General features: G+C 43.9%; 1 protein-coding gene across 1 annotated transcript; it reads right to left on the reverse strand.

Moving 5' to 3' along the window:
• Positions 1–9,353: 9,353 nt before the first annotated feature.
• LOC132820318 (sodium- and chloride-dependent neutral and basic amino acid transporter B(0+)-like) lies at positions 9,354–97,112 on the reverse strand. The gene is made up of 14 exons (XM_060832342.1): positions 97,014–97,112; positions 96,680–96,842; positions 78,127–78,258; positions 68,480–68,637; positions 61,436–61,581; positions 50,253–50,385; positions 48,190–48,330; positions 47,202–47,430; positions 38,933–39,058; positions 30,099–30,217; positions 24,301–24,400; positions 19,113–19,222; positions 18,285–18,455; positions 9,354–9,491 (listed from the first exon to the last, which is right to left on the reverse strand). The coding sequence occupies exons 1-14, from the start codon at positions 97,110–97,112 to the stop codon at positions 9,354–9,356; spliced, it is 1,965 nt and encodes a 654-aa protein (XP_060688325.1).
• Positions 97,113–109,647: the final 12,535 nt, after the last annotated feature.

The raw sequence follows: 109,647 nt of genomic DNA on the forward strand, positions 1-109,647 counted from the left end.
CAGTCCAATTAGATAAAACAGTGCATCTGACCACCCCCCCCCCCCACCGCCCCTCCACCCCAGAGACATATTGGCTGGGTAGATGAAGCAGTTTAGAAATCAGTCCTTAATAAAAAGCAATACCAGTTAACAAACCAGCTATATAATTCAGCCAGTTCAGGAATCAGGTTTTCACCCAAACAAAAGCAGAAACCAACAGCCACAGTAACACGCTGACTGTGGCCCAGCCAGCACAGAGTCAGTCGCCTAAGCTGAGGAGACTCTAAATCTCCTGTTTTTTAAATTTTTTTTTCCATTCAACAATACACAGTTTACAAAACAATTAACATGAACAGCTGTATACAAATAAACAGCAGTTTTACAAGGAAAGGATCAGCAAAGCTAGGCCCCAAACCCCATTGTTCAACCAGTTTTCAGGGAAATGAGGACAAACCTCAAATCTCAGTTTCAATCATTACTAAACAGTAACAATCAGATTTGTACATAGGACAATCCAGTTACATTTTTAAAAAGTGCATTAAATACAGAGCCCCAGCAACTCAGCAAGCCACCAGTCCCTTCCATCTTCCGGCCACTCTAAGGCAGCCCACCCCAATGCCCCTTCCGGCTCTCTGTCCACCCTGACACCTTCCGATCACCTCAAGGATAGCCCGTCCTGCTTCCCCAACCTTAATAAGAATAACAAAGAGCAGTGGTCCCAGAACTGACCCATGCAGAACACACTGGTCGCCGAGCTCCAGACTGAATGCCTTCCATCTACTACCCCACTCTGTCTTCTCTGGGCCAGCCAATTCTGTATCTAGACAGCCAGACTTCCTGACATCCTGAATGAGCCTACCATGCAGAACTTTACCAAATGCCTTGCTAAAATCCATGTACACCACATCTACTGCTCTGATTTCATCCATGTTGTTTCGTCACATCCTCAAAGAATTCAATAAGACATACCCCTCACAAAACCATCTCTAATCAAGCTATGGTTTTCTACGTAATCATAAATCCTGCCACTCAAACTTCCCTCCAATAATTTGCCCACCACAAACGTAAGACTGACTGGTTTATATTTCCCAGGATTATTCCTATACCCTTTCTTGGACAAGGGGATACAATTTGCCACCCTCCGATTATCTGGCACTACTCCAGTCGACAGTGAAGACACAAAGGTCATCACCAAAGGCACAAAAATCTTTTCCTTGGCTTCCTTCACTAATGAGGAAAGCGGGAACTGGAGAAAGTAAGAGTTAAAGAAGAAGAAGACCAGACCAGCCATTGATCCAGAGCCATTCCAAATTTTCAATTCCAATTGAGAACCAGCCCCAGTTTTCAATCCAGAGGAGGATCCTGGACGCTATCCTGGAAGATTGTCCCTCTTGATGTCTCTTCCTCAGGAATTGAAGCAAAGCTGGCCCCACCAATTATGGCCAGTATAGACAGGGCCTCAGTGTGTAGCAGCCTTAAAGTGAAAAGGATGGTTAGGGAATGTCCACCCAACAAGGTGTCCTGGCTTTATCCCAGAGAAATGAACAACAGCGGAAGGCAATGATCTAATGGTATTATCACTGTATTGTTAATCTAGAGAGCAAGGTAATGTTCTCGGGACCTGGGTACAAATCCCACTGCAGCAGATGGTGGAATTTGGAATCAGTAGATATCTGGAATTAAGAGTCTAATGATGACCATGAATCCATTGTTGATTATCAGGAAAAACCCATCTGGTTCACTAATGTCCTTTAAGGAAGGAAACAGTGATCCTTAACGGGTCGGGCCTACATACCCACAGCAATGTGGTTGATTCTTAACAATTAGGGATGGGCAAACAGTGATCATCTAGCCACTGATGCCATCATCCTGTGAATGAACTTTTAAAAATTCCTTCATGAAGGCAGTCATTCCATGGCTCCCACCATGACAAATTGGAGGAGCAAATCCCAGATAGCTAGAGCCGTCCCCCCGGCAGGGGACGCAATCCACTTGTACACACGTACACCCGCACGCATGTTTATACAGACAGAGACTCAGACACAGACAGACAGACATGGGCACGCACACCCCAACCTGGTGCTCCGTTAATCCATCATGTTTGTAGAGGAATACTGCCATAAACCTCTCATAGCACTGTAGCCTGAATCTGTATTATGATCACACAAGACTACAGAACCATACCGTACAAAAGACAGCTATCATTTTTGTCTTTGGCCATTGTCCATCATGTCATTGAAACTTTAATCATCTGAACCTCTGACTATGCCAACATACTGACCAGTTTCCGACCCGAACACCCCCCAACACACACACCCTCCCAACTCCCTCCCCCATTAATCTGCCCCCATTTGGATGAACAAATGTCAGGTCTGAGCTGAGACTTGGCATAGACACACAATGAAATCCTCTCCTGACCCTCCATTCTGGTTTAAACCAATGTCAAGCCTGGGAGACGGCCTGACACACGTGCAGTCAACTGATAAAAAGAATTGAGAACATTTGATACTCGCAAATCTTGGGAGGAGTTTCCCTAGTGCCAGCTAAGACTAGATAGAGTTAGAAAATATCTCCTCAGGTGGAGAAGAGTGGAGAGGTATCTAAGCTTGGTTTTTATATATATTAGGATAATAACAGATGCCTCTTTGATCCATTCTCTAGGATGATGAGATGCAACCTGTTGGTGGACACCATTACCTGGATTGTCAGGATGCCAACAATGGAAGCACCAATGCAGCAAGATTACAGATCTCCCAGCTCTCTGTGGTCTGCCCACACTGGAGGCAAGAAAGTGTGAGGATGGTGTTTTTTGGGTCCATCCCAAGAAATCCGTGATGGTTGGGTATGACAACCAGCAGACTGTGCAGCATCTGTGGCCAGGGGATGAGCAAATCAGTTGAGGGAGAACATTGAGCAGGCCAAGCCGGACCCATCATGGATCCGCAATGAACGGACAGAACATTTATTCCACAGGAAGCATTGTCTCAATATTTCACATTGTCAATTATGGCAATTGACCATAATTTGGTTCAGTGATGATTTCAGGGGGATCCAGGAAAGGCTGTGGTGATAGTATTGAGGATCACAATCATTACACCAAATCAAAATTGGCTACAAGTCTTTGAGGTGGAAAATGTGGGCATTATCTGAGAGGGTGCAGGGTTAGAATAGAATGGCATTCTTCTGTAAAAGAATGAGAAAGAAACAAGGCTCATAGGTACCACTTTGGATAAATGCCAGCAAACAAAAGAAGGAAATGTGTGCCACTATCTCGTAAATTTAAATGAACATGCCCTGCATGGTGTTCAGATGAACACTCTTCTATACAGTACTGTAGAGATCCAGAGCCTGTACACTGGGGTAGTGGATAGAGGAGGAGAAGAATACTGAATCACAAATTCACTGTCAGTACAGTACATGTAACATCCAAAGCACCATCTTTTGTATTAGACCACACATGACAACCATGATAGGTCTAATCGAGCTCATAGATATCCACAGGAGGACTAAAAACCTTTGTCAATGTCAGTGGTGAACTTGGCCAAACATTAGGGGATTATTGGGAAAAGTACCAGACGTTGAATTCTGACCAGAACAATTACAGCAGGTCCAGTCAGAATTGGCAAATGCACAGAAATTGTTTACTCCTGTTAGTTAGCAGACAGAACAAATTTAAAATGGTATCTGGGAAATCAAAGTGATTAATTAATGGTAAGATTTCTGGCTCTGGGGTTCAAATGTGCAGATACACCAGTGGGTACAAGTCCGATCACAAATGGCTATGTTGAACATCCAGTTTGCTTTGATCAACCTGACCATTTTTACTGTTGAATTCATCCGTGTAAGCAAGGATTCATCCAGAAATCAGCAATGGACTCAATGGACCTACAATAGGAGCCAAGAAATTAATGAACCCCGACTCCATTGGGAATGGACTGTGTTAATTGATGCATGGTATGTATATTATTCTATCTAGTACTACTAATCACCAAAGAGGCTTGACGATGAGCCAATGTACGTAATAGTGGCTAATTCTCCTTTGATATCTCTTATGTACCAGGCCAGACTCCCTCAAAGTATTTCAGGAAGATAGTCCAGACCCTACCTTTTTCTTATTTTAAAAGCAGATACATAGTGGATATCCCAGCTGCGATGCAGTTCGTCAAACCACTTGGCTTTGAGCAAAACAGAATTTATTTAAACACAACAGTTGAAACACAAACAAAAGAAAACAGAATTTAGAATAACTAAACTATTTGAAGACTCAACTGACTCGATACTGCAATTTAACCAAGGAGCTGTAAAGATATTACACTTGCTGTAACACCCCATAAACACACCCCTTGGAAAAGGTAAATTCAAACACAGCTTCTTACAGACAGGAGAGACTTCAGAGAGGAACATCAGCCAGGAAGCATCTGCTGAAGCATGGAACCTTTCCTCTCTGCAGCTACTTCCAAAGAGATTTCAGAGAGAAAGTCAGTCAGGAACCATCTGCTGAAACTTGGAACCTTTCTCCACTGCAAGCAACCTCTCATTGTTACAGCTCCCAAAGTAGAAAAAGAACTGAATTGAGAGAACTAGCCTCTCCCCTGCCATTGTTAAACTAGGCTCTTTCTGAGACATTTCAGCACCTTTGCCTTTACAAACTCTCTTAAAAAAAAACCCAAGTACAAACTAACCTTGTTAAAGTGACAGCATCATCACATGTATTTGGGTATTTGAATATAGAGTTGTGAAGCTTACTAATGTGAGGAGGATGATAACTGGTGTATAGAGTATTGTTGCATTGTCCAATGGAGAATTCAGACAATCAGGGAGTTAGGGTATCTCTATCGGAAACTTGGTATGTTGCTGCATGAGAGTGTGTTATGAACCTCTGATCCTATTTCTGCGAGACACTTCAAGGGATCAGCAGGAGACACTGTGGACCATGCACCTAAAATGGGATATTCTAAATTGAGAAATCAGGCCTAACAGAAAATTGGCCAAAGTAAATTAAACAGCAGTCTGTAGCTATTGACTACAGAGGACCATGGCAAACAAGGTCAAAGAGTTCACAAAGATTAAGGGGGAACCAATTACAAACATCCTGAGGATGGTGTACTGCAGAAGTATCAATCAGACTTTCTGGCACATTGACTTCCAGCTGGTGCCTGAGAATGTGCACTTTACACTTCCCTGGCATGGCAACAGTGAAGGTGTGGGTGTGAATCATTTGGATCCTTTGAACACAGCTCATGACCCTATTGACCAAAGGCCATAGAACATTCTGGAAGATCTGGGGCAACGAGGGATAAGAACAGACATGGTCACCTCCCCTCAGTGAAGACTCACAGTGAAGATTCTCAGGGAAGTTTTGCAGTGAAGACTCATGACAGAAGATCATGCAGCAGCCCATGAGGACCCAGAAGAAAATTGCCCCGACGTGAAAAACCCACCTTCATGGATGAGAGCTAGCCGTACGTCGGAGAGGAAGGATATTCCAATAGCACAGCTCAAACACATGGATCATTGTGGGCAATATCCTGTCTCAGATGGATGGAAGTTGACAAAGCATAAATATTATGGGAATTTGGGAAATGCTGACACTGTGTTTTAATAAGGAACATTTTGTTAATAAGGAACATTTTGTTAATAAGATCAAATTGAACTGCAAACTGAATTCTGTATCTCTGTGTCCATCTCAGTGACAAGGACAAATGAGTATATTATTTTTAACTCCACCCCTACTTCGATCTCTGTCCCCGCCCCTAACCCCGCCCCCAGCCCCAGCTCCAGCTCAAGTCCCACACCAGGTCCTAGCTCCCAACCTTGCCGGATCTTCACCATCCCTCCAGACCTCCCCCTCTCTGAGGATGAAAGATCAGTCCTCAGCAGGGGCCTCACCTTCATTCCCCTACGCCCTCGGATTAATGAGTTCAACACGCGGCGAGATATTGAACAATTCTTCCGCCGCCTTCGCCTCCGTGCCTACTTCCACAACCAAGACTCCCGCCCACCCTCTGACGACCCCTTCTCCTGCCTCCAACACACCCCATCCACCTGGACACCCCGTGCTGGCCTCCTACCCGCCCTCGACCTCTTTATAGCCAACTGCTGCCGTGACATTAACCGACTCAACCTGTCCACCCCTCTCACCCACTCCAACCTCTCACCCTCAGAACGTGCAGCCCTCCACTCCCTCCGCTCCAATCCCAACCTCACTATCAAACCCGCAGACAAGGGAGGCGCGGTGGTAGTTTGGCGCACTGACCTGTATACCGCTGAAGCCAAACGCCAGCTCGCGGACGCCTCCTCTTATCGCCCCCTTGACCACGACCCCACCTCCCACCACCAAACCATCATCTCCCAGACCATCCAGGACCTCATCACCTCAGGGGATCTCCCATCCACCGCCTCCAACCTCATAGTCCCACAACCCCGCACCGCCCGTTTCTACCTCCTGCCCAAAATCCACAAACCTGCCTGCCCCGGCCGACCCATTGTCTCAGCCTGCTCCTGCCCCACCGAACTCATCTCCCAATACCTCGACACGGTCCTGTCCCCTTTAGTCCAAGAACTCCCCACCTACGTTCGGGACACCACCCACGCCCTCCACCTCCTCCAGGATTTTCGCTTCCCCGGTCCCCAACGCCTTATTTTCACTATGGACATCCAGTCCCTGTACACCTCCATCCCCCATCACGAAGGACTCAAAGCCCTCGGCTTCTTCCTTTCCCGCCGCACCAACCAGTACCCTTCCACTGACACCCTCCTTCGACTGACTGAACTGGTCCTCACCCTGAATAACTTCTCTTTTCAATCCTCCCACTTCCTCCAAACTAAAGGAGTTGCCATGGGCACCCGCATGGGCCCCAGCTATGCCTGCCTCTTCGTAGGATATGTGGAACAGTCCATCTTCCGCAACTACACTGGCACCACCCCCCACCTTTTCCTCCGCTACATCGATGACTGTATCGGCGCTGCCTCGTGCTCCCACGAGGAGGTTGAACAGTTCATCAACTTTACTAACACCTTCCACCCCGACCTGAAATTCACCTGGACTGTCTCAGACTCCTCCCTCCCCTTCCTAGACCTTTCCATTTCTATCTTGGGCGACCGACTCAACACAGACATCTATTATAAACCGACTGACTCCCACAGCTACCTGGACTACACCTCCTCCCACCCTGCCCCCTGTAAAAACGCCATCCCATATTCCCAATTCCTTCGTCTCCGCCGCATCTGCTCCCAGGAGGACCAATTCCAACACCGCACAGCCCAGATGGCCTCCTTCTTCAAGGACCGCAGATTCCCCCCAGACGTGATCGACGATGCCCTCCACCGTATCTCCTCCACTTCCCGCTCCTCCGCCCTTGAGCCCCGCTGCTCCAACCGCCACCAAGACAGAACCCCACTGGTTCTCACCTACCACCCCACCAACCTCCGCATACAACGTATCATCCGCCGCCATTTCCGCCACCTCCAAACGGACCCCACCACCAAGGATATATTTCCCTCCCCTCCCCTATCAGCGTTCCGCAAGGACCACTCCCTTCGTGACTCCCTCGTCAGATCCACACCCCCCACCAACCCAACCTCCACCCCGGCACCTTCCCCTGCAACCGCAGGAAATGTAAAACTTGCGCCCACACCTCCACACTCACTTCCCTCCAAGGCCCCAAGGGATCCTTCCATATCCGCCACAAGTTCACCTGTACCTCCACACACATCATCTATTGCATCCGCTGCACCCGATGTGGCCTCCTCTATATTGGTGAGACAGGCCGCTTACTTGCGGAACGCTTCAGAGAACACCTCCGGACCGCCCGAACCAACCAACCCAATCACCCCGTGGCTCAACACTTTAACTCTCCCTCCCACTCCACCGAGGACATGCAGGTCCTTGGACTCCTCCACCGGCAGAACACAACTACACGACGGCTGGAGGAGGAGCGCCTCATCTTCCGCCTGGGAACCCTCCAACCACAAGGTATGAATTCAGATTTCTCCAGTTTCCTCATTTCCCCTCCCCCCACCTTGTCTCAGTCGGTTCCCTCAACTCAGCACCGCCCTCCTAACCTGCAATCCTCTTCCTGACCTCTCCGCCCCCACCCCACTCCGGCCTATCACCCTCACCTTGACCTCCTTCCACCTATCCCACCTCCATCGCCCCTCCCCCTAGTCCCTCCTCCCTACCTTTTATCGTAGCCTGCTTGGCTCTCTCTCTCTTATTCCTGATGAAGGGCTTATGCTCGAAACGTCGAATTCTCTATTCCTGAGATGCTGCCTGGCCTGCTGTGCTTTGACCAGCAACACATTTGCAGCTGTGATCTCCAGCATCTGCAGACCTCATTTTTTACTCGAATATTATTTTTAATATGTGTTTCTGAATAATGAGATCAAAACATGGACAAAACCACCATCTGCAAGTTCCTCTCCAAGCCACTCACATTCTGACCATATCGTCCACTGTTCATTCAGAGTCACCAGCTCAATGCCCTGGAATTCGGTTGTGAATGGCATTGGGGGTCTATGAACAGCACATGGACTGTAGCAGTTCAAGGCAGCACCCATCTTCTCAAGGGCAACTAGGGATGGACAATAAATGCTGGCACATCCAGTGACACCCATATCTTGTGAATTAATTAAAAAAAACAGTATTGGGACACGCAAGGGGGTGTACGTTTCAAAGTCAATATTGGGTTGTACCAAACTATCATGGAGTCCCTCACTGCCCCTGATTGTTGTGGATTTTCTAAATGAGCAAGGGAGCTGAAGGCCCATTTTTAATCACACTTGACAGAACACTGAGCTATAGAGCAGAGCTGATCATAATATCAATAGGTATCTGAAGAAGAAGAGAAAAGCACATGAAGGTCATCAGATCAAAGACCCAAGTTATGGACTGTCATTTAAGCCTCCGGAAAGGGATTAGAGTGAAGCTGGAAAGATTACAGTTGACGATTTGGGAAAAGTGAATAATTTTAAGTTTCATGTGTCATGAATGGCAAAGGATAGAAGCATGAAAGTGGAACTCAGAGAATGGATTGACTTTGATTGGACAACTTTTTTTAAAGGTGGGTTTTGTTATTTAATGTAGAAACTTGGGCAACATTGGGGAGAGAGGAACAGTCACTGGAATCCCATATATTAGCACGAGGTCTTAGGCAGGAGCCTCAGCTCATGTCAAAGAACTCATGATACAGGAAATGTAATGTTCAGTAATTCTACCACACTCCACCCTGCTTCAAATTAATGCCCATGTTTGCTGTTGACACCTGGCTGAGTTTCTGAACATCCTCCCTGCAGTTACAGTGGCGTGCATCATAACAACAATAAAATTTAAGATCCATTGTTTATAAATCAATCAGAAATATCCCCATAAATGTTCACATCTTTGGAGTGGCCAGAAGTTGCACAGAGTTTGAGAGTTCTGCAGAATCAGCTCTGTCTCCGTATCTTTCCCCTTTGTGTTGTTTCAAGAACGGACCCCAATCAGGAGCTGCTGTGCAAGCGGCAGAAAGTTTCTGTGAAAATAACAAAGAAATGTTGAAGAAATTCTTCCTGATTTTAAACAATATTTAACCAGGTTAATGCTGATTTTATTGAGATTTTCCTTTAATACATAGCATTTCATATTGTACTGAAAATATATTTAACCTGTGTATGTATTCTGGAGATTACACTCCTGTGTGTAAACTCTAACTTCTTAAGCAGTGAAGTACACTGAAGGAATGTCTTATCACTAATAGTTTACTGTGAGCACTGCCACATTAACTGAAGCAGTGTGACTGAGCCAATCATTTAGTCTCACCGACAGCTAAATCTTCTTGATGTAGGATACATCACCAATTGACTTTCATTAGCTTTAACATATCCCCTGACCATTCATTCCAGAGACATGGTGTGTGCTGAGGACACTGTGAGAGCACATTCACAAGGCGTGTTACAGGGGTTGAGAAAGAGGCTTCACCAGAACCGAATGAAGAGCGAACTGGGATAGACAACAAAATGTCAAACACTGCAGCAACACCAACATTCCTACAGCATTTTAATCTTTGCCTGCTCTGGGATGCAATTAATGTCTCTTATCAGGAAAGCCATGTTGCTAATGAAAAATAAATGCATTCACATCTTTATAACAGTAAGATGGTTCTGGGTGATTAGCAAGAGCGTGAACATATATTTTTGATATTAAGAAATAAAAGGAAACATGAGAATGGATTACCAAAATCTTTGAAATTTTTAAGGCACTTGGGAAAGAAGAGAGAAGGGGAGAGTTAAAGATGTTCATGGAGGTAATTGCAGAGCTCAGAGCTCAGAAACAGCAATGAATAGTGAAGAGATTATAATCAGGTATGAGCCAGATACAGAATTGGAGAAGCACAGTGATGTTGGAGCGTTGTGTGACAAGAGGAGGTCACACACAGAGTGATGAATAAGGCCATGGAGAGATCGGAAACCAGAATATGAAAATGTAATTGAAGCATTGCCAGACCAGGAGCCAGCAGAGGTCAGTGAGCTCAGGAGTTATTCATGAACACAACTTTGTGCCAGTGTGAGTACTTGCAGCAGAGTTTCAGATGAACTCCAGTTGACAGGGGGAGATAGATAAAGGCCAGCCAGGGAGCAGTGGGATAATCAACACTACAAGTGGCTCATTATCAGTTTCCATCATGCAACCAGACAGATCCCACCATCTCCTCCTGAACAGCAGCACCCACTCAAAACAGACAGACTGCTTCACTGACAAACTGTACTGCATGAGCACACACTTGCTGGGATGACTGAAAACATTCTCTTCAGGATCCCACCATGAACTTCATATTCCTAGATACCAAGTGTATCCGTCTCCCTGGAAACCAAGTCAGTTCAGAACACTTGGTGCCAGATTTGATTGGCCCAGGATTGATCTTCCAATCACATAACTGCAACATCACTATGACTACTATTTCACCCCCATGTCACCCAAATCTGCCCCACCTCAGTTTACCTAGTGTGAAAGCCTTCATCCATATCTGTGTTAGTGATAGACTCACCAGGATGTTGCTGTGTGGCTAGAGTCCCCACAAGCAAGAAATGCGGCCTCAAGGCTGACCAATTGATGGGATGTGAAATTGCCATTTCCTAATTAGGAGTTGAGATGTAGTGATACACACAGGGGTATGTTTGTGGTGGGTCAAAATACCCCACTGGCCTTTGGGAGGTTCCCCCTTGTAACACATTTGCATGCCCTGAATACTCTTCCATGAGAAACTGTTTTTAATAAAATGTTACCAAAGTGGCCATGTTAGTGGAGGATGAGATACCTGCACATCCCGTGTAAGGGTTGTGTGCATTAATAAACTTGTTCAGTTATGTAGAAGGTCAGTGGTTTGCCTTGTTGTACCTCCCTAGTCAGACTCTCTCTGGTCTGGTAACCTTGTGATCCAGTACCTGCAGAATTTCTGGTTTTCCAAAGAACAGTTTTCCAAAAATCCCACTATTTTTAGACAATACTTTCATGATATTTAATGCTTGTAAAGGCAGATTAAAGTGCAGTAAGCATTTGAAAAGAGTTTAATGTCAAGGATAAGATTTGGACACTAGCTCATGCCTGGCTAACAAAGTCACACCTGAAGACTGTCTTGACTGTCATTCATTTCAGAGGAAGTGGTCAGGTCTATGTCCACGATACAAAAGGCAAATCATTAAAAAAAAGACCAGAACACATGAGACGAACCGAGCTGCAAGACTGGCTCAAGAGGATAGATGAGGAGGGTAGTCACCAGCCCTCTATAAGAACCTGTATAACTGCGATGACCCCACATTTGAATAACCCTCCAAGAATTTCCAACAGAACTTTTTTCAAGGGAAATGCCATTCTCCAAGTCAATATCTTTGGGATAGTAGAAGACAAGTGTGGAATGAAGACGGGATGGTTGAAAAGTTTCTTTGCTGACACTGATATGGTATCTCCTATAGTTTGACACTTTGTGTGGTTCTTTAAAGGCCCAGTCTGAAGGCTTCTGGGTAAGGGAAGGAAGCAGGCGAATGCATCCAGATGTGTCACTGGTAACTGTGAGAGGGAGATGAGGGTGAAATAGTGTGGAATGGAGGGGTTACGGAAATGGAGATATAGATGTAGGAAGGGCCTGACTCCTGTGGGGGAGGGGTTGGTGAAAAGTCAAAGTAAGAAATTCAGCAACCGAAAAGGGCAGTGTCAGACTTGTGCAAATTCGTCTCTGTGTTGTTTGGCAGAGTACTTACAGGAATTTGAATTCACCCACTACATTTCAACCACCCTGACCGAGAACAACCTGAAGGAGAAAGTGAGGACTGCAGATGCTGGAGATCAGAGCTGAAAAATGTGTTGCTGGAAAAGCGCAGCAGGTCAGGCAGCATCCAAGGAGCAGGAGAATCGACAGTTCGGGCATAAGCCCTTCTTCAGGAATGAGGAGAGTGTGCCAAGCAGGCTAAGATAAAAGGTAGGGAGGAGGGACTTGGGGAGGGGTGTTGGGAATGCGACAGGTGGAAGGAGGTTAAGGTGAAGGTGATAGGCTGGAGAGGGGGTGGGGGCGGAGAGGTCAGGAAGAAGATTGCAGGTCAAGAAGGCAGTGCTGAGTCTGAGGGTTGGGACTGAGGATGGAGGATGCGATAGGTGGAAGGAAGTTAAGCTGAGGGTGATAAGCCGGAGAGGGTGTGGGGGCGGAGAGATCGGGAAAAAGATCGCATGTCAAGAAGGTGGTGCTGAGTCCGAGCGTTGGGACTGAGGTTGAAGATGAGATACCTGCACATCCCATGTAAGGGTGGTGTGCATTAATAAATGGTGTCCAGTTGTGTAGAAGGCCTTGTTGTACCTCCCTAATCAGACTCCCTCTGGTCTGGTAACCTCATGGTCCCCCTCCAACCACAAGGGATGAATGCAGATTTCTCCAGTTTCCCCATTCCCCCTCCCCCCCACCTCATCTCAGTCCCAACCCTCAGACTCAGCACCGCCTTCTTGACCTACAATCTTCTTCCCAACCTCTCCGCTCCCACCCCCTCTCCAGCCTATCACCCTCACCTTAACCTCCTTTCACCTGTCGCATTCCCAACATCCCTCCCCCAAGTCCCTCCTCCCTACCTTTTATCTTAGCCTGCTTGGCACACTCTCCTCATTCCTGAAGAAGAGCTTATGCCCGAAATGTCGATTCTCCTGCTCCTTGGATGCTGCCTGACCTGCTGCACTTTTCCAGCAACACATTTTTCAGCTGAGAACAACCTGAGTCAATGTCCTTTCCAAAGAGGGGCCCTGCCAGCTGAGCCGGCAAGTGCAGCCATGTCCCACTGAGTAGTGAGTACAACACTGGACACTAACACCAACATTCAGGAAAGAATCAACACAAAACACAACATCGTTTCTTCCACACAAAAAGTGAAGTGTCCCTTAATCTCTGCCAAGCATGAGGCATGTGAGTACACTTAACTCTCTTGGCAAGATGGGATCAACAAATAATGATGATGAACACATGAAGAATTTGAAACATATTCAATGTGAAATTTAATTTTGACAAACACCCCAATTATCTGTCTGCTCTCTGCTCCCTGGCTTTCAGTGACTGGAGGTGAAAGATTTGGAGAGGAAAGTTCTGGATGTGTTACAGACCCTCCCTGTTTGACCAAGAGACTCTCTAATTGGCCGCCTCTAGATGCAGCATCATCACCTGATGTTAGGTTTTGTGGGATATAGGTAAAGCAGTGTTACTTCTGCACCATAGTTGCTTATACAAGGTAAATAAACTCACACCAGTGTGTAATTGTTTCAACCAACAGTTGAGTTAACAAGAATGAAAACTATATGAAGGAAATATATAATTGTTTTTGCATTAGCTAAAATGTGCATACAAGAATGAAATGTGTTTGCAAACAAAGGTAGATATTACAGACAAATAGAAAATGTGCTGTGAGGGGAGGGGGTGTAGGTTAAGCTAGATATGCTTGTATAAACAATAGTTATAAGCATCTATTTCCTGCTTCTGCAAAAGCAAGAACAAACCACAATCAAGAGGTCATAAGGCACAGTAAGGATAAAGAATGGGAGGAAATGTTGCTTTAACAAAGAGCAGATGACAGTGAAGGAGGATATACCTAACAATGGACCACAGCAGGATGTGGTGAAATGGCCAAGCAAAATGTGTACTTTGTTATGTACAAGGCCAGATAAGGCAAGGGATAAACAAGAGTAATGGGCGCTGGGTTTAGAGAAGTGGGACATGGAAACAGAGGAGGAGCAATGGAATAACGGGGCAGGAGTAAAAAGGAATGAATTGTATATAAGATTTGTACTTGCTAAACTCTGTGTGCTTATTTTAGACACCACGCTTGCAAGCATATAATAAACGATACTGCTGCTTCAGATCTTGTCTTGGACTAAAATTATTGAAGTGAGTGGGTTCTATTTCCCACAGTTTTATCAAAGAAAAGCTTACTGCTGTTAAATTTAACATGTTTTGCATGCATGCCATTGGCATTTGGAAAGATAATTATACTCAGGCGGGAAAAGGTCAAAACAGAGAAAGTGGAGGTGGGGAACAGTGCGGTTACAATGTCAGGAATAACACACTATTGACAAGCCCCCAGCTGGTGAAGCTTCCATACTCCTGGTTGGTCTCCCACAGTGTGCCCCAAAGGCAGTTGACTCTGCTGGTTATATTTGTACTCATGGCAAGTTTCTTTTCCAAACACCCCAGTGCTCACTGACCAACATGGTCACATGGTTAAGCAACATCTGGTCTTTAAATTCACATTGTTGTTTTCAAATCTCTCCATGTCCTTATCTTTCACTCTCGATGAAACTTCCTCCATTTCTCTCACCTGGATATCTCTGGTTTGTTTCCTGTGCCACGTAATAGTGAGGTACGGAATAGGGAGAGATATCAGCTGAACATGTGGCTGCAGGGATGGTGCAGGAGGGAGGATTTCAGGTACTTGGATAATTGGGGCTCATTCTGGGGAAGGTGAGACCTCTATAAACAGGATGGTCTACACTTGAACCAGAGGGGTACTAATATCCTGGGTGAGAAATTTGCTGGTGCTAGCTCAGCAGAAGGATGGGAACTTGAGGTATAGTTCCAGTGCAGAGGAGGATGAGAGTAGGGAGGACATGGTCAGGATGTCATGGTCACAGGAACGTGTTGGCAGACAGCAAGCTGATTTGAAGTGTGTCTACTTCAACGCCAGAAGTATCCAAAATAAGATAGCTGACCTTGCAGCATGGATAGATACCTGCGACTTTGATATTGTGGCCATTTTGGAGACATGGACAGAGTAGGGTCAGGAATGGATGTTGCAGGTTTCACGGTTTAGATCTTTCATGAAGAACAAGGAAGGCGGTAAAAGAGGGGGAGGTGTGGTCTTGTTAGTCAAGGACAGTATAACGGTCGCTGAAAGAACTTTTGATGAGGACTCGTCTGCTGAGGTAGTATGGGCTGAGGTTAGAAACAGGAGAGGAGAGGTCACACTGCTGGGAGTTTTTTATACGCCTTCACAGAATTCCAGAGATGTGGAGGAGGGGATCGGAAAAACATTGGGGGCAGGAGTGAAAGGACCAGGGTGTCATTTTGGGAGACTTTTAACTTCCCCAACATTGACTGGAAATGTTATAGCTCTAGTATGTTGGATAGACCAATTTTGTCCAATGTGCACAGAAGGGTTTCCTGACACAGTATATCAAAGGGCCGACAACAGGGGAGGCTACACTGGATTTAGAGCTTGGTAATGAACAAGGCCAGGTGTCTGAGTTAGTTGTAGGTGAGCACTTTGCAGAGAGTGATCATAATTTAGTTACGTTTAATTTAGTGATGGAAAGGGATAGGTACATGCCACAGGGCAAGACTTATCAATGGGACAAGGGCAATTGTAATGCGATTAGGCAAGACTTAGGATGCATAGAATGGAGTAGCAAAATGCAGAGGATTTGAAATGTGGAACTGGTTTAAGGAACAGATATTGCATGTCCATGATAGGTATGTCCCTGTCAGACAGGGAGGAGGTGATAGAGTAAGGGAACCATGGTATACTCCGGATGTTGCATCTTTTGTTAAGCGAAAGAAGGAGGCTTATATGACAATGAGACAAAATGGTTCAGATGAGGAGATGGAGAATTAAAGATTAGCTGGGAAGGATTTAAAGGGAGAGTTAAGAAGAGCAAAGAGAGGACATGAGCAGAATTCAGTAGGTAGAATAGGTATGTGAAGAATAAAAGGATGACGAGGGTAGGAATAGGGCCAGTCAAATACATAAGTGAGAAATTGTGTGTGGACCCTGTGGAGATCAGAGAGGTGCTAAACAAATAATTCTCATTTGTTTCACTCAGGAAGAGGAGAATAATGTAGAGGAGAAGAATGAGGTACAAGATATTAGACGAGAAAGGATTGGGGTTAGTAAGGAAGAGGTGTTATCAATTCTAGAAGGAGTTAAAGTAGACAAGTCCCTGATCTGGATGGGATTTATCTGAAAATTCTCTGGGAAACTAGGGAGGAGGTGTTGGAGCCTTTGGCTTTGACCACTGAGTTGCCATTGTTTAGAACCAGAGGACTGGATGATTGCAAATGTTGTGTCCTTGTTCAAGAAGGGCAGTAGAGATGACCCAGGTAATAGTAGACCAGTGAGTCATACGTCTGTTGTAGGAAAAGATTTGTAAAGGATTATAACAGATAGGATTTATAATCATCTCGAAAGCAACAATTTGATTGCAGATAGTCAACACGGATTTGTCAGGGGCAGGTCGTGTCTCACAAACCTCATTGAGTTTTTTGAGAAAGTGACCAAGCATGTGGATGAGGGTAGGACAGTTGACGTGGTGTACATGGACTTCAGTAAAACCTTTGATAAGGTTCAACATTATAAGCTGTTGGAGAAAATGCAGAGGCGTGGGATTGAGAAGTTTAGATTAGAAACTGGCTTTTTAATTAGATTAGAAAGGCAGTGAGTAGTGGTTGATGGAAAATATTCAGACTGGAGTCTGGTTACTAGTGGTTTGACACAAGGATCTGTTTTGGGGCTGTTTGTCATTTTTATAGATGACTTAAATGCAGGCACAGGTGAATGGATTAGTAAGTTTGCAGATGACACTAAAGTCGGTGGAGTAGTGGACAGTGTGGAAGAATGTTGCAGGTTGCAGGGGGACTTGGATAAACTGCAGAATTGGGCTGAGAGGTGGCAAATGGAGTTCAATGCAGCTAAATGTGAGGTGATTCACTTTGGGAAGAATAACAGGAAGGCAGAATACTGGGTCAATGTAAAGATTCTGGGTAGTGTGTACAGAGGGATCTTGGTGTCCATGTACAAAGATCCCTGAAAATTGCCATGCAGATTGATAGTGCTGTTAAGAAGGCATACAGTATGTTAGGCTTTATTGGTAAAGGGAGATAATTCTGGAGCCATGATGTCATGCTGCAATTATACAAAACACTAGTATGGTCGCACTTGGAATATTGCGCACAGTTCTGGTCGCCCCATTTGAGGAAGGATGTGGAAGTATTGGAAAAGGTGCAGAGGAGATTTACCAGGATGATCCCTGGTCTGGAGGGAAGGTCTTATGAGGAAAGGCTGAGAGATTTGGACCTGTGCTCATTGGAAAGAAGAAGGCTAAGAGGAGTTTTGACGGAGACATACAAGATGATCAGAGGATTAGATAGGGTATATAGTTAATGTCTTTTCCTGAGGATGATGACTTCAGCTTGGATGAGGGGGCATAACTACAAACTAAGGGGTGATAGATTTAAGACAGATGCCAGAGGCTGGTTCTTTACTCAGAGAGTAGTAAGGGTGTGCAATGCCCTGCCTGCCAATGTAGTTATCTCAGCCACATTAGAGAGATTTAAACAATCCTTGGACAAGCACATGGATGATGGTGGGATAGTGTAGGGTGATGGGCTTATTTTAATTCACAGGTCGGTGCAACATCAAGAACTGAAGAGCCTATTCTGCTCTTTATTGTCTATGTTCTACCTACCCTACTCTAATTAAGGACTCCTCACAATCTCTAATTTTTGTCCTGCGACTGATGTCCAACCCTTTAGCTGCCAAGGCTTTGTACTCTGGAACTGCGATCCACATTACTTTACCTGTCCACTTCCATTTTGATCTTCATTAAAAGCAAACATTTATTTATATGATTTGCATCCCTTTATGGAACCATGTGAAAATGTGCAGTGAAAGATGACTGCAAATTTCTTTTGGATGTTTTATGATATTTGTGTTGCCGTATGTAATGTTTAATTGTTGTCGAACAGAGAGATTTGGAGAACATCACAGAAATTCTGCTCTTCAATTGTTGAAAGGTATCAAGGAGTTACCTGCCACAAGGTGGAGCCCTCAGCTTGAACAACTCTCACAATAGCCACAATGGGAATCCACATAATGCAGAAGGTGGTCATACACCAGCCCAGTGCTATTGCCCAGACAGGGTATTCAACTGGTCCATATCTTGGGGGAGCATATGTTACTAAGGACCAGAGCAAGATGACCTGAAATGAAGTGAAAGCACAAAACAATTACTCAAAAAGGCTGAACAACTAAAGCAGCAGTTATTGGCCATTGAGCCCCATTGATTCAATGACATCATGACTTACCTTTGGCCTTACTCCATGTGCCTGGCTTTGGCACAATATCCCTCAATATCTTTGCTAAACACAATTTTAAATATGAGAAGGATAATTTTAACAACTGATTCAGTATCCACTGCTGTTGTGAGAAAGTATTCCAAACATAGACCATACTTTGTGTATAGAAGTGTTTCCTCACACCCCTCCTAAATGGTCTGACCCTAACTTTATACTATACCCCTAATTCTAGATTCCCAAACCAGGAGGAATAATTTATCTTTACCCATCCTGTGATTTGTTAATATCTTGAAAAACTTTGATCAGATCAACCCTCAACCTTCTAGATTTTAGAGAAAACAGACTTAATTGGTATAATCTCTCTTTATAATTTAACCCCTGCAATCATGATATTGCTCTTGTGAACCTACAGTATGTTGTAACCCTTCCAAGACCGATGTATCCTTCCTAAGGTGCGTGGTCCCCAGATCTGCCCACAGTACTTCAACAAGAATGTAACCAGCCTATCTGGAGTTTGATCATTGTCACTTTAGATCATTAAAATGTGTAACATCTCCTTACTGCCAGCAAACACGGAGAGATCAAAAGCCAACAGACTCTCCACCACAGCCAGAAGAGCCAAGTCCTTTGCCCAATCATCATCTCAATGTCCTTGATGAATCTGTTTGCCCCTGTGAACAACAAGAAAGCAGAACACAATCATATCGTCCATCCCACACTGTCGGTATCTAATGAGCAGGTTTAACCAGGGAAGAGATCATTCAGGATTGCAAACAGGGTGAATAAACTGTTCCCAATCACCAAGGTGATTACCTGGAAGGGGAACTGTAAACAGACTGATGGAGAATTAATTCTGTTTTTCCACAACCGCAGTGGGAGAAAGTGCTGACTGACTGAGTCAAATGGCAAATAGCTGTTGGATAAGGCTGAAGATGACTGGAACTGACAAGAGACTTTACAATGGGCTGTTATGTGATCAGAATTATGATGAGTCATTCAGGTCTGCGAAGAGCTAAGGTTGCAGGACATCAGTAACTGCTCTCTCTGCCAAAAAAGGACAAGACAGTTGAGGTTGGTCAAGTGCACAGATAATTCCAAATGAGGCATACAATTGGCACAGAATCCTGCATGTAGAGAAACTTGAGAAAATACTTTCGTCAGCAGAACTCAAAGATTAACTTTGCAGGAGGTACCCTATGTCAAGAGGCATGGTGAAGGCACCGAAAAGTGTTCCAAACTGGCTGGCTGCCACTCTCCTGGGAAATAATGTTTGGGGTTAATCACAGAACACAGGGTAGTGTAAGTAGTACTTAAACGTGTGTGAGATTCATTTAAGTTCTCAATAAATTAATTGAGTTTTCTAGAGTTCTAAGTGTTTCTGCTATATCTTGAACTATGTCGAGACAGTTGTCTGTCAGAGCTGGGCAACAGAATTTGGCATTCCTGGTTGGGCATTGATAAGAAGTTGCTTTAAGTTACTCTGATGCAGGACATCGTACTGTCTGACTTTTCCAAAGCCCCAGTGGAGTAAGTGGGTGTGGGAAGGAGAAGGTGGAAATTTGATTGTGAGAAAGACAGAAAAAGAACAGTGGGCATATCAAAGAAGTTAGCGCTAACAGCAAGTGACGAATCCAGGGCACTCTGATTGGATAGGATTTCAGCAACATGGCTGGGAAATGGCTGAAGTAGTGTAAGTATAACGGTAGGATTGGTGCAGGAACGAGAACACATGGGGATACTCTCTGGAGTTTGCCAGAAGAGAGTATGAGAGAAAGGTACTTTAAGAAAGTGCATAAAGCTGTTGCAGTCAGCTGTGTGGTGGATGTCTGAGCAGAAAGCCAGAACTGAGAGCTAAAACTGCAAACAGAGGGAGCTCAGATTAGAGAAGAGGTAAAGAGATTGACCGAGAAGATCAGGAATTTACAAAGCCACAGAGATTCAGACCTCATGCATAGGAACCTGTTTCATACGCAGTGTGAGAAATTGATGAGGGAAAAGGTGAAAAGTGAAGAAGAAACAAAAAGGGCTCATGTACAAACAGAAGGGTTAAAGAAACAGTGTTGTGATTCAAAAATGGCTATGAATGTACTATATATGTCAACACAGGTCCCTTAGTGTAAGGGACCTCAGACGAACATACAAAGTGTACGAAGAAGATAGAGACATTATAGGAGAGAACAGGAAGGAGGGCAACACCTATACTCGCGACCAACCCTCCCGATATTACCAGTACCACTCCTTATGATGTTCAGGGATACAGCCAAGTGTATGAGAGATTGTCAGCCTGGAGATAATCCCTGGGAGCTATCCAAGCTATCCACAAGCAGCGAACCACACACGGGTTCGATAATGAGGAGGAGGAAATCACAAATACTGATCCCACTATTCAGTCAGCTTTGCCCAAGCCACAAAATGTGGGAGGGGGAGCATTAGATGTGTTATAGGAGGCTGTACTGACGGCTGTGGGAGCTAATAGAGGGCACCCAGTGGAAACACTTAATAAGGGTAGACACAGGAAAGGGGAGCACTGAACTGCATTTGCCGCCAGACAGTGGCTAGTGTTCCAGAGTGTCTCCGACCCAGGGCTAGACCAGTGACATTTGGTTGCACCTTTTAACAATCGGTGGGTGCATACAATGGTGTCCCATTGCACAGAGAATTTGTGAAAGGTGTGTGATGTGTTTAACCCTCCAACAACACATACATTGAGGCGTGAGTGTTGAGGAAAATGGCAGAGTTTGGGAGGAGAAGACCAGGGGATGTAAGGCTCCGGGAGGATGAATGGCACCTCTTAGAGATCAAGGGGCAGCATGGAGAAATGAAGGAAAGGGACCAGTCCCAAGGGGACCACCACCGCCCTCTCAAATGATAGGAAGGGGATGCAGGCATGAACGAGAAGACCCGGCTGCGGTCACAGAGAGTGATCATGTCCCTAGGGGTTCACGGAAGTATTTTAATTGCGGTGAAGAAGGACACAATGCCAGAGATTGTCCAAACTCCCAGAGAGGTGGGATGAATCAGATGCAGGTCCAGCCCTTGCCACTAGAGGGACATCAGCCAGTGCCGCATATGTTATCAACTGAGGCAACAAGTGGGTTGTTGCACTAACCCAACACGATGGTCTCAGGCCTCTCCAACACAAATGTGTAATACAAAACAGGATGGGATAGAGAGACAACTGTTTGCAATTGCTAAAGGGGCTTGGGTCAAAAGTGAATCCAAGGAAGACTCAAATAATAAGGTCTGTTAAGTGAGTTATTTAGGAGGAGTGTTAACACGATGAAAAAGAAAGATAGATAAACAACAATTTAAAACAGCAACTAGACTTCCCATCCCCACAGATGTGAAGAGATTCAGATTTGTTTTAGACTTGACTGGGTATTGCAGAGCCCATATTGATGGTTTTGCTACAAAGTCATCACCACTAATGATGTTAGTAAAGAAAGATGCCCCATGGGAATGGAAGGCAGAACACACACAAGTAATAGTAGCTTAAACCAGTGCTTGGTGAGTGCTCCTGCCCTGAAAAACCCCAAACCCAGCTGAACCATTCTCCTTGGAGATGGCTACAACAGACTCTGCAATATCTTATTCCAAGAGGTGCATGCTCAGTTGAGACCAGTAGCCTGTGCCTCGAACATGCTCATGCCAGTAGAGCAGGGATCCTGGGCATGTGAAAGGTATTCATGGGCAGCGTTCTGGGAATTACAAAATTTCATCTACATTGTAGGGTTGAACTCGTTGACAATTTTGATAGAAGATATACCCATTCAGATGCTGCTGGATAGACATATTAACGTTGGCAGAGTGAACCAAAACAGAATTGCGAGATGGACACGATGATTACAAGGATGAAACAGAGAGGTAAAAAGGGTCAAAACATATTACCAGGTTAGCAAATAACCTAATTTACCAGAGGACACCCCATGACTGTCAGGTGGTGATAGCAAATGAACCCAAGGGATGATTTCTATCAAATCAAAGAGGAGGGAATTCTGGTTAAGAGATTACAGGGAATAGCCAAGACAAGAGTCAGACAGACAGAAATAGGGAACAGGAAGGGAATGTCAAATAATCCTAACATTGTTGTTGATGACTCTTCATCTGTAGAGGATGGAGAATGGAGAACTGGCTGTGGGATCTATATGGAAGGTGAACAAGGATGAGAGATGGATAGTATAGTCCTCAAAATGCCAAAGACCAGGAGTGCTCAAGTAGCTGAGTTGGCAGCAGTGGCATATATCATGAGCCACCCAGATAAACATCCCCAGAATCTACCATCTATTCAGACAGGATGTATCTGTGCAACAGTCTGACAGAACAGCTCCCCTGATGGGAGGCAAGAGACTTTGTGTCAGCAGATGGAAAGGTCCTACGATCTGTCTCATTGTTGAAGTACATCTTTGATCAGCAAAAGGGAAAGAATATGGAGTGATGAAAGTGAAAGTTCATTCGAAGTTATCACGAGAGAGAAATAGAAAAGCAGGTGAATTAGCAAAATGAGGGGCAATAGCTGGAGAAGAATGGCAGCTGTAGGTTGAGGAAACAGGAGCACCCAAAGAGAAAGGAGTGGCCTCAACTGATTTAGCAGGAGAACAAAAAGGAATTCTTAAGAGTCTTGGAAGCGAAGGAAGCTGAGGAATATAATGAATAAAAAGGCATACACATGAAAGAGGCTGTGATACTGTATGAAAGTGTCAAACCAGAGAAAGAAAATAATTTGATGATTTATTCGTGCCATAACATATATGGACACTAAGAGTTGGAAAACACCTTGGAAAGGTTTCAGGAAATATGTTGGTGGCCACGATTAAAAGGGCACGTCCGAACATTGCGTGAAAAATTGTCCGAAATGTGACCATAATAACCCTGACACACAAGATCAGTCAAAGGGGCCTGGGTAAATCTACAAATTAACTGGCAATCCTTTTAACTGAACCATTCTTCATCAAGTTCTGTTCAAGCCAGAACCTGGTGAAAAACTGCACATAACCCCATCCGTCCACCTAAATGATACAGAAGAGTATTTCCAGTGTTTCATAGCAATGGAACTTCCACCTACATTTCACTGAGCAATGGGTGAAGCTCATTTCTGAGGCAAAGGAAGTTCTCTATAAATGGCTATAGACAAGAAGGAGATTAAAACCCATGTAGAAGTGACAAATAGGGACTTAGAGGCTCCAAGGTCTTGGAGTAAAATTTGGAATTGGAGACTGAACACTCAGGTCCATCCGTAGATCAGAATTGTGTTGCACATGATTGTTGTACTGCCCCTTTTAAACCCAAGCTCCCAAAATGAGAATATAAATGGGTGAAGGTAATTTGAATTCCCATCAATTTCAGAGAAGAGGATGAGGAATATCATTTCACCCAAAGCATTCTCATGCAGTTTTGAAGACACAGGAAAATCCACACAAGCCTTTCTGAATTTTATTATTTTATTTTATGTCAGTTTTGTTTCTGTTAGTGGGCGGCACGGTGGCACAATGGCACAATAGTTAGCACTGCTGCCTCACACCGCCAGAGACCCGGGTTCAATTCCCAACTCAGGCGACTGACTGTGTGGAGATTGCACGCTCTCCCTGTGTCTGCTTGGGTTTCCTCCGGTTTCCTCCCACAGTCCAAAGATGTGCAGGTCAGGTGAATTGGCCATGCTAAGTGGATTGCGCTTCGGGGGGTAGATGTGGACTTGTTGGGCCAAAGGGCCTGTTTCCACACTGTAAGTAATCTAATCTAATGTTCTACTCACCATAGATCCAGCTGAGACTGATCAGTTCTACCAGAGCTATTGAAATGAGAAGCCATCCTGAACAGAAATGATCCATCATATTTAGCCAGTAAATCCCAGCCTAAAATTAAATGGGAAGTCAGAAACTGTTACATCAGAATTTTAGAAAACTTTGACATTCAAAACAAGAGAATATTGGGTCATGAAGGTTTTCTTTATCTCAACTACAGAACATCCAACACTAGTCGGTCTACTCATTCCTTTACAGCGTGGAGTCAGTTTTGCTGATTTCTGTTCCCTTTTTGAAATAAGTAGACCAAAATTCAAATTAGTACACCACATGTGAATTCCCAAAGTTTAATATGCCATTGGATTTAATATGGGTTCCTTTGAGTATCTCAATATCCTGTTTTCTGCTTTAACTGCCTGGTAACATTATGCTGTACAAAACTCTGGTGCGGCCGTACTTCGAGTATTGCATACAGTTCTGGTCACCACATTATAGGAAGCATGTGGAAGCTTTGGAAAGGGTGAGGTGGAGAATTACAAGGATGTTGCCTAATATGGAGGGAAGGTCTTATGAGGAAAGGCCGAGGGACTTGAGGCTGTTTCGTTAGAGAGAAGAAGGCTGAGCGGCGACTTAATTGAGACATCGAAGATAATCAGAGGATTAGATAGGGTGGACAGTGAGAGCCTTTTTCCTAGGATGGTGATGGTTAGCATGAGGGGACATAGGGGGACATTGAGGAGTGATCAAAATAGGACAGATGTCAGAGGTAGCCTTTTTACTCTGAGAGTAATAGGGGCGTGGAGCGCACTGCCTGCAACAGTAGAAGACTCGCCAACATTCAGGACATTTAAATGGTCATTGGATTGACATAAGGACGAAAATGGAACAGAGTCGGTTAGATGAGCTTCAGATTGATTTCACAGGTCAGCACAACATTGAGGGATGAAAGGCCTGTACTATGCTGCAATAGTCTATGTTCCATGATGCTAATAATATTGATAACACATTCATCAAAACAGCAACAGCTTACATTCAGAAAGAAATTTAACGTAATAAAATGCACAAAACAACTTCAAACTCCCATGATCTCTCTCCCCTCCCATGACCTCAATCTACCATAGCCTCCTTTAAAGTATATTTCACATCTACCTTCCACCTGTTGACTGTCAAAATGTTGCATTTATCTTTATTAAATTATTTCAGTCATTTCTGATCCAATTTAAATATATTTCTGTGTGTTATATGAGTAACTGCACCAACCAATGTCGAGATTATAGCATTTTTGTGAATGACAAGGCTGTTAGTAGTCTATCTTTATTTAGCCGATAATCGTTTACTAACATCCTAATGTTGCAGAGATTCATGCAGCACGGAAGAGGTCATTCTGCCCATCAAATCTGTACTGTCAAAACTCCTACACGAGTCCCACTTTCCCGCACTAGCCTCAGAGCTTTGAATGGTAGCGTTTCAAGTGCTCATCCAAGTACTTTTCAAAGGTTGTGAAGTTTCCTGCCACAATTACACACTCCCACTACCATGACAACCTTGGACAGCACATTCCAGACCCCCACCACACTCTGAGTGAAAAAGCTATTGCTGTTCACTTTAAAATTATGCTCCCTTGTTATTAACCCTTCAGCTAAGGTTAACAGCTGCTTTCTACTCACACCGTGCCTGCCCCTCATTATCTTAGACACCGTTATCAGGTCCCACCATTCAACCTTCTCTGTTCCAAAGGAACCAAACTGAGACTATCCAACCTCTCTTCATAGCAGTAATACTCCATTCCAGACAACGTCCTGGTGAATCTCCTTTGCAACCCTTACAATGCCATCACAAAATATTTTCCACGTTTTCATTAACGTTTGCCACTATTCGATCAGGACAATAATTCCACAATCAAGATGAGTTTAGTTGACTTGTAATTTTCCATTTTTTGTCTTACTCCATTTTTAAATAGGGAGAAAGTGAGGACTTCAGATGCTAGAGAGTGTGGTGCTGGAAAAGCACAGCAGGTTAGGCAGTATCCAAGGAGCAGGAGAATTGATGTTTTGGGCTCAGGAATGAGGCTTGTGGGCTGGGGGCGCTGAGAGATAAATGAGAGGGGAGTGGGTCTGGAGGGGTCACATTAGTGATTTTCCAGTCCTCTGGGACCGTCCCTGACTCTAGTGACTTCTGAAAGATCTCCCCTAACGCCCCCATTATCCCTTCAGTGATTGCCTTTCGGAGATCACTCTTTGTCTCCCGTGAAGCCCAAAGCCAGCATGGTCCCTCTTCTTTCTGCAGGAGGTCACTGTCTGAGAATTAGGAGAGTACATCCTGATGATCCATCAGTTCCAATCACTCGATGCTTGTGTGTGTGGAACAGCCTTGCTTTACTGTCAGCCCCACTCTCAGTCCACTTCCTGTCAGACCATAGATTCTCACATGTACTTCTTCAATTTAGGTGGGCGGCACGGTGGCACAGTGGTTAGCACTGCTGCCTCACAGCACCTGAGACCCAGGTTCAATTCTCGACTCAGGCGACAGACTGTGTGGAGTTTGCACGTTCTCCCCATGTCTGCGTGGGTTTCCTCCGGGTGCTCCGATTTCCTCCCACAGTCCAAAGATGTGCGGGTCAGGTGAATTGGCCATGCTAAATTGCCCATAGTGTTAGGTAAGGGGTAAATGTAGGGGTATGGGTGGGTTGTGCTTCGGCGGGTCGGTGTGGACTTGTTGGGTCGAAGGGCCTGTTTCCACACTGTAAGTAATCTAATCTAATCTAACATCCAGAGAAACTGCACAGAACGTAGCAGCTGGGAGACTCTGACTGAAAATTCCAACTCGTTTAAGGCCCCAAAGACTTCTGCTTAAAGCTAAAACTAAAAACTAAACCTAAAAGCTACAGAAAAACTCGAGAACCTGGTATGTGAGAGCTGGCTATACCCAGGATCCTTCCATTGGTCCAAATTTAAAAATTCACCCCAAGGCCTCATTAAATGGTTACTTTCACAGAGACAGCTCGGCATCTCTGCCTTACAACCTCTTTTCAAAAGAAAAGGACAAAATAATCTCTTAAAGTGACAGTAAAACAAAAAAACTAGGTGCATATTCTGGTGCAAAAAAAAAGTCATCCAGGTTCCAGAGCAGACATGTCAAAAGGTTAATTGTTAACAACCTTTGGAAAGCTATTTCAAGGTGATTCAAACCAATTAACTCCATGCCCCTGATTGGTCAGGTACTCGAAAGATTCAAGAAAGCAGTCAGGAAAGTAGAAGAGACCAGCCCTGGCAGGGCTTGACCTGACCCCAGTCTCCAGCTGAGGGACATGGCAGAGAGCAGAGCAGTTTGTCCTCAGACTGTAGGCAGGGAGAGAGCAAAGGAGAGAGACAGAGACAGAGACAGAGACAGAGACAGAGACAGAGACAGAGACAGAGACAGAGACAGAAACAAAGGGAGAGAGGGAGATCCCTCTGCCTGTGGGCTCATGTTGCCTTGCCCTTTTCCCTGATACACACAGGGAGACCTAGGTAAATTAATCTCACATTCTGGTCAAGAAGCCCACAAGGTTCAAGACACATCCTGAACCAAATAACATTCTAGTGAGTCCACAGAATCTGAGAGATCCCCTTCATTCGACCAATATCAAGTGAGTCTGCAAGGTCCGGGAGAAATCCTGAATCAAACAATGTTGAGAGAGTTTGCAAGGTCCATGAGGCACCCTGTCCTGGACTACAGTTGTCCTCCAGGTTGCAGTGGGAGACGAGGAAGAAATTTCAGGGACACAGAACCAAATTTTTAATTTGTCCCTGGCAACAGCGAAGGTGATGGAGGACTAGAAAACAGCTAATGTGGTTCATTTTCACAAGAAGAGTGTTTGAGATAAACAAGGGAATTACAGACCAGTAAGCCAAGCATCAGTGGTGGGGAAACTGGGATACAGGTAAAATAGTGTTACTTCTGCAATCGTAATTACTTATGCAAGGTAAGTGAACTCACACCAGTGTATAATTGTTTCAGCCAAGAGCTGAGTCAACAAGAATGAAAACTATGTGAAGGAAATACATAATTGTTTTTGTATTAGCTAAAATGTGCATGCAAGAATGAAATGTGCCTGCAAACAATGGTAAATGTTACAGCCAAACAGATAAGGTGCTGTGAGGGGAGGGGGTGAAGCTAGATATGCCTGTAGAAACCATAATTATAAGCATCTGTTTCCCACTTCTGCAAAAACAAGAACAAACCACAATCAAGAAGTCATGAGGTCATAAGGTCATAATAAGTAAGGGAAATGGATGGTAGTGAAGGAGGATATACCTAACAATGGACCACAGCAGGATGTGATCAAATGGCCTTGTGAGGCCAGAAATAAGCATTTTGTCACAGACAGGGCCGGATAAGGCAAGAGATAAACAAGAGAAATGGGCGCTGGTCTTAGAGAGGTGGGAGATGTAAACAAGGGAGGAGCAATGGGAAGACAGAAGGGAAACAAATTACATAAATTGTGTACTAGTTGAATTCAGTGCGTGTGTAAGACTGCCTTTGTATACAGTAGACACCACACCTCTCTTGCAAGAGCGAAATAAATGACACTACTGATTCAGATCTTGTCTCGAACTGAAATTATTGAAGTAAGAGAGCTTCATTTCTCACAGAAACTATTGGAGAAAATAGTGAAGGGGAAAATTAATCCCCAAAAAGAGAGGCAAGGTTTGGTCAGGGATAGTCTGCATGATTTTCCCAGATGGAGGTTGTGCCGAACAAATCTGGGAGAGTTTTACACGGAGGTGACCAGCACATGGCTAAGAGAAGGGCAATTGATGTTGTTTACATGGATTTCAACAGTACCTCTAAAGTGATAAGAAAGATCAACGCTCATAGGATCCACAGTAACTTGACAAGATGGATCCAAAATGGGAAACTGATAAGAAAGATCAACGCTCATAGGATCCACAGTAACTTGACAAGATGGATCCAAAATGAGCTTTGTGACAGGATACAGAGGGTGGTGATAGAAGTCTGTTTGTATGACTGGAGGACATTGTGCAGTTGCATACTGCAGGATCAGTGCCAGGTCTCTTTTTATGATTAGATTAGATTAGACTTACAGTGTGGAAACAGGCCCTTCGGCCCAACAAGTCCACACCGACCCGCCAAAGCGCAACCCACCCATACCCCTACATTTACCCCTTACCTAACACTATGGGCAATTTAGCTTGGCCAATTCACCTGACCCACACACCTTTGTGACTTTGGGAGGAAACCGGAGCACCCGGAGGAAACCACCCGACATTGAGAATCTGTATGAATTAAACTCATTGAGACTGTTTGTGGCTTTCAGTTAGGATGAATTCATGAACAGTTCATTGAGTTTACTTGTACATCTTTGTTTGGAGAGGATCTGTTGTCAATGGTTCCTCTTGTGAACAGTTAGATACTGTCATTCCACAAGGTGTTCACATTTTCTGTTCATCCCCATGTCCAAATTACTTGTGATGCTTATTATTTTTTGAAACTTCCCTGATCATATGTTGCTGTTTCAGCTGGGTGTGCTGGTTTTAGGAATATATTTCCTGTTTCTAAATTGAACGGTCTTGTTCACATTCCCATCCTGTTGTAGCTCCCTCAGGCCAGAACAGCCTCCAGGTCAGACAGTGCACTGCTCCCTCAATAATGCACCGAATTGTCCACCAACACCTTGTGATTGAATCAAATTTACAAGTCACCGTATTCTCAACAGAGCTGTACCAAAGATACTATCAGTACACTTGTTAGTTTTAGCCAGAACCATGTACGGAAACAGAGCAAAATATTTTTAAAAAATACATACCTGTGTCACACAAAGAAGGGCAAGAAAATAAAATATCAAACAAATACCAATTGTCAAATAAAGGCGTTTTGTTCGAAGAAACTTGGGGAACAGGTCAAGCAGTGCTGTTATAACTATTTCTGAGAGAGAAAAAACAAAAGTTAAGTGAGGTTAGAAATTCATGAATAATTCACACAGTCCCAGAGATACCCAACACTGGAGAGACTGAAGCTCTGCAGACCAGAGGGACAGATCAGGACAAAGTCTTCTGTCCCAGGCAGAATCCAATGAGATGTGTGGAGGGAGGAATGGAGAAACGAACAGAAGATAAATTCAAAAGGTCACAGTCAGGTCACAGGCCCAGTACGTTCTGCCTCCAGGTGATTTTGCTAGAATTGGGGGAACAACAGAAACTGCTTCTTGCCCGGCAACAGTAAGTGCTGTTTCTACGACAACCTCGGGCCTGACAAGAAATGCTGCTGCAATCTTTCCAACACTGGAAGGGTTCCACGCTGAAGGAAAACATAAGATCAGAAGAAACAGGAGGAAGAATTGGTCATTCAGCCCCTCAAGCCTGCTCTGCTGTTCAATAAGATAGTTTCTGATCTGATTATGGTCTTACCTCCACTTTCCTGCCAGTCCCCCAGAATCCTTAACTCCCTTGTTAATCATGAGTCAGTCTTGAATATATTCAATGGCCCAACACCCACTGTTTCTGTGGTGGAGAATTCCAAAGACGTAATTACATCTAACAGAAACTATTGCTCCTCATCTGTGCCTCAAATGGAGACATTTTCTTGAACTGTAATGCTCAGTCTAGACCACTTCACACTCACTCCGCTCATAACTTTCAATCCTCACAGAGAGTTGCATATTTCAATAGGATCACCTCCCCTTTTACAATACTCAATGAGTGCATCACTAACCTTTTCTCATAAAGTAATTCATTCTTCCCCGGGGAGTCAGTCAGCCCAGTGACTCTCCTCGTAACTGGCTCCAATGCAATTACCCACTTCCTGAAGCAAAAAAGCTGAAGTTGTATGTTGTACTCGAAGGATGGGCTCCGCAATGTCTTGTGTCTCCTGGGAAAGTGTTTGTTACATTTTTCTATGATTTCACTGGATGTGGTTATTGCTGGTTTGGTCAATATTTGTTACCCATCCCTAATTGCCCTTGAACCAACATTGCTATGGATTGGAAGTGTGGATCTGATTTCCTTCCCTGACGGATATGAATAAAGCGATAGACTTTTACAATAAATGGTAGTTTCATGGTCAGCAGCACCGATGATTAACTTTACATTAATTACAATTCAAACCAATGCTCACAGGGCATTAGTCTGGTTCTCTGGATTAACAGGCCAGTGCCAATACCATTACAACACTGTCTTCCCCATTTATACACCATCCATATAGATGTTGCATCCAGGTGACAGGCTGAACACAATTACCACCTTTACCTAGCCCCAACTGGAGCCAGTTAATGTTCTGTGGGACAGCAGCAATCAGAGACCATCCTGTGGAAGAATTGATGATCTGGTAGTTATGACTCCAAACAGTTTTAATTATTGTCTCCATAACCTGAGAAACATCCTCAACCAGGCATTGGGGAAGTTTTTCTGTTACATTGCTGACCTGTACCTTGCTGATGTGGACAGACCTTTGGGAATTCCCAGACTCTCACCTGCTCTTTTTAACGACAGTATTAATGTGGCTGGACCATGGTGGTTGATAATCCCCAGGATAAGGGATTGTGGGGAAGCAGCAAAGATCGAATTTCAAGGAGAGCTGGTTAAATTCCTTTTATTGGCATTAGTCACAGTCTGGTACTCATCTGGTGTAAATGTATAAATATTAGGTACTCTGTATTTTGTCCAGGTTTTGCTGCATGCAAACACAGACTGCTTTAGTCTCTGAGGAGCTGAATGGTTGTGGGTCATTTCAGAAAGTGAACCTAGAGTTTCATGTCAGACTTCAGTGAGAAATTTCCTTCCATAAAGGACATCACACACTGGATGGCTTTTTCCAACAAGTTATTAGTTTCATTATCACCATTCCTAATATTTAATTTTCCTTCCAACTTTATTTCATTGATTCAATTCAAATTCTTCAGTTGCTGAGGTGAAATTTGACTTTGTGTCTCTGAGTCAGTGCAGCAACAGGAGAGTGTCATCATTCCTCAATGCATCTTATCTCAAGCTGTTCCTGTTACTCTGCCTAACACTGGGAAACATTTTCAAGATCTACCTCAAATTACATAGTGGTTATCCTTGGATGGTTACAGCGCCTCAGAACAAACTGAAAAAAAGAGCTACTCTGATCAAAGAACAGGGAAGAAAGAGTGACCTGAACAAGGTGAGATTGAAAATTATTGTAATAAAAATCAAACGGAGATCCTGTTATGAGATCTCCAGATGTTGAAGTAACAAGGAACAAAGAACAGCACAGCACAGGTACAGGCCATTCAAATCTCAATACTATTCCAACTCATGACACCTTTCTACATTAAATCCTTTTCCCTCTAAACAGTCTGTATCCCCCTATTCCCTGTCTATTCATACATCTGTCAAGTACCTCTTTAACATTGCTGTTGTATTCACCTCCACCACCTCCTCAGGCAGCCCATTCCAGGTACTTACCATCTTCTGTGTAAAAAAAAATCCCTCTCATATCTCCTTTAAACTGACCCCATTTTCCCTAACACCGATGTCCCCTAGTAATTGACATTCCTGGAAAGAAGAGTTTGATTATCCATTCTGTCCATGGCTCTCCCAGTTTTGTGACCTTCTATCAGGTTGCTCCTCAGCCTGTGAAGTTCAACTGGAAACAAACCAAGTTTATCCAAATTCTCTTCTTAGCTAATAATCTCCAAACAAGGCAACATCCTCGTAAAACATTTCTGTACACTCTCCAATGCCTCCACACCCTTTTGGTCATATGGTGACCAGAACTGCTTAGAAGGAATCCTGAGGGACAGGATTTACATGGATTTGGAAATGCAAGGACCTCTTTGGGATAGTCAGCATGGCTTTGTGCATGGGAAATCATGTCTCACAAACTTGATTGAGTTTTTTTGAAGAAGCAGTAAAGAGGATTGATGAGAGCAGAGTGGTCGACATGATCTGTATGGACTTCAGTAAGGCATTTGCTGAAAATGTGTTGCTGGTTAAAGCGCAGCAGGTCTGGCAGCATCCAAGGAACAGGAAATTCGACGTTTTGGGCATAAGCCTTTCATCAGGAATGAGGAAAGTGTGTCCAGCAGGCTAAGATAAAAGGTAGGGAGGAGGAACTTGGGGGAGAGGCGATAGAGATGTGGTAGGTGGAAGGAGGTCAAGGTGAGGGTGATAGGCCAGAGTGGAGTGGGGGTGGAGAGGTCAGGAAGAAGATTGCAGGTTAGGATGGCGGTGCTGAGTTCGAGGGAATCGACTGAGACAAGGCAGGGGGAGGGGAAATGAGGAAACTGGAGAAATCTGAGTTCATCCCTTGTGGTTGGTGGGTTCCCAGGCTGAAGATGAGGTGCTCTTCCTCCACCCGTCGTGTTGTTATGTTCTGGCGATGGAGGAGTCCAAGGACCTGCATGTCTATGGTGGAGTGGGAGAGGGAGTCAAAGTGTTGAGCCACGGGGTGGTTGGGTTGGTTGGTCCGGGCGTCCCAGAGGTGTTCCCTGAAACGTTCCACAAGTAGGCGGCCCGTCTCTCCAATATAGAGGAGGCCACATCGGGTGCAGCGGATGCAATAGATGATGTGTGTGGAGGTGCAGGTGAATTTGTGGCGGATATGGAAGGGTCCCTTGGGGCCTTGGAGAGAGGTAAGGGAGGAGGTGTGGGTGCAAGTTTTACATTTCTTGAGGTTGCAGGGGAAGGTGCCGGGAGTGGAGGTTGGGTTGGTGGGGGTTGTGGACCTGACGAGGGAGTCATGGAGGGAGTGGTCTTTTCGGAATGCTGATAGGAGAGGGGAGGGAAATATATCCCTGGTGGTGGGGTCCGTTTGGAGGTGGCAGAAATAACAGTGGATGATACGCCGTATACAGAGGTTGGTGGGGTGGTAGGTGAGAACCAGTGGGGTTCTGTCCTGGTGGAGGTTGGAGGGGTGGGGTTCAAGGGCAGAGGAGTGGGAAGTGGAGGAGATGCAGTGGAGGGCATCGTCGATCACGTCTGGGGGCATTTGACAAGGTACTCCATGGGAGACTGGTCAGCAAGGTTAGATCTCATGGAATAAAGGAAGAAGTAGCCATTTGGATACAGAACTGGCTCAAAGGTGGAAGACAGAGGTTTGTGGAGGAGGGTTGCTTTTCACACTGTAGGCCTGTGACCAGCAAAGTGCCACAAGGATCGGTGCTGGGTCCAATACTTTTTGTCATTTATATAAATGATTTGGATGTGAACATAGGAAATGTAGTTAGTAAGTTTGCAGATGACACCAAAATTGGAGATGTAGTGGACAGCAAAGAAGGTTACCTCTGAGCACAATGGGATCTTAATCAGATGAGCCAATGGAGTGGCAGATGGAATTTAATTTCGATGAACACAAGGTGTTGCATTTTGGAAAAGCAAATCAATGCAGGACTTATATACTTAATGGTAATATCCTAGGGAGCGTTGCTGAACAAAGAGATCTTGGAACGGAGGTTCATAGCTCTTTGAATGTAGATTTGCAGATAGATAGGATAGTGAAGGAGACATTTGGTATGCTTTCTTTTATTGATCAGAGAATTGAGAATAGGTGTTGGAGGTCACATTGTGGCTGTACAAGACATCAGTTAGGCCACTTTTTAAATATTGCGTGCAACTCCTGTCTCCTTTCTTTTGAAAGGATTTTGGAAAACTTGAAATGGCTCAGTAAAAAATTATCAGCATGTTGCCAGGGTTGAAGGATTTGAGCTATAGGGAGAGGCTGAATCAGCTGGGGGTGCTTTCCCTGGAGCATCGGAGGCTGAGGGGTGACCTTAATGAGGTTTATAAAATCAAGAGGGGCATGGATAGCATAAATACACAAGGTGTTTTCCCTGGGATAGGGAAATCCAGGACTAGAGGGCACAGGTTTAGGGTAACAGGGGAAAGATATAAAAGGGACCCAAGGGGTAAGTTTTTCATACATAGGGTGATGCATGTATGGAATGAGCTGCCAGTGGAAGTAGTGAATGCTGGTAAATTACAACATTTAAAAGGCACCTGGATGGGTATATGAATAGGAAGGATTTAGAGGGATATGGGCCAAATGTTGGCAAATGTTTAGGATATCTGGTTGGCATGGACGAGTTGAACTGAACAGTCTGTTTCTCTGTCTGTACCTCTCTCTGACTCTATGACTCTATGTGGCTGAACTAAAATTCTATGAAGCTTCAACATGACTTGCCAATTTTCATACTCTCTGCCACAGCCAATGAAAGTAAGCATGTTGTGTGCCAGTATGACCATCTTATCGACAAGTGTTACCCCCTTCACAGAACTATAGACTTGATTGCCTGGTTCTGTCTGTATGTTAATGGTTCTAAGGGTTCTGCCATTTACTCTATACCTCCCTCCTTCATTAGACCTTTCAAAATGCCTCAACTCACATATGTTCAAATTAAATTCCATCTGCCATTTCTCTCCCAAGTATCCAGACTACCCATATCCTGCTGCATTCTCTGGCTATCCTTTCATTATCCCCTGCTCTCCAATCATTGTGTTGTCTAATCAATTTACTAATCAAACCATCTAAATTCTGCTCCAAATGTTTTACATTTATTGCAAAAAACAGGGGACCCAGCACTGATCCCTGTGAAATATAACTGGTCACAAATCTCCAGTTAGAAAAATATCCTTCTGCTACTATTCTCAGTCTCCTCTCACAAGGCAATGCTGTATCCACCGTACTGGCTTACCATGAATCCCATGTGACTTTACCTTCTCCACCACGGTATTGGTGTCCCTTCCAATTTAGGTGCAACCCACCCTTCTTATACAAGTCCCATCTGCCCTGGAAGACATCCCAATGATCCAGATACATCGAACCCTCCATTTTTTAAGACTCTCTACAATGCGGAAACAGACCCTGCGAATCAACACGTCCACACTGATCCTACGAAGACTGTCTCACCCAGGCCCTTCTACACCAGCTCTTCAGCCATTCATTCAATTATGTCATCTTCCTCTTACAGGCCTTGCCACCATGTGGCAGAGGGAGAAATCCTGAGATTACAACCTGAGAGGGCCTGCTTTTCAACTTATTACTTAACTCCTTGAACTCCCTTTGCAGGTACCTGTCACTCTGCCTGCCGATGTCATTAGTACCAATGGGGCAATTTGCTGGTCATTCCCTTCATGCAGCTGTGAGGCAAAAACAGAAATTACTGGAGAAACTCAGTAGGTCTGGCAACATCTGTGCAGAGAAGGCAGAGTTAATGTTTCAGGTCCAGTGACCCTTCTTAGAACTGAATGCAAAAATGTTCAATCAGCTTTCCCTCCACAGATGCTGTCAGATCTAATGAGTTTCTCCAGTAATTCCTATTTTTGTTTCAGATCTCCAGCGTCCACATATCTTTGTTTTTTTTCATTAATACAGCTATGTACCAAATTTAACTCAACACTTTGATGCCCCATTGAGACATTCAGCAGAGAATCAAAATAAGAAAACGAATGATTCTTTTTGAAGGGAAGTCCACATTTGAGATGTGGGAGGCTTTCAAAGATATTTTAATGGTAGTGCAGGATATGCATGTCCCGTTGAAGGCAAAGGATAAGAAGGGCAAGAGACGTGAACCGTGGATGACAGAAGAAATTGTACGACTAGCCAAGAGGAAAAGGGAGGTGTAAATAAGGTCTAGGCAGCTAAGAACAGAACGGGTCCTGGAGGAATATTGGAAGAGTAGGACAAGACTTAAACAAGGAATCAAGAGGGCTAAAAGGGGACATGAAATAGCTTTAGCAAGTAGAATTAAGGAAAATCCCAAAGCATTTTATTTTTATATAAGAAGCAAGCGGGTAACTAGAGAAAGGATTGATCCACTAAAGGATAATGAAGGAAGGCTGCGTGTCGAACCTGAGAGAATGGGTGAGAGTCTGAATGATTACTTGCATCAGTGTTCACTGAGGAGAGGACTATGATGAATCTTGAGATTAGATTAGAGATAGAGATAGAGATAGAGATTAGTCTGGATCACATTGGCATAAGCAGGGAAGATGTGTTGGGTAGGCTAGAGGTTATTAAGGTGGACAAATCCCCATGACTAGATGGGATCTATCCCAGGTTTCTGAGGGAGGTGAGAGAGGAAATAGCTGGGGCCCTGACAGATATAGTTGTGGCAGGCTTAAACACAGCTGAGGTGGTGGAGGACTGGAAGGTTGCTCATGTTGTCCCCCTGTACAAGAAGGGTAGTGGGGATATTTTGGGTAATTACAGACCAGTGAGCCTGAAGTCGGTGATGGGTAAGTTACTGGAGAGTGTACTGAGAGACAGGGTCTATTTATATTTAGAAAAGAATGAGCTTATTAGTGACAGGCAACATGGTTTTGTGCTGGGGAGATCATGTCTTACCAACTTAATAGAGTTTCTTTGAAGTTGTTAGATGAAGGAAGGACTGTTGATATCATATACATGGACTTTAGTAAGGCGTTTAATAAGGTTCCCTATTGTAGACTAATGGAGAAAATGAAGTCACATGATGTGCAGGGTGTTCTAGCTCGGTGGATAAAGAACTGGTTGAGCAACAGGAGATAGAGAGTAGTAATTGAAGGGAGTTTCTCGAAATGGAGAAAGGTGACTAGTGGTGTTTCACAGGGTTCAGTGTTGGGGCCACTGTTGTTTGTGATTTAAATAAATGATTTGGAAGAGGGCACTGTTGGTGTGATCAGCAAGTTTGCAGATGATACAAAGATCAGTAGAGTAGTAGAAAGCATAAGGGACTGTCAGAGAATACAGGAGGATGTAGATAGACTGGAGAGTTGGGCAGAAAAATGGCAGATGGCTTTCAATCCAGAAAAATGTGAGGTGATGCATTTAGGCAAGACTAATTCTAGAGCGAATTATACAATGAACAGAAGAGCGTTGGGAAAAGTTGATGGGCTGAGAGATCTGGGAGTGCAGGTCCATTGTACCCTGAAGGTTGCTGCACAGGTGGTTCCAGTGGTCAAAAAGGCATATTCATTGAACGGGGTATTGAGTATAAGAGCTGGCAAGTCATATTTAAATTGTACCAGACATTGGCTTGGCCGCATTTAGAATACTGTGTACAGTTCTGGGCGCCACATTACCAAAAGAATGTGGGTGCTTTGGAGAGGGTGCAAAGAAGGTTTACTAGGAAGTTGCCTGGTATGGAGGTGCTCGTTATGAAGAGAGGTTGAGTAGATTAGGTTTATTTTCACTAGAATAAAGGAGATTGAGGGGGGACCTGATTGAGATTTACAAAATCATGAAGGGTATAGACAGGGTGGACAGAGACAAGCCTTTTCCCAGGGTGAAGGATTCAATAACGAGAGGTCATGCTTTCAAGGTGAGAGGTGGAAAGTTTAAGGGGGATACACGTGGCAAGTACTTCACACAGAGGATGGTGGTTGTCTGCAACATGTTGCCAGCAGAGGTGGTAGAGGCAGGCATGATAGATTCATTTAATTTGCGTCTGGACAGATGCATGAATAGTTTAGGAACAGCAGGATACAAATGCTTAGGAATTGACAGACAGGTTTAGGCAGTACATTTAGATGGGCTCAGGCTTGGAGGGCCGAAGGGTCTGTTCCTGGGCTGTAAATTTTCTTTGTTCTTTGTTCATTTATCCACTAACAATAACTTCTACTTCAATATAATCATACTGCTTCAGATAACTTCCTTTCAAGAAAGTAGAAAATGATTAGTTAAGGGAAGTAATTTCTCTCTTACCTAAGTCTGCAAACTGAGTGTCCAGTCCCAGAGTGAGCAGCATGAAGAAAAATAAAATGGACCATAAAGGTGCCCATGGCAACAGGGCAAGAGCTTCTGGATAGGCAATAAAAACCAATCCAAAACCTAAACAGTGGATAGAATTTATATGGTAATGTTAGCAATGCTTACAATAGACAGATGGAACCTGAACTAAAGATTAACAGCATTGGTGCCAATGAAATCCCAGAAGTGAACAAATGTCAGCAGGCACTCCTGCTGTGGTATGTGGCACATTCTGATCATAAGTGTGATGACGGATGTGCTAAGCCAGCAGCCAAAGACTGTGATGTCAGGCAGGATAGACTCCCTCGGAACATGTCAGGAAGGATCAGTGTGGATCTGCTTCTGTGGGTTCCCAACAGCTTCTCTGGGTTCCCAGTTAAAATGTGACTAACAGCTACAAAACAAAACAGCTTGCTAAAACCAAACCAAACCAAACCAAAACCTGAACTGGGAGAAGTGGACAGTCCCCTTTCATTGTTTAAGTGTTTTAAAAAAAACATTACAAAGCTTTTTCAAGTAGATATTTCCAGACACATCAGAACCTCTGCCTTTCTGACCTTGCTGAATTCAACTGTACAAGCCCAACCCCGGTTTTGTGTTTGGGTGGATAGAGTCTACCATTCTTTAGATCCAACCGTAGAAATTTCAAGAGTTAAATGTTCAAACATTTCATACATTACTGTCATCTATAAACAAGTAACATGTGTGCTTCTGCACACACCAGAAATCTTTCATGTCTCATGTCAGGGACTTGAGCAAAATGGGTTAAATTAAATTATTTTAGTTGCTGGATGTGTTTTATATTTTTGCTTGTTCCTTTTCAAACAGGTTTCTGGATGTTTTCTAAGTCCAATTTCCAAAGTCTCTCTTTAGGATTAAATTAAATGTATGATTTAATCATCCATTCACATCAGGGAGTGGGTTTTGCAACACTTGCACATGCTCAAACATACAAGGAAGAAACAAAAGGAAGTGAAAGAATTTGTTAACATTAATAACTTAAAATCCAAAAACATGGACATTCACTTGCTTTGTCTGAATTCAGACAGTGAATGTCCAGTGAGGGTACATTTCTGATGAAGCTCAGACAGCAGCATATTTAGCTGATTATAAGTAGCAATTGCAGAATTCCTTTTAATCATGATTATGGGCAGCACAGTGGCTCAGTGGTTAGCACTGTTGCCTCACAGCACCAGGGTCGCAGGTTCAAATCCAGCCTTAGGTGACTGCCTGTGTAGAGTTTGCATATTCTCTCTGTGTCTGTGTGGGTTTCCTCCCACAGTCCAAAGATGTGCAGGTCTGGTGAATTGGCCATGCTAAATTGCCCATTGTGTTAAGTCAATTCGTCAGAGGGAAATGGGTTGGGTTGGGCCGAAGGGCCTGTTTCCACACTGTAGGGAATCTAATCTAATATGAGATTTGGTCCATTTTTTCCAGTTCTAACAAGTAAATGTCTGGGAATTAGATTTTGTGGTAATTAAGACCTACTTAGAAGACTGCAGATTTGGTTGTACCAAAATAAGATAAAGAGACTCCATGAATGACAATGCAAATTTACAGGATCAAGAGGAAATACAAAGTCAATTTTTATGACCTGGTTAGCAGCTACTGTTGATTAGCTGAGCGAGATGATATTCCATCAGCACTTTTTCAGGTGTTATGAAGTTTGATACCAAGTCTAACTGGGGGATGGATTATCTACTATTCTTTTCTAATTATTGAATGCAACACTGACGCAATGAAAGTTGGAGACTCCAAACTAATGGTGGTTTAGCTTTATCTTTTATAATGATATTGGTGGAAGTTTCTAGAACTGGTAGGAAACTTGCCCATTATCTGACAGGTAGAAGCCATTTTCAATTCAGAAAAGTCAATTTTAAAATAAGCAAAACGTATCAATTGTAAGAAAATGTGTTTTTTTTTACAACCTGGTACTCTCGAAGAGTTATTGAGGTGTATAGTAAGGAAACAGACGCTTTGTTCCAACTTGTCCATGCCAACCAGATACCCTAAATTGATCTAGTCCCATTTGCCAACATCTGGCCCATATCCCTCTAAATCCTTCCTATGCATGTATCTGTCCAGATACCTTTCATATGCTGCAATTGTATCTGCCTCCACCACTTCCTCTGGCAGCTTCCTTCATACATGCAGCACCCTCTGCATGAAAAGGTTGCTCCTCAGGTTTCTTTTAAATCTTTCCCTCTCACTTTAAAACATTGCCTCTTGCTTTAGCCCTCCCTATCTCAGAAAAGGCCTTGCCTATTTGCCCTATCCATGACCTTCATGATTTTTATAAACTTTGGAAAGAATGTTCCAAGGGGAAAAAATCCCTAGCCTATTCAGCCTCTCCTTATCGCTCAAACCTTCCAGTTGCAGCAACATCATTGTAGATCATTTCTGCATCCTTTCAAGTTGGACAATTCCTATTGTAGGGCAACCAGAATTGTATACTTTATTCTAAAAATGATCTCACCAATGTCCAATTCAGCCACAACATGATGCCCCAACTCCTATACTCAATGCAATGACCAATGAAGCCACTTCCCCTGTCAAATGTCTTCTTCATCACTCTGCAGTTGAGATAAAGATACATCAATTTATTATGGAATTAGACTGAGACTGTGAGTATAATCTTATTGAAATATTTGTTTGACTATCCATTCTATCTTTCGGGGCATTGTGTTAAATTGTGATACAGAACCGTTACAAAAATATTGATGTGAATTTACAGCCAACATTCCTTCTTAATTGGAGACATTACAGTCTTTAATATTTACTTCCAAGTCGAGGCAAAAGCTGTTAAAATTTTCAGTTAATCTGATTCCTTAGTTTTCACGAACTCCTTGTTGAGCAGTTAAATCAACAGCAACATTTCCAATGACAGAAAGTGTATTGTTTGTTCTGGTCTGACTGGATATCCAATTATGAACTGGTCTAGATCTTGAAAACAGTCTCCAAAATGTCCAATTCTATATTTATCTTGATCCATCTCTCGGATTAAAACTTTCTTGGTATGAGATTTGGATGCCTTCCCTTTCTGTTTCTTTTTTAAGTTTTCATCATTTTGACGTTAGAATTATTTTGCAGTAGTTGAGGAGTTCCTGTTGCTTCCTGCAGTAATGGATGTTTTCTGATGTTTTTTTTGTTGTGGCTCCCAATCTCCTTAAAAAAGTCTCTCCACAGGGCCAAATGTCATAGCAATGAAATGTGATCGCTCGGCAAATTCCAATAAATCATTTCACTTCTCAGCCTGGATTTCTTGTGCTGTTAGTGAGGTTTGTTTTTCTCTCTACTTCAGTATAATTGGATTTGATTTGATTTGCTCCTGTCAATTGTTTGGAGATAAGTGAAAAGTATTCAATTAGATTCCCTAAAGTGTGGAAACAGGTTCTGCAGCCCAACAAGTCCACACCGACCCTCACAAGAGTAACCCACCAGGATACATTTCCCCGTGACTAATGCACCAAACACTATGGGCAATTTAGCATGGCCAATGCACCTAACCTTCACATGTTTTGGAATGTGGGAGGAAACCCACACAGACACAGGGAGAATGTGCAAACTCCACACAGTCACCCGAGGCTGGAATCAAACCCACATCCCTGGCACTGTGAGACAGCGGTGGTAACTGCTGAGCCATCATGCTGCTCCCTGTGCTAGGCAGGTAGATCATACCATACATTAATACATCAGGATAATAGAACAGAATGTAGAATATGGTATTTCAACAATAGAGAAGGTGCAGAGAGGATCAACTTTAATATTTGAGAGGTCATTCAAGAGTCTGATAACAGCCGGGAAGAAGCTGTTCTTGAATCTGTTGGTACATGTTTTCAAACTTTTGAATCTTCTGCCTGATGGAAGAGGGTGGAGAAGAGTATAATCTGAATGGCAGGGGCCATGGATTATGTTGGCTGTTTTTCTGAGGCAGCCGGAAATATAGATGGAATCAATGGATGGAAGGTTGGTTTATGTGATGGACTGAGCTGAGTTCACAGCTCTCTGTGGTTTTGTGCAGTTTCCCCATTCCAAGCTCTGATGCTTCCAGATAGGATGTTTTCCATGGTCTAACTATAAAAATTGGTAAGAGTCATTTGGACAGACTGGATTTTTTTTGTCTGCCAGAGGCATTAGTATGTTTTTTTAACTGTAGCATTGATGTGGATGGACCAGAACAGATTGTTGGAGATTGTTACTCCTCGTAACTTGACCATCTCCACCTCAGCACCTTGATACATTCAGGGGTGTGTATGTTGCTTCTCTTCCCGAGGCTGATAACCAGGGCCTTTGTTTAGCTGACATTGATGGACAGATGGTTGTCTTTACACTATGCCACAAAGCTCTCAATTTCTTTCCTATACTCTTGTTGTTGTTTGAGATCCCACCCATTATGCAAACTTATACATTTCATTCACATTTCAGCTCACTGACTTTAACTGGACGGGTAGTACATACTACTGCCTCCAATGAAACAGTCTACATGAGCTTCAATTTCCTTCTAATCCAAGGTGCGTGTCCTTTGCTCCTTTGCACATAGGGGTGTGCCTTTTGCTCCTCTCCCTGAAGCCGATGACCAGGTCCTTTGTTTCGCTGACATTGATGGACAAATTAGAACAAAGAAACAAAGACTACCTAAACCTTTCGCCTATTTTCGAAGGATCTGTATCCCTCCACTCCCTGCCCATTCCTGTATCTGTCTAGATACATCTAAAATGTCAATATCATGCCCGCCTCTACCAGCACCACTGGCAATGCTTTCTAGGTGTCCACCACTCTCTGTGCAAAGACCTTTCCACTCATATCTCCCTTGAAGTTTTCCCCTCTCACCTTGACATCATGACAAAGTAATTGAATCCGCCACTCTGGAAGAAAGCTTTTTGTTATCTTTCCTGTCTATACCTCTCATGATTTTGTGGATGCCAATCAGGACCTCCTCAACCTTCACCTTTCTAATTAAAATAATCCTAATCTATTCAACCTCTCTTCATAGCAAATGCCTTCCATATCAGGCAACATCCTAGTGAACCACCTCTGCACGATCTCAAAAACATCCACATTCTTTCGGGAGCACAACTGTATGCAGTATTCCAAATGTGGCCGAACCAAAGTCCTACACAACTGTGACCAGCTAACTCCTGTACTCAATACACCGGCCTTTGAAGGAATGCAGGCCGTATGCCTTCTTGACTACTCTGTCCACCTGCATTGCCACCTTCAGGGTACAATGGACCTAAACACCCAGATCTCTCGCTCCATCAATTTTCCCCAGGGCTTTTTCAATTGCTGTATAGTTTGCTCTTGAATTGGATTGTCCAAAATGCATCACCTCACATTTGCTTGGATTGTACTCCATCTGCCATTTCTCTGCTCAACTCTCGAACCTATTTAGATTTTGCTGCATTCTCTGACAGTCCCCTTCACCGCCTGCAACTCCACCAATCCTAGTGTCATGAGCAAACTTGCAAATCAGAACACCTATGTTTTCCTCCAGATCATTTATGTATATCAGAAACAGCAATGGTCACAGCATGGATCACTGTGGAACACTATTGGTCGCAGATCTCCATTTTGAGAAACTGCCTTTGACTTCTACTTTCTGTTTCCTGTTGCCCAGCCAGTTCTCTATCTATCTAGCTAGCTCAGCCTGGACCCCATGCGCCTTAACTTCCACCATCAGCCTACCATGAGGAACCTTATCAAATGCCTTAGTGAAGTCCATGTATGAGACATCTACAGCCCTTCCCTCATCAATCAACTTTGCCACTTCCTCAAAGAATTCTATTAAGTTGGTAAGAAAAAATCTTCCCTTCACAAAACCATGTTGCCTATCACTGATAAGCCTATTTTCTTCCAAATATAAATAGATCCCATCCCTCAGTATCGACTCCAGCGGCTTCCCTACCACTGATGTCAGGTTCACAAGTCTATAATTACCTTGATTATACCTGCTACCCTTCTTGAACAAGGAGAAAATAGCAATCTTTCAGGACCTCACTCATGTTCAAGGATGCTGCAAAGATGTCGGTTAAGGCCTCAGCTATTTCCTCTCTTGCTTCCCTCAGTAACCCAGAATAGATCCCATCTGGAACTGGGGACTTGTCCATCTTAATGCCTTATAAAATACCCAACACTTCCTCCTTCTATCTACCGATTTGATCTGGAGTAATCAAAAATCTATCCCTAACTTCAAAATCCCTGCACTGCCAGCCGGTTCCCTTTCTATCCTCTGACAGTAACCCATCTACATCTCTCTTGGACCTGAGGTATGACTACCTTCCTGTTATGCCTCTCAATATCTCCCTCTGCCTCCCGAATGATCCGAAGTTCATCCAGCAATAGCTCCAGTTCCCTAACATGGTTTTCGAGGAGCTGGAGTTGGGGGCACTTCCCGCAGATGCAGTCAGCTGGGACACCTGCAGTGACCCTTACTTCCCACATTCTGCAGGAGGAACATTCAACTGCCCTAACCTCCATTCCTACTATTCTAAATTCCCAACGAGCCATCTGAAAATGAAAAGGAAAGGAAAAAAATACTAGTCACCTTGTCAATCCAGTGCACAGGATTTTTTTTGGTTAGTGGAGGAGGGTGGGTAGGAGACACTATCCGAGTTGTGTTTGGGGTAATGCAACCACCCAAGTACAAAGCCTCAGTTTCCCAGAAGCCCACCACGCCAACACCATCTCCCCCCCACCTCGGCATCTTCCCATCAGGCTGCTGGTCACTGCTGTCTCTCTTCCCACTGCAACCGCAGGAGAAAAAAGGACATGCTTGTCTTTATTGGTCAGTGCATTGAGTACAGGAGTTGGGAGGTCACATTGTGGCTGGACAGGACATTGGTTAGGCCACTTTTTGAATACTGTATGCAATTCTGGTCTCCCTTCTTCAGAAAAGATGCTGTGAAACTTGAAATTATTAAGAAAAGATTTACAAGGATGTTCTCAGCATTGAAAGGTTTGAGTTATGGGCAGAACCTGAAAAGAGTGTGGCTATTTACCTTGAAGCATTGGAGGTGATAAGGATTATAAAATCAAGGGGCATGGATAGGGTAAATAATTATGGCCTTTTGCACAGGGTGAGGGAGTCCAAAACTACATGTCATGGGTTTAGGATGAGATGGGAAAGTTTTAAAAGGCACCTGATGGTCAACTTTTACATGCATCGGGTGGTGCGTGTCTGGAATGAGGTGTCAGAGAAAGTGTTGGAGGCTGGTACAATTACAGGATTGAAAAGTCATCTGGATGGTTATATAAATAGGAAGGGTTCAGAAGGATATGGACCAAATTCTGGCAAATGGGACAAGATTGATTTCGGATATCTGGTTGGCATGGACATGTTGGACCGAAGTGTCTGTTTCTATGCTGTACATCTCTGTGACTCTATGACTCTAAATGAATCCTTCTATCAGTGCTTGAAGTATTCCTTGACTCCCCTCTGGCATTCTCTGGCATTATTCTTACACCATTACAATGGGTGGTGCTAATCACATTCTTCAGAAATTAAAACCTTCCACCTCGTTGCAACAACTCCAAATCCAACAACTCCTTGGGAAAGGAGCAGGAGAATGTTGAAGAGGTCAGGATGAGAAGGGATTAAATAGAGATATTTGATTCCTTTCACTCGAGAGAGAGTTATCCCTGAGCTGATACTCAGATCCCAGATTTCCAATGATCTAATCCCCAACTTACAGTTATTGCAGAGTTCCCACCTCTCAATCCATCTTCTGTTGAACATCACAGTTTGCTATAAGACCGTACAATATTGGAGCAGAAAAATTAGTCTGTTCTGTCATCCAATTATATGCTGATACTTTTGTCCACTCCATTCTCTTGCTTTCTCCCTCCAACCCTTGTTCCCCTTTCTAATCTCTGTCTTAAGGCACTCACTGACTTGGCCTCTCCAACCCTCTGTGGCAATGAATTCCACAGATACACCACACTCTGGCTACAGAAAGTCCTTTTCATCTCACTTCTAAAGGCTCATCGATTTACTCTGAGGCTGTGCCCTTGGGTCCTAATTTCTCCTAAGCATGGAAACATCTTTCTCCATGTTCATTCTATCCCGGCACTCTGTTCCCTTTGTTATCAGCTCAGAATTCCATTGAGATCCACAATAAATATTTATAAAGTAAAGGCTGCAAGAGGATAGTTTACTCATGAGAGACATCATGTGATGCTGTACTTTTGCATTCACTCAGAGCAGGAGGATTGACTCTGCAGTTACCTGACTGTACAACCTCTGCAATAGGCTTGTCTTGTACATGAGCCATGTGTCCAAGGACTGAGAAGATGGCAAATCCAGCATACACACTCGTAGCACAATTAACAACACAGACTACGATGGTATCTCTGTAACAGTTGTTGTGGAATTTGTTGGAGGATGACAGAGTTATTAAAGGTCCCACGGCAACTCCAAGGGAATATAAAATTTGTGTTGCAGCATCTTTCCAAACCTGATAAATCAAAGGAAGAATTAATCAGTGCTGAGAGATTTCCCTTCACCTCATCTAACTGATAAAACTACAATATTGTGAGGAGTGTGGAGTGGGTTGGGGGTTGGTCCCACAATGAATGAGTAATCCTCCTCTCTCTCAATCACATGCACATAGACTAACCTCACACTTCCTTCTTATTGGAAATCATCAGTGGTACATTTCACAATACAATAATCTGATTGGTGGATACAACTCCCCATCACTTTCCATGTTCACTCAGACCAAAGATGTTGATGAGAGTGAGGAGCACGATTTTCTCCAATTTCACCCAATATGTATCCAGTCACCCGAAAATGTTATAATTTGTTCTTTTCCAACATTTCAGAAAAAATTCATCGAGAAGAAGTTTCAATCAATCCAGTTCCCTCTCATTCGTTCTGACCCAGTTTTCCAATCCCTTCTCTCCCATCACAACCCTTGCCAACCCATTCCATGACATTTTATCTTTTCCCTCCCTACCATAGCCCTCTCCAACTCTTCCCACCCCAAAGCAGCAGCATGATAGAAACTGTAAACTAACTCATTACGATTTATCATGGGGCTCTGTTAAAATTTGGCAACATCAAAGGTGTGTTCTGTGGCATTTAAACAAGAGCCCCCTTAAGCAGCAATCAGGTTTTAATATTGGCGATTCCAGGTTATCACAAAATCAAACTGAAACAAAAAGCAACTATATTAAACAATGTGAACTTCAGTCAACTCGAATATTACACTTACCTCAGCATCAGCCAGTTTGGAGAAGTCTGATTGGCTCCCAATGTAGAATTGAATTCCTTTATTGGCTCCATCAAGGGTTAGCCCTTGGATCAGGAGTATGGTCAGAACCACGTACGGGAATGTCACAGTGAAATAAACCACCTGAGTGTGGAGAGTAACTTGTTAGATTTCCCTGTATTACTGGGACATCATTGACCACACTGAACTATACACTAATAGGAGAGTAATCAATGTCGAGAATGAAACAGAAAGGGATATTTCCTCAACACTGCACCAGATGCAATGTCCATTTTTCAGTAGCAGTAACCCCAACAAGACCCATATCCCACACCCAGATACTCAGTCTACCCTCATTCACAATCCAGTTACCAGGCTTACACCCAGGTCTCATTGTTTCCACACACCTTCAGTTATTCAGCTGATCCTTCACACAACAAAATGGTTAGAACCAGTGAGATAACGATAATGTCTGCATCGCCTGAGTCCCCCTAAGATGGATCACAGAATCACAGGGAACAGTGCTGCAGGGAGTAAACTGAGTATGATGGTGTGTTTTTGCTTTCTGATTTATATTACCTCAAACTTTATTTTGTTGCAGCAATTGGATACATTACGCAAAACAGGAGGACTATTCCTTCTGCTATTCTCAAAATGCACCTCACCATCATCCATCACCATCATCTGCTGTCATCGTGATTCTGGTTACAGTGTGACTATGGATATCCTACTACCTAGCCCACCCTCAGCCAAACCTCATCTCTTTTCTAATTGTCGACTTTTAGATCCCTAGCCTGACCAGTCTCAGTGTCCCATGGAGGAAGAGGACAGCATCTGTACCACATTGATGCAGAAGCTCCTGATCTGACACTCAGACACCAACTCAAACACTGGCACGACACTTGTGTTGGAGGCTGGTATTGAACAAGGACCAACATGTGGTGAGTCACCGGGTGTGAGTGGACTACAGCCAAACAAGAATGATTCACATTCCAGCTCAGTGCAGGGCAAGGTCAAAGGAAGCCCTGTTACAGGGGACTCAGGTAAAGACCTTGGTGGGGATGTATACAGAAGAATGCTGATGAGGAGGATGTTGAGATGCTGTGTGTATTAACGGACCTGTCAGACACTCCTAAACCTTCAGGAGGATGGTGGAATCAATCAAGGCTTCATTGTAGCTGAAGATATTTTATGAAGCTTGGTCTCTCCACAACCTCTCTCCAATCTCCCTCAAATGGTGCACACCCACTTCCACTGCTGCCACCATATCATTACCAAAGAGTTTGGTATGTTTTGAATGGGGCGGCACAGTGGCTCAGTGGTTAGCACTGCCACCTCGTAGTGCCATAAAATTGGGTTCGATTCCATCCTCGGGTGACTGTCTGTGTGGATTTTTCACACTCTACCCATGCCTGCGTGGGTTTCCTCTGGGTGCTCTGGTTTCCTCCCACAGTCCAAAGATGTGCAAGTTAGATGAATTGGCCATAGTTTATTGCCCATAGTGTTCATGGATATGTAGGTTAGGTACACTAGTCAGGGTTAAATGTAGAATAGTAGGGGAATGGTTCTGGGTGGGTTATTCTTCGGAGGATTGGTGTAGACTTGTTAGGCTGAATGGCCTGTTTCCACACTGTAGGGATTCTATCGTGATTCTATGATTCTATGAATCTGTCAAACAATTCCTGGGTAGCTATCCAGCTAAGTACATTGGAACTAAGTTGAAATCATTATGGAAGGTCTCAATGAGCAGGGAAATTGTCCATCAGAATATTCAATTTCTTGGTCATTTTACACGTTGATCTGTGTGTCAGGGTTTCCACAAGATCCCAATGGGTATCTTTGGGCATATGTCTGCTCTCCAATGATACAGAGATTAAAGGCTTTGGACTAACATTTCCCTCAGGCCTGAAGTGTTGATGTATTATGGATCGGCTGCTCCTCAATGAGACACTGTCAACATCACCTGGGAGATAAACAGCTACTTCACAAAAGGGCTTCTAAATTCTAGTTTTATTGTTGCAGAATTCTGTACTTTGTCATTAGTTTTAACTCTATTCAAGACTTGCCTTTCCTGAAGATTTGATTCCTTTTGATAATGCTGCTCCCAGTATCAGAGAGACCAGGAGCAGACAAAGAGCTAAATACCAGAGTATCTCCCCAGTCTCATCCATTGAACCGGAACGGCGTAAAACCACTTTACTAAGAATAAAAGACAACAGAGAAACATATTATACAAGGACACTGTCAATTACACACAGTTACTATCAGACATAAATGATCTGGAAGAGGGCATTAATGATCTGATCACTAAGTTTGCAGATGCATGAAGATTGGTGGAGTAGCAGAAAGCATAGGAACTATCAAATAATACAGGAGAATATAGGTGGACTGGAGAATTTGATGGAGGAGTGGCTGAGAAAGTTAATCCGGGCAAATGTGAGGTGATGCATTTTGGAAGTTCTAATATTCAAGAGAACTATACTGTAAACGGTAGATTCTGGATTAGTTGTGCTGGAAGAGCACAGCAGTTCAGGCAGCAGCCAAAGTGCAGTGAAATCGACGTTTCGGGCAAAAGCCCTTCATCAAGAATAAAGGCAGTGAGCCTGAAGCGTAGAGAGATAAGCTAGAGGAGGATGGGGGTGGGGAGAAAGTAACATAGAGTACAATGGGTGAGTGAAGGAGGGGATGAAGGTGATAGGTCAGGGAGGAGAGGGTGGAGTGGATAGGTGGAAAAGAAGATAGGCAGGTAGGACAAGTCTGGACAAGTCATGGGGACAGTGCTGAGCTGAACGTTTGGAACTAGGGTGAGGTGGGGGAAGGGGAAATGAGGAAACTGTTAACATCCACATTGATGCCCTGGGGTTGAAGTGTTCCGAGGCAGAAGATGAGGTGTTCTTCCTCCAGGTGTCTGGTGGTGAGGGAGCGGTGGTGAAGGAGGCCCAGGACCTCCATGTCCTCAGCAGAGTGGGAGGGGGAGTTGAAAAGTTGGGCCACAGGGCAGTGTGATTGATTAGTGAGTTGTTTCAGAGATGTTCACTAAAACGCTCTGCTAGGAGGCGCCCAGTCTCCCCAATGTAGAGGAGACCGCATCGGGAGCAACGGATACAATTAATGATATTAGTTGATGTGCAGGTAAAACTTTGATGGATGTGGAAGGCTCCTTTAGGGCCGTGGATAGAGGTAAGGGAGGAGTTGTAGGCACAGGTTTTGCATTTCCTGCGGTGGCAGGGGAAACTGCCAGGATGGGAGGGTGGGTTGTAGGGGGGACATGGACCTGACCAGGCAGTCATGGAGGGAAAGGGGTGGGGAGGGAATTATATCCCTGGTGGTAGGGTCTTTTTGGAGGTGGCGGTAATATCGGCGGATGATTTGGTTTATGCGAAGGTTGGAGAGTGGAAGGTGAGCACCAGGGGCGTTCTGTCCTTGTTATGTTTGGAAGGGTCGGGTCTGAGGGCGGAGGTGCGGGATGTGGATGAGATGCATTGGAGGGCATCTTTAACCACCTGGGAGGGGAAATTGCGGTCTCTAAAGAAGAAGGGCATCTGGTGTGTTCTGTGGTGGAACTGGTCCTCCTGGGAGCAGATACGGTGGAGGCGGAGGAATTGGGAATACGGGATGGCATTTTTGCAAGAGGTAGGGTGGGAAGAGGTGTAATCCAGGTAGCTGTGGGAGTCGGTGGGTTTGTAAAAAATGTCAGTGTCAAGTCAGTCGTCATTAATGGAGATTGAGATGTCCAGGAAGGGGAGGGAGGTGTCAGAGATGGTCCAGGTAAATTTAAGGTCAGGGTGGAATGTGTTGGTGAAGTTGATGAATTGCTCAACCTCCTCACAGGAGCACGAGGTGGCGCCACTGCAGTTATCAATGTAGTGGAGGAAGAGGTGGGGAGTGGTGTCAGTGTAATTACAGAAGATTAACTGTTCTACATAGCCAACAAAGAGACAGGCATAGCTGAGGCCCATACGTGTGCCCCTGGCTACCCCTTTGGTCTGGAGGAAGTGGGAGGATTCAAAGAAGAAATTGTTAAGGGTGAGTACCAGTTCGGCAAAACGAATGAGAATGTCGGTGGAAAGGTACTGTTGGGGACGTTTGGAGAGGAAAAAAACGGAGGGCTTGGAGGCCCTGGTCATGGTGGACAGAGGTGTAGAGGGAATAGATATCCATGGTGAAGATGAGGCGTTGGAGGCCGGGGAAACCGAAGTCTTGGAGGAGGTGGAGCGAGTGGATGGTGTCTCAAACGTATGTGGGGAGTTCCTGGACTGAGGGGGATAGGACAGTGTCGAGGTAGGTAGAGAGGAGTTCAGTGGGGCAGGAGCATGCTGAGACAATGGGTAGGCCAGGGTTGTCAGGCTTGTGGATCTTGGGAAGGAGGTAGAACCAGGCAGTGCGGAGTTCCCGGACTATGAGGTTGGAAGATGTGGGTGGGAGATCTCCTGAGGTGATGAGGTTCTGTATGATCTGGGAGATGATGGCTTGGTGATGGGGGGTGGGGTCATGGTCGAGGGGGCAGTAGGAAGAGGTGTCCTCGAGTTGGCGTTTGGCTTCAGCAGTGTAGAGGTCGGTGCGCCAGACTACCACTGCGCCCCCTTTATCCGCTGGCTTGATAGTGAGGTTGGGATTGGAGCAGAGGGATTGGAGGGCTGTGCATTGTGACGGTGAGAGATTGGAGTGGGGGAGGGGGGTAGACAGGTTGAGGCGGTTTATGTCCCAGCGGCAGTTGGAAATGAAGAGGTTGAGGGCAGATAATAGGCTAGCGCAGGGTGTCCAGGTGGATGCAGTGTCTTGGGGGTGAGCGAAGGGGTCCTCGGAAGGTGAGCAGGAATCCTGATTGTGAAAGTAAGCTCAGAGGCGGAGGCGACAGAAGAATTGTTCGACGTCACGGAGTGTATTAAATTCATTGATGGGTGGACAGAGGGGAATGAAGGTGAGTCCTTTGCTGAGGACTGATCATTCGTCTTCAGTGAGGGGGAGGTCTGGAGGGATGGTGAAAACTCGGCAGGGCTGGAAGCTGTGATCTGGTGTGGGTGTGGAGCTGAGGGTGGGGGCGGAACCTGTAACTGGAGTGGGTGTGATGGTGGGGGGAATGGAGGTGGAGTCATGAGCAGGGTTAGTGTTCTCCTCGGGGTTCTGGGGGATGGGGATAGTGACAGTGGGGTCTGTGGGGGGCGTGTCAGCAGAATGCAGGTGAGTGGCGCTGGTGGGGGCGGAAGTGGTGGCAGGCACGGTAGTAGGGGTGGCGGAAGTCACTGAGCATGTGGCATCAGCGATGATGTGAGGAGCGGAAGTTATGTCACGTGTGATGCATGAGGAATTGTGAGGGGTGTTAGTGGTTGTGGGAGTGGCCATGGTGAGGGCAGAAGTGACATCATCAATCAGCATGGAGGTGGTAGCTGCATCAGCTGCATGGCTAATGGCGTCTGAGTCGTTTCTGAGGCCAGGGGAATCTTCTGGAATGTTTGAGGTGCGCTGATTATGGGGGTGGATAGATAAAAGTTTGTTGTACTTACGGTTTTTGATGTTTGAGATGGAATTGAAATACTGTTTGTTGAGAATATGAATTCTCCTGAGGATGTAGTACAGAATGGGTCCTTTGCAATTCTGAGAGACTGTGGCCCTCAGCTGAGGCAGGGCTGACTGTAGAGAGGTTAGGTGCCAGCGCATTGCTGCAAGCGTGGTGCGGAGGATCCTGAAGGAGAACTGTTGCTGGTGTTTTTGAATCTGTAGTCTGTACTGTTTGTCCTGTTTGGGTCTGAGCTCTGCTGGTTTAAAGGTGGTCCGGAGTCCGTGTGGGATGAGATGGTTACGGAGGCAGGCACTGAGGAAGCAAATGTGGCTGTGGTACCGAGTAAATGGTAGAGCCTTGGCAAAAGTTGATGGGCAGAGAGATCTGGAAGTTCAAGTCCATTGTACTCTGAAGGTGACTGCATAGGTGGATAGAGTGGTCAAGAAGGCATATGGTACACTTAACTTCATCAGACGGGATATTGAGTATAAAAGCTGGCAGGTTATGTTAAAATTGTACATGACTTTGGTTCGGCCGCATTTAGAATACTGTGCACAGTTCTGGTTGCCACATTATCATATGGATGTGGACACTTTGGAGAGATTGCAGAGACAGTTTGTGAGGATGTTGCCTGGGATGGAAAGTGCTCGTTGTGAAGAGAGGTTGAGTAGGTTAGGATTGTTTTCATTAGAGAAAAGGAGATTGAAGGGGGACCTGATTGAGGTCTACAAAATCATGAAGGGTATGGACAGAGTGGATAGAGATAAGTTTTTTCTGAGGGTAAAGGATTCCAAAATGAGAGGTCATGTGTTCAATGTGAGAGGAGAAAAGTTTAAGGGGGATACACGTGCAGCAGGCACTTTACACAGAGGGTGATAGGTGCCTGGAATGCATTGCCAGCAGAGATAGTAGAGGCAGACACAGTACATTCATTTAACGTGTGTCTGAACAGATGTATGAATAGGTGGGGAGCAGAGGGATACATATCCTTAGGAATTTGGCAACAGATTTAGACAGTGGATTTGGATCAGCACAGGCTTGGAGGGCTGAAGGGCCTGTTCCTGGGCTATAAATTTTCTTTATTCTTTCTTCCTTCTTTGTTCTTAAAACCATCAATTGATTAAAATTCAATTCAGTTTTATTTCAGAATGGAATTACCAACAGTGTCAACATTAAAAATCAACAAAATACTTAATGGTTTACTTCAATTTCTATTCATTTCCTTTTAAATATCAAGTTTTTGGAATATTTTTGCAAGACAGATTGGAAAGTCTCCAGTGAGTGGAAAGTTAACACCAAAAAATGAATAATTGTCCTTAATCTACTCATTGCTTAAATCTGTACTGACCTCTCATTGACCTGCTGGTATTTGAGAACCATGTGAAAGGTCATTTTCTTTCTGCTAGTACTTTCTCCATGTTGCTTCATCTGGAATTTCTTGCTGAGACTGATCCTTCTTCTTGTAATTCTACTACCACATTCACAAAAGGACAATTCTGTGCCCAGTATTGGAAACAGGACTTTATCTTCATTGCGACCTTCAGATTACTCAGCGACTTGAGCAGAGACCTCACTGTTGTTACCTCTGACTTCTCTGGAGTTCTGTTCTGCCATATTCAAGGACAATGCTATTTCCCAAACTGTGTCAGGAGCTCAGTGGAAATTCTTGCACTTTTTCACCTGTTCACAAATCTGACTGCTAAGCTCTCTCTCTTGTTAAATTCATTCCAATTAAAATGGCTGGACAGTTTCCTTAAAGCTGCAATGAACTCTCCAATACCTTCACTGAGCCCTTGTTCCGTGCTGATAGCTTTCTGTAATCTCCAATATCTTGGAACTGTCATACTGTTCATCCTACACAATGTCTGACAGTGGAATGCATTTTGGGTTAACAAGGGGAGCTAATCCTTGAATGTTTCATCTGCTCTGGGTCTGATTCAGTGAGAGAGATATCGCCCAATTTCTCTCACTCATTGCCTGATTGACAGCCAGTATATCAGGAATATTCCAGATATTATGCGCTAGCTGCATATGCAGCAAAAGATTCATGATCATGACTGTCCTCACCCAGTCTCCCAATAATACCCGTTAATGAAGACATCCTTAAAGGTCAGTTCACCTCTATGTACAATCAGCCCTCTTCACAAAGATAAGATTCTTTAAATTAAATCTCAGCAAATAAAAATCACACAATTCCTCTCTGAATTTAGTGGAAACCCAATTTTATTTGGAAAGGAGTATCCACAATCCTAACCTTATCGCTAAATGTCTGAAAGGATCATGTAGCACATGGAGATTGAAAATTGAACTAAACCATTGTATTGTGGCGTACACATATTGACATAACCGGACATAAATTTGTGCTTCTCCACTTCGTTTAAATAGTGAGGAGTGTTGATGAAAATCCCTGGAGAGCTTATCGAACATAGAACATAGAAACATACAGCGCAGTACAGGCCCTTCGGCCCTCGATGTTGCGCCGACCGAAGCCTACCTAACCTACACTAGCCCAATAACCTCCATATGCTTATCCAATGCCCGCTTGAATGACCATAAAGAGGGAGAGTCCACCACTGATACTGGCAGGGCATTCCATGAACTCACAACCCACTGAGTAAAGAATCTACCCCTAACATCTGTCCTATACCAACCTCCCCTTAATTTAAAGCTGTGTCCCATAGTAACAGCTGACTCCATTAACAGAAAAAGGTTCTCACTGTCAACCCTATCTAAACCCCTGATCATCTTGTACACCTCTATCAAATCTCCCCTAAACCTTCTTTTTTCCAATGAGAACAGCCCCAAGTCCCTCCGCCTTTCTTCATACGATCTTCCTACCATGTGAGGCAACATCCTGGTAAACCCCCTCTGCACCTGTTCCAGTGCCTCCACATCCTTCCTACAGTATGGCGACCAAAACTGCACACAATACTCCAGATAAGGCCACACCAGAGTCTTATACAACTGCAACATGACCTCAGGACTCCGGAACTCAATTCCTCCACCAATAAAGCCCAGTACGCCATATGCCTTCTTCACAGCACTATTTACCTAGGTGGCAATTTTCAGAGATCTGTGTACACGGACACCAAGATCCCTCTGCTCATCCACACTACCCAGTAATCCATTTTATTGTTACTCCTACCAAAGTGAATGACTTCACACTTAGCTACATTGAACTCCATTTGCCACCTTTCTGCCCAGCTCTGCAACTTATCTATATCCCGCTGTAACCTGCCACATCCTTCTTCGCTGTCCACCACTCCACCGACTTTCGTATCATCCGCAAACTTGCTCACCCAGCCTTCAAGCCCCTCCTCCAGGTGATTTATAAAAATGACAAACAGCAATGGTCCCAAAACAGATCCTTGTGGAACACCGCTAGTAACTGCATTCCAAGATGAACCTTTACCATCAACTACTACCCTCTGTCTCCTTCCAGTCAGCCAATTTCTAATCCAAACCTCTAATTCACCCTCAATGCCATACCTCTGTAATTTTTGCAGTAGCCTACCATGGGGTACCTTATCGAACGCCTTGCTAAAATCCATATACTCCACATGTACTGCTTTACCCTCGTCCACTTCCTTGGTCACCTTCTCAAAGAACTCAATAAGGTTTGTGAGGCACGACCTGCCCTTCACAAAACCATGCTGACTATCCTTGATCACATTATTGGACTGGATTTGATGGCGTTCCTGGTAGTACTTCATTGACTGCCTTACTTTGCACTGTTAAAACTACCTGGGTCAGTCACAGAATCTCCCAATCATTCAGCTCCATCACATTGTTGAACAGCAGAACTGCTCCCAGACAGTTTCCCTCAAATCCCCCTCTATGGATTAAACATAATACTATACTCAATTAAAATCACAGAGAAAGGAATATCACTCGCAGATAATTTCAACTATATAATCTTTAGGAATTCCTATGTTGAATCTCTCCTTAATAAACACATAAACAGACATATTCAATATTCATAGAAACCCTACAGTTTGGAAACAAGCCTTTTGGCCCAATATGTCCACACCAACCTTCCAAAGAGTAACCGCCCAAGACCTATTCCCCAATCTTATTACTCTACATTTACCCCTGACTAAAGGACCTAACCTACACATCCCTGAACACTATGGACAATTTAGCATGGCCAATTTATCTAACCATTGGCCAATTCACCTAACATTCATTGTATAAGTGTTGCTAATAAACCTATAGTGTTAGAAATCAAGAAGCTGTTAATTAACAAAGGGGCCCTGTTGTGATGTTATAGAGGACAAAGAACAAAAAAATTTACAGCTCAGGAACAGGCCCTTCGGCCCTCCAAGCCTGAGCCGATCCAAATCTACTGTCTCAACCTGTCACCAACTTGCTAAGCATCTGTGTCCCACTGCTCCCCATCTACTCATGCATCTGTCCAGATGCATCTTAAATGAATCTACTGTGCCTGCCTCTACCATTTCTGCTGGCAACACATTCCAGATGCCCACCATCCTCTGTGTGAAGTACTTGCTGTATGTATCCGCCTTAAGATTTCCACCTCTGACCTTAAAAGCATGACCTTTCATTATTGAATCCTTCACCCTGGGAAAAAGCTTGTCTCTATTCACCTAATCTATAATCTTCATGATTTCATAAACCTCAATCAGGTCCCCCCTCAATCTCCTTTTTTCTCATGAAAACAAACCTAACCTACTCAACCTCTCTTCATAGCTAGCACCTTCCATACCAGGCATCATCCTCATAAAACCTTCTCTGAACCCTCTCCAAAACGTCCACACCCTTTTGGTAATGTGGCACCCAGAACTGTACACAGTATTCTCAATGCGGCCAAACCAATATCTTGGACAATTTTAACAGAACTTGCCAGCTCTTATACTCAATACCCCGTCCAATGAAGGCAAGCATCCTCTATGCCTTCTTGACCACTCTATCCACCTGTGGTAGGTACAATGGACCTGCACTCCCAGGTCTCCCTGCTCATCAACTTTTCCCAAGGCTCTTCTGTTCATTGTGCAATTCGCTCTAGAATTAGTCTTGCCTCAATGAATCATCTCACATTTGTCTGGATTGAAAATTATCTGCCACTTTTCCGCCCAACTCTCCAGTCTATCTATATCCTCTTGTATTCTCTGAAAGTCCCTTATGCTTTCTGCTACTCCACTGATCTTTGTGTCATCTGCAAACTTGCTCATCATACCAACAGTTCCCTCCTCCACATAATTTATGTATATCACAAACAACAGTGGCCCCAACACTGACCCCTGTAGAACACCACTGGTCACCTTTCTCCATTTCGAGAAACTCCCTTCAGCTACTACTCTCTGTCTCCTGTTGTTCAATAGTTCTTTATCCACTGAGCTAGAACACCCTGCACATCATGTGACTTCACTTTCTCCATTCATCTACAATGGAGAACCTTATCAAATACCTTACTAAATTCCATGTATATGACACCAACAGCCCTCCCTTCATCTATCAACTTGGTCTCTTCCTCAAAGAACTCTATTAAGTTGGTATGGCATGATTTCCCCCATTTAAAACCATGTTGCCTATCACTGATAAGCCCGTTTTGTTCTAAATATAAATAGATCTTATCCCTCAGTACACTCTCCAGCTACTTTCCCACCACCGACGTCAGGCTCACTGGTCTGTAGTTATCTGGAATATCCCTACTACCCTTCTTGTACAGGGGGAACAGTATGAGCAACCCTCCAATCTTCTGGCACCTCACCTGTATTTAAAGATGCCACAAAGATATCTGTCAGGGCCCCAGCTATTTCCTCTCTCACCTCCCTCAGCAACCTGGGACAGATCCCTTCCGGTCCTGGGGATTTGTCCACCTTAATAACCTCTAGCCTACCCAACACATCTTCCCTGCTTATGCCAACGTGATCCAGACTATTCAAACTTCTACCTCTAATCTCAAGATTCATCATAATCCACTCCTCAGTGAACACTGATGCAAAGTAATCATTCAGAATCTCACCCATTCTCTCACGTTTGACACACAGCCTTCCTTCATTATCCTTTAGTGGACCAATCCTTTCTCTAGTTATCCGCTTGCTTCTTATATAAGAATAAAAGGCTTTGGGATTCTCCTTAAAGCTACTCACTAAATCTATTTCATAACCCCTTTTAGCCTGCTTGATTCCTTGTTTAAGACTTTTCCTACTCTTCCAATTTTCCTCCAGGGCCCATTCTGTTCTTAGCTGCCTTATGTATACTTCCCTTTTTCTCTTGGCTAGTCGTACAATTTCTCCAATCATCCATGGTTCACGAATCTTGCCCTTCCTATCCTTTGCCTTCAATGGGACATGCCTATCCTGCACTATCTTTAACCTATCTTTGAAAGCCTCCCACATCTCAAATGTGGACTTCCCTTCAAATAGCTGTGTCCAATCCACATTTCTCAGCTCCTGCCTAATTTTGATATAATTGGCCTTGGCCCAGTTTAGTACTCTTCCCTTAGGACCACTCTCATCTTTATCTATGAGTATTCTAAAACTTACAGAATTGTGCTCACTGTTCCCAAAGAAATCCCCCACCTCAACTTCTATCACCCAGCCTGGCTCGTTCCCCAGTACCAGGTCCAATATGGCCCCTACCCTCATTGGACTATTGACATGCTGCTCCAGAAAACTCTCCTGGATGCTTCTGACAAATTCTACCCTATCCAGACCTCTGATGCTAAATGTATCCCAGTCAATGTTGGGAAAGTTAAAATCCCCCATAACCATTACCCTATTGCCTCAACATCTTTCCATGATCTGTTGACCTGTTTGTTCTTCTACCTCATGCTCACTGTTTGGAGGCCTGTAATACAGTCCCAACATTGTAACTGCATGCTTCTTATTTCTCAGCTCCACCCATATTACCTCACTACCCAAGACCTCCATAGTATCCTCCATTAGCACAGCCGCGGTATCATCCCTGACCAGCAATGCAACTCCACCCATCCCCCCCACTCCCCTTTACTTCCCTCCCTGTCATGTCTGAAGCGTCGATATCCTCGAACAGTTAGTTGCCAATCATGCCCTTCCTTCAACCAATTCTCTGTGATTGCAATAACGTCATACTCCCAGGCTCTGAATTAGTGGTGCTGGAAGAGCACAGCAGTTCAGGCAGCATCCGAGGAGCAGCAAAATCGACATTTCGGGCAAAAGCCCTTCATCAGGAATGAAAGGGATGAAGGGCTTTTGCCCGAAACGTCGATTTCGCTGCACTTTGGATGTTGCCTGAACTGCTGTGCTCTTCCAGTACCATTAATCCAGAATCTGGTTTCCAGCATCTGCAGTCATTGTTTTTACTTCATACTCCCAGGCACCAATCCAAACCCTAAGTTCATCTGCCTTACACACTATACTCCTTGCATTAAAGTAGATGCATTTCAGGCCATCAGTTCTTTTGCGTTCATCTGCTCTCTGCCTACTCGTCCCATTATTAATGCTATCTTCATGATTCTTACAATCTCTAAACTCCACCTCACTGCCTATTTGTTTTCTCTTTCTGGTTCCCAGCCCCCTGCCACATTAGTTTAAAACCTCCCCAACTGCAGGAGCAAAAGATCCCCCAAGGACATTGATTCCAATCTGTTGTATTGTAACAGGAGTATGATGTAAATAATAGCTGTAACAAAATCAAACAGCTACTGTCTCATTAAACAGGACATTCACCAACTGACCTTCCCAAGAGGAGTTACTGGCCCAGCTATGCAGACATAGATGTAGCTCTCTGTAGCAATGTACTTACTCCCAGTATTGCTCACTTGGACCCTGGTGAGGAATGGAGATTTCTGATCCATGTGGACAACTTTCATTGTTTGCCTGCAGCCATGTTGTATTAATGATTTTAAAATATCCATCATCCAGAGTGAGGTTGCAGAGTGGGTCTGGAAAATGTGGAATGTGTTTTAGAATTACAGTTCATTGGGAATGATGCTCTGATTTCTAATGATGAGAATCAGAGCCACTGTTTCACTCTGACTGACTCATCACTATCTCGTTGAATCCATGGAGTTTGTTTCAGAGAGATCACAGCATAATCTTGGAGAGGGAGAGTTGCAGACAGTTCCAATCACTGGGTACTATGCCTGCAAATGGGCCCAGGTTAAACCAGCACTGTCCACATCAGTGACCTGTCAGAGCAAGGTCAGTCTCTTCAGGAGAGAGACAGAATCTCTGAGCAGCATCTCTCCCAATCACAGGCTGTTTCTCTCTCACATTTGCCATATAAAGGCTTAAGCCAATCAACATCTAATGCAGGAGAGAAACAGCCTTTGATTGGACAAATTGCCAGGAAGATAATTGACTGTGATGAGTGAGTCACTGGGAATGTTTCAGTGCAGCTCTGGGCCTCACTGGAAGTCCACTCCTCAGGGACTGCTGTCAACCAATGAAAATCCAGGGGCTGCTGCCTGTTATAGGGGATGGGGTAAGGATGGAGGAGGCTCCAAATGATGGTATGGAGTTGGGAGGGCAGTTTACAGAGGGAGGCTGCAAACTGGGATGAGGAAGTAGGCAGAGAGGAACTACCAGAGAGATCCAGTCGGATCAAGGATCAAACTTCACATCCAAACTAATCAAGGACATTGTGGATAACTTGGGAATAAAGCAATTCAAATCTACTGCGTACCATCCTGAATCACATGGAGTGCTAGAGAGATGGCATCAAACATTGAAGACCATGATGATGGCTTATGGTCAGGTTTATCCAGATGATTAGGATAAGGGAGTTCTGTTTGTACTTTTGCGATCAGAGATGCACTAAAAGAATCAACCAAATTCAGTCCATTTGAATTAAGTTTTGGGCTTAAAGAGAACCATTAAAATTGATTGAGGAGAAATTAATAAGTCAGAATTCAGAGACCACCCATTTGACCATGTGTCAAATTTTAGAGAATGATTAAATAGAGCTGGAGAGTTGGCTAGACAGCATTTAAAAGTATCACAGCATACAATGAAACAGGAAGCAGATAAAAAAATCACAAATTCGCAGTTTTGTAATTGGGGAGAAGATATTGGTGTTTCTTCCAGTAACAGGTGAGCCTTTAAAATCAAGGTTTAGTGGACCTTATCAAATCAAGAGGCAAATGAGTGAGGTGAACGACTTGATAAGGACTCCAGACTGGAAGAAACCTCACAGAATGTGTCACGTGAATATGCTCAAAAAGTATTTTGAAAGGGAAGGAAAGCAAGAGGAGAAGATGTTAATGATTACAGCACAGAAGGAAAGAATCACAGGACTCTGAATTGGACATTCCTTACATCAAATTGGACAATGGGATAAATTATAGAGTTACTTTCCACAAGAAAATTGAAATGACCTGAAAGAGTTGTTACTATCATGTGGGGAGATATGTAGAAATAAACTGAGAAGTACTAATCTAATTGTTCATAATGTAGATATAGGGATGCTGTTGCGATTGAGCAACATTCTTATAGGTTCAGAAGGAGATAGAGCGCAAGCTCCAAGATGGCATAATCGAAGTGAGCTACAGTGACTCGAGCTCACCCATTCTCATGGTGCCAAAGCCAGATGGTACGCAACAGTTATGTGGGGACTATTGCAAAGTCACCGCCTTTACAAAGACTGATGCATATCCAATTCCACGGTTGGAGGATTGTGTCGAAAAAGTGGAACAAGCAACTTATATTTCTAGGTTGGATTTGCACAGAGGCTGCTGGCAAGTACCTCTGTCAGAGAGAACAAAGGCAATTTCAGCTTTTGAAACACCAAAGGGACTCTGTCAGTTCAAAATCATGCCATTTGGTATGAAAAACGCTCCAGCCACATTTCAGACACTGACTAATAAGGCCATTGTTACCCAACTGTGTGGTGTCCGTTATGACCTGGTGATTTTTAGTCAGTCCTGGAAGGAACATTTACAGCATTGATCAGACCTGTTCAATCGATTTTGGTTAACATAGCTAAAAGTGAATTTGCCAAAGCACAAGTCATTTTCCTGGGCTATGTTATTGGACATGGGCAAATGGCCGCACGGGATGTGAAAATGAAAGCAATTGGGGAATTTCCTATACCATTGACAAAAAAGAGCATAACTACGGTTCCTGGGATTGAGTAAATTTTACCAAACATTTGTATCGAACTTTAGCAGTGTGGCTGCTCCACTCATCGAATTGGTAAAAAAAAGGGCAAGAAGTTTCAGTGGACAGCGGATTGACAGCCAAAAACTGTGTTAACCACTGCTCCAGTATTAGCCACACTGGATTACCCGAAGCCTTTCAAGATGGCCATCAATGCCAGTGAAGTGGGTATCGGTACGGTGCTCCTGCTGGAGGATGACCTGGGAATTTTTCCATAAAGTTAAACGTTCATCAACAGAAATATTCAACATTGGAGAAAGAGACTTGGTCTTGGCATGACAACATTTCATTATTTATATTACCAGCAATGCACCTGAGACAATCCTATACACTGATCACAACTCATTGACATTTGTGAAAAAATTTAAGGACAAAAATACCAGACTGTTTAGATGGATCTTGTTGTCTCAGCCATTCAATTTGACAATTGTGCATGTGGCAGGTTGTGAAGATGTGATTATCAATGCATTATCAAGGCTCGAATGAGATGCGGAGGCATTCGGTGGTGCGTGTGCCACAGCCTGAATTTGCCTGTGGTTGCGCATGTTTGCACGTGTATAGTCAGTATAGTGTATATGTTTAGACTACTAACCGGGATTTTGATATTGATGGTTCATTTTTTTTTTAAAGTGGAGGGAGACACAAACCTGACCCCTTTTTTTCGAAAAGCTGTTCCATTTCTCAAGGATACTGTGTCCATGATTGTATTTAAGGGTATTTCTCACATGTGAGCCCAAGCCTGGATGTTGTCCATGTCTTGTTGTATTGGACATGAACAGCTTCAGTGCCTGAGGAGTCGCAAATGGTGAACATTCTGCAATCATCAGTGAACATCCCCACTTCTGACCTTACGATGGAAGCAATGTCATTGATGAAGCAGCAGAAGATGGTTGAGCCTAAGACATGACCCTGAGGAACTCCTTCAGAGCTATGCTGGACTAAGATGACTGACCTTCAACCACTACAAACATCTTCCTTTGTGCTAACCAGGAGAGAGCCTTCCCTTCATTTCCACTGACCTAGGACTCCTTGGAGGCACATTCCGTCAAATGTGGCCTTGTGTTAAATATAGTCATTCTCACCTCAGCTGTTTTGTCCATGTTTGGCCAAAGCTGAAATGAGATCAGGAGCTAAGTTATTCTTTTGAAACCCCAAATGAATGCTTGGGGACAGTTTTTTGCTGAGCAGCTGCTGTTTGATATCACTATTTATGATGTCTTCCATCATCTTGTTCATGAAGCCAGAGTTCATCCTCACTGACTGCTTTTCTTTTTGTTCTCTCCCTTGTTTTTTTTCTCTCTGTACCTTTACTTCCCTCTTCCTGTGCTCGGACAGCATTGGGGTTGGTGAGAGTCCAGTGTGGACTTTGAGTGAGCCTATTGTGCTGACATTGAGCAGGCCCAGTGGTGGGTCTTGAGTGGATCCAGCGTGTGGTCCTTGAGTGGGCCCAGCATGGACCTCAGGCAAGGCCACCATGCGGTCCCCAGGTAGGCCCAGCGTGAACTTCAAGGGAGCCCTTAATTTTTCCGGGGCAAGCACAGGACCAGCATCGGGTGTGGCCACTGCTACACCGAGCGAGGAAATGTTGGCAAGGGAGGCTCAGCAGCGAAAGATGGTGTCTGAGGATCATTAATTTGTCGTTGGTTGGGTTCACGCTGGCATAAGGGTATCACAGCAACATTGGTGATGTGGGCCCAGCAGTAAAATAAGTGACTCCGACGTTGGTTCTTCTGGCACTGGAAGTGGCAGAGGATTATCAGCCCAGCAGCAGAAGATGGCACTGGATAATTGGCGACTTTGATGTTGGTTGAGTCTGATGCAGATAGTGGTGGAGTGGTGGGGGAGTGATAGTGATGCAGGCTTCATTGATGATGAGCTGGCTCAGGACTGATTAGCACTCTTCAACCTTTATCTACTCATAAATTATTCAAAATAGCACTGAAACATGGATGCAACTGAAAGCTTTTCAATGATTTTTTTGTATTCTTCCATGTGATAATAAAATCGTTTATTCATTCACTTTACTGATGATTAATTTTATCTTTTCTTGGTTCCTTCATAATTTGATGCAGACCAGGTCTATGTCCTATTGGAATCAACCAGCTCAATCAGTAACAGTGTTACTGAGTTAGTCTAGAAATTGGACATTGAAGTCAACCAGCCAGAGTACATTCTGCACCCTCAGTATTTTACCCAAGCGTTCGTCAACTCTTTTCTCATTCCAGGTTTATTAACTGAATGTAAATGTCACCAGCTAAGGTGGTAGTATCTGAAACCATGGCCCAGGACTTTCATCTGGATCTCTGGATTTCTAGTCCATTCACAATATCAATTCACCACCCACTCCCCATACTATGACACTGCCTTTTCCCAGCTAAAGTTTGCCAGAAACCAAAGGTAAAACAGAACAATAACAATCTAATCTTTTGTTATCAGCTAGAATTCAACCCAAAATCAAAGAACTGCAACTGTTCCAGTCTCCATGTTCAGCTGAGATCCAACCTTCTGGCTACTCAGCTATGAGTAACCAATAACCTGCTGTGAAATCTACAATCTACACAAACTTTAATCCAAATTGAAGCATGAAATCTGTCATGGAAGTCATTTGGCAGAACACATGGGGAGCCAATGAAAATTCTATAAAGAATGTTTTATGTTTAATGTAAAATCGATATCATTGCATCCATTCCTTGTTTGTGTGTGGGTATACACGATGCATTAATTTATAGTCAACATTTGAGAACAAAACTTTCTTGAATTACTTAAATTGAACCAAGCACCACAAAGGGATAAGAAACACAACAATTTCCAAAGATACATCGTGATTATTGACCTAAACATAAACCATTTGTCATAGAATCAAAAGCAATAATCTCTATTTCATCGCCACAATGGACATAGGACACTGATGCACATTAATATTAAAATCTTTGCCCCTTTCTGTCTTCTCCCTACCTTCTCTTTACAGCATGAGGCTCCAGCAATCTAATTGATGCTTCAGTACCTTTCAATCAGGCTAGGTAGCCTTTCAGGTGACAAAACATGACAGAAAATGTGAAAGAGAATACAAACAAAGACATCACAAAGCAGTGACCTGGACGTTGGAACTAACAAAGGCAAAGGTGACTCAGGAAAGTTATTTTCAGTAACATATGGGAACTTTTATTAAAACTGGGAGAACTGCTCCACAGATTAATCAAGTATTACTCTGACGTGGTCACATGCAGTGAATTATAGGAAGTAACAGTTCAGACTCCCCCTTTGCAGTGTTATGAAGGTGTAGATGTACTGAAGCTTTAAGAGAGTTAAAACGTGAGCAAGGACAAAGCACACAGAGTCCGGAAAAAGGGAACAATGTAACACTTGGTCGAAACAAATAGCAGCAGCTGGGTTGCTATGAAAAAAAACAACTCAAATTTGGTTAATCAGTTTAAATTATGCCCCAAGATATTAAAATCCAATCAAATTTGAATTTAGTATTTTGATAACATTAAAACCAATGAAGCAATCTGATGTTTTGCGGTATGAAACCTGATATTTTGAAAATTTAGGAGAACTGCCAAGCCACCAACAAGTACAGACTACCAGCTGAACAGCTCTCTGAAAGGTATCTGTTTGTAAGAAGTTTGCACAGCAGAACATCAAAAAGACGACAGAACAAAATCTGCAGAGGAAGATACAAAAAGAAGATTTGACAGCTGACTGGTTTGAAAGTTGATTTTTTTTTGTAAATCTTAATCGGGATATTTTCATCGGACTAGTATTGTCGAGTGGGAGATAAAAGATAGGTTTAAGAGAAAGGAGTTGTAAACAGTTGTTGGTTTTAATATTCTCTGTTGGACTTAAAGAATAAAGCTGTTAATTTTTACTTTAAATAGTAACCTTTGGGATAGCTCTTTGCCTCTCGAATTTAAAAGGTTATAGCATGGGGTGAATCTTTTCTGCGCTGCTGGTTTACATTAGCAGAGGGGTTTACCCTGTGCTCTAACAACAGTGTGAAGGCAATGACCCTGGAAGTTTGCAAAATTGGTTTCAGACTACTTGAAACCTCTTGACATCAGGTGAAATATGGGGAAGGAAACCTCCAGCTAATAGTTACTGGGTGGCACTGCCAAAGAAGAGCAGACAACATGATGACAAGTTCAAGTTCAGTTAAAGACATCATTGTAAAAAGCAAATAAGCAAACCATGAGCAAATCCCTGGTAACTGACTTGTGAAGCTTCCCTTGTCTCTTCACGGGTTTTGGCACAGAATTATCTATTCTGCCGATTCTTTCGAGGCTTATGGTCACAAGAACTCCTGTTTCTTTTCCAGAAACCAATGCTTCACACATGGAAGTATGTTCTGGTTGACACACAGGTTTGAGAGGGTGCAGAATATTCTCAAAGGGAAGAGAGAGCAACAGGAACACATTGGAACCAGCAATACACGAAGAGAAAAGGACAAGGTTCTGAACAGAGAATACAGGAAATTAGGCAGGAAATTAAAAGGTTAGTAATACCTGGATTATTCCCAGTCCCATGTACTAGTAAGAGTAGGAACACGAGGATAGAGCAGATGAATTGCGTGGCTGAGGAGCTGGTCCAGTTGGACCGAAGAGTCTGTTTCTGTGATGAACATTTCAATGTCTCCACAACAGTCAGTGTCCACACTCTCCCCAATCAAAGTAAGTACTGTACCTTTGGTTGTCCTGCTGCATGTTTCATCTGCTCCCCACCAACTGAAGCAGTCTGCCCATGGCAGGGGTGATTGGAAGGAAGCAAACAGGTAGTACAGGCTGTAGGCGAGGATGCAGGTTGATGGACCGATGGAAGCGGTAACAACAAGGATCATGGTGAGCCCCACACCTTCATATACACAGGGATGAGTAGATTAGTTTGTCAATTTGTAATTTGAAATAATTCTTTTGACATGGATTTGACTTGACAGTAAAGCAATTGTATTTTGCTGAAATTAGATTTTCTCTGAAATTCATTAGTGGGATGTGAGTGTCTCTGGCTGGCCAGCATTTACTGCCCTTGAGAAGGTGGTGGTGAGTTGCCATCTTGAATTGCTCCAATCCACCTGCCAAGGGGTGACCAACAATGTCATTATGGAGGGAATTCCAGCATTTAGACCCAGCCATGGTGAAGGAACAGCAATCAATTTTCAAATCAGGATGGTAAATGGCTTGGAGGGGACCCTGAAGTTTGTGTCCCCATGCATTTGCTGTCCTTGTCCTTCAGGATGGAAGTGGTTGTGTGTTTACAAGGTGCTGTCTGAAGAACTTTGGTGAAGTTCTGCAGTACATCTTGTCAACAGTATATACTGCTGCTATTGAGGTTTGGTGATGGAGGCAATGGCTGTTTGAGGATATTGTGCTAATCAAGCTGGCTGCTTTGTCTTGGATGGTGACATGTTTCTTGAGTGTTGTTGGAGCTGCACCTATCCAGCTAAGTGGGAAGTATTCCATCACACTCTTGTGTTGTGCCTTGCAGATGGTTAGCAGGCCTTGGAAATACAGAAGGTGAGTTACAGGCCACAGTAATCCAAGCATCTGACCTGCTCCTGCAGCTACTATGTTTACATAGTGTTGATTTTGAAACTGGAAATACAGGAAGACCAGTGAGACTGTTCAGGATACCAGAGCAGGGAGAAATGTCACTGCTTCAAACTCATTCCACATCAACGATTCAGAAACATGTAAAATGTGGTCAGTTTAATTTCACCTCTCTCGTAAGACTTCAATCAATTACACTTCTTGACTGAGCTCAGCAAGACAATCTATAAGCCTTTTAGTCCTGTACTGCTGCCAGATCTCTCTGGATGTAAATACAATTCTATAAGTTTCACAGAATGTATTCATTTTGTTGCAATAAGTACAAAGATTTGGAGGTGCCAGTGTTGGACTGGGGTGTACAAAATTAAAAATCACACAACACCAGATTATAGTCTACCAGGTTTATTTGGAAGCACTAGCTTCAGACCACTGCCCCTTCATTAGGTGGTTGTGGAGTATAAAATCGTTGAACATTTTTGCTGTAAATTCTGTGTCCTATGATCTTCTACTCCACGACCACCTGATGAAGGAGCAGTGCTCCGAAAGCTAGTGCTTCCAAATAAACCTGTTGGACTATAACCTGGTGTTGTGTGATTTTTAACAAAGTACAAAGAGTAATTGTGAGTGCCTGACCTCAGTGACACAAATGTCTCAAATAATTTAACTAAAATTTACCTTTTTGAAAAGACAGAGCTTCCTTTGTTTTCCATAGAGACAGTGGTTACATGACAAAAATAATCAAGCCTTATTACTGTATTGAATGACAATCTAATTACAAAGCAGTGAATATAAATGGGCAGGTTATATATCCTGATTGTTTCTCTTTAAAGAATGTTAATTTCACGCATTATTCTGGCAAACCTTCTCTGAATCACTTCCAACACATTTATCACCTTCTTTAAATAAGATAACCGGTACTGTGCACAATACTCCAGATAATGGTCTCACCAGTGCTCCATCTCAATAAAGAATAAACACCCCAGTTCACCTCATGATAAGTCGTAACATGCAATCAGCTTTCCTACTTACCTGCATACTGACATTCAGCAATTCTTTCATGAGGACACCCTTTGCATTTCTCACACCAATATTAGAGGCATAGCGTCACAGAGTTGTGCAGCATGGATACAGATCCTTCGGTCCAACTTGTCCATGCCGACCAGACATCCTAACCTAATCTAGTCCCATTTGACAGCACTTGGTACCTATCCCTCTAAACCCTTCCTGTTTATATATCCATCCTGATGCCTTTTAAATGCTGTGATTGGACCAACCTCCATCACTTCCTCAGGCAGCATATTTAATGCACGCACCTCTCTATGTGAAAAAAGTTGCTCCTTAAGTCTCTTTTATATCTTTCCCCTCTCACCCTAAACCTATGCCCATCGAGTTCTGGCCTCCTCTACCCCAGGAAAAGACATTGTCTATTTATCTTATCCATGCCCCTCATGATTTTATAAACTTCTATAAGGTCACCCCTCAGCCTCTGACGCTCCAGGGAAAACAGGCACAACCTATTCAACCTCTCCCTCTAGCTCAAATCCTCTAACCCTAGCAACATCCTTGTAAGTCTATTCTGAAACCTTTCAAGTTTCACAACATTTTTCAAATAGGAAGGAGACCAGAATTGCACACAATATTCCAAAAGTGGCCTAATTAGTGTCCTGTACAGTTGCAACATTGCCTTCTAACGCCTCTACTCAATGCTCTGACCAATGAAGGAAAGCATATCAAACACCACCTTCACTATCCTATCTACCTGTGACTCTACTTTCAAGGACATCCCCAGGAACACACCATTAAGTGTATAAGTCCTGCTTTGACTTGCTTTTCCAAAATGCAGCACCTCCATTTATCTAAATTAAAAACCATCTACCACTCCTCAGCCCATTGGCTGTTGTACTCTGAGGTAACCTTCTTCGCTGTCCACTACACCCCCAATTTGGTGTCATCTGTAAACTTCGTAACTAAACTTCCTGCGTTCACTTACAAATAATGTATAAAAATGATGAAAAGTAGTGGATCCAGCACCGATCCTTGTGGCACTCCACTGGTCACAGGCCTCCAGTTTGAAAAGCAACCCTCCATTACCATACTCTGTCTTCGACCTTTGAGCCAGTTCTGCATCCAAATTGCTAGTTCTCCCTGTATTCCATCTAACCTTGATGACCAGATTCCCATGGGGAACCTTGTCGAATGCCTTACTGACATCCATATAGATCATGTCTACTGCTCTGTTCTTATCAATTTTTCCTGCTAAAATGGGCAATTTAATGGCTCTGTATTTTCCATTTATCAGATATTTGCTTTCACACTTAAATTTCTTTTTATAGCTTTCTTATCTTCTCCATACTTTCCTAACTATCTTTTTGTCATCAGAAATTTGGTGTTCTAATTCAGTCCCTTCCTCTCGTTAAGATCTTTAAATTATGAATATAAATTGTCTGGGATGGGTGTCCATTAAGTCAGCATCACTTTGAAACACATTGGGAGGAGTGGCGCTCTTCATTTCAGGAGGGGACCTGAGCAGGAATAGTTGGAGGCAGCCTGGGACAGTAAGTGATGTCAACAGTTACCTCTGGGGTTTCTGGCCGACGCTTCAGGAATGGAACTGAGAGGGAGCAAGCCGGATAGCAGCCTCGGACAGTAAATGATATAAATACTTACCACGGGCATATGCGGCCTTCACTTCAAGAGTGGAGCTGAGCAGGAATGAACCGGAGGGCAGACTGGGAAGCTAAGTGATATAAAAACTTACCATGAGGATTTGGGGCCTTCACTTCAGGAGCAGGCCTGAGTGGGAATGGACCAGAGGCCAGCTTGGGAAGGTAAAAGTTTATGATTCTGAGTGTTTCAACTGAGGGGGGAACTGAAAAATAATGTCATAGGATGGCTATGGCTTGATTGGCTAATAGGGAATCTGCTAAATTTGAATCTGTGTTAATGTTGAGTCTGTGTTCAATTGAATACATGCTAGATTACTGTTTATAACTGATGTTAAGATTGAGATCATAAGCAGTTAATTTAAAAAAAAAACCCAAATTCAAAACTAATTAATTAAATGAGGAAAGAAGGTCAGGTGATGTGTTGTTCCTGCATGATGTGGGAGCTGTTGGACCCCATTTTCGGTCCCAGTGACCACATCTGTAGTAAATGTTGGTTACTCAAGGAAATGTAGCTCAGAGTTGATGTGCTGAATTCTGAGCTTGGATGTTGTGACAGAGAGGGGAAGAGTTACCTGGACGCTGAGTTTCAGGAGACAGTCACATATCTTAGTTGGAGGCATAGGCACCCATTCTCCGTGACCAAGATCGAGAGTCTCAAAGGTTGCATTGCCTACCCACTGCTCGGGTTCAGGATATTTCATCTGGGCTACGAAGGAAGTTGGAGTGGGAGGGTAAAGATCCAATAGGTACCAACAACATAGATAAAACTAGGGCAGAGATTCTGTTAAGGGTGCATGAAGAAGACCGACGAACTAAATTAAAAAGTAGAACCAAAAAGGAAATAATCTCTAGGTTGCTACCTCAGCCACAAGCTAATTGGCACAGGGTCAACATGATTAAGCAGGTAAATGTGTGGCTTAAAGATTGGTGTGGGAGAAATAGGTTTGAATTCATGGGGCATTAGCACCAGTAGAGGGGACAAAGGGAGCTGTTCCATGCGACAATTTTCATCTGAACCGTGCTGGAACCGGAGTCCTTGAGAATCGCGTAGCTCGGGCTGTGGACAGGTCTTCAAACTAAATAGTCGAAGAGAGAGTTCAGTTGTAAGGGAAATTAGAAAACCTAAATTCAAGGAGGAGGTAAGAGTGCATGTTAGCGATGTGGTGGATGGTTATCAGACAATAGTGGTGAGGGTCAGATCAGGTGAACAGCTCTATGCAACAAGGAATTATTAAATAGCAGTGGAAAATTTACCAGGAGATCAAATTCTAAAGCTTTGATTCTGAATCCATGAAGCATTCAAAACAATATTAATGGGTTAACAGTACAAATAGAAACAAAAGGGTAGAATTTGGTTATGATTACTGAGAGATGATTACAAGGAAACCAGGTCTAGGAATTGAATATCCAAGGCTACTCAGCATTTTGGAAAGATAGACTGAAAGGAAAAGAAGGTGGTAGAGCTTTGCTGGTGAAGGAAGAGATCAGTGTTCTCATTAGAAATGACATAAGTACAGGAGATCAAGATGTGGAATTAGTCTAGATAGAAATAACAAGTAGCAAAGAGTGGAAGGAATTGGTTACAATAATCTACAGGTCCCCAAACAGGAGTTCTGCAGTGCGACACAGTATAAACCTGGAAATATTAGAGACTTGCAAGGAAGGTACAGCAGTAATTATGGGTGATTTTAACATGCACATATATTGGAAGAATCAAATTGGCAAGGGTAGCCTGGAGGCAGACTTTATTGAATGTATTCTAGATTGTTTCTTAGAACATAATGTTATGGAACCAACCAGGGAGCAGACTATCCTGGTTTTGGTAATGTGAAATGAAGAGAGATTAATTGATGACATCTTAGTGAAAGATCTTCTAAGGAGTAGTGCCCAGAATATGGTAGAAATCAAAATTCAGTTTGAGGGTGAGAAAGCAGAGTCCCACAATAGTGTTCTGGAATTAAACACATGAAATTACATGGGCATGAGGACAGATTTGGTCTGAGTAGATTATGCAGGAAAGCCACATGGTAAGAAAGTGGATGAGCAGTGGCTGTTGTTTAAAGAGCTACCCAATTCCTCACAACTAAAGTATATATACCAGGAAGGAAGAGAGATGGTAAGGGGGGTAAAAACATCTATGGATAAGCAAGGAATTCAAGGACAATATCAAGTCAAAAACTAAGGTATGCCAAAAGCAAAGGCAAGTGGCAGGCTAGAAGATTGGGAAACTTTCAAACATAAACAAAAGAATAGAAAAACATTTCTAAAAAGAGCTAATGTAAATTACAAAAGAAAACGAGTACAAAATATAAAAAAGGATAGCAAATGTTTCTACTGGTACATAAAAGTGAAGAGAGTCTCGAAGGTGAAAGTTGGTCCCTTGGAAGATAGAAATCGGAGCATTAATAGTGGGGAGTACTGAAATGGCAGAGATGCTGAATCTTTGCCTCAGTTTTCATGATGGAGGCTAATATTACCGTTCCAAGTCAGAGGCAGTAGAAAGGGTAGAACTAAGAACAATCAACATCGATTGGGAAAAGGTACTCAGGAAACTACGAGGATTGGGGGCAGAAAGTGCAGCAGAGATAGTGGATCCATTGTTTACAATGTTCCAAAATTCCCTGAACACAGGAAAGGGGACAGTGGATTGGAAAAATGCTAAAATAATGCCCTTACTCAGAAAGAGAGGCAATACATGGGAAATTAAAGACCAGTTACATTAACATCTGCTATTGGGGAAAGGTCAGAATCAATTATCAAGGAAGCAATATCAGGACATTTGGAAAGTCAAAACGCTGTCCATCAGTGTCAGCATGAAAAGACATGAAAGGCAAGTCATGTTTGGCTAATTCAGTAGAGGTTTTCAATTATATAACGAACAAAGTGGATTATAGGGATCCTGTAGATGTAATAAAGCTCGACTTCCTGAAGGCTTTCGATTAGGCGCCACACAAAAGGTTAATTCCTAAAGTTGGATCATATGGGATTAAGGGTAATTTATTAGCTTGCATAGGTGACTGGCTGATGGACAGAAGACAGAGTCAGAATAAATGGTTCCTTTTCTGGACGGAAAGAAATAACTAGTGGGATCCCACAGGGTAAGGTCTTTGGACCCCAGCTATTTACAATCTACATTAACAACTTGGATACAGGGATTGAAGGCTCTTTAGCCAAATTTGTGGATGACATAAGAATAATTTTGATAACATAAGACGGTCAATTGCATTTAGGACATATGAACCTTATAAATGACCATAGGTAGGTAGGGGAGTAGGCCAAAATGTGGATAAGTGTGAGGGCATGCATTTTGGTTGGAAAAATGGAAAGGCAACCTATTATCAATATGGGGAGAGATTTTGGGGTGCTATGGTACAGAGGGATCTGGGTATCCTCATCCATGAGTCACAGAAAATGAGCATGCAGGTACAGCAGATCATAAAGAAACCAAATGGAATGTTGGCTTTTACAGCCAAATAAATAGAATATGAAGGTAAGGAAGTATTGTTGCAACTACACAAGGTATTGGTGAGACCACACTTGGAGTATTGTGTTCATATTTGAGAAAAGCTGTAATGACATTGAGGCAGGTCAGAGGAGGTTCTATACGGGTTTCAGAATTAAGGGGTTTGTCGTATGAAGAGAGATTGAACAGTTTAGGCCTACACTCTCTGGAATTTAAAAAAAATGAGGGGAGGTCAAATTGAGCTATTCAAGATGATAAAAGGTGTGGATAGAATAGATGTGGAAGAGATACTTCCTCTTGTGGTGCATTCTAGGACGAGAAGTCATAATCTTAGGATAAGGGGTAGCAAGTTTAAAACAGAGTTGAGGAGAAACTATTCTCCCAAAAGGTTGTGAATCTGTGAAATTTGATACCCCAAAATGCAATGGATGCTGGGACAGTGAGCAAATTTAAAGGTGCAGAGGAGATTTACCAGGCTGTTGCCTGGAATGGAGAATAGGTCGTACAAGGATAGGTTGAGAATGTTAGGCCTTTTCTCATTGGAACGGCGAAGGATGAGGGGTGACTTGATAGAGGTTTATAAGATGATCAGGGGAATAGATAGAGTAGACAGTGACTTTTTCCCCAGGTACAACAGAGTGTTACAAGGCGTCATAAATTTAAGGTGAAGGGTGGAAGGTATGGGAGGATGTCAGGGGTAGGTTCTTTACCCAGAGTGTGGTGGGGGCATGGAATGCTCTGCCTGTGAGAGTGGCAGAGTCAGAATCATTGGTGACCTTTAAGCGGCAATTGGGTAGGTACATGGATAGATGCTTAAGCTAGGACAAATGTTTGGCACAACATCGTGGGCCGAAGGGCCTGTTCTGTGCTGTATTGTTCTATGTTCCTTGTTCTAAGCGTCAGACAGATGTTTAATTGGTAATAGGTTGAAGGATTATGGAGACAGGGCAGGACAATGGGGGTGGAGGAGCAAATCAGCCATGATCGAATGGTGGAGCAGACTTGATTGGTGGAATGGCCTAATTCTGCTCCTACATCTCATGAACGTATGCGGGGGTGGCTTGGGACTCCAGTGGCTAGCACTGCTGCCTTATAGCACCAGATATTGGGTTCGATTCCAGCCTCAGGTGACTGTGCAACTCCACACAGACATTCTGTCCATGTCTCTGTGTGTTTCCTTTGGGTGCTCCAGCTATCTTCCACAGCCCAATGATGTGCAAGTTAGGTGGATAGCCATGGAAAATGCAAGGTAGGGGGGTGAGTCTGGGGAAGATGCTGCATGGAGCAATGGTGTGGACTTGATTGGCCAAACCGGCCTGTTTCCACCCTGTAGGGTTTCGGTGATTCTATTTATGAAAAACCTTTGTCATGTAACATAATGGAAACCGGACATTCACCAGTTTACCTTTATTCACAGTGCTTAACTCATGAATCACGTGTGTTTAGATTAAACTGGGGTATTATGGTAATCTCACACAACAGCAGGAATAAATGCTGACATGACACCAGTTATTTATACTGGTAGATGAATGCCTCATTTGCTTGATTACAAATATCTGATTGTGAACACATTATTGATGGATAAATGGAATCTTACGGATCAGGAGCTTTGATCTATGGAACAAAGGGAATTTGATGTCCATGTACACACAATAATAAATGTAACCAAAATGGTAATTGGAATTGTTCAAGGATCTATAACATAGGAAGGAGCTGGTGTTGTATTGTCCAGAAGTTTACTCTGATGGTGTCTAGTTTGGTTCATTCAGATTCGGCATCATAACTCAGGAAGGTCAGCTCACTGCACAGCTGGTGTTGACAGGAATAGTGTCAAAGTTTGAAAGGTTACTTTTTGAAGAGTGATTATATTTGTTGTATTCATTGAGATGAAGATTAATTTAAGAGACACCCTTTAAATAATTAGGAAATTCAGTTACGTAAATGTGGAAAAGCTGTTTCATCAGGTTTCTGGGATTAAAAGTAAAAGGAAGCATTTTTTTTTAATTAGAGACCAGTCATTGTGTGAATGAGGAATGAATTTTTCTCACTAAAGACACTGGTAATCTTGAATCATTTGTCCATAAAGCTGTGGGTGTTACTGCTCAAACTGAAGATTGATTAATTCTCATCAGTCACAGGTAACAGGGAGGTATGTAGCAAGCACAGAATTGAGGGACAGCTCAGCCAGGATGTAACTGAATGGTGAAATAATAGACTCAGTTGAACACAGCGCAACCTTAGCAGTAATGTGTGTGGCAGGGTGTAAAGCCTTCACTTCACAAGATTTCCCCAGATTACTGCACTTCCAAACTCCAGTGTTGTCAGGAAAACATCTGAAGGCTTTGTATGATTCTCATGAAACCTCAAGTTATTTCTTTCTTTTCACCTGGTATCAGATAATTGACATCATTTTTTTCATTTATAAAATTGAAAATAGACCCAGCTCCATTATTACTATTTCACCAACAGGGCGGGTATTGAACAAGAAATGAAGACATTTCACTGATGATGCTTGTCTCTTCACTGCCTGCATTGGCCTTTGTGAAGTGTGAGGAAGATCAGGTTATAGCCAATAATTCACCAAGTCTCCATTAGATCACATGACAGAATCAATATTTCTCGATGAAGTGCCTAAGACCATTTAGACTGCCGTGGAATAAACACTAACCTTGTAACATGGGCACAGCTTTCCAGATTGTCACAGGACTGAGGCTGGCAAACTGTCCAAAGGAAATTTCCAAGAAAAACAGTGGCATCCCAACGAGTGCCAACATGAGGGTGTAGGGAATAAGGAATACAGCTGGAAAATGGAGGAAACAATTTCAGGGTTGCATTAGATTTGAAAAGATTAGAACAATCACTCAAACTAAACTTCTGAAACCAATCTGAAATATGTCTCTCTCTGTCTCACTGTCAATTTAATTTTCCATCTGTCTATCTATCCAGAATCAGTCATAATCACATCTTTTTCCCGACACTAGAAATCAATGTTCTCCTCTTTCATTGATCCTGATGACAGTTTGTTTAAGAGGATATCTCTGTGGTATCGAGGTGACATTTCAGTGTCATAGGTCAGAGTGAGATACACCAAATGAATATTCTTTAAGATTTATGTGGAAGAGCTTCATCAAATTTGTAGATTTGAAGATGTGTATATTGTTTAAGTTGTTAGCATTTTTACTTCAATGTGGCGCTGGAAAAGGCACAGCAGGTCAGGCAGCATCCGAGGTTCAAGAGAGTTGGCATTTCAGGCAGGATCCTTCTTCAGTTTTGGGGAGGGGGACGATGGTTGAGAAATAAATTGGGGGAAAGGTGTGGGACAAGGAGAAAAGTATGAGATAGGTGGGCAAAGTGGGTGTAGTGATAGGTCAGTTGAAAGGGTGGAGTGGATGGGTGGGAAAAAAGATGGACAGGTCGGATTTGAGTTGGAGGGTTGGATCTGGGATGGGGGGAGGGGCGATTTAGAAACTGGTGAATTCAATGTTCATGTCATGTGGTTGTAGGCTCCCAAGATGGAGGATGAAGTGTTCCCCTTCCAGTTTGTGGGTGGCCTTGTGTCAGCAGTGGAGGAGACACAGAATGGATATATCCTTTGGGGAGTGAGAGAGGAGGTTGAAGTGGATGACAAAGGGAAGGTAGGGTTGATTGGTGCATACAAAACAGAAATGTTCCCTTAACTGTCCTGCGAGTTTGCACATGGTCTCTCTGATGCAGAGGAGACCACATCAAGAGGAAGGTATACAATTGATGAGATTAGAGGATGTACAAGTAAATCTCTGCCTGAGTTTATCAATGTCCATGCAGTGTGGATGTAGGCTCCCATTGCAATGTCTATGCAGTGTGGTTTGTAAGCTGCCTTCACAATGTTCATGCAGTGTGGTTGTAGGCTCCCTCCTGGATGTCCATACAGTGTGGTTGACGGCTCCCTTTGCAATGTTCATGCAGTGTGGTTGTAGGTATTCTTTTTACAATGTCCATGCAGGGTGATTGTAGGCTCCCTTTACAATGTCCATGCAATGTGGTTGTAGGCTCCCTTTACAATGTCCATGCAGAATGGTTATAGGCTTCCTTTACAATGTCTGTTGAGAAAGTGAGGACTGCAGATGCTGGAGATCAGAGCTGAAAATGTGTTGCTGGAAAAGCGCAGCAGGTCAGGCAGCATCCAAGGAGCAGGAGAATTGACGTTTCGGGCATGAGCCCTTCTTCAGGAATGAGGAAAGTGTCTCCAGCAGGCTAAGATAAAAGGTAGGGAGGAGGGACTTGGGGGAGGGGCGTTGGAAATGCGAAAGGTGGAAGGAGGTCAAGGTAAGGGTGATAGGCCGGAGTGTGGGTGGGGATGGAGAGGTCAGGAAGAAGATTGCAGGTTAGGAAGGCGGTGCTGAGTTTGAGGGATTTGATTGAGACAAGGTGTGGGGAGGGAAAATGAGGAAACTGGAGAAATCTGAGTTCATCCTTTGTGGTTGGAGGGATCCTCGGCGGAAGATGAGGTGCTCTTCCTCCAGCCGTCGTGTTGCTATGGTCTGGCGATGGAGGTGTCCAAGGACCTGCATGTTCTTGGTGGAGTGGGAGGGGGAGTTGAAGGGTTGAGCCACGGGGTGGTTGGGTTGGTTGGTCCGGGTATCCTAGAGGTGTTCTCTGAAACGTTCCGCAATTAGGCGGCCTGTCTCCCCAACATAGAGGAGGCCACATCGGGTGCAGCAGATGCAGTAAATGATGTGTGTGGAGGTGCAGGTGAATTTGTGGTGGAAATGGAAGGATCCTTTGGGGCTTTGGCGGGAGGTGTGGGCACAAGTTTTGCATTTCTTGCGGTTGCAGGGGAAGGTGTCGGGAGTGGAGGTTGGGTTGGTAGGGGGTGTGGACCTGATGAGGGAGTCACGGAGGGAGTGTTCATTTCGGAATGCTGATAGGGGAGGGAAATATATCTCTGGTGGTGGGGTCCATTTGGAGGTGGCAGAAATGACAACAGATGATATGATGTATATGGAGGTTGGTGGGGTGGTAGGTGAGGACTTGTGGGGTTCTGTCCTGGTGGCGATTGGAGGGGCGGGGCTCAAGGGCTGAGAGTGGGAAGTGGAGGAGATGCAGTGGAGGGCATTGTCGATCATTTCTGGGGGAAATTGCGGTCTTTGAAGAAGGAGGCCATCTGGTTTGTACGGTATTGGAACTGGTCCTCCTGGGAGCGGATGCGGCAGAGATGAAGGAATTGGGAATATGTGATGGCGGTTTTACAGGGGCAGGGTGGGAGGAGGTGTAGTCTAGGTAGCTGTGGGAGTAAATGTAAATGTCCATGTTGATTCGGTCGCCCGAGATAGAAATGGAAAGGTCTAGGAAGGGGAAGGAGGAGTCTGAGACGGTCCAGGTAAATTTTAGGTCGGGATGAAAGGTATTGGTGAAGTGGTGGAACTGTTCAACCTCCCCGTGGGAGCACGAGGCAGCGCTGATACAGTCATCAATGTAGCGGAGGAAAAGGCGGGGGGTGGTGCCAGTGTAGCTGCATAAGATGGACTGTTCTACATATCCTACAAAGAGGCAGGCATAGCTGGGGCCCATGTGGGTGCCCATGTCTAATCCTTTGGTTTGGAGGAAGTGGGAGGATTGGAAAGAGAAGTTGTTCAAGGTGTGGACCTGTTCAGTCAGTCAAAGGAGAGTGTCAGTGGAAGGGTACTGGTTGGTATGGCGGGAAAGGAAGAAGCGGAGGGCTTTGAGACCTTCGTGATGGAGGATGGAGGTGAACAGGGACTGGATGTCCATGGTGAAGATAAGGCGTTGGGGACCGGGTAAGTGAAAATCATGGAGGAGGTAGAGGGTGTGGGTGGTGTCCCGAGCGTAGGTGGGGATTTCTTGGACTAAGGGGGACAGGACCGTGTCGAGGGTTGCAGAGATGAGTTCGGTGGGGCAGGAGCAGGCTGAGACAATGGGTCGGCCAGGGCAGTCAAGGTTTGTGGATTTTGGGCAGGAGGTAGAAACGGGCAGTGTGGGTTCGGGACTATGAGGTTGGAGGCGGTGGATGGGAGACCCCTGAGGTGATGAGGTTATGGAGGGTCTTGGAGATGATGGTTTGGTGGTGGGAGGTGTGGTCATGGTCAAGGGGGCAGTAGGATCAGGTGTCTGCGAGCTGGCATTTAGCCTCAGCGGTGTAAAGGTCGGTGCACCAAACTACAACCGCGCCTCCCTTTTCTGCCGGTTTGACAGTGAGGTTGGGGTTGGAATGGAGGGAGTGGAGGGCTGCACGTTCTGTGGGTGAGAGGTTGGACTGGGTGAGAGGGGTGGAGAGTTTGAGGCGGTTAATGTCGCGGCGGCAGTTGGCTATGAAGAGATCGAGGGCATGTAAGAGGCAGGTAAGATGCAGAGTGGTTGTAGGTTCCCTTTGCAATGTCCATGCAGTGTGTTTGTAGGCTCCTTTTCAATGTCCATGCAATGTGGTTGGAGGCTCCCTTTACAATGTCCATGCAGTTTGTTTGTAGGCTCCCTGTACAATGTCCATGCAGTGAGGTTGTAGGTTCCCTTTGCAATGTCGATGCAGTGTGGTTATAGTCTCCCTTTCCAATGTCCATGCAGTGTGTTTGTAGGCTCCCTTTACAATGTCCATGCAGTGTGGTTGTCATCTCCCTTTACAATATCCATGCAGAATGGGTGTCGTCTCCCTTTACAATGTCCATGCAGTGTGGTTGTAGGCTCCCTTTACAATGTCCATTCTGAGCAGCTGTGGGCTCCCTTAACAATGTCCATGCAGTGTGGTTGTAGGCTCCATTCACAATGTCCATGCAATGTGGTTGTAGGCTCCTTTTACAATGTCCATGCAGTGAGGTTATAGGCTACCTTTACAATATCAACGCAATGTGGTTGTAGGCTCACTTTAAAATGTTCATGCAGTGTGGTTGTAGGCTCCCTTTACAATGTCCTTGCAAAGTGGTTGTAGGCTCCCTTTACAATGTCCATTCAGGATGGTTGTCGTCTCCCTTTACAATGTTCATGCAGTGTGGCTGTAGTCTCCCTTTACAACGTCCATGCAATGTGGTTGTGGGCTTCTTTTACAATGACCATGCAGTGTGGTTGTAGGCTCCATTTACATTGTCCATACAGAATGGTTGTCGTCTCCCTTTACAATGTCCATGCTGTGTGGTTGAAGGCTATCGCTACAATGTCCATGCAGTGTGTTTGTTGGCTTCCTTTACAATGTCCGTGCAATGTGGTTGTAGGCTCCCTTTACAAAGTCCATGCAGTGTGGTTGCAGGTTCTTTTTACAATGACCATGCAGTGTGGTTGCAGGTTCCTTTTACAATGTCCATGCAGAGTGGTCCCAGGCTCACTTCACAATGTCCATGCAGTGTGGCTGTAGGCTCCCTTTTCAATGGCCATACAGTGTGGCTGTAGGCGCCCTTTACAATGTCCTTGCATTGAGGTGGTAGTCTCCCTTTACAATGTCCATGCCGTGTGGTTGTAGGCGCCCTTTACAATGTCCATGCTGTGTGGTTGTCAGCTCCCTTTTCAATGTCCATGCAGTGTGGTTTGAGGCTCCGTTTACAATGTCCATGCAGTGTAGTTGTAGGTTCTGTTTACAATGTCCACGCAATGTGGTTGTAGGCTCCCTTTACAATGACCATGCAGTGAGGTTGTAGGCTCCCTTTACAATGACCATGTAGTGTGGTTGTAGGCTCCATTTACAATGTCCATGCAGTGTGGTTGTAGGCTCCCTTTACAATGTCCTTGCAAAGTGCTTGTAGGCTCCCTTTACAATGTCCATTCAGGATGGTTGTCATCTCCCTTTACAATGTCCATGCAGTGTGGATGTAGACTCCCTTTACAACGTCAATGCAGAATGGTTGTCATCTCCCTTTACAATGTCCATGCAGTGTGGTTGAAGGCTATCTTTACAATGTCCATGCAGAATGGTTGTCGTCTCCCTTTACAATGTCCATGCAGTGTGTTTGTTGGCTTCCTTTACAATGTCCGTGCAGTGTGGTTGTATGCTCCCTTTGCAATGTTCAGGCGGTGTGGTTGTAGGTTCCCTTTACAATGTCCATGCAGTGAGGTTGTAGGCTCACTTTACAATGTCCATGCAGTGTAGTTGTAGGCTCCCTTTACAATGTCCTTGCAAAGTGCTTGTAGGCTCCCTTTACAATGTCCATTCAGGATGGTTGTCGTTTCCCTTTACAATGTCCATGCACTGTGGATGTAGGCTCCCTTTACAACGTCCATGCAGAATGGCTGTCATCTCCCTTTACAATGTCCATGCAGTGTGGTTGAAGGCTATCTTTACAATGTCCATGCAGTGTGTTTGTTGGCTTCCTTTAAAATGTCCGTGCAATGTGGTTGTATGCTCCATTTACAATGTTCATGAAGTGTGGTTGTAGGCTCCCTTTACAATGTCCGTGCAATGTGGTTGTATGCTCCATTTACAATGTTCATGAAGTGTGGTTGTAGGCTCCCTTTACAATGTCCATGCAGAATGGTTGTCATCTCCCTTTACAATGTCCATGCAGTGTGGTTGTCGGTTATTTTTACAATGTTCATGCCGTGTGGTTGTAGGCTCCCTTTACAATGTTCATACAGTGTGGTTGTAGGCTCCATTTACACTGTCCATGCAATGTGGTTGTAGGCTCACTTTACAATGTCCGTGCAGAATGGTTGTAGGCGCCCTTTGCAATGTCCATGCAGTGTGGTTGTAGTCTCCGTTTACAATGTCCATGCAATGTGGTTTTAGCCTCCCTTTACAATGGACATGCAGTGAGGTTGTAGGCTCCCTTTGCAATGTTCATGCAGTGTGGTTGTATGCTCCCTTTACAATGTCCATGCAATGTGGTTGTAGGCTCACTTTACAATGTCCATGCAGAATGGTTGTAGGCGCCCATTTACAATGTCCATGCTGAGTGGTTGTAGTCTCCATTTACAATGTCCAAGCAATGTGGTTGCAGGCTCCCTTTACAATGTCCATGCCGTGTGGTTGTAGGCTCCCTTTACAATGTTCATACAGTGTGGTTGTTGGCTCCATTTACACTGTCCATGCAATGTGGTTGTAGGCTCACTTTACAATGTCCATGCAGTGTGGTTGTAGTCTCCGTTTACAATGTTCATGCAGTGTGGTTGTATGCTCCTTTTACAATGTCCATGCAGTGTGGTTGTAGGCTCACTTTACAATGTCCATGCAGTGTGGTTGTAGTCTCCGTTTACAATATTCATGCAGTGTGGTTGTATGCTCCTTTTACAATGTCCATGCAGTGTGGTTGTAGGCTCCCTTTAAAATGTCCTTGCATAGTGGTTGTAGGCTCCCTTTACAATGTCCATTCAGGATGGTTGTCGTCTCCCTTTACAATGTCCATGCAGTGTGGATGTAGGCTCCCCTTTACAACGTACATGCAGAATGGTTGTCATCTCCCTTTACAATGTCCATGCAGTGTGGTTGAAGGCTATCTTTACAATGTCCGTGCAGTGTGGTTGTATGCTCCCTTTACAATGTCCATGCAGTGTGGTTGTACGCTCCCTCTACTCTGTCCATGCAGTATGGCTGTAGGCTTCCTTTTCAATGTCCATGCAGAATGGTTGTCATCTCCCTTTACAATGTCAATGCAGTGCGGTTGTAGGCTCCATTTACACTGTCCATGTAATGTGCTTGTAGGCTCACTTTACAATGTCCATGCAGTGTGGTTGTAGGCTCCCTTTACAATGTCCATGCACTGCGGTTGTAGTCTCCATTTACACTGTCCATGCAATGTGCTTGTAGGCTCACTTTACAATGTTAGAATGGTTGTAGGCGCCCTTCACAATGTCCATGAAGTGTGGTAGTAGGCTCCCTTTACAATGTCCATTCAGTGTGATTGTAGGTTCCCTTTACAATGTTCATGCAAAATGGTTGTTGGTACCCTTTGCAATGTCCATTCAGGATGGTTGTCGTCTCACTTTACAATGTCCATGCAGAATGGTTGAAGGCTCCCTTTTCAATGTCCATGCATTGTGGCTGTCTGCTTCCTTTACAATGTCCATGCAGTGTGGTTGTCGGCTCCTTTTACATTGACCATGCAATGTGGTTGTCAGCTCACTTTACAATGTCCATGCAGAATGGTTGTAGGCTCCCTTTACAATGTTCATGCAGTGTGGTTGTAGGCTTCCTTTACAGTGTCCATGCAGTGAGGTTGTCGGCTCCTTTTACATTGACTATGCAATGTGGTTGTCAGCTCACTTTACAATGTCCATGCAGAATGGTTGTAGGCTCCCTTTACAATGTTCATGCAGTGTGGTTGTAGGCTTCCTTTACAGTGTCCATGCAATGGTGTTGTAGGCTCCCTTTACAATGTCTGTGCAGTGTGGCTGTCGTCTCCCTTTTCAATGTCCATGCAGTCTGGTTGCAGGCTCCCTTTACAATGTTCATGCGGTGTGGCTGTAGTCTCCCTTTACAATGTCCATACAGTGTCGTTGTATGTTCTCTTTTCAATGTCCGTACAGGGTGGCTGTAGTCTCCCTTTACAATGTCCATGCAGTGAGGCCATAGGCTCCTTTTACAATTTACATGCAGTGTGATTGTAGGCTCACTTCACAATGTCCATACAGTGTGGTTGATGGCTCCCTTTACAATGTCCATGCAGTGTGGTTCTAGGCTCACTTCACAATGCCCATGCAGTGTGGTTGTAGGCTCCCTTTTCAATGTCGATGCAGTGTGGCTGTAGTGTCCCTTTACAATGTGCATGCAGTGTGGTTGAAGGCTTCCTTTACAGTGTCCATGCAGTGACGTTGTAGGCTCACTTCACAATGTCCATGCAGTGCGACTGTAGGCTCCCATTACAATGGCCATGCAGTGTGGTTGCAGGTTCTTTTTACAATGTCCATGCAGTGTGATTGAAGGCTTCCTTGGCAATGTCCATGCAGTGTGGTTCTAGGCTCACTTTACAATGTCCATACAGTGTGGTTGTTGACTCCCTTTTCAATGGCCATGCAGTATGGCTGCAGGCTCCCTTTACAATGTGCATGCAGTGTGGCTGTAGGCTCCCTTTACAATGTCCATGCAGTGTGATTGTAGGCTCCCTTTACAATGTCCATGCAGTGTGGTTTCAGGTTATTTTTACAATGTCCATGCAGTGTGGTTGTGGGCTCCCTTTACAATGTCCATGCAGTGTGGTTCTAGGCTCACTTCACAATGTCCATGCGTGTGGTTGTTGGCTCCCTTTTCAATGTCCATGCAGTGTGGCTGCAGTCTCCCTTTACAATGTGGATGCAGTGTGGCTGCAGTCTCCCTTTCCAATGTGCATGCAGTGTGGCTGTCGGCCCCCTTTTCAAAAGCCATGCAATGTGGTTGTAGGCTCCCTTTGCAATGTCCATGCAGTGTGGTTGTAGGCTCCCTTTCCAATGCACATGCAATGTGGTTGTAGTCTCCCTTTACAATGTCCATGCTGTGTGATTGCAGGCTCCCTTTACAATATCCATGCAGTGGGATTGAAGACTTCCTTGGCAATGTCCATGCAGTGTGGTTCTAGGCTCACTTCACAATGTCCATACAGTGTGGTTGTTGGCTCCCTTTTCAATGTCCATGCAGTGTGGCTTCTGTTTCCCTTTACAATGTGCATGCAGTGTGGCTGTAGGCTCCCTTTACAATGTCCATGCAGTGTGGTTGTGGACTCCCTTTACAATGTCCATGCAGTGTGGTTCTAGGCTCACTTCACATTGTCCATGCGTGTGGTTGTGGACTCCCTTTTCAATGTCCATGCAGTGTGGCTGCAGTCTCCCTTTACAATGTGAATGCAGTGTGGCTGTAGGCTCCCTTTTCAATGGCCATGCAATGTGGTTGTAGGCTCCCTTTGCAATGTCCATGCAGTGAAGCTGTAGTCTCCCTTCACAATGTCCATGCAGTGTGTTTGTAGGCACCCTTTACAATGTCCATGCAGTGAAGCTGTAGTCTCCCTTCACAATGTCCATGCAGTGTGTTTGTAGGCACCCTTTACAATGTCCATGCCGTGTAGTCGCAGGCTCCGTTTACAATTTTCATGCAGTGTGGTTGTAGGTTCCCTTTACAATGTCCATGTAGTGTGGTTGTCAGCTCCCTTTTGAATGTCCATGCAGTGTGGTTATAGGCTCCATTTACAATGTCCATGCAGTGTGGTTGAAGGCTTCCTTTACAATGTCCATGCAGTGTGGTTCTGGGCTCACTTCACAATGTCCATGCAGTGTGGTTGTAGGCTCCCTTTTCAATGTCCATGCAGTGTGGCTGCAGTATCCCTTTACAATGTGCATGCAGTGTGGTTGAAGGCTTCCTTTACAATGTCCATGCAGTGACGTTGTAGGCTCACTTCACAATGTCCATGCAGTGTCGTTGTAGGCTCCCTTTACAATGACCATGCAGTGAGGTTGTAGGCTCCCTTTGCAATGCTCATGCAGTGTGGTTGTAGGCTCCCTTGACAATGTCCATGCAGAGTGGTTGTAGGCTCCCTTTACAATGTCCATGTAGTGTGGTTGTAGGCTCCGTTTACAATGTCCATGTAGTGTGGTTGTAGGCTCCGTTTACAATGTCCATGCAAAGTGGGTGGAGGCTCCCTTTACAATGCCCATGCAGTGAAGTTGTAGGCTCCCTTTGCAATGTCGAGGCAGTGTGGTTGTGGGCTCCCTTTCCAATGCCCATGCAGTGTGGTTTTAGGCTCCCTTTATAATGTCCATGCAGTGTGGTTGTAGCCTCCCTTTACAATGTCCATGCAGAATGGTTGTCATCTCCCTTTACAATGTCCATACAGTGTGGTTGCCGGTTCTTTTTACAATGTCCATGCAGTGTGCTTGTAGGCTCCCTTTACAATGTCCATGCAGTGTGGTTGTAGGCTCCGTTTACAATATCCATACAATGTGTCTGTAGGCTCCTTTTACAATGTCCATTCAGAATGGTTGTCGTCTACCTTTACAATGTCCATACAGTGTGTTGTTGGCTTCCTTTACAATGTCCATGCAATGTGATTGTATGCTCCCTTTACAATGTCCATGCAATGAGGTTGTATGCTCCCTTTACAATGTCCATGCAGTGTGTTTGTTGGCTTCCTTTACAACGTCCATGCAATGTAGTTGTATGCTCCCTTTACAATGTTCATGTAGTGTGGTTGTAGGCTTCCTTTACGATGTCCATGCAATGTGGTTGTAGGCTCCCTTTACAATGTCCATGCAATGAGGTTGTAGGCTCCCTTTGCAATGTTCAGGCAGTGTGTTTGGGGGCTCCCTTTACAATGTCCATGCAGTGAGGATGTAGGCTCCCTTTACAATGTCCATGCAGTGTTGTTGTAGGCTCCCTTTACAATGTCCATTCAGTGCAATTGCAGGCTCCCTTTACAATGTCTATGCAGAATGTTTGTCATCTCCCTTTACAATGTCCATGCAGTGTGGTTGAAGACTACCTTTACAATGTCCATGCAGAGTGATTGTAGGCTCCCTTTACAATGTCCATTCAGGATGGTTGTCGTTTCCCTTTACAATGTCCATGCAGTGTGGATATAGGCTCCCTGTACAACGTCCATGCAGAATGGTTGTCATCTCCCTTTACAATGCCCATGCAGTATGGTTGAAGGCTATCTTTACAATGTCCATGCAGTGTGTTTGTAGGCTCCCTTTACAATGTCCATGCAGAATGGTTGTCATCTCTCTTTACAATGTCCATGCAGTGTGGTTGTCGGTTATTTTTACAATGTCCATGTAGTGTGGTTGTAGGCTCCCTTTATAATGTTCATACAGTGTGGTTGTAGGCTCCATTTACACTGTCCATGCAATGTGGTTGTAGGATCACTTTACAATGTCCATGCAGAATGGTTGTAGGCGCCCTTTACAATATCCATGCATTGTGGTTGTAGTCTCCGTTTACAATGTCCATGCAATGTGGTTTTAGGCTCCCTTTACAATGGCCATGCAGTGTGGTTGTAGGCTCCCTTTACAATGTCCATGCAGTGTGGTTGTACGCTCCCTCTACTCTGTCAATGCAGTATGGCTGTAGGCTTCCTTTTCAATGTCCATGCAGAATGGTTGTCACCTCCCTTTACAATGTCCATGCAGTGCGGTTGTAGGCTCCATTTACACTGTCCATGTAATGTGCTTGTAGGCTCACTTTACAATGTCCATGCAGTGTGGTTGTAGGCTCCCTTTACAATGTCCATGCACTGCGGTTGTAGTCTCCAATTACACTGTCCATGCAATGTGCTTGTAGGCTCACTTTACAATGTCCATGCAGAATAGTTGTCGGCACCCTTCACAATGTCCATGCAGTGTGGTAGTAGGCTCCCTTTACAATGTCCATTCAGTGTGATTGTAGGTTCCCTTTACAATGTTCATGCAGTGTAGTTGTCAGCTCCCTTTACAGTGTCCTTGCAAAATGGTTGTAGGCACACTTTACTATGTCCATCCTGAATGGTTGAAGGCACCCTTTACAATGTTCATGCAGTGTGGCTGTAGTCTCCCTTTATAATGTCCATGCATTGTGGTTGTACGCTCCCTCTACTCTGTCAATGCAGTATGGCTGTAGGCCTCCTTTTCAATGTCCATGCAGAATGGTTGTCACCTCCCTTTACAACGTCCATGCAGTGCGGTTGTAGGCTCCATTTACACTGTCCATGTAACGTGCTTGTAGGCTCACTTTACAATGTCCATGCAGTGTGGTTGTAGGCTCCCTTTACAATGTCCATGCACTGCGGTTGTAGTCTCCAATTACACTGTCCATGCAATGTGCTTGTAGGCTCACTTTACAATGTCCATGCAGAATAGTTGTCGGCACCCTTCACAATGTCCATGCAGTGTAGTAGTAGGCTCCCTTTACAATGTCCATGCACTGCGGTTGTAGTCTCCATTTACACTGTCCATGCAATGTGCTTGTAGGCTCACTTTACACTGTCCATGCAATGTGGTTGTAGGCTCACTTTACAATGTCCATGCAGTGTGGTTGTAGGCTCCGTTTACAATGTTCATGCAGTGTGGTTGTATGCTCCTTTTACAATGTCCATGCAGTGTGGTTGTAGGCTCCCTTTAAAATGTCCTTGCATAGTGGTTGTAGGCTCCCTTTACAATGTCCATTCAGGATGGTTGTCGTCTCACTTTACAATGTCCATGCAGAATGGTTGAAGGCTCCCTTTTCAATGTCCATGCATTGTGGCTGTCTGCTTCCTTTACAATGTCCATGCAGTGTGGTTGTCGGCTCCTTTTACATTGACCATGCAATGTGGTTGTCAGCTCACTTTACAATGTCCATGCAGAATGGTTGTACGCTCCCTTTACAATGTCCATGCAGTGTGGTTCTAGGCTCACTTCACAATGCCCATGCAGTGTGGTTGTAGGCTCCCTTTTCAATGTCGATGCAGTGTGGCTGTAGTGTCCCTTTACAATGTGCATGCAGTGTGGTTGAAGGCTTCCTTTACAGTGTCCATGCAGTGACGTTGTAGGCTCACTTCACAATGTCCATGCAGTGCGACTGTAGGCTCCCATTACAATGGCCATGCAGTGTGGTTGCAGGTTCTTTTTACAATGTCCATGCAGTGTGATTGAAGGCTTCCTTGGCAATGTCCATGCAGTGTGGTTCTAGGCTCACTTTACAATGTCCATACAGTGTGGTTGTTGACTCCCTTTTCAATGGCCATGCAGTATGGCTGCAGGCTCCCTTTACAATGTGCATGCAGTGTGGCTGTAGGCTCCCTTTACAATGTCCATGCAGTGTGATTGTAGGCTCCCTTTACAGTGTCCATGCAGTGACGTTGTAGGCTCACTTCACAATGTCCATGCAGTGCGACTGTAGGCTCCCATTACAATGGCCATGCAGTGTGGTTGCAGGTTCTTTTTACAATGTCCATGCAGTGTGATTGAAGGCTTCCTTGGCAATGTCCATGCAGTGTGGTTCTAGGCTCACTTTACAATGTCCATACAGTGTGGTTGTTGACTCCCTTTTCAATGGCCATGCAGTATGGCTGCAGGCTCCCTTTACAATGTGCATGCAGTGTGGCTGTAGGCTCCCTTTACAATGTCCATGCAGTGTGATTGTAGGCTCCCTTTACAATGTCCATGCAGTGTGGTTTCAGGTTATTTTTACAATGTCCATGCAGTGTGGTTGTGGGCTCCCTTTACAATGTCCATGCAGTGTGGTTCTAGGCTCACTTCACAATGTCCATGCGTGTGGTTGTTGGCTCCCTTTTCAATGTCCATGCAGTGTGGCTGCAGTCTCCCTTTACAATGTGGATGCAGTGTGGCTGCAGTCTCCCTTTCCAATGTGCATGCAGTGTGGCTGTCGGCTCCCTTTTCAAATGCCATGCAATGTGGTTGTAGGCTCCCTTTGCAATGTCCATGCAGTGTGGTTGTAGGCTCCCTTTCCAATGCACATGCAATGTGGTTGTAGTCTCCCTTTACAATGTCCATGCTGTGTGTTTGTTGGCTTCCTTTACAATGTCCGTGCAGTGTGGTTGTATGCTCCCTTTACAATGTCTATGCAGTGTGGTTGTAGGCTCCCTTTACAATGTCCATGCAGTGAGGTTGTAGGCTCACTTTACAATGTCCATGCAGTGTAGTTGTAGGCTCCCTTTACAATGTCCATTCAGGATGGTTGTCGTCTCCCTTTACAATGTCCATGCAGTGTGGATGTAGGCTCCCCTTTACAATGTCCATGCAGAATGGTTGTCATCTCCCTTTACAATGTCCATGCAGTGTGGTTGAGGACTACTTTTACAATGTCCATGCAGAGTGGTTGAAGACTACCTTTACAATGTCCATGCAGAATGGTTTTAGGCTCCCTTTACAATGTCCATGCCGTGTGGTTGTAGGCTCCCTTTGCAATGTTCATGCAGTGTGGTTGTATGCTCCCTTTACAATGTCCATGCAGTGTGGTTGTACGCTCCCTCTACTCTGTCCATGCAGTATGGCTGTAGGCTTCCTTTTCAATGTCCATGCAGAATGGTTGTCATCTCCCTTTACAATGTCCATGCAGTGCGGTTGTAGGCTCCATTTACACTGTCCATGTAATGTGCTTGTAGGCTCACTTTACAATGTCCATGCAGTGTGGTTGTAGGCTCCCTTTACAATGTCCATGCACTGCGGTTGTAGTCTCCATTTACACTGTCCATGCAATGTGCTTGTAGGCTCACTTTACAATGTTAGAATGGTTGTAGGCGCCCTTCACAATGTCCATGAAGTGTGGTAGTAGGCTCCCTTTACAATGTCCATTCAGTGTGATTGTAGGTTCCCTTTACAATGTTCATGCAATGTAGTTGTAGGCTCCCTTTACAATGTCCTTGCAAAATGGTTGTTGGTACCCTTTACAATGTCCATTCAGGATGGTTGTCGTCTCACTTTACAATGTCCATGCAGAATGGTTGAAGGCTCCCTTTTCAATGTCCATGCATTGTGGCTGTCTGCTTCCTTTACAATGTCCATGCAGTGTGGTTGTCGGCTCCTTTTACATTGACCATGCAATGTGGTTGTCAGCTCACTTTACAATGTCCATGCAGAATGGTTGTACGCTCCCTTTACAATGTCCATGCAGTGTGGTTCTAGGCTCACTTCACAATGCCCATGCAGTGTGGTTGTAGGCTCCCTTTTCAATGTCGATGCAGTGTGGCTGTAGTGTCCCTTTACAATGTGCATGCAGTGTGGTTGAAGGCTTCCTTTACAGTGTCCATGCAGTGACGTTGTAGGCTCACTTCACAATGTCCATGCAGTGCGACTGTAGGCTCCCATTACAATGGCCATGCAGTGTGGTTGCAGGTTCTTTTTACAATGTCCATGCAGTGTGATTGAAGGCTTCCTTGGCAATGTCCATGCAGTGTGGTTTCAGGTTATTTTTACAATGTCCATGCAGTGTGGTTGTTGACTCCCTTTTCAATGGCCATGCAGTATGGCTGCAGGCTCCCTTTACAATGTGCATGCAGTGTGGCTGTAGGCTCCCTTTACAATGTCCATGCAGTGTGATTGTAGGCTCCCTTTACAATGTCCATGCAGTGTGGTTTCAGGTTATTTTTACAATGTCCATGCAGTGTGGTTGTGGGCTCCCTTTACAATGTCCATGCAGTGTGGTTCTAGGCTCACTTCACAATGTCCATGCGTGTGGTTGTTGGCTCCCTTTTCAATGTCCATGCAGTGTGGCTGCAGTCTCCCTTTACAATGTGGATGCAGTGTGGCTGCAGTCTCCCTTTCCAATGTGCATGCAGTGTGGCTGTCGGCTCCCTTTTCAAATGCCATGCAATGTGGTTGTAGGCTCCCTTTGCAATGTCCATGCAGTGTGGTTGTAGGCTCCCTTTCCAATGCACATGCAATGTGGTTGTAGTCTCCCTTTACAATGTCCATGCTGTGTGATTGCAGGCTCCCTTTACAATATCCATGCAGTGGGATTGAAGACTTCCTTGGCAATGTCCATGCTGTGTGGTTCTAGGCTCACTTCACAATGTCCATACAGTGTGGTTGTTGGCTCCCTTTTCAATGTCCATGCAGTGTGGTTGTGGACTCCCTTTACAATGTCCATGCAGTGTGGTTCTAGGCTCACTTCACATTGTCCATGCGTGTGGTTGTTGGCTCCCTTTTCAATGTCCATGCAGTGTGGCTGCAGTCTCCCTTTACAATGTGAATGCAGTGTGGCTGTAGGCTCCCTTTTCAATGGCCATGCAATGTGGTTGTAGGCTCCCTTTGCAATGTCCATGCAGTGAAGCTGTAGTCTCCCTTCACAATGTCCATGCAGTGTGTTTGTAGGCACCCTTTACAATGTCCATGCCGTGTAGTCGCAGGCTCCCTTTACAATTTTCATGCAGTGTGGTTGTAGGTTCCCTTTACAATGTCCATGTAGTGTGGTTGTCAGCTCCCTTTTGAATGTCCATGCAGTGTGGTTATAGGCTCCATTTACAATGTCCATGCAGTGTGGTTGAAGGCTTCCTTTACAGTGTCCATGCAGTGAGGTTGTAGGCTCACTTCATAATGTCCAAGCAGTGTGACTGTAGGCTCCCATTACAATGGCCATGCAGTGTGGATGTAGGGTCCCTTTACAATATGCATGTAGTGTGGCTGTCGGCTAACTTTTCAATGTCCATGCAGTGTGGCTGCAGGCTCCCTTGACAATGTCCATGCAGTGTAGTTGTAGGATCCCTTTACAATGTACATGTAGTGTGTTTGTCATCTCCCTTTTCAATGTCCATGCAGTGTGGTTGTAGGCTCCCTTTCCAATGTCAATGCAGTGTGGTTATTGGCTCCCTTTACAATGTCTATGCAGTGTTGTTGTAGGCTCCCTTTTCAACGTCCATGCAGTGTGGCTGTAGGTTCCGTTTAGAAGGTCCATGCAGTGTGTCTGTAGACCCCCTTTACAATGTTCATGCAATGTGGTTGCAGGGTTCCTTTCCAATGTCCATGCAGTGTGGTTGTAGGCTCCCTTTTCAATGTCCATGCAGTGTGGTTATTGGCTCCCTTTACAATGTCTATGCAGTGTCGTTGTAGGCTCCCTTTTCAATGTCCATGCAGTGTGGCTGTAGGTTCCGTTTAGAAGGTCCATGCAGTGTGTCTGTAGGCCCCCTTTACAATGTTCATGCAATGTGGTTGCAGGGTCCCTTTTCAATGACCATGCAGTGTCGATGTAGGCTCCCTTTACAATGGTCATGCAGTGTGGTTGTATGCTCCCTTTACAATGTCCTTGCAAAGTGGTTGTAGGCAGCCTTTTCAATGTCCATGCAGTGTGGCTGTCGTCTCCCTTTACAATGTCCATGCAGTGTGATTGTTGGTTCCATTTTCAATGTCCATGCAGTGTGGTTGTAGGCTCCCTTTAATATGTCCATGCAGTGAGGTTGTAAGCTCCTTTCACAATTTCCATGCTGTGTGGTTGGAGGCTCCCTTTAGAGTGTCCATGCAGTGTGCTTGTAGGCTTTATTTACATTGTCCAGGCAGTGTGGTTGTAGGCCCCCTTTACAATGTCCAAGCAATGCGGTTGTAGGGCCCCTTTACAAAGTCCATATAGTGTGGTTGTAGGCTCCCTTTACTTTGTCCATGCAGTGTGGTTGTAGGCTCCCTTTCCAATGTCCATGCAGTATGGCTGTAGGTTGTGGTTTTCCAAACACCTGATGAAGGAGCGTCACTCTGAAAGCTAGTGCTTCCAATTAAACCTGTTGGACTGCAACCTGATGCTGTGTGATTTTTAACTTTGTAAACCCCCATCCAACACCAGCATTTTCAAACCCGGAAAACAGCAATTTGAACTTTCAATTTTTTAAATGATTCTGACCATTTTTCAGATGCTTTCTCTAATTACTCCACTAAACATAGAAGAAACATTCATGGAAATGAAGGAATTTTCACATTTAAAGAAAAACTTCACCATCATTCAATCAAAATTGAGGAAATGAGTGTGTGACTTTCTAAAAATGTAACTGGGGAGCAATCAGAGCAACTTCATATAAAGGCAATTCTCCAGTCTGGCGTTATTTTAGCAGGAGAAACTTTGATCAAAATTGCCCTCGTATCTCCTTGATTCATTCTTTTATTCTACGAAAGTAATTTTCAATTTGCAAGTTATCCTCATTTACTCATCGAATTGTAGAGTTTTGCAGCACAGTCACAGACCCTTTGAATTGCTGGAGTATAACTTCTGTGTCTTTATATTGTCTTTATATTCTGTGTCATACATAAAGGGTAAAGTTGGATGTCTTCAAACAGTGGTGTCTGCATAAAATCCGTGGCATAACCTTACCTGCTACACAATCTATACCCCCTTGCCTCACACCTTGGTATATACCACCCAGATGGCACCCTGCCCTCCCAGCACCAGGACATTACATTTCCTTTATATACTTACTGTTGGACAGCTGCTATCAAGGAGGCTGCAACAACCTTTACGTTTCAGGATATAGCAGCTGAGAGCTGTGAAAGGGGACCATGGTTTCTCTAACCAGCTCCCGGCTCCATAACCACTTCACTGCAGTTCTAGGCTGAGAAAGCACTGTCAGAATAGTAACACTGTTCCACATTTCTGAAATAATCATGATCAGAATCTCATCTCAGAAATGAAGAACTCCTTCTATTTTTAAATAAGGAAGGATCAGAGTGGAAATCTGTGGGAGATTGTCATTGTTTGGAAAATTGGGCCCCCTATAAACAACTTAAAGATGTCAGATTAAATTCACTGTCTTTTATGTCAACATTATTTATCCCTGTATTATTGACCAACTTCAATAAACTATTTTGAAATTAATTTAAATTAATATTATTTATAAACAGTTTATTCTTCCCTTTCCTTTTGTTTTCTCTCTGCTGTATTGTGGATTTGCTTATAATATCTCCTCCATTTTTGTAAGCCAGGTACGGGAATCTCCAGACATTGCCCAGACCCACAGCAGAGCCGATCACTGAGAGCAGGTAATCAGTCTTCGAGGACCAGTTACCTCGCTTCACATTCTCATCATCTTCATTTACAGCATCATTGTCGGCAACCTGAGGGAGAGAGTGGAAATGGCCGAGTCAGAGATTAGAGCAGAACTCGAGCAAAAAGCACATGTTTCATCCATCAGGGAAAAACTGACTTGGGTTTTAGACCCAGTGTCAAAACAACCACCTCATCATTGACCCTGACTTCAAAGAGATCTGCATTGAGAGATTTCACACCTCACTGGTCAGCTTACATTTTTCAATGTCCACTTTGATGGTGGAACAGTTTATGTGGGAACCTATTGCTGAGCTGCTGTGATCCATCCAGCTGTCCATGTAGCCAATCGAATTAAATAATTCTCACTGACAATCAATCAGGAAATGAACACCGTATTTAATTAAACTACATTATATGAAATTTAAAGAGTTGGGGTATAAACAAAACTGTAGAAGCAGAACTATCCTCAGGAAGAGCCATTATGTAATGATGAACCATGATAAGTTTAAAAATCACAGTAATTAAGCAAAGGGAACTGTAAGAACATTTCACATGTCGAATATTTCAGGGCCAAGTCAGTTGTTAACAGACAGGGAGGAGACTGGAAGCACACTGCAGGCCAGGCAGTATCAGGAGGTGGAGAAGTCGACATTTTGGGTGTAACCCTTCTTCAGGACTGGGGGTGGGTATGGGGGGAGCTACAAATAAAGAGGGAGGCATGGGCAGAGTGGTGAAGTGGAGAGAGGTGAGGACAGGTAGAGGGTTTGACCTGGTTGGTCAATGGGAGGAATGAATCCAGTGGGTGGCTGGGAGGAATGGAAGAGAGGGGTCGCTCTGGGAACAAATCATCCTTAAGTTCGGCCAACTATAACTGGACGGTAACACCAAGAACATTTTCCTTTCCCCACCCCTCTCTGTCTTCCTCAAGGACCATTCCCTTTGACAGTCCTTGGTTTGCGCCACTCTCCCCAACGATCCCCCTGAACTCCCAGGTATCTTGCCCTGCAACCAGAAAAGATGCAAAGCGTGCCAGTACACCAGCCCCCTCACCTCTATCCTGGGCACCAAACAGTCCTCTCAGGTGAGACAGAGTTTCACCTGCCTCTCTTACAACCTAGTTTGGTGCATCTGGTGCTCCCAATGTTGCCTTTTCTACATTGGGGAGACCAAGCGTAAATTTAGGGAACGATTCACCGAGTATCTTGGCCAGGCACAAGAGGGTGACCAGATCTCCCAACCACCATCCATTTCAATTCCCTTTCCCACTCCCATTCTGACATGATCATCCTGGGCCTCCTCCATTGCCACAATGAAACAAACCGCAAACTGGAGGCACAATACTTCATCTTCTGCCTGGGCAGCCTACAGCCTGGAGGATGCAACATTGAGTCCTCTAATTTCAAGCAAACTCCCTACCTTTCCCCAACTCCCTTCCCAGCCCCTCCCCCTCACTTCCACCCACCCAGCCACCAACTGGTGTTCCTCTCATTGACCAACCATGTAATATCCTCTATCTGTTTTCACCTCTCCCCACTTCACCAGCCTGCCCATCACCCCCTTTATCTGCAGCTCCCCCTACACCCAGCCCCAGTCCTGAAGAAGGGTTACACCCGAAACGTCAACTTATCCATCTCCAGATGCTGCTTGGCTTGCTGTGTTCTCCCAGTCTCCTCCCTGTCTACTTTAGATTCCAGCATCTGCAGTATTTTTGTCTCCAAACAAGTCATTTGTTGAGCATTTACTACTCAGATTATCACAAGTCCAGTTATATTGATAAATCTGTTCTTTACTGGGATTTCTGACATTGTGCTGAGTGTGGAAAATGAGACGTTCTTGTCAGAGCAATGAATTTCTCTGTTTGCTTCCGATAGACAGCTGGGGGATACAGGTTAACTTGTGCTCATTCAGGAAATGACCAACTGCAAATTCAGGGTTTCCACCTTAATCTGTAATTGTGCTAAATACTGAAGTTGACGTCAGATTCAAAGGGCATTGTGTCAGTGCTATTAGTTTGCCCTCAAAGCCCCCTTGAGTTTCAAGACCATGTCTAAATTGCAGCAATCAAATGGCAATTTGGAAACACTCTGAAACCCAGAGAGAACCATTACAATTCACATAAATCAAAGTCCGCAGACACCATCACACTCAGAATGTTCGGAGTTTACTATCATGGCTTGATAAAATACTCACCGTATTCTCTTGATGGTCAATCTGTGAGGACCTACAAAGAAACAACTGTTCCCTGTCCATTTTTCACCAAGGATAGGAGATTTTTCCACTTGCTTGGATGTTTGGGTTGGGTGCAAAGACTAAGGAGCGTCGTATTGTCTAAACGTCTTCCAATGTATCCAGTTCTTGACGTCTGATTAAGGATGATTCAGCTCCACATCAGGTAAAGACTGTTCCTGTTGTCTGACTGCACCATCCAAATACTTTGTATCTCATTGCAGTTCTACCAGATCAACAGGATGGAGAACACTTGCATTTTGAAATGAAATAGCATCAAGTCTAACTGCAGAGGTCAGTAACTTGGAGGCTGAACAATGTATATCATTTACTTAAAATTGAGACACAAATTAGAAACCTGCCGTTACATCAGTATCCAGACCTTTTCTCACCTCATCTGTCATTGGCAGGTAGGGAGTTTAGGCAGTGACCTCAGCAGCTGAGGAGGGATGGTCAGTAAATTTGTTAATCAGGTAATTAAGAACACGATATCACAGTGATAGGCTGTGGTTGTATTCGTCTGTACATGCAGGATCTCGTCTTGGAAACTAAGCAGGGACTGTTTGTGTGAATATTTGAATGGGGTATAGACTCAGAATACTCAGGTGTAGCAGGCTTGATTATTAACTACGTCACTGCCATATTGGAAGTCAGTATTTTCAATTTTTTTTTCTGAAATTCACTTCCAAGTTTATACTTGAATAAATCCGGACAGTTGTCTCAGGTCTTGTTTCTACCATCTTTATCAGTACCCAATGCTGGTGTAATGGAGGCATTTTTATTACCGTAGGAACAGCAGAGCCATAGTTCTCTCACAGTTCATCACAATTTAAAACTTCCTTTACTGGCCGAGAGTAAACCTGTGTCTCAACCAAAAACTTCTCATCCTCCCTTCGTGTTCTCTAGAGATAACACCTTTCAGAAGAGTACTGATTTCTCCACTAATGTTGCACCCCATCAGCATCAAACAAACTCCAGTACAACCAGTCTACGCCAATTAAAGTGAAAGAAAAGGACAATTGCATAGTTCAAATTAGGTAATCAAAGTGAGCAAATCATGCATGTATTAGACAGCATCTGTGTATCTGAATGTTTGTGAATATGTATGTTTGTTTGTGTATATGTATGCATATGTGTGCATGGATATGTGTGGATGTGTCTGTGTGTGTGTGCGTGAGCTTGTCAGTATGCATGTGTTACGTGAGTGTGTATGTCTGTGTGTGTGTGTGTGTGTGTGTGAGCGTGAGCACTTGTCCAAACTTTTGTGCATGCATAAGATTCTTCGTCTCCAGGCAGGACGTTAATTTACATCCTCAGCTATTGTTGGCTGCATGTGCTCTCTTTCAAACTGACACACTTTTTGATTAGAAATTTAAAATGTCCACAGTCCATTGAGATTCTGGTCATGACACTGATGACATAGGGCCAGAGAGAATGCACTGAGGTCGCAGTTAACATCCCATTGCAGTCGCCAGTTCAATTCAATTTCAATTAAGAATGCAATTAAAAAATTTAAAATGCAGTGTTGTTAATGGTAACGAGAAAACTAATGTTGATTACTGTTAAAATGCACTTTATGATAAATCCTGTCATGGGAAGTGGTTGTTAGCACTTGTTATCCATCCCTAATGGTCCCTGAGCCCAGGAGCTTGTTAGGTTATTTCAATGAGCAGTGGGATCAGCAATAGTGCAGTGGGTCTGGAGTCACATGGAGGCTAGACCAACGACAGACAGCAGATTACCTTCCCTGAAGGACATGAGTGATCCAGATGTGTTTTGGCAGCAATCTACAATGATTTTGTGGTTACCATTGCTGAGACTGGATTTTTTTTCAATTGCAGGTTTTCAAATTAAATTTAAATTTGACTGGCTGCCATTTTGGCATTGACCCAGAACTGTAGCCTCTGACTCACTGTAGTTTGGTGGAAACTGTTACTGTTGCTACACCATTGATTGCGTTCCATAATCCTAAAGGAGTGTAACCAGCGCAGAACAGGTCACAACCCTTTCAAACATCTGAACATTAGAGGACCAGTATATTTGATTTTAAACCATTGGTTAACACTTTTGGTCTTTTTCATTTGTAAACTGTCTCATGACGTTTTCAACATTGCGGTCTGAACAGTAGTGTACATCCATCACCATGAGATTGGGTCAGGTTTTCTACATTTCCTCAAGGGCTTCCTATTTGATGATAGCTTGAATGATCACCTATCTCAACCTGTACAAACCATACCCTTGGCTCTTTAGTGAAGACACTAGTGTGGTTTCTGCACTCTATGCATCATCTCATCCCACATGGAAGTCATAATTAGAAACCAAGAGTGTATCTGAACACATATTGATTCCTAATTCCCCTTGAGGCCCATATTCTAAATATTACCAGGACAGCTGGAATTAACAGTTAAAGAGAGGACATTAATTTAGAATGAGTTCATGTGAAATCTTCTAGGTGGAGCACAGTCTCTTCCATTGACCAGAATAATTATTTTCCATGCTAATTGCCTTTTCCTTGATCCTTGCCTCTACAAATGGAATGTCACTGCCAGTCATGTACTCTTCTCTCTGCCATTCGCCATTTCAACTCTGGCTTCTGATAAATTCTGAATTTTAGGAATATGATTTTCATCTTTTATCATGTCATGGACTGGGTAGACTTTGTCCCTCCTCACTGGGGGTGGGAAATGTCTCCGAATGTGGTACTGTGGAGGTTTGTACAGCTCCTGTACCCTGTGCATCGCTACATGAATCACACTGTACCGAGGGAGCTGCAACTTTGGGAATGTAATTGCATTGGTTGCAGAACTCTCATTGAATAAATTATTTTGCATTAACAGGTTTAACAGCACTGATGGGGTTAAAGGGAATGGCACTAAGTGAACCTTTATTTATCAGAACTTCATACAATACAGAACCCTGACAGTACTCAATTAAAATTGGAATGGTCTCTTCCAACATCAAAAGCATAAAATCAATCAAGTGCATTGCCTGCTTTTCTTTTAAACTGTAAAATTTCAATATTTAGTTTCATTCCAGGGATATTGAGATTAACTCCTTCAAGTTTTAAATTCATTCCTTGGATTAAGGTGCTGTGAGTAGAATCAGGAAATGATTTCTCATCTCATTAAGCAATAAAGTTCACACCTAACAGTGAATATCAGACTGATGGCTATTCAGTTTTATTTTTGGGTCTTGTGCTGTGTCACGGACACAGAGAAGGTGCAAGTGAAAAACTGGGTTTATTTTAGTTATCAACTCTATGAGAGAAAATGTTGCAAGAGGAATGTGCAGGAAATGATAGAAATATCTCCCTCATTCACTGTTACAATAGCATGGTGTTTGCATTTGATTGTGGTGGTTTCCACACTGACACGCTGAAGAGTAACCGACACAGACCCATTCCCCTACCCTATTACTCTACATTTCCCCTGACATTGTCACATTGACATGCAGAATAATCTACAAACTTAAAAGCAACACCCAAGACAATGTCATAAATCATTTAATATACTGAATAATCTGTGTTCAGAGAAGAACTTTGTTTTATCCCTTGGCATTCCCAACTTCATGAATTTCAGACAAACATGATGTTCCAGAGGAAGAGACAAACAGGAATAGGTCATTCAGCCCCTCAAGTCGGTTCCACCATTCAATTAGTGATCTAACATGTGGTCTAACTCCATATACTGCCATTGGTCTATGCCCCTTAATACTGTTGCTTAACAAAAGGTTATCTATTCTAGATTTAAAATTAACAATAAATCTTATGTCAATTGTATTTTGTGGAACATGTTCCAAAACCTGAGCACTGTTTTTATGTAGAAGTGTCTCCTAGCATCCCTCCTGAATGATTTGGCCCCAGTTTTTAGATTATTCCCTTTACGGGCAGAATACCCAAAAAAATGGAAATAATTTGTCTGTTTTGTCTTTTTCTGTTAATGTCTTAAACTTTAATTAGAGCACCCTAAACCTTCAATACATGAGAGAAAACAGCTTAATATGTAAAATCTGTCTTCAGAACACTTGAATTCCAGGTATCATTCTTGTAAACCTACGATATATACTTTAAGGCCAATATATTCTTCCTAAGGTGTTGTGCCCAGATCTGCTCCCAGTACTCCAATCTTCTGTTGTCTTTGCTGAACCTGTTTCATCCAGTCTTGACTCAATGTCTTCCCTGAAGGAGAAAGTGAGGACTGCAGATGCTGGAGATCAGAGCTGAAAATGTGTTGCTGGAAAATTGCAGCAGGTCAGGCAGCATCCAAGGAGCAGGAGAATCGATGTTTCGGGCTCATGCCCGAAACGTCGATTCTCCTGCTCCTTGAATGCTGCCTCAATGTCTTCTCTCCTTATTCAGTCAGGTCCTAACATTTGTGCATCTTCTGACTGTTTATGGCAGTTCCATTATTTACAGTTTTCTGGCTCTAGGTATCTCTTCTTAACTGTGGATATCCAATCCCTCTACACATCCATTCTCCATCAGGATTGCCTGAATGCTTTCATCTTCTTCCTTGAGAAGAGGCCAACACAGTCTCCATCCTCCACAACCCTCCTTCACCTCACTGAGCTCATTCTCATTTTAAACAGTGTTTCCATTAACTCATCTCACTTTCTCCAAGTCAAATATGTAACTGTGGGTACCTATATGGGTCTCAGCTATACCTATCTCTCTATTGAGTATGTTGAGCATTCCTGGTTCCAATGCTACTCGGTTCCCCACCCACAACTCTTTCTCCAATGCATTGATTATCCCATTGGTGCTGTTTCTTGTTCTTGACTGGAATTGGAAACATTACCAGTCTTCCCTCCATTTTCTATCCTTCCTCACATTCATCAGGTCCATCTGTGACACTTCCCTTCCCTTCACTTCTCTGTTTCTATTTCTGACAATAGACTATCTTCCAATATTCATTGCCAAACCCCTGTCTCCCACAGTTACCTTTGAATATTCTTCCTCACAACCTGCTTCTGACTAGAAGCATCTTCCACGTTCCCAGTTTCTCTGTCTCTATCACATCTGTTCTGATGATGCCACCTTCCACCAGTGTACCTCCAACACACCCTCCTTTTTGCTCAGCCAAGGACTCCATCCATTGTGGTTGACAGAGAGACCCTTCAGCTCTATCCAACCCATCTGCTATATTTCTGCCCTCAGCCCTGTCCCTCCTTTCCTGAACAATGATATTCAATTATTTTGCTTGTCCTCACTTTCTTCCTCACTAGACTCTGAATTCCAAGGATTATCCTCCACCATTTCGACAACCTCCAGCAGGATGCCACCACTAAATACATCTTCCCCTCCCCTCCAGTGTCAGCATTCCTCAGGATATGCTCCCTCCAAGACATTCCAGTAAACTTTTCCATTATATCCTCAGTCCCCACCCGCCCTCCTTACAATGCAATTGCAGAGGTTGAACACTGTCACTTCTTGTCCAGTCACTGTCTTAGTCCCCAAAAACACCTTCATGGTGATGGAGCATTTCACTTGTAATTCTTTCAATCTCGTGTACATATGCTCACATGGAACATGGAACTGCTGTCATTTTGTTTTATTCCTTTCATATAATTATGTTCAGTAAAACCTGTGGACATACATTTATCTGAATGTGGACCTTAATCTCACTGCAGCTAAAACTACACAATCTTTCACATTAATACACTGATGTTGGACAGAATTGTGTTGAGGAGACTACCACTTTCAAATAGAAACACCATGCTAATGTAACATTGAATGAAGGAGATATTTCAATCATTTCCTGCACATTCTTCAGGCAATATTTTCTCTAAAAGAGCTGAAAACTAAAATAAACCCAGTTTTTCACTTGCACCTTCTGTGTGTCTGTGTGTCTGTGACACAATACAAGACCCACAAATAAAACTGAATGGCCATCAGTCTGATATTCTCTGTTAGGTGTGAAGATTTATTGAGTACTGAGCTGGGGGATCATTTGCTGATACTACCCACATCATATTATTGCTAGGAATGAATTTTTAATTTGGAGGAGTTAATCGCTGTATCCCTGGAACAAAACTAAATATTGAAAGAGCAATTTTACAATTTAAAAGAAAAGCAGGCAATCCACTTGACTGCTTTTATGTTTTTGATGTTGGAAGAGACCGTTACAATTTTAACTGAGTACTAACAGGGATCTCTGTTGTATGAGCTTCTGATAAATAAAGGTTCACTTGGTACCATTTTCTTTAACCCCATCAGTGCTGTCAAACTTGTTTATGCAAAATAAATGCATTTATTCACTGAGAGTTCTGCAACCAATGCAAATACATTCACAAAGTTGCAGCTCCCTCGGTACAGTGTGACCCATGCAGAGATGCACAGGGTACAGGAGCTGTACAAACCTCCACAGTCCCAGGTCTGGAGACATATCCCACACCCAGTGAGGAGGGACAAAGTTTTCCCAGTTCATGATATAGTAAAAAAATGAAAATCATATTCCTAAAATTCAGAATTTATCAGAGCCCAGAGTTGAAAAGGTGAATAGCAAAGGGAAGAGTACATGACTGGCAGTGACATTTCATTTGTAGAGGCAAGGATCAAGGAAAAGGCAATTAGCATGGAAAATAATTAATCTGGTCAATGGTAGAGATTATGAGGCATGGCAGCTCAGTGGTTAGCACTGCTGACTCACAGCGCCAGGCTCCCAGGTTTGATTCCAGCCTTGGGTGACTGTCTGTGTGGAGTTTGCACATTCTCCCCGTGTCTGCGTGAATTTGCTCCGGTTTCCTCCCACAATCCAAAGATGTGCAGGTCAGGTGAATTGGCCACGCTAAATTGCCCATAGTGTTAGGTGCATTAGTCAAACGGAAATGGGTCTGGGTGGGTTGCTCTTCGGAGGGTCGGTGTGGACTTGTTGGGCCGAGGGGCCTGTTTCCACATTGTAGGGAATCTAATTCAATCTAATCTAGAAGATTTCACATGAGTTCATTCTGTATCTGGGATTATCAATTACTGTCCTCTCTCTAACTCTTAATTCCAGATCTGCTGGAGGCCCTACCTTGGTGATATTTAGAATATGGGCCACTGGCAGGTCAAGGGGAATTGGTATTCAATGTGTGTTCAGGTTAGTTCAGTCTTGGTTTCTACTTACATCTTCCATGTGGAATGAGGTGATGCATAGTGTGCAGAAACCACACTAGTTTCTTCACTAAAGAGCCAAGGATATGGGTTGTACAGGCTGAGATAGGTGATCATTCAAGCTATCATCAAATAGGAAGCCCTTGAGGAAATGTAGAAAACCTGACCCAATCACGTGGTGATGGATGTACACTATTGTTCAGACCGCAATGTTGAAAACGTCATGAAACAGTTTACAAATGAAAAAGACCAAAAGTGTTAACCAATGATTTCAAATCAGATGTCCTGGACCTCTAATGTTCAGATGTGACCTGCTCTGTGCTGGTTACACTCATTAGGGCTATGGAACCCTATCAGTGGCATAGCAACAGTAACAGGTTCTGTGAGAGGCGATTTCGGTCAAAACAATTAAGATGTGCATGACCCTAGAGACTAAGGGAGAATGGAGCCATGGGTGCGGGACAAAAACATGCTTCTTTATAATAAAGGACAAGCCATGCTTCTTTTGTAAGAACATTTTGTATACTTAAAAGTGGGATAATTTAAATAGTGCAAACGCTGACATTTTGCGAGTAGAGTAGAAAAACAAGTCCTTGACTGATAAGACCACAGGGTAGAAAAACAATTCGAGAGACATCTGCTGCAGATTGATAAGACCACTAACACTGAAAAACAAGTCCTTGACCGATAAGACCACAGGGTAGAAAAACAACTCGAGAGACATCTGCTGCAGACTTTGTAACGATGGGTGCAGAATGGAAAATTACTGACTGTTTAGAATGTGAACCTCGTGACTCTCCAGAGCCGAGGAGGGGAGGAACCAAGGAGGGGAGGGACTTGTGCTGTATATAATGAGAGGCTTTGTAATGCTCGGCGCGCTTTCTTCTTGGAAGGGTGCCCAACTCTGCAGACTTGCTAATAAAATTTTGTTTTCCTGAATTTGCCTGGAGCGATTATTGAGAAGCGATTTTCGTTTCTAACAGGTTCCACCAAGCTACAGTGAGTCAAAGGCTACAGTTCTGGATCAATGCCAAAATGGCAGCTAGACAAATTTAAATTCAATTTTAAAACCTGCAATTGAAAAAAAATCCAGTGTCAGCAATGGTAACCAGAAAACCATAATAGATTGCTGCAAAAACACATCTGGATCACTTGTGTCCTTGAGGGAAGGCAATCTGTTGTCTATCATTGGTCTGGCCGCCATGTGATTTCAGACCCACTGCACTATTGCTGATCCCACTGCCCATTGAAATAATCTAACAAGCTCCTGGGTTCAGGGACCATTAGGGATGGGTAACAAGTGCTGACCTTGGTCGTAACATTCACTTCCCACAACAGGAGATGTCACAAAGTGCATTTTTACAGCAATCAACATTAGTTTTTTAGTTACCATTACCAAACCTGTATTTTTTTTTATTTTTAATTGAATTTTTAGTTGAAATTAAATTCCACTAGCTCCTGCAATGGAATGTTAACTGGGTCCTCAGTGCATTCTCTCTGGCCCGACGTAACCAGTGTCATGACCAGAGTCTCGATGGACTGCAGTCATCTTTAATTTTGAGTTACAAAATGTGTCAGTTTGAAAGAGAGCATACACAGCCAATAACAGCTGAGGATGTAAATTTACGTTTGCCTAGAGAGTGAGAATGTGTGCCTACACAGAAGTTTGGACAAATTCTCTATCACACACACACACACACACACACACACACACACACACACACACACACACACACACACACACACACACACACACACACACACACACGAATAATACACACAAACTCACAAATGCGCGCACACATATGCACAAGCACATCCATGCACACATGTGAAAAGATATGCACATAAACAAATATACAAATTCACAAACATACAGGTACACAGAAGATGTCTCATACATCTTGGATTACATGTTTTAAATCATGCAATTGTCCTTTTCTTTCATTTTAATCGGTGTAAACTGGTGGTACTGAAGTTTGATGCTGATGGAGTGCAACATTAGTGGAGAAATTCATGCTCTGCTGAAATATGTTGTGTGTAGAGAACACAAAGGGAGGATGGGAAAGTTTTGGTTGAGACACAGGTTTACTCTCGGCCAGTAAAGGAAGTTTTAAATTGTGATGAACTGTGAGAGAACTATGGCTCTGTTGTTCCTTTGGTAATAAAATTGCCTCCTTTACACCAGCACTGGATACTGATAAAGATGTTAGAAACAGCACCTGAGACAACTGTCTGGATTTGTTCAAGTATAAACTCGGAAGTGAATTTCAGGAAACAAAATTTGAAAATACTGACTTCCAACAGGGCAGTGATGTAGTTAATAATCAAGCCTGCTACATCTGACTATTCTGAGGCTATACCCCATTCAAATATTCATACAAACAGTCCCTGCTTAGTTTCCAAGACGAGATCCTGCATGTACAGACTAATACAACCACAGCCTATCACTGTGATATTGTGTTCTTAATTACCTGATTAACAAATTTACTGACCATCCCTCCTCAGCTGCTGAGGTCACTGCCTTCACTCCCTACCTGCCAATGACAGATGAGGTGGGAAAAGGTCTGGATACTGTTGTAACGGCAGGTTTCTAATTTGTGTCTCAATTTTAAGTAAATGATATACATTGTTCAGCCTCGAAGTTACTGACCTCTGCAGTTAGACTTGATGCTATTTCATTTCAAAATGCAAATGCTCTCAAGCCTGTCGATGTGGTAGATTTGCAATGAGATACAAGGTATTTGGATGGTGCAGTCAGACAATAGGAACAGTCTTTACCTGATGTGAAGGTGAATCATCCTTAATCAGACGTCAAGAGCTGGATACATTGGAAGACGTTTAGACAATACGACGCTCCTTAATCTTTGCACCCAACCCAAACATCCAAGCACGTGGAAAAATCTCCCATCCTTGGTGACAAATGGACCGGGGACAGTTGTTTCTTTGTAGGTCCTCACAGATTGACCATCAAGAGAATACGGTGAGTATTTTATCAAACCATGATAGTAAACTCCGAACATTCTGAGTGTGATGGTGTTCTGGGGACTTTGATTTATGTGAATCGTAATGGTTCTCTCTGGGTTTCAGAGTGTTTCCAAATTGCCATTTGCTTGCTGCAATTTAGACATGATCTTGGATCTCATGGGGCTTTGAGGGCAAACTAACAGCACTCATAGAATGCCCTTTGAATCTGACGTCAACTTCAGTATTTAGCACAATTACAGATTAAGGTGGAAACTCTGAATTTGCAGTTGGTCATTTCCTGAATGAGCACAAGTTAACCTGTATCCCCCAGCTGTCTATCGGAAGCAAACAGTGAAATTTGTTGCTCTAACAAGAACGTCTCATTTTCCACACTCAGCACAATGTCAGAAATCCCAGGTAAGAATCAGCATTTATCAAAATAAGTGGGCTCGTGATAATCTGAGTAATAAATGCTGAACAAGTGACTTGATTAGAGACAAAAAAACTGCAGGTGCTTGAATTTAAAGGAGACAGAGAGGAGACAGGGAGAACACAGCAAGCCAGGCAGCATTAGGAGATGGAGAAGT

This window comes from Hemiscyllium ocellatum, chromosome 11, assembly GCF_020745735.1.
Source record: "Hemiscyllium ocellatum isolate sHemOce1 chromosome 11, sHemOce1.pat.X.cur, whole genome shotgun sequence".
NCBI classification, from domain to species: domain Eukaryota; kingdom Metazoa; phylum Chordata; class Chondrichthyes; order Orectolobiformes; family Hemiscylliidae; genus Hemiscyllium; species Hemiscyllium ocellatum.

Coding starts and splice junctions, on each gene's coding strand:
- LOC132820318 (XM_060832342.1), bottom strand. CDS start 97,112: ATGGACAGCTGGATGGATCACAGCAGCTCAGCAATAGGTTCCCACATA. Junction 68,638..78,126: donor AGCTGTGCCCATGTTACAAG/GTTAGTGTTTAT, acceptor GTGTATATGAAG/GTGTGGGGCTCACCATGATC. Junction 61,582..68,479: donor CAGATGAAACATGCAGCAGG/ACAACCAAAGGT, acceptor CACATTCCACAT/TTTCCAGACCCACTCTGCAA.